Genomic DNA, 118,535 nt, shown 5'->3' with positions numbered 1-118,535 from the left:
CCACTGGTTTCACTTCCTGTTGTCTGCTTTCACTGGAAACAAACGCATATTTCTTCACATGTATGTATTATGTTTTATCATCTTTTATCTGCATAAAAAACACAGTGTCGTTTCGTTTCCTGTAGAAAGGTGACGGATTGAAATAGGTGAGGTCGCGCAGGCGCACAGGCTCCCTGAATTGACAGGAGGGATGCTGAGCTGCATTCCCATCATTCTGTGAGGAGAGGAGGATCCCCCTGCGCACCCACAACCGTAGGAGACGCAGAGCGACAAGAACATATAAAAATAATCCAAGTTGCGCTCTCGATCTGCCACCATGTCCGCTGGAGGAGATTTGGGGAACCCCCTGAGGAAATTTAAACTCGTATTTTTGGGCGAGCAGAGCGGTGAGTCAAATCTTGGGGAGGTTCGATCTTATCCTCCCCTTATGCTAAACATGCGTATAGTAGGCCATGTATGTAATCCTTGTTGTTTTCAAAGTGTTTTTGCTGAATCTCGAAGATGTGGCCGACTGGCTTTGGGTAATATGACGCCCATGCACTTTTTTGGCACAATCTGTGACTGTAGACGATCTTATTAACCGAAGAAGAAGAAAAAAATACCCCGCATGCATATTAATCTCACTCTTGGATTAAATATAGCCTTCATGATCACTTCAAAACAACTGCTAATTGTGCTGAATATCCTCGAGGATTGTCGAGTTGTCGCAAATGGCCACAATTCGCATCGGAGCAGGCGATTTGAATTCGGATGTTTTGATGCTGCAGTGACCGACAAATATGCTCAGCCTGTTTTCAGATAACCGCTTTATTATTTCTACAACATGAACAATCCGTATTCCATTACATGACACTTGTGTCATATATTCCTACACCTCTCCTGTTTTTTATTTATCTATTTAGAGAAGATAATAAACAGTCCCCCATGTGTCAGTTCGGGACACACCCTAGGCTGGCGATATCTGTAGCATCCGTAAACCTCGCAGTCTCAGGTTCGGTGCCGCAAATAACACAATTATAACGGGCTTGACAGCGCCACAACATTATACTATTTGTTCAATAAGCCATCTATTCAGGGTGGGAATTATTGTGTGTATGTGTGTGTGATTTGATGTGATGGCACAGATTTGGGAGGTGCTGATCGATAATGGTTTAGCGCTGTGAAGCTGCCTGAATACGTGTTCAGACATCCAGAGTGGCAGCAGAGCAGCACCTATCCCATAAAATACAGCAGCAGGATGCACATTATTAGACCTGATATGACAACAGCTTGACTGCTGTTTGTGTCTTACATTGTGGTGCCCCAGTGTGTGTGCGTGTGTGTGTGTGTGTGTGTGTGTGTGTGTGTGTGTGTGTGTGTGTGTGTGTGTGTGTGTGTGTGTGTGTGTGAGAGTGCTGCTTGCGAGGAGGCTGTGTGTCGACTACAAGCCTCCTTGTGTGTTTGTGTGGCCTGCACTGCAATGTTACTGTCCATGGTGCTGAATCGAGGCCTGGTGTGGCCACTGCCCATCGCTGGCTTCAAAACTACTGCTGTTTGCAGAGAGAGACTCTGCGTTAGAGCCCGGGGGCCTGCTGGAAAAGTCCAGTCCTCACTTCTGTATAGATGTGACGCAAAATTATGTTAGAGACGCTGTTGGGTGGGATGTAAATAATAATCCAGCTCACAAGGCTCACCTTGATCCTCTTGGGAAGTCCCCACCCAGCTTTTGCATGCGACTAAGTATGTTTTGGATCTGTCTGCTTCAAGAGGACTCGTTCATTTTTCGTGATCAGTGATCACTTTTTTCCCTTTTTGTTCTTTACTGGCATTCTCCCCTCACCACAATAAACGAAAGAATAGAGAATAAAAGCGAATAGAACTGAAACAATGACTTAATCTATCGATCAGTTGGTCAACAGTAAATAAATCTACCACTATTTACATATATATATATATATATATATGTTTACATCTATAGGAACAAGTACATATATAGCGTAGATGAATGCCACAGCATTCATAGCCTTATCAGGTTTGCAGTGCCCCTCTGTAGACGTGCTTTAATACAAATACACAAAACTCAACAAGAAAATACATACAAAACACAAACAATCATACGATAATAATGCCAATAAAAGTAATTTGGTAGCGACGAATCGTTCAAATCATGAAATTGAGGAAAACTGTTAAATATCCTGAGGGTGCAGCTTCTGCAATGTGAGACTTTTCTGCTTTTCTCGGTTTCGTGTCAGTATAAACAAGAAATTTTGACCACTTTTGACCGACATTTTCCACGATTTCTTGACACATCGTCGATCAAATCAGTTAATTTCCCATTATTGACGTTTCTTTCACATTGGTTTGATAGTGAGTAACATCTACACAGTTCCAGCAATGTGAAAAAATGAGGTTGTTTTTGAAAACTATTCACGCTTTCACCAAATCCATATCAAATACTGATGTTAATCTATTTCTATGTCTTTAAAATCATATTTTACATGTCTGATCTGTCCCCTTAGAACAGAAAATGTACAATGTATTTTCTTGCCGCGGAAGAGAAAAGAATTGTATTTTGAAGTTTTTTTGAGTTCCTTTTCTTTCTTGGACAATGTTGTCGTGTGAGGACAGTTGCACTGAATGATCAGGCAGATTCTAAGGTAAATGAGATGACTTATGGTTTTTGTTTCAATGTAATGCTTTCTCCTCTTTTATAGTTTGATAGTGATGCTTACAGTGGCTGTGGTTGAATGTTATATGCATTCATTTTGCCACACCGAGGAACACAACGGACATCCATTTTCATATAATAATATTGAAATATTATTTACGATGCTTTATGATATGAACTAACACCGATTCTAAAAACCAACCTCTGTTCTCTCTTCTAGTGGGGAAAACATCTCTCATCACTAGATTCATGTATGACAGTTTCGACAATACGTATCAGGTGAGACTCGATCCGGATCCAGAACCAAAAACATCAGAAAACATACACTTACATAGAATAATTGAACACTGACTGGCTATGGTCAATAGCTGTACTGAATAAGTCATGGTGGGGCAGTTCTCCTTGTATAAACTAAATTTATTAACAATGTTTTCACGAATCGTCCACTGATGTTAGATTTGAATAAATGGAATAATGGGGCTAATCACAGTGTGGGTTATTACAATGTAATAAGCCTTCTATGGTACGGCAGACTTCCAACTGATTAATGTTACAACAATGTTTGTTTTTGGCCAGAAATGCCAGCTTGATTTACAAATGACAAACCAGGGTCTAGATAAAACAAGTTAATTAAGAATGTTATCAATGCATTTATCAAAAGGAAACGTTAGTATTGGCAATATTACAGAGAATACAGATTATTATGTCCCTTGCCTTTCTTAGAAGTTAGATACATAACAAGTGTGAATGATTGAGCCCTGAGGGCAATACAAATGAAATTCGTTTTTCAGTCTGATTCAATTTCCGTGCTTATTGGCCGTTTTTTCTTTTTTTTAAACTTAACAGCTTTTTGTGTTTTCCTTCATTGAATTAAACAACGGTCAATCTGCGAGGAACAACAGACGGAGCAGAGGACATTTAGCTTTTAAAGTCTGCGTAATACTGATTGTTCTCCCCCCTCCTTTTGTTCTTTCTCCGCTGCAGGCTACCATTGGAATAGACTTCCTATCGAAGACAATGTACCTGGAAGACCGAACAGTAGGAAGCCTTGATTGTCATTTAAAGTTCACATGTAGTTCCTCGTGTAAAGATGAATGTATTTATTTGTACTTGGTCTTGTTTTAGCCAGTCAACATCCAAAGTATCCCACCCTTTTGAATGTGTACTTACGAGGCCTTACATCTGTATAGTCTGTGTGATGGTTCATGTTAAAGCAGCTGCTGAAAGGTGTGTGTGTGTGTGTGTTTGTGTGTGTGTTTGTGTGTGTAAATGCAGGTAAGGCTGCAGCTATGGGATACTGCTGGACAGGAGCGCTTCAGGAGTCTCATCCCCAGCTACATTCGAGACTCTACAGTAGCTGTGGTCGTCTATGACATTACAAGTGAGAGAGTGCTAATTTACCCGTGAGCATGTATGGATTGTATGTTTTCACCTGTAAAAAGTAAAGAAGCTCTATTTGTACATGCGACTTTAACACAGCTGACACAAACAAACAATGAGATTTAATATAAGAGTCTGGGCTCCACAGATGTCAACTCATTCCAGCAGACCTGCAAATGGATCGATGATGTCAGGACAGAGAGAGGAAGTGATGTCATCATCATGCTAGTCGGCAACAAAACAGATCTGGAAGAGAAGAGGTGAGCTACAGTGTTGTTCAAAGCAATAAATAAACGATCCGTCGACGTCGTGATTCTGAGCCTGGCCTGATTTTCCTGCAGGCAAATCATGATTGAGGAAGGAGAGCAGAGAGCCAAAGAGCTGAACGTCATGTTCATCGAGACCAGTGCCAAGACAGGCTGCAATGTCAAACAGGTGATCCCTGCAGCGTCACCACATTTCACAGCATGTTGGGCGTCGGTTGCTCCCAGCTTTTCTGCCATTCCTGTGTGTTGGTGATCGAGTCACCAACGTGAATACTTAAAACATTCGAAGTGGAAATATGTGGGAAAATTAGTAACAAGGGGGGTGGATAGTGTGCACATCCATGTTCAACCCTCCTACCCTTGATATCCTCTTTTGCATGCTCTACCCCAATTTTTCATTTTTTTTTTAAAATAAATCTTTTCTGATCCCTAACTCTCCCTCCTCTCCTTTCATCTCCACCCTCCTCCTTTTTCTCTCCTCCTAGCTGTTTCGCCGTGTTGCAGCAGCCTTACCTGGAATGGAGAGCTTGGACGATGCAAATCCTGAAGGCAGTATCCTTTACAGCCACTGTGACTCGCTGTGCCGTGAGCCACACAGCCAAGAAATAGACATCTTATTTTTAATCTCTTAGTGGTTGTTGGCTCTAGTACAAAGAGGCCGCCCGGCCCACTGTCTACTGAGGCATCAGCTATTCAACCTTTTTTTGCTTCGTAGAGAGGAAATGCACAGAGCCAGGAAGGTATTGTGTGGAAGCACAGTATAGCACCACATAGTGGGACGTCTGGGAAGTGACATACACCGAGGATGTGTGGTGGAGGATGGATGACTGATTGAAAAGAGAAATACTTATCAATATACGTGAATTAGTTCAGAGAAATATATGAAATTGAACTTCAACATTCTATTACTCGACCTGTTTTATAATTAAGGCATTTGACTTTAGATTTCATTTGAAAATTACAGTGTAACTATTTAGCACATATCAATAAAATACTTTCTGGGTACTTACACCAGACAAATATATACTAGGAAAGAGGTTAGGGAACATTGTGTTTGAGAGGTACCGGAAGTAAATTGCACTGTAAAGTCAGTATTTTTATTATATACTGAGTATCTGTTTCATAGTTACGGGTTAAGTAATATTATTAACCCGTAACAAGACTGCTCATGGGGCAACATAGATTCATTGCGAAAAATACAGTACAGTTCTCTTATAATTACTATTGTGAGCCTTTTGTTCTTTTTTTTCGTTATTGGGAACAAAAGGCTAAGCTGTGGCCACAAAATAGTTGTGTGTATGATTTTAATATGATGATTAAATACTGCAATAACATACAATGTAACATTTTTATTTTTACTGAGGAAAAGTGCCCAGCAAGTATTTCATTGATGACCTGCATGTCCAAGCTATTTACACTGTAACTAGTCATTTTAATTTACAGTATTACCCATTTAACCGTGACATGTCAGTTTATAATATTTGACTTTTTCTCCTCAACCACCGGACTCTTTCTTAACTGGACAATTCCCAGTGATCGACATCAAGCTGGACAAACCAGTAGAGCCCACTGTGCCCGAGGCAGGGTGCTCATGTTAATGCAGAGCTGAAATCGGACAGCTCCCTTCACACCATAGGCTTGTTGTGTTGCTTACTACTGGCTAGCTTCCAGTTGACTTCTCCAATTGGATATAGGATGCGGGCCTTGTATCTGATTGGACAAATCAAATGTTACCTTTCATTCTTGTTCAGTTGTAAAATATTGTATACTTTGTCAATATGTAAGTGACTGGAGGAGAAAAGGGGGGGAAAAAACAACCAAATGTTGAAATGAAAACGAGCAAAAAAACAGTTTTGGAAGAATGAAAAAGGAGAAAAGCGGGACAACCAACGGAATTCTTTTCGCTGTTATGTTTTGTATTTTTTATATATAAAAAGGGAAAGCACCAAAAACGATGCCTAAACATAGAAGGAAGAAATAGTGGGGGGGGGGGGGGGGGGGGTCGGCCATTTTTGTAGATGGCCGAACACGTTTGAATGTCTGCAGCACGCATGCACGTTGATCTGATCTTTGACCTTTGGCCTGCCCGTCAGGGTCTCCGCACTCTGGAAGGAGGTTGACGATCTTAGATTGTTTTATAGCATCTCTCTATAGCATCTCATGACAAAATGTATCTCAGTTGATATTCCCACAAGAGTCAACTTTCAGTAGGTTCACCTAACAGTAGCTGTGAAAATGTGGCACTCTATCTCTCTATGGGTTTAACTTTTTTTTAGAACAAACTGTACTGTGGTTGAAAAAAGAAGAAGTAATAAAACACAACTTACTATCACAACTCCCGCTCCCTCCAACCACCCTTCTCCCTTTCCCTGTTTCCCTCAGACCCTCTCTCCTTCCCAGTCTCTCCTTCCCTCCATCCCGGTAATACACATATAACCATCCACTGTAATGCACTGCACTGTATATAATAATGTAATATGTATGTTGTGAACGTCCCTCTGTAGAAGTGGTCCTTGTTCACTAGTATGAATAATGTAATAATGTTAAATGATTAATAAATTACAGATTAAAGGGCTTCACTCTCCTAAACATCAACACTTACATGTTAGCAAAATGGTCTAATCTGTTCAATCTTTTCTCCCGGTTTTACTTCCAAACATGTTACTTCTTACATCCCTGTAGCATTAACAATCAACAAAGACAAATAGAGAAGGCCAGCTGCTTTTATGTCTTCAACCACATCACCAGTCACATTTTTTTAAGTCCTTGTCAGAAAATGTATTGGCTCATATTGTTGGAAAATGTTAAACACGTAATTCCATAAGGTGTATGTTTTTAACCATCTTCAAACCTCATTTAAAAAACTTTGAGTTGACCGAATAATACACAACAAGAGGCAGGACGCTGTGATATGTGTACACTGGCGTTTAGCATCAGCACTACCTATGTGTATCCATCCATCCACTATCTTTAAACGCTGATCCTGTTCAGGCTCGCGTTGGGGCTCGAGCCTCCAGCTGACATTGGGCGAAGGCAGGCTTCACCGTGAACAGGTCACCAGACTATCGCAGGGCTGGCAGATAGAGACAGACAACCATTCACGCTCACGTCACACCTATACTGGCAATGTATAATCCAGCTATGTGTGTGCTGGGTTTTATTTCTATTTAGTTTGTATTCGTCTTTTTTAGAGTGTACTTTTAGAGTGTACAAGTAACCATATAATCAATCCGTCAATCAGTTCATTGTTTACAGTGTTCATTTTCTCATGCCTATTGCACAGCGATAATTATCGCACTGATCCTGAGTTCCCCGCGGTGAGACAGTGTCTGAAAACCTGATAGTCAAGGGGAAGTAGTGGTGGAAAGAACCTTTTAAGAAGGAAACTGTCACTGTGACGTTTTCAGGTCGTTTACACTCGGCCCTCCTCGTGCAAGAGGACAGGTATTTCCCTAGATGGACAGCCCGTCATTCGATCCCCCTGAGGATCATCAGGCGGACAGAGACAGTTAGTGCTGTTAGTGGACACATGAACTCCACAGAGACAAGAGGTCGAGGGCGGCTTTGGTTGGATTTCCCTCAAGGGTGAGACCTTCAATGTGGAGTTTCTGAAAACTTTAGCCGGTCAAAATGAGTGGCATCAGTGTACATATACAGTGTACAGTATAGTGATATATATGTACATATCAAAAACAGAATCACTGGATTACATATATAAAAGAACATGACATATAGTTTCAAATACAAATGATTCAATATCAGCATTAAAAACAGGATGTGCTTCTCTGAGAAGGACACACCTCTTCCCTCTAGAGTACCTCTTGTATGATCTCGGGTCCTGTGAGGTCTGGATCACTTTGGATCTCATTTACACTCAAAGCGGATCATGTCCAGAACGGGACCTTTTCGGGACACAAACCATCGCTCTCTGCTGAGGGAGCTGCGGACCGATATCGCCATGGCTGTAGATGACCCTTTCCCTCTCGTTTACGGTTTGGTGGACAAAAACATCATCACCGACCAACTATTGAAGGTAAGAACAAAATATGGAAATCTGAATTCAGAGTTTATTTTCTTCAGACCTTTTTTCATTTCATAATCCTCCTGTTGGCCACAAAGCAATTCAGATCACAATCCTGGAACGCCTACATAGATTATGACATGTATTTGCAGGAATATATATGGTTTTATTCAAAGTTCAGAGGTCACGTACCTTTTGTTGTTTTCATAGGACACCCTGGAGAAGGAAGGCAAAGAAGGGATCCACAAGGCCATGTACTCCCTCCTGTCCTGGGTCCTGGCGCAGAGCAGATCCACCATCCAGGCTTTCTGGAGCAATTTGTCCAAAGACTACAACCTGGACAGCTACCCCAAGCTGCAGACGCTGCTCACTAAGCTGCACTCGAGTGTGTATTCTAAGTTTCACCGAAACATTTGTCAAATGTATATAGTGTGTCTGTTTAATCATTTCAACTTGATTACAATGTATTTTCTGGGTCCAGATGAGGAGGGTACTGTCCATTTTCCTTATACGTCTCTATGTAATCCCTCATTTAATTGATTTTTCAGCCACGTTTATCATTAATAAATATGCTACTAAAGTGAAATAAAACCCATATTGATACATGGTATAGAAATCTACACGTTTAAATTTGTTTCTGTAAGCTCAAGAAAAGACAAATAATGAATTTCATAATACAATTTCTGTTATTTTACATTTTTGGAACAGTTAAGAGTTTGTAAATCTGTAGAAAGTAATTTTCTTCCATTTCCCATCCCAGTTGTTACCTATTCTCCCTGTACTTTCAGAACAAATCTAAATCTACAATTATGAGATTAAGAACAATTTCATAGCGTTAAGTCTTTATTATTCTGTCATTTGTTGACATTTTGTTGACAGGACTGGACGCTGCAGGTTCCAGAGCAGAGAAGAGATCCTCTGGAGGCCATAAAACTCCTCACATCAAGAAGAGGAGCCACGGGGAGAGAGAGACAAACTCACACAATCTGCCTCCACAGTATCACGCCAAGACAAGTGACGGACCAGGTTATTTCCCATAATACATCTCTTCTGACTGTGTCGTCTACCAAAAAACCTTAAAAGACGAAACTAAATAAACTTCTGATGATATATATTTTCCCCAGGGGGTAAAGTGAGGCTGTACAGAGTGAAGAATGAAGCTGCAGCCCCACAGCTAACATCTGGAAACAGTAATTACAAATTATATTCCAACATATATACAGACAATGATGTATTGTTGTAAAACCTTCAAACCTTGTTCTGCCACAGGTGTTCAGGCGGTGTCGTCTTCAGTCCAGAGACCAGTCGTGCTGTCTTCCTCCTTAACTGAGCCGCCAGTCAACCAGGAATCCACAGAGAAGATCCACAGCAAACAGATGTTGGGCTCAGATGGTAGGCCACTGCTTTTTTTAATGGTTTTAACGGATATCAATACAACTGCCCAGCATCAATAGGACATCAAATGTGAATATTTGAATCAAGAACTCATTTAGAGAAATTAATATAAGGTTACTTCTGTGGAAAATATTTGAAGTCTTTGTTATTCAATAGGAAGTGCCAGAAAAGTTGATGGGGAGTTTTTATCCTGTGGTCAGACGGAGGAGATAAATGGACCATCCGAGTCCAAAGCTGTTCATAACGTGTTTCACCACAAGGGGGAGACAACCACGGGCATGGTAGAGGATCCACTCAGCGTCCACTCTTTCACACTCTGTCACTCAGTCTTTCCTTTCGAAGGTGTGTACATTTACGTGAGTATGTTCTGTATTTCTGAGAGTGTAGGTTCAATATAATGATGATGAGTGTGCAGTGTGTAAGGACGGAGGGGAGCTGATTTGTTGCGATGGCTGTCCTCGAGCTTTTCATCTGACCTGCCTGGACCCTCCACTCACATCCATACCAAGGTGAAAAATAACAGATTTGAACCACAGCCCTATCTGTGTGTAGTTACTTTTATATATTAGCTCGTTTATGTGTTCAGGGAGGCCGTGTTTTTTCAACTCTTGCTCTGAAAAGAAGGTTTTAACGTCACATATTGTTTATCTGCAGTGGCACTTGGCGATGTGAATGGTGCTTTGGAAACAGAGTGAAAAGAGAGAATGCCAAAATACCTTTACAGGTAAGTATCTGATGTTTACATAGACTGTACATTTTATGTTAAATTTTCCTGTGAAAAGAATGGTTAATGATGTATTACTTACTGAGGAACAAAGGCGTCTTCCTGTATCAAACCTCACATTTCCAGTAATTTCAATGTTTTTATCGTTGGATGTTGCTCCCCTTGCTCCTCTCTAAGTCTCCATGATCGGACGATACAATTTAAACAGTCATGTCTGAGAATCAGGTTGTAGTTTGCAGGGTTTTTGCCCTGAATTTTCTGGTATTGCTCATGGTCATAATGTTTTATGTCACAGCCACTCAATGCCCAGCAAACAAGCGCGAGCTCAAGCAACTCCATCGTAGACCTCGCCTTCTTCTGCCCGCTCTCATCCTCCTCGCCTCTCACTAGTGCCACAGCTTCTATCAATGAGCTCAGAAACCAGGTAAAGACTTGTTGTTCTGTTTGGTGCAGTCTTCATACTTTGTCGCATATTTTAATTTTGTGTTGCTGTATACTTGCAAATACAGTCCTGTTTGCTAAAATGTATAAATTGTGTATCCAGTGCTCCGGCGGAGAGCTGCTCAGTGTGACGGAGGTGTGTGGTGTTTGCCACATAGAAGGAGACCTGACTCACTGCCTCCAGTGTTTCCAGCCCTTCCACATTCACTGCCACTTCCCCAAGTAAGACATCCACTCCTCACTTCCTCTATCGCTGTACTATGACGTCATCAGAAGACGACGTGTATACTTCCCACAAGCTTGACCAATTCTAATCTCAGCCTCGGTGGAATCATGCATGCATTAGTTTGAACATGGCAAAGACCTTTCTCTGGATTCCTGTTTGTGTTACTATTGATCATCGATGTGCATTAAGGGTGTGATTATTGCCTAGCTAATGGTGACTAATGGGTTGTGAAGAGTGCAGCAGGGTTTGCGGCATAATATTGTCAATGAAAATCAATGATTCTTTGAAATGCTAGCAGAGATACGGATGACATATGAAACCTGTGTAAATGCAGGCGATGATCTTATGCTATCACCACTTATTGACTGCAATTCTCAGTGTTTCTCTGTGACACATTGATGAGATTAAGACTTCCTTTAGCATGTTTAGTAGAACATCAAACCTTCCTCTGTAATCCTCCTGAGTGTTGGAAGTCACATATTGATTTGATAGTAACATTATACACCACAGACAACAGCCTGACTCACTCACGGTGCGCTTGCGTTCGTTAGAGGGAGATCCATCTGCTCGTCCTGCTCCCGGCCCTGGGGAGGCTCCGATGAGACGGAGGCTGAATCATCCAGATGCTTACAGGTGTGTCTGCAGATGAGATATACATCTTCATTGCCTGAATATGATGGAGCGTAATCTATGTAATCTCTTGTGTGTGTGTGTGTGTGCGTGTGTCTGCAGCTCGTTCATGATCAGTACTCCTCCGTCCCTGAGCCCGTCCTCCATAAAGAGGAACTGGACTCCCTCCTGGGAGACGTGAGTGAGGCTCAGTTACGTGTCGATAACACAGATGTAGACATCATGTGAAAATAACATGTCAGACAAAAGGAGGCTGCAGTTTTTTTATCACACAGACAGGGAATGAGTTGTCATGGTAAAATGAGGATTCATCAATTAGTGATGTGTCGTGGTCGTGTTTGAGCTGTAGTCTCGGTTGGATTTCCACAAAGGAGTGCCTCTGTATCTAAATGAAAATGTTACCACATTATAAAGAATATGAATGACAAATAGGAAAGAAATCAGGAAACGTCTTAGGTACCACAGTGTTTTAAATAAACATTTACGTCTGTTGTTTGTAGAAGCTAAAGACAGTTAAAAGCGGTGTCACTGACATCATACCGTACACTTGCGCCGAATGATGTCACCAGGTTTCGCTCTTTTGCTCAACAATTGATCCGGCTGTGTTTGTTTCTCAGCAGGGCTCCATTGACGGCATCTTGCAGTGGGCTTTCCACAACATCTCTCGGCCTCTTCCAGACTCTCAAGGATGCTACAAGTGACAGACAGACGATCTGCACTCAAGTATGATCTCTCACAGTTTGAACTCATGCTGTATCAAGTATAAATGATGACGTGAACATAGCTAATTAAAAGGAGATTACTGGACATAGTAAATATTATTTTCTTGTTTCCTGCCGTTTATTTGAGCTACAACATGATTTTATTTGTTTTAATATTGTAACATTTCTTTATATTTAAAGTGAAAACTTTGCACATTTTCAAACTGCGGATTTGAAAATGTGCTGAGATGAATGTGAGTTCATGTGATAACAAAAACGATAACGGACTAAAATACACAATTGTGGCACATAAAGCTGTAGTTGGATTGGTTTGAATTGAAATCTGTGGATTTTTTAAAAAGAATATCCAAATTCATCCACAGATGAGTAAAATGTTTCGACCACGGCCAGTGTCATTGCTGATTTTCTAGCAGCAACACACGAGGTACATCTTTTCAATTAAAAAAACTATTTTTTTTTATGACATAAACCAAGGGACGTCTAACCGTAACGACCAAACGAACCCGTTACAGGTCCTACAAGACATTACTGCATATATTAATATTGATTGTGCACAACCTCCGTTTCTAAAAAGTGAAGCCAATGCAGAAGTGTCTTAAACTTGCGTTCTCTCTACTGGCCATCATGGAACAACTCATCTGGTTGCGAAAATAACTCTATGAGAAAATGTGTCTACTTCTCACTTGATTTATTATCTCACCAAATATTATGACCATCAGTTTATGATCTGAATCGCTGGTTTCAAGTCTTTTTCAACACAGCATGATGCTTATTTAGTAAATTGTGATTGACAGGCCAGTACCATGGAGTTGTGCGGTCTTGGAGCTGTGTTTTCGTCTACAACTTTAACCCTTTCAAAGTGTGTTTTCAGTTCATGAAAGTTCATTTTTGGTCGGCTAAAAATGTCTTATTCAGCGTTCGGTTGTACTTAGCTGCACCCTCTTACATCTGGTTGCAGAAAAACAAGATGGTGACAGCCAAAATGCAGAACTCTAGGCTTTAAAACGGCAGTCCACAAGCCAACGTGTGACGTCGCGGTCACTACGTCCACTTCTTATAGTCTATGACAATGCAGGGCATGCTTTAGTTGATGGGGTGGCCTGCGTTACCAGTGTTGCTGCAATGCTTGTACCAAAGGACATTGTGAATGTGTAGCAACTTTAGGTATTTTTCCCCCATCCTTGTCTCCCCATCCTATTTTAAAAGGTGTCTAAATGTCCTACCGCTTTGTGAAGCATCACAGCATGACTAATTGTGTAGGAGATGGGGTCAGCACTGATGTCTACAGTGGACCTGGGACATCTCTTTTTAACTTTTACTCACTTGACCAAACAAACATGCATTTCATATGCCTTAGTTGTTGTTGTGCGAGTGAATGTGTTTGTATCTCGTAGAAGGCAGTGTTGGAGGAGATGGTATACTCACTGGTTAACAGTTTGAGATCAGGACCCAGGCTGTAACACCCTGTCAGAGAACACCAGTGTCTCATCATAAAAGAGACAATGCAAACTTCCACATGTGCACAAAGACAAATGAAGGGTCCCTCTGACTGCGTGGATCTGTAGAAGAATTTGCATTCACACGTTACACCAGATGGTTTCAATTTGATGAGGTACGCATGCTGAGAAATGCCTCTGTTTAACAGGAATTCCTTGAAGACTATCACTTAGATGTGGAATGTTGTTTTTGTCATGGGATTCAAGAGTTTTTGCATGACTGCCAGAGGGATGGAGCTCGGCCAGGCAGATTTTTCTCCCCTCGGTATTTGGTTGCCATGGCTCTCAGCTCCTGCAGGCCCAAAAGAGAGGATGAGAAACATGTTCCAGTGTGTGTGTGTGTGTGTGTGTGTGTGTGTGTTTCTGTGCAAGTGTGTTTCTGTTTGTTTATGAATCCACTTTCTAAATGGTTCATGAAACATCCTGCATACTTGAGGGCTCTGTGTCCTCGCAGGGAAGGCAACAGCACTCACAGAGAGACTCTTCTTTGTCTATTTGCAAAGACACGAGGGAGATGCAATGAGAAAAATAAAGCCGACATAAGTTGGTGTCAAAGTGTGCGTAATTATCAGGAAGTTGGCACTACACACAGATTTGTGTCCAAATTGCAGTCATAATGTTTTTTGTCATTCTGGCTGAGGGGTTATATATTTTGCATGAACATCTGATTTCCTTTACTGTGAAGGTTTTAATCATGACTCCTGCTTCACTATCACACAGCTTTCTTGTTCTAGTTGCATACCACGTGAGAGAACACATGGAAAACCTTCTCTATTCAGAAGGAAAAAGAGGCAAACATCTTCTCACCGCTAGGTGGCATCCATCTGTGATGGATGTAGTGAAACACGCATCCATCACTGCACTGTATTTCACTCAACTCCAGCAACCGTCACAATGTGATAAGAGAAAGTATTTCCTCTTGCAAAACAAGGGGCGTGTTTGTAGAGAAGTAGGAGTTACCCATATTTTACCAGAACACAAATAATTTGATACAACTATTTCCAAAATAAATAAACATGTTTTAATGAAGGTTATCTTATAGAGCAGTCCTGGGAAGTAATAACGTTTACTCAATTACTTCACTCAATTTAGAAATGCTCGTCCTCTACTGTACTCGATCATTGTAGCTACTTTTTGATTCTACGTTGTTACATCCCAGTGGGAAATACTGTATTTTAAGACTTAAAATGCTGCAAACACATCGATGTATCAGCAATACCAATGAAGTAACACTCTGAAATGGGCCATTCTGCTGTCTCAGCAGAATAACTTTTACTTTTAAATGATCATGAATGCAGGACTTTTATTTGCAGTTCAATATTTCTCCATTCTTGTATTACCAATGTAAGTCAAAGATCTTCACACCGACTATAAATGCCACATGACTCCTTTTCTGTGAACTGCTGCTTTCCGTCGATCTTTTGAAATATGATGAAAAAATAAATTTGAGTCTGAGTGCAAACAATGTTGTGTGTAATCACAAAGACATTTGGTATAACTATAAAGTTTGCTTTAGGCCTGATTCTTGCTCATCATCTCCGTTGCAACATATCTTCTAATCTGAAATGTCTCATTTTCCGCCGCACTGCATTCCTATATGATGTCTAATGAGGCAGACACGTCACAGAGTTTATCAAGAGTATTAGTAATGTCTTGTGTAAGGCCTCAGCGATCTTGTGCACCCTCTCGCCTGTGGCTCTTTTAAAGAAATAGGTTGACATTTTGAGAAATGACGGCTTCTCGCTTTCTTTCCAAGAGTTAGATGAACACAGCTGTTAGTTAGCAGTTAGCTGTCAGCGGTTAGCTTATCTTAGCATAAAGAGTGGAAATGGGGAAACAGCAACAGTGAGCCTGGCTCTGTCCAATGGTAACAAAACCCGCCTAGAAACTGGTCCAAGAAGCCCCCCCCCCCCGCCCCCGCCCCCGCTGTAAATATTGTGAATCGTTATTCGTATGGAAATGAAATACTCTTCACATGACAACCTAGTTTGTTTCCCGTAACGTGTATGTTTCTCAATGTTTCATCAGACTAATGAATACCTTTTACATTTATTTTGGGAGACTGAGTGTTCCTCAGATGACAGTTAAATGTTTGGAAAGTGACAAAGCGAGAGTTAGAATAACATTAGTGAGACGCATATGAACACTCCGTTTTGTCAGTGTGAAGGTTACATTCCTCGAACACACACCCACACACATCCTGTTACGACTCTGTTGGTCACAGGCCTGGAAGTCTTTGGAAAACTATGATAGGTGAAATTCCCACGCTTTGGGCATCCTCTCCTCACATTCTTTGGCATTCTATAAGTGCGGGCGGCTGTCCAGCTTGTGTTCCTGCTGGGCCACCGATGGGCTCAGGCTTTTTAGTGAGGTGAAGCCTGCACCACTTCCAGTCAAGGCCCTCAGCTCTTTATTCTTATCATTGTTGTGGGCAGGAAACTGCGCGAGGCCCTCCATTGCCAAGCACAAGTTTCACAGCAGAATGTGTAACGTCTCTGAGTAATAAGAGCACATGGTACTAAAACAAACTGGAAGTTTTATTTGCATTTATTCACGAGTTGATGCTCTTTTTGAATATTCAAAGTTTGATTACAATAAAATTCTTGCACTCTTTTCGATTACTTTTACATAATATGTTCAAAATTTGTGAAATATGTTCATCACTGAAATGCAGCCTGCATAAAAACCTCAGATGAGGTCATTCAAGGGTCGTTTTTCTTGTCACTTTATACAGAATACAGGACTTGTATTGCTCTCAAAAGATCACTTTCCCATCCAACCCACTTCTATTGCTGGTTTAGTTGCTTTATTGAATGGTGATAATAATACGTAGAGCTATCTTTTGTACAGGGTTTTGAGTTATTGTGTTGTTTTGTCTTAATAAATAATATTTGATTTAATATATGCAGTAGTTCAACCCAACACCTGCATTTATTTAACAGCTTTAGTTGCTTGTTACTTGGCAGGTAAGTTCATCAAATAATATTGCAGATTATCAAATTCACAAAATATGACACATTGTTTTAGGTGAAAATACCCAACAGTATATAAAGCAGTCGAACAAATGCTATATAAGATACAACGCTGTTTACACATTATTTCATGAACAATAACAATCCAGTTACATAGATCACTCTGAGGCGGTTTGATCTGGTGAGATGGTCCAGGTCCAACATTCCCGTGTTACCTAAGAGTGGTCTGTTGAGTTCTTATTTGTGTTTCTGATCTCACTGAAGTAGATCACAACATACTGTTTGCTGGGGGTGAACCCACTGCCAACACACACACACACACACACACACACACACACACACACACACACACACACACACACACACACACACACACACCACCAACACAGCTGTGTCACATGGTTTTCCCATTCTGCCAAGAAACATTTACCCTCTTCTCTCTCCCGACATGAAGTTTCCACTTTTAGTCAAATTCAAGGGTCAGTTGTTCTTTCCTAATGTGAATGATGCTCAATCTGTAACCCGACATGAGGTATGAGTCAAAATCATCACTTTGCTTGGCTTTACAATGAAATAATGCCTTTTATTTTGCACCGCGCAGCCAAGAACTAAGACACTGAGTAACTGCAATGCAGCAAGATTAATCTGGCATGACAGCGGCTACCCAGCATCTGTTTATTTGTCTAGACATCACTAATTTGATGTGATTTACCGCAATTCATTAAAGCTCATGACGTCACTGTCTGTGGTCTTCTCTTGTCTCTGTCTTTCCCCTGCTGTTTAGAGCAACACGGTCCGCTCTGAAGACAAACATCCAAAGCTTTGCTTAGGGAGAAGAAAACTCCTCGAACTCTCTCTGTGTCCCGTGAGGAGGCCAGATAATGATACGCTGGCAGGCTAGATTGCAGGGTTGCCATTGGGCTGGGACTGTAAACACAGCGGAGGAACCTCGTTAGGACATTCCAGAAATGTCCTCAACTGGGAATTCTTGGAAGCACTTTTCTGTGTTTGCATTCTTCCTTTGGGACAGCAGCGCTAACATCGTCTCCTGTGATCCATGCCCTGTGATCAGTACAGCAGATGTTTGTCCTTCTTTTTCATGCATTTTACATCATTTACAGAAGATTGAGCCAGGAAAGCTTCCTCAAACAAAGCATTTTACGAAACAGCAGCTAAACCACTGTGTAGCATTATGCTAACATGCTAAACCATTGCAACAGTAGCACAAGTGGAGTCATAAAGTCAGCAAAGTGTTCCAGTAATGTGTGTTATGCAATATATAAAATTAGGATGTAATAAGGAAATATTGTTGGTCAAATAATGCCAAATCAGCGAGAGAGATGCAATGATATTATATCTGTCTGCTATCCAAGAATATTATCTATACAGTGCAGACAGCTGATCAACTGACAGCTTCATCTATCTGGTTCAATGCACAATGTGACTGTTCATTAACTTTAAAGCGAGTCAAATGTTTTTTCTTTTTCCATTTGGTATTAGTGGCTCCTTGAATTAGTCTCAGAATAGATACCACCCCCCCCCCCTCCCAGAGCCTTAAAAATAGACAGTCTGTGCAAAATAAGACAATGCCCTTCTTTTAGTCGACACAATAGTCTCTCTATGTGTCAACAGACACATGCAGTCCTTCAGTTGAAGCCATTAACATATCTCACAGCTGAATCATCATCAGTTACTGGCAGTTACACCGAAGCTGGAAGATAATGGACAGAAACGACTCCCCTCGAGATACGTAACAGACACCTACAATATTAGGCTCCATTGTTTATTTAATTAAAGACATAACAACAAAATGTTTAGTTTAAGAGACGCAAATAAAAATAAGAAAACATTGAAGTTAGGTTTCATAGAAAATACAAAATAATGAAGGAAAAACTTAATCAAAATTTAAAAAGTTGTCTAAAATTGATGTAAGAAAAAACAAGTAAGAGGTAGAAAGGAATGGAGAGAGAATGCTTTGACGTGTCTAAATGTGTAAATCATGTATGTTAGGAGGTATGAAAGAAGAGTAAGGATCAAAAACTATTTTGATATTTGCGAGACAAATAGAATCTGACAATAACACAGAAGCCGAAAAGGCGTTTTTGAAATAAACTTCCTTGAGTTAGGATCCCTCCCACTCAAGCCAACATGAATCAATAGTATCGGCCATGCCAATGTATTGTTTGGGCTCTAGTATTGAACGGAAGTAATTAATAAGATAGAGTAAATACACAAATAACACATCCAAGTCCCGTTATTCAAAAGTATTGTTCAGTCACTTGGCTTGATATTTGGTCAAGTATGCAGAGTGGATGCAGTGACTGTTCATAGCTTGATGGATTGGTGTGTAACATTGCACAATGTAACCATGGAGTATTGCACAACATCAGAATGAATGAATGAATTTTATTTATATAGCGCTTTTCACAGACAGTACTATCACAAAGTGCTTAACAGAGCAGACATTTAAAAGCATAAAAAACACAATGTGACTCAAGGGTCAATAAATTATCTACACAGAGTGAATAAGAAATGTTAAAGAATAAAATAAAAATTAAATTAAATAAAAATAAAATAAAAATGTAAAACATATTTTAAGAGCAGGTCTAGGACATGGGTTTACTTTTAAACAAACGCCAGCCTAAACAGGTGGGTTTTTAGCTGGCTTTTAAAAGTATCCACAGTATCTGCGAGGCGTAGAGTTGCAGGCAGAGCATTCCAGAGCCTCGGGGCCACTGCCTGAATGACAGAATGACTGAATGACAGTTGTAGGAGTGCACAGTCTGGTATGTATTATAGATGTGTTGCCAACAGCAGGGCATGTTCTCAATGTACGACATGTCAGAAGTGTAACTATCTTATAATGACATACATTTAAGGTGAAACATTGACCTGTCCTATATTACGTCTTTTAACATTTAGTCACTGGTCAGCTATAAACTGTAACATCGTAATCACATTTCATGCTTATCGTAGCGATGAGGGCTCAAATCAACCTCCGATCACATCCCGACCCCCTACCACACTGCTGCCACACTGCTGACCCCTCCACTCACCCTTGACTATACACTCGCCCCCCCCCCCCCCCACCACTCTCCATCCCAGTCCACACTCACTGTTTCTGGGCCATGGAAAGCCCCCGGTACATTTTCAGAGCTGCTGAGCCCGTATACAGACACAGCTTCTCTCTCCCTCGCTCTCTTTCCACGGTGCCGCTGGCCAAAGCCAGCCATCAGATCACATGCTATGTGCAGCCTCAGCAGCAAAGGAGCACAGCTATTTGCTGGGGGCACACATGCTGGGGCCCGAATGAATGACTGGCATTCTGGTGACCTCCCAGGACGGCAGCCGACCGCTGGAATGGAACTAAGGGCTGTTTTAGGACGGGGGGTCGCGGCTTGTTGCTGTGTCATTTGTCTGCAGTAGGCATGTTGTCTCTGGGGCCGATGGCTGCAAAATGTTTTCACACCTCCAAAGGCCAGCTTGGGACTGGTATTGATAAGGGGCCTAAGAGCTATGCCTCAGAGTAACGGTGCACCGTTTGGTGCAGTTTTGCCCAAAGTGATCGGGATGACTTAAGTAGATCTAGAGAACTAAAATGCTAGTCACTCTACAAAATGAACAAGCTTCTGGCTGCTAGTTTTGTGGCTGCTAGCTTTTGTTGTACAACTCAATGACACCTTTTCCACCTGTCAAGATTCCTGACACATACCAGAAATACAGTTAACTTGGGCAACGCTACGCTGTGTTAACTCAAAGAAAACGGACAGAAATGAGGCAGGAGAAATAAGGGGATGGGAAGAAAATGGATAAGGGATCATCATTACAGTGACACTCAGCTATTTGCCCTGAGCGCTGTATGAGTAATATGTCTGAGAGCAGAGGCCAAAGTGTTTTGAGACTAAATAGAAACAGTTAAATTGCCATGCCGATGTCAACATGTAAATCTCGCGGTGTTAAAGGTGCAACATGTAAGCGTTTTATTACCCATGAGCACAGAATTCCCATAAGGTCTACAGTATGTTGAACAGGGTTGTCGATGAAACAAGGTCGGGAAGACAAAAGTCACAATTACAACCGCCCAACAGTAGATGTAAGGAGTGGACAGCCAGTGTCACAAGGCATTTCTTACGTTTGAAAAAGCAGAACATAAATAGTATTTTATTGTGTAGCATCTGACATTTCTCTTGAATATCTGCTCTAACTAGCTTGCTAGCTATCTCTGTTGTACAGGTGTCTTGTACTATTACAGTGTGTTGTGTAGGTTCAGTCAGTTGGATCTTATTTGAGTCATCCATTATTTTTTAGATGCCGGTAACACTGACTTCCACGCAGCAAAGCACAATACACAAGAAGACTTCTCAGATCTCATGACTGAGGAGAAAAATGTGGATTTTCCGGTTCTGCAGACAGGCAGGGTTGGGTGCATGTGGTCTCTGTGTAAATATCCAAACCCTGTCTTCTAAAAAATGACGTTCCTGCCCATCTAAACTGGATTCCTAATTACGCTTCAAGGGAATCATATTTTCTGCAGGATTACGGTTGCAGAACACGTAGTTAACATTGTAAATTAAAAACAAAAACCCAACAGAATTACTTGGTTATGTTTAGGCCGTAAAGCTATGTGGTCTTGGTTTTGTAAAAACACAATTGTTTGCCTTGCGCTAAGTATGTTTGTTATGTTATGTAAGTTACAGACGTAATTTAAAACAAGCCAACGTTGGCTTTTGGTTTCACTCGAGACACGAGCAGCGGTCTCCTGTGTGAAAGTCCTGTGTATGTTCGACCCCCTGACTCCACCTCGACCTTCTCTCTATCAGTGATCCTGCAGGTTACCATTAGAAATGTATTTGTGATGTGTAACAAAAACAGTAAACCCGGGAGAAAATATCTTTCCCTCAAAATGTTGTTGATGACGCAATTTTGTTTGTATCGGGAACGTTATTTTGGCCTAGCTTAGCATAAACACTGGAAACAAGGGCGAGACTGCTAACATGGCTCAGTCCAAACGTAACAAAATCTGTCTACGTACGAGCCCTTTTAAATTTCACGAATTAACACTTTATTTCTTGTTTGACTAATGCCGCACCACACATCTGTGTTGTCGTCTTTGCACACTCGGACGGATTCATCTCTTGTGACTCACGTCTGAAGTCTGTTTGTTATGAACGTCTGGAAATTCCCTCTCAATGCAACTCGACTTGCTGCAACACGCGGAGATTCTTTTTGACTCCTTACTTTAAACAAACACGTAACCAATGGAAGATTTATTTTTCTTCACAGGTGTCCCAACAGAGGAATTAGGTCAAATCATGCTCTCCCTGCGTTCCTCTGCATCATTTCATCTGGAAATCAACCCCCAGCATCTCGATCCAAGCTGTTGCGAAACAACGAAGACATGGGAAGCTCGTCGTCAGTGGTTTCCTGAGAACAGGATGCCACTTGAGTGCAGCGCACCTCTTGTCTATTGTGTACTGCGTGAATGAGGAAGCCATCCGTGGATGTGAGAGCCAAGGAGAGGAATCCATCCCACTCCTTCCAACACTATCAGTTACATTCCTCCCCAATCCTGCAGTATCAGATGACCTTGTCTGCTATTCCGTGTCATTCTTTCCCACACGGTCCGACACTGTAACATGCATCCAGTCCCTTTAACTCTTGTCTGAAGCCAGATACGGTCACCGCACTGTCAGATAATCCCCGAGTCCAAAGTCATTTAGACGTTAAGATGCACGAAGGAACAAAAAGACATCGAGACAGAAAGAGAGACAGGGAAGTCACACATCTTGTTCTTTCGTCCTCAGTTTAATGAACAACACGACAAAGCTTTCTTTACATGACCACGTATCTAAACTATGACAAGTGAAACAGCCTTCAGCCCACATAATGTGTCCTGTAATCCATAATGACTCCAGCTCATTTTAAACCATCCCAGAGTACAATACATGAAATAGATCCTAATTACTATGTGCTTTGTAATTTATCACATTTATCACAAGCCCATTGAGTAGTCATATCAACTGTTTGGGAGATGGACTGTTTTCAATGTCTTGATGTGGTTAAACAGCTAAATCAAGTAAAAGCTCTCTTCTTCGTGTGCTATTCAAATCTATACATGAGGACTGGCGCAAACAATCTTTGGTGAGAAGGAAAACTTCATTTAGATGTAAGGATTGGTTCGTGCAGATGAAAGTATGATTCTTATTTTATACGTACTATATGTGTCAAGTGAAGGGAGAGTGTTTGAATTGATATTATTCAAAGAGGCTACGTTCCACAATAATGATGAGTACATGGAAAATGACAGCTTCAAGTTGAGCTCTTTCATTTTCTCATTCACTCGGGGAAGTCTAAGACGGTGGTTCCCCACCTTTCTTTCGGCTTGTGGCATCGTAAAACATAGCAATGTCTACATGTGACCTCCCGTTACCAGTTGTAGTTATACGTCAATGAACCAGATCAACCATACAATTCATAAATGAAGCCATTTTAACAATATGTGAAGAAAGACAGTTTGTGTATGAAGACAGGATGTGCTCATGCCCGTTTGGTCGCCCTGAAAGATGTACGTTGAAAGTGAGGAAGTAGACAATCCAGTTCATGCAAGTCCAAACATGAGTAATGAATTCATTATGTACAACACAGATGCACCTGGGAGCCTCAGGAAAACTGTCAATTGGTTTTTAACAGTTTAATATTAAACTGCATGAAAGTGGAACTTTCTTAAAATCCCCGGGATAACAGCAAATCCATTTTATACAATGTGTAAACAAACTAAAACTGCAGTAGACATACGGTACTATGTGTGTGTGTGTAATGTGATTATATCATTATTATTCATTTAAACTTAGTACTGGAGGCACATTGATGAATTATAAAATCAATAACGTTGAGTGAAGTTATTCACAATAACAGAAACAGTAGTTTGTACCTTTAAGGGCTCCCACTCCATAAACACACACACACACACACACACACGCACACACACACGCACACACACACGCACACACAGACACATCTTGTCTTCCTGCCTCCCTCCCTTTGACAAAGACATTTTTATTCTGAGTTTAGCACAGGGCTCAGATGAGTAAATTTAGAGTCAGACTGTTTCCAATTGAGTAACTGGTACTTAGACTACTCTCACTGTTGCCTCATTTGTGCTCATGTTTCCACCAAAACCTCAAGAGCAATATGTATGACAGTGTCGGACCGTGTGGGAAACTGTATGATTTTACTGTGTAAAGCAACAACACAATTATGTTTTATTTTCCACAAAGCCACTGTTCTTTGCACAACCACGGAATAACTCATGAAATGTAACTTTTCTCTGTTTTGGGGTCGTCTACAGACTGTCACTGAGGAATTGCTTTGGCCATTTTAGATTTTCATCTCCTGTAATGACTTTTTGAAAGCGTCCTTAATTTCTAGAGAACCAGCCTTGCATTCCTTTGGAAGTTCACAGGAAGTGTGGCACAATGGAGGACAAAACGGCCAGAGGCGTTGTCCACCAGCAGAGAGACACACACACACACACACACACACACACACACACACACACACGCACACAGGAGTAGAGGAAGTAGTGAGGTGGTGTTAAATGACACGACCAGACTTTTAAAAAGGTGGAGACTGTGCTTCTCCACACAGTGTGGATCTGATGGGGAAATGCAAACATGTTCCACTTTGCTGACCAGTCGCCTCCATGTGAGCGCCGCCCACAGAGACACAGTGTCTGCATGTTTTTTTAAATTTTTTTAAACAGCCCATTTTAGTATGCAGCATCTGAAACATGACGGGAATGTGTGTGTGTGTGTGTGTGTGTGTGTGTGTGTGTGTGTGTGTTTAATCAAGGAGGAAAGGGCCAGAGAGATGATGTGGACACGCACCATCGTCAGTTCAACACCAACTCAATGTGTCTATAGATTTTTAGGTTTAATGAGATAATCAGCCTGAGGCCAGTGGCCACATACTGTACAGTAATCAATGACTAGTGCTTTGATTCCTCCGATTTGTGTTTTGTCTTTGTGTTTTGTCTTTGTGGGAAGTTTTAATCGTCAAGAAAACAAAAATGGATGTTCCCCATGTTGGAGAAGATACAGAAAGAAATTGAACGACTAATTAAAAGACTTAGTATGTGAATGGAAGAGGGGTTAACTATCCTCCTGACTGTCCAGCCGTCCATACGTGTTGTGACTTTGTGTGTGACCCGGTCTCAGCAGGAGGACAACCTCTCCGTGCCTGTTTGAGATCTGTGCCCATCTGTAACATTCCCCAGGCTCTGCTCCGCACCGCGTAGTGTGATGTTGGGTACAAAGAGCCACTGTGTGTGGTAATGGGGCACACGCAGACCTCAGATTCCAGTGGACAGCTGCCACACACCACACAGGGACACACACACACACACACACACACAACCAAGGCATGCACAACGTCAACATACTTTCACAGACAAGAGGAGCTTCACTCATCCAGTGTCCTGCAGTGAATGCAAGGAGCTTGAAATCCTCTCAGACAACACAATTACAAGCAACCTAATTCTAGAAGTGCAAAGGTCAGAGCTCTCCCTTCCTCGATGTCACATGTAAGAGACAAACGGTACATTAGCAAGACAATAGAGAGACACTCAATTAAGTATTTACTCAAGTACGTTCCTTGAGTATATGTCAATTGTATGCACTACTAGGACTCATACTTCTGAGAGAGAAATATTGTGTGTTTTACAGCTCTTTACATGCAAAATAAAACATTATATATTTACAGTTTTCATAAAATACTAAATTAGCTCCAGCCATTAGGTTATACATCAAACTAAAGGTCCAAGGTAAAAATATATTTGACCTAATTCTACTTTTAGGTCAACAGTTCCATTTTATGTTTCTTTATTATACCTAAAGACAAATGATTGTGGATATTCTTTTTTTCTTTCTTTTTTACTTCACTGCGATGATTCAATAGTTACAGTTACTTTGTATTTTAAGGGATTCAACAATATCATCATATAGCTTTGACAGGGACATTTTGCACATTTCCTTTAAAGTGACAGTTCATCCCAAAATCATAAATACGTTGGATTATTTTAAGTAACGTATCTTGAGTAACTGGGTCATGGATTCTTGGACAAGAGACATCGCTTTTGAATTTTTGCAAATGTATTTTGGGGGGATTTGAGCACCACAAGCCAAGTGCCATATAGTCTTATTATAAGGGAGAGAAGGAAGACATCTATGTGTACGATATCTCCAAAATTGGGCAACTCACCCCAAAACCATAAAAATGTATGAAAACATGTATTTCTGATTTGGGGGCTGAAGGACATGTTTTTACTGATACTTGTGTCCAGTAAAGTCACATATTTAATGCAGAGCTTTTATCTTTCCTCTTTTTTTTTTTTACACTTTTGCAATTAGGCTGAATACTTCTCCTATCACTGAATGAGTCCATCAGATAAACAAAAGCAGTGCAAGCACCACTGACAACTGTGAAGCCTCGCGGGAAGGAGCTATTGCGCACAGAATAAAATACAAATATCTCTTTCCCTTTCGCGGAGCATAAATGCATTCATTCTCAAAGCTCATAATGCCTCATCATACACTTTAACTCCTCATTGGGGAATGCTCACGCGCTCCCCCCTCCCCTCCACCTCCCGTGTGGTTTTACGCTTTTGATCCCAGAGGGACCTCGCGTTTTACATTCCTGGCATTCCGACCTCAGTCCCTCCTCGGTTACTTATTATCGCCGCCTGCTCTCTCCACATTCATTTCACAGCGAGAGAGGAGCGCGCCAGCCCCGTTCAGGAGGAGGAACATAAGACACGTTCGACTCGAGAGAAGAAGAAAAGAAACTCATGGAAACAGAGGGATTCCTCTGACTCTTTGTTTTGTTACGTCGAGATCGAGAACAACGTTTCGTTACGATGAGCGCGTGAGCTGGTAAGAAGAGCTTCTCTTTTTCTCCCTTCGCCACAGCAGGAAAAAAAACGAGCACAAACACGGAGAAAGTAGCTCCAGCGTAACTTCTGTTCCAAACGTTTGAGATTGTAGTGTGTTGTGAGGGAATCAAACGCTGTGTACGGTGTTTGTTTTTTACGACCATTGTGCTATAAGACCAGAGATGAAGTTATTTTACAATGCGCTTTGGTGCGCTTTTGCTCCCCCGTGAGATTGGAATTCTTAGCGCATGCATTTTCTTTTTTTTGCCTGCTGTGGATAAATGTCTCCACATCTCTGTGTTGTCGCTGTTGGCGAATTTGACTCAAAGCTACACTGTTTTCACATTATGGAGCTAAAACGTGAATCAGGAAGCTTTTATTTTTGTAATATAAATCACGATATGTCTTTATTATGTTTAAGTCAGTGTAGCAAGTGTTGTTGTTATTGCCACGGCCTACATGCCTCAAACACGGCCTTTCATCTGGTGTGGGACTTTGTCAATATTCAGTTGTCTCCTGTTGTATATGTTTGACTGATTGTACTTTATTCCCTCATTCTGCTCTGTTCCAGGTTCGCAGACGACTTATTTAAATACTTTCAAAATAAGAAAGACTTCGACTGGTCTGTGGAGAAGATAACAACGTGCACAAAGCATTATGTCGTCCACCGAAGAGCCGTCTGGCACGGTCCTGCACCGGCTCATCCAGGAGCAGCTACGCTATGGAAACCCCACAGACACCCGCACCTTATTAGCCATCCAGCAGCAGGCCCTGCGTGGAGGCAGTGGAAGTGGACCCAGCAGTGGAGGCGACATGGGCAGGAGCCCACGGTCCTCTTTGGAGAGCCTCACCCAGGAGGACCCGCCGTTCCCTCAGCTCTCTGCGAGGCAGGAGCCACAGGGCCAGGAGCACCAGGGCGACTACCACCACTCAGAAAGCGGCTACCAGCTCTACCAGCTTCACGGGGAGGAGCTGCCGACTTATGAGCAGGCCAAGGTGCACTCTCAGTATCTGGCCTCTCACTGGGCCCCTACGGGCTCCGCCAGTCAGCTCCACGATGGGCTCCTGCATGAGGGGGCCTTCCACGAAGAGGCAGATCTGATGGAGCTGAAATGCGGCCACGTGCGCTCACTCAGTGAGCATTGCATGCAGATATCTCTGGACAGGAATGATATAGCTGCTAAAGCAGAGGCCATCAAGAGCACCTCTCACAGCTACCCAGAGCTCGCTTACTACATGCCACACGGCCTCCAGAGCACAAGGCAGAGCCTGGACAAGCGCACCCCGCCTCCAGAGTACTCGGCCCCCATCCAGGGCCACGGATTTATCCCTCACCAGGTCCAGGAGCCGGTGCAGACCCAGCAGCACAGGTACAAAAACAACTTCAGAGGGCATAAACATGTGTGTGATTGCCTGTTTGTTTGTTTTTCAACCACTTTAACATGACATCATATTCTGTGGTGTAGTTTTTGTACTTGAACCAGACTGGCATTCACCTTCCAGGACTCATTGTGTTTCACATGCGTAAACACATACTTATCAATGTGAGTCACACTGTGGACTGCGTACCGATTTGCTTCTTGGAATACTTAGAACAAGTTCAGCCCTGCAGGTGTTTGTAACGCCTGGCGTAGTGGAACAGGATAGTTTCACACGCTTGTGTTGCTTTGGATGCCTTTACAAAAAGTATGTTCCTCATATAGGCTTTCACATTCTTTACAGCCTCTGGAGTCAGCTTGTCTGCTCCTTGATAGCTGGGAATAGAGCGATATTTCAGATGCCTTGCTCTAAAATAGCTGAAGCGGGCCGCCCTAAATGTTTTGAGTCCGCCTTTTAATTAGGATGCACAGTTAAGATACGAGTTTGTTTTCACTCAGCAATGGTATGGTCTCTTAGGTATGTCCAGTCGGGTCAGCCAGCTGAAGTCCCCTGCTACGGCACATTCGCCGGCCTGCCACCTGCTGGCTTGGAGGAGCCCAACCAGGTGGAGCTGCTGCTGATGGAGAATGAGAGGCTGAGGCAGGAGCTGGAAGCACACAGGGAAAAGACTGGCCGTATTCAGAAGGTAAGGAGAGGATATCCATGAGAGAAAGTCTTTTATCGGCACAAAACTCCAGCTGGCTTTTCATTCAGGGGAGTTTCATGTTACCCATTAAGCCCAATTTAAAAAAGAGGGGTTGCCACAACATCCGCGACTCAATTTCAGAGGGAAACACTCCAAAGTTATTTAGCTGCTGATCAGCCAGACATCCTCCAAACCCCACACCTGTCTATGAAACCCAACCCCGGTCAACAGTTGTCTCCGCGAACGTCCAACTCCAGGCACACTCCCTCATCTGGACGGGACAGATGAGATCAGCAGCTGCTACCTTCCATACCACAGAGGCACAAACCGAGGTCACAGCCTGCTACTGTGTTTACACACTCCTTTCATGGTGGAGCTGACCTTGTGGAGGCCAGGGTGTGCGTGTGTGTGTTTTAGTTCCAGGGAGGCCATATATTTTCAGCCTAATCTAGGGCTTGTCGGACAGCGGTTGATCGGGCTGTGACCCGCACACACAGCTGATGGGGGTTGGGGGTCTGTGGCAGGTGGTGGGCTGCTGTGTAAAAAGTGAAAGGTCTCTTTTGTTTTTTTTCCCCACCAAACGGCACCTTTTCCGCCTTCTCTCTTCCTGTTTCCTGCCATTTTCTTTGTGGACTCTCCAGCTAAACAGGCCTTAGATAAGCATCTTTTCTTGATCAACGTGGTGGAACAACAGCTTTGGAGACATTGGACACCTCAGCCAATCTTTCCAAAAATCCACTCCGCTCTCTGCTGGAGTTATGTCACATGGCCGTTGCCTTGTCTCAGCCTTAAAGAATTATAATTGCCGGGGTTGGAAAGTTTTTCCCCGTCAGGCCGCAGCCCTGAGTAAACATGCCTGTGTGACTGCTATAATGGTGGGTTTCTCTTTGCCGTTTCCACAACCCAGGCACAGGCATGCACACCTTCCCTCTGCTGGCAGCCTTCCCAGACCTCTGCGTGTGTGTGTGCGTGTGTGTGTGAGAGTTGTTGTGTACATGTTAACTTGTTCTTTGTGGTGTGTTGTGTACGTGCATGCTCCTGTGCACTCATACACCTGGAACGAGAGCCATCAGCCCTCAGGAATGTAGATATCAATCAGTCTCACAGGGAGTGGTGCAGGCTTGAATTCCTTCTCAGTATTATACCGCACACACACACACACACACACACACACACACACTGGGTGTACTGTATACCGACAGTCACATATGTACCCTGTCGTACATACCTGTAATTTATCTACGCACTGTAACAACATGAATCAACATTCCAGCTCCTCCCTGGCATGTGAAGTAGGTTAACCGAAAATTCCTCTTCTCAAGCTTCTCCTTTTCTGTGCTCCTCTCCCTCCCCTCCCCCCCCATCCCCTCTTCTTTTCTTCCCTCTTTCAGTTGGAGCAGGAGATCCAGCGTATTTCAGAGGCTTATGAGACACTGATGCAGGGCAGCTGTAAGAGGGAAAACCTGGAGCAGACACTGAGGAGGAGGCTCGTGGCTGAGATGAGGAGGCTGCAGGACTTCAACAGAGACCTTAGAGGTATGACCTCCTGCCACACAGACGCACACACAACACCACGTTGAAGTATCCTACCGCAATACCAGATCCAGACCTACTTCACAGGGAAGTCTAATTCTAAAACTTTGCTGCGTTACAGAAAACTTGGAAAATGCCAGAACGCACGTCGCAAAAGAAGTAGAAGCAGCCGACCATAACCAGCACATGATGGCGAAACTCCTTGAACAAAGTGAGTGTGCCGTTCGGTTTGGCTCTCCTCTCCGCGGCTCTCTGTGGCGTCCTCCTTTGTCATCAACATGCTTGATTGGATCGGATCGTAGCATAGCACGGGGCCCTTTTCGTAGCTTCGTAGGAATTTCTCTTGCATAACCTCCGCTTATTTGGTGAGGAGGCTTAATAATAGGGAATTCAATCCACTCGCATCTTTGCAAAGGGAAACGAGCAGGCTGTAAATCACAGAGCAGCGGTGGAAGTGACAGAAATGAGGTTCGCCCACCTGTTGTTAGTGTGATTTATGCTGTCTGTTTAAGGAACTGGACTCAAGCAGAGTGGCGGTGTTTGTATGGCCTTGGTGAGGAATGGCCTGTGCTATGTGGGTCAAAGGGATAGGGTGACTTTCTCCCCCCCTTCCTCCTCCTCCTCCTCCTCCTCCTCCTCCTCCTCCTCCTCCTCCTCCTCCTCCTCCTCCTTCTTCCTCTCAGCATTCCAGGAGTGCTTTGCTAAATGAAGAACACTGGCCACCATGGAGCAACTCTGGTGCTTATTACTGTGGTTGGACTCGAGGGAGAAATTATGGCTTGAAGCTCATACGTATTTGAGAAAAGAACCTCAGGCAGATTTGGAGCCCAAACTACTATTAAGATCATAACCACATTCATCAACCATGCGATTAACCTGCCAACTTTTGCTCTTCTTTTTTTTTTTTGCTTCAGACGAGGAGCAGAACTCTGAGCGGGAGCGCGTAGAGCGGGAGCTGGAGCGATTCCGATCCACAGCGGAGGAGCAGAGCCTGCGGGCGAAGCGGCTCGAGGAGGCCCTGGACGCTGCTCGCGGACGAGGTCGCCAGCTCGAGGAGGAGCTGAGGAGGAAGAGGGCTTATGTGGAGAAGGTGGAGCGACTTCAGAGTGCGCTGGCCCAGCTACAGTCCACCTGTGAGAAGAGGGAGACCCTGGAGATGAAGCTGAGGACACGACTAGAGCAGGAGCTCAGGAGCATGAGGGCGCAACAGGTGCATTTTCTGTCCTAGGAAACAATCAAAAAGCCTAATTTCTGTACTGTATCCTTTTAGTAGCGTTAGTGTCCCTTGCCACCTGATTGAAATCCTCTCTCCCTCCACCTATAGAGGCAGTCCCAGCCACCAGGAGTGACCATGGGCTCCCTCCAAGAGCGTCTGCATGAGCGCGAGGAGAGAATCCTGGCCCTTGAGGCCGACATGGTGCGCTGGGAGCAGAAGTACCTGGAAGAGAGCACCATGAGGCAGTTTGCGATGGAGGTGGCTGCCACGGCCGCTGCCCAGAGGTAAAGATCGTAGACTTTTTTTGCTTTACACTTGCCGGGACATCCTACGTACGCGTGTTTGTTTTTTTGAGTCAAGCCCAGGACATTATCTTTTTCCTTTGCAGAGACACCACCATCATTAACCACTCGCCTTGCCACTCCTCTAACAACAGCTTCAACGAGGACCTGCCAGTCGCCGACTACAGGAATCAGGAGATGGAGAACAGGATCCGCGCTCTTTACGCTCAGATCCTGGAAAAGGACGCCGTGATCAAGATCCTCAACCAGCGGCTGCATCAGGACCAAGGGAGGAAGGACGAGCGAAGTCCCCGCACAAACCTCCTGAATATAGCCGAGGCCCCTCTCCGACCAGCCTCTTCCAACTCCTCCATCAGCACCGCCAAGAGCAACGCAAGGAGTAGCGGTGAGCATCAGAGTCTTGCCTTTCTGTAAATAACTAACTTTAGAAGCAGCCTACTGTACTTCTTGCATTACCCGCTCAAACACTCACACATGGAATATTCCAGTCAAATACTCTTCTGTTCCAGTCCTTAACAAAGTAAAAAATGTTATCTCCGTTATCGTTAAGAGTTGATAGCACTGCTGACAGATACGGTTGTCTTTTAGGTAAGAGTCTTTCAGACGATCAGACTTCGGCCTGTCAGTTCTCCACTCGGTGTGAACCTGGAACGCTAGGACGGCGGGTGGAGGGACCGAAAGCCAAGGACGCCGCCAGCACAACTAAGCTCAACAGCGGTGAGTGATCTATCGAATAGTCTGTTTGTTTACGAGGGCCAAAAATCCATCCAAGAATGCTCTCAGTATCAATCTTGAATGACAAATGATTCTCATGAATAAACAAGCCTTCACAGGCTCAGACTCCACCACACAAAACACACACATACTGCATTTAAGTGCTCTCTTTATAAAAGGAGTTTGGGCCCTCGGCTTCATGGATGCTCAGATTGATTAACCAAAGCCGCCTCTGAACCAGCCAATGAGATAGCAGCCGTCCAGGTCATGGTTCATAATGCGGGCTTTGAGGAATGTGCATGGTTAGGAAATACTGTGGATCTGTTGACTGAGCATATTTACCAGAGTGTGGTAAATCTCTGTGAACCTTTAGTCATTGATAGCTGAGCTCTATTTAGGATATTCTTCCACTGTTTTAGCCACAGAGCGTTTATATATTTATTAATTATCTTCTTTCTTTTCCCTCCCCCTTAGACAAAGCAGCACCCAATAAGTTGCTCTCAAACCCCTTCAGAGGCCTGGATGAGCTGGAGTCGGAGGCAGTGGAAATCTTCATTTAAAGAACCTGAGGGGGCAAAAACAAAACAATTGTGAGAATCTGTGAAGAGTGCAAGTCTTTGAATAGAGAGTGGATTAAATATTGGATGCAAGAATGTCGTGGAAAGAGGCCAACGCACGAAAAGAAAATGGACTGTTTTCACATTTTTAGAGAGAGAGCTGTGCTCCGACTCACTCCCTCTAACTGAGCTGGACAGCTGCAGGCGGTCTGCCCGGCTGAAGAGACAAGACAAGTCCTCTGAGGTACTTGGACAGTGTTGTGGATTGTCGTTGGGCAACCAAGAGTGTATGCCAAAATATTTATATAAATATATATATGTGTGTGTGTATATGTATATATATATACATATGTAATTGCTGCTCCCCCCTTTATTTCCCCCTTCATCTCCTCTCCCAACCCAGTGAATTACAAAGCTACATATTTATCTTACCTGGTTTCCACATTCCCCAAATATTAACTTCAGCGTCCTGCTCTTCTACATAAATATTCAAGAAAAAAAAAAAGGTTGTCCATGTGACCGTCATTCCCCTCCGCTCCCAAAAATAAACAGTCAATCTGAGTAACCTCATTCCCATCACATGGATCTTATCTGTTTGGAAGACTTCCCTTTGTTCAATCATTGAAGCTTATAACACATGAAACACTGCTGATTTGAATGCTCTCACTGTCCCAAGTCTCCTAACTCTGAGCAGCTGGCTCTGCAAAGACTCAGAGGTGTGTGAACGGTGAGCTGCATAATATATATTATAAAAAAACAAAAAAAACCCGATACAGACGCGGTGTTGTTTGTCACTTTTGGAAGGGTGTTGCGTCATGGTGTTGATTTCATCATCGTGTTTCTCTGATGACTTTTTCCTTCTGTAAGTATGTTTGCATGTGTGGTTACAGTGTGTGAGTGTGTTTCCTGATGTGGTGGTTCTGCTGGTCCGGTCACCATTGTAAGGATACAAGTTGAAAACCACACCGTGTTGTTGTTGTTTTTTTGTGTACTGTGAGCTTTGAACTAACAAACAGGTTAATTATTATTATTATCATTATATTTTATACAGATGTTTGTATTGTTGTTTTATGTATGATAGTGCTTTGAGCCTGCTGCCAAAGAGTTTTATGTATGTTTGTTGTAAGTTATGTGCCGACAATCACGGTCATGTCAAGCTGTACACAACCAACCAAGTGTTGACTTAAAACAGACATTTCTGTGAACTTCAAACAATATGAAGGCTTTTTCAGTTGAATTCATGCAACATTTCATAAAGCAATAAAATATTCTAACATACATTAACTCGTTGACTTGAGAGTTGTTTCATTTGCAAACATTGTTTTGTAATTGTTAAAAAAAAAGTCTATTCCGGTAAATGTTGTCTTCCTGTTTCCTCTCACATTGTCACCTTACCTCCTCATTCCTGTGCTCTTGTTCCACCACAGAGAAGAGGGCTCTTCATCAATGAATACCAGCGCTGCATTCTTTTGGGTTCAACTTTCTCGGGTGGCCTGCTCTCTTGTTCTCTTCTTGCCATGGAGAGCGTGCTTGACATAGATCGCATTCTCATAGGGACACGTAACCCTACAAGTGACAAAGACAGGTTTCTCCCAGATTAGCCTCTAATGCCTTTTGAAATTCCCGTGAGCCTCCATCAACCTTTGCTGACATGCGCCGCGCTCCGAAACCCTTTTAATCGCCTCCGATTGAGCTCGCACCCAGAGGTGTTTCAGGATGTGAAGATGAGAGAATGGAGAGCTCTGTTATGTGGTGTCTGTCTCAGGATGGATCACTCACTCACTCACTCACTCACACACACAGAGCCACAGATGTCAACTTGTACCAGTTTGGGGCGGTTGTGTAGCGCTGACAATGAGACTTCACAATGACAATGAACGCTTTAGTATCATCAGAGGTCCACTGAAAGGTTTTCGCAGTTGTCGTTCTGAGTGCAACGTGTGTGAAATCTGAAATATGGCTGTGGTAGAGAAGATTTCACACATTTTAATTCATAAACGTGGAGCGATGAGTAGTGTGACTTCTTGGTTCCGTATTTGGTTTGGTTTGTTACGATGAAAAGACGTCACACGACTGTATTTGCTTGCTTTATTCCCCAAATGTTTTCAGCCATCTTGATTGTTTTGGTTTAATACCTTTACAAAATGCAACAGTATCACTTTCTTAAACAGGCTCCCTTAATAAAGGGGTTATCAAGTTGTAACTAATGTCTTTAGGTTAAACAAATTACCAATTGATCAGTTATAAGCCAATAATAACAACTAGAAAGAGGCTGCGGATCATCTGCACCAACATGCTATAACTCTCACGTCAGCACACTTGATATTAAATCCCTTTATTTAAAACTTAACATTTGAGACTTGATGACTTAAAATGAGAAACCCATGAGCATTGATACATTTATTATGAGTAGATTATTACCACATAGAAAGGATAAACCCCTAGACAATTGGATTGTTTTTTACAATGTTCAACCACATTGCTTTTACTAGTGCTTACAACTGATCAGCTGATGAATCATTGATAAGTGATCAGCCCTCATCCTACCAGCTGGGGTCCCTGGGATGCTTGTTCTCATATCTCACAGGTGCTCAATCAGTTTGTTCCCAATGACTTCCCGTCAATATTTTCTGTTTTAACGAGTGCTTTTAAAAAATGTACCAATGTATTGAGGTTCTGGGGAAACCCAGTCAACAGCAGCAATAGATACAATCGAATAGATGGATAAAATGGTTGCCATGGGTCCTATTTTTAAGTATCACACACTATCAGCCATTTTGAAAGAGACAGACACACATTTCCTCATGTGCTCTGTCGACAAATTAAGTGTAGTTTTCCGAAAATAATGTTTATCCGTTTATATTTTCTTCAGATAACATTCACTACACAACTATTCCTGTTTTGAGAAGAAATGAGATGAAATTGGCTGTGATGTTTCTTACATTACTGTATTCCTCTTGGGCAGGAGTCCTTGTATGTTGAATGTGTGCGTAGGATGTGTTTTCACAATCCACTAACCTTGCCAAGCACTGAATGTCTCTGTTACTACATCACAATAGTGTTACACCGGTTGAGACACAAGTTAAACGAGGGCATAAAGTAGTGTGCACATCCCAGCTTAGCGGGAATCGAAGGCGAGTATCAAAACATCACAGGAATACAAGAGAAAAGTATCCGCACGCTGCAATTTGAACTTGTTGGTGATGTTGTTTCGACCCAACACAACTCAACAACCTGCGTTGGGTTGAACTGTTGCCAGTGAGGGAGCTTTCAGTCCAGTGTGATGGTGCTTTTATCTTCACATACTAAAACATGACAGGTATTTTCAAAGAAGGAAAACAGTGCGGGTGCTTCTGACAGAGGAGCTTGTGTGTGAAAACACAGATCAGGACCTGGTGGTATGCCATCGATCTTATTTACGAACTCAGAGCTCTTATCTGGCGTAATGACTGACAACATTGTGACGACTCGCCAACATTCCTCCGTGAATGTGAATGGCAGCTAACGTGTTTCGACTGCAGCTCTCTAACGTTCCCAGAATTCATAGGGTGAAGGAGGATAGAACGTAAATGGGAGTCAGGGGTCAAAATTCCTGTTGCGCTCAATCAACCAGGAATATTTAATTCTCTACACTTTTTTCGGAACGGTATTCCCCTCCTTCCTCGGGCTCCGTCACATGGGAGCTTCATATTGACAGTGATCACCGTGAAAGGAGCGGGTTTGTTGCTGTGTAAACCGTGGAAATGATCTCCTCACACTGGCTGTTTGTGTGCACTGACGGGTTTATTGCTCCCTCCTGATGTTTACAGTTTAACAGCACATTCCTACCGAGCATCAGCCTTTGAAGTTTCAACACACTCGGCAAATATGCTGTCGGTGAATGATGATATCAAAGTAGCGGTAAGTAAAGTAAGTAAAGTAAGTAAAGTAAGGCACAGTAAGGCAACTGGAACGCAGACTGTCCTCGACTCACATTGGTAATTCAGTATGTCAATCCACAAAAGCCCAATCATTTCGCTCTCTTGTCAGAAGGCCCTTTATGTTTTTGGATGTTAGTTGTGTGTCTTGCCCAGAGGGGCACAGGAGAGTAACTTGTCACCACCTGCTACACACAAGCCTGCAGTTTTGAGCGGCATTCCTGTTTGTTATTAAGGGGCCTTGTGTTTGAAGCCACAGACATGACCCTGAGCACATGTTTCAGCCGCAGTGAAAAGTTAGTGCTGTAAGATGTGATGCCAGGCCGTCGACTGATTTTCAGAAGAAAGATTCCAAAAAACAAGAGTTTAAAATATGGCCATGTGATTGCTCATACGTGCAGACGAATTATACATTCTTAACAAGTTGTTCATCTGTTGAAAATGCATGGAACATTTAAGAAACTTGTCTTGCTAGACATGTACATGATGCACAATGTGTCAATAACTGGACTATGTTTTGACCTCCTGACAAATGCCCCGAGAGACATTAAATAGTTATAAGAATTCAATGACTCTTAGTGGATTATTCACACTTACAGATCCTCTGAGACACGAAACATGAGGTAAGCACCGAACGCTGCACCTCCTGAAAAACATGTGTTCTTCATTCTTTGTCTTGGGGGGGGGGGGGGGGGGTCACACACACGCACACACACACACACAGACACGCACACACACATATTCTAATATATATTATTTTTCTTCAGTATCTTCATTTCATAGGTAGTAAGGTCTCTCTTGCCAATGAAATCTTGATCTTATTGGGACGGCCCTGATTAAATAAAGGTTACAGTGGGAAAGTCTTTAATATACATATATATGCATTCCAAATTCCATTGTCTGGAAAATAAGGTAATATAAAGGGTATTATCAACAAAAGTACACAGAAAAAGAAATCCTACCAGTTACCCATTTGAAAATTCAGAAGTGATGTAAAATATCGCAAGAGTCAGAAACTGGCAACCCTTTTGAAGTAGAACAGCACCACCTACTGGAGCATCCCAGGCCTGCAGGACGCGTCTGCACTTTGAAACTTTCATGGGACTAAATTCAGTTTTTCCCTCATCTTGTCTCTTCATTAACTGCTGCAGAACTGTTGAACGTCGAACCACAATTTAGGGGAAAATAAAACAAAATCTACGACATGTGCTGATCCAAAAACACCACCATATCTGAATCCACCTCCAAAAACACTGCAGGGTGTCATACTGCTTAATAATGACTATCACTCGGGTCTTTTTTCTTTAATAAGCATCTCGACTCTCATAGTAGATTAAAGCTACACTAACCGGTGTACGCCTGACAACAAACCGCGCGTACCTCTCCATAACACCCCGCCCACCCAGTCGCCATCACTACCGTCGCAACAACGGCTAGCTAATGTAGCTTAGCGCTGTCGTTTGGGGTCGGAAGTGAAGTCTGTCCGTCTCTTTATGAACATTTAAAACGCGGACCGGACCGCACCACGTTAAGAGCTGCAGGGACAGCGCGTGTCTCCAGGATGTGCTCCGTCGTCGGATGTGACTCGGGGCGTCGCGGCGCGCAGCGGTTCAAGTTACCGGAGGACCCGGAGAGGCGGCTGGAGTGGGTTCAGTTTCTCGCCACAGTCAACACGCAGCGATTTAAAGAATCGTCCTGGACAGACATCACGATTTGTAGCGAACACTTTGAAGATGGCTGTTTTGACAGCCGCACACGGAACCATCCGGATGTGACCGGTAAGGTCCAGCTGACGTTGAGACACGGTGCTGTCCCATCACTGTGTCTCCGGTCAGAGGAGACAACATGTGTGGTGAGTCTACCGTGAAAACATTGTCTCTATCTCACTTAAACATCTATATATATATATATATATATATATATATATAAATAATAATAATAATAATGAATAATTAATAATAATAATTGTTCTATTGTCCCACAGATAGACAAGTAGGTGTTTACTTGTTTATCAAATAAAGTTAAGACACACTAAAAAAGCAGAATTACAATTGTATTGTCAAGAAACATCATTTTTTTCTGTCTTTATTTTAAAAAATGCAAATAAGAGAGATGCACAGGTTAGGCATTTTCATTTGTTGCTTCATGTGTTTATTGCATGTCTGACTTGTTCCCTCACGGGCTCACATTTGAGACTCAATATAAGAGTCACAAGAGGCAACACAGTTAAAACCTGTTGCACTCTAAATATGAAAGAGGTGCAGATCCACATTTTTTTTTTTTTTTTTCAAAAGCAAACTGACTGTTAGTGCTGATTCACGTCTTGTGTTCTTGCGTGTTATTGATGTTAGCTACCACACAGCAGTGCTATGCAAGGCTCAATAATAAGGCCAGCCCGTTAAGTGCCAAAGTTAAGTGCCATGCCGGGCTGGTAAATCTAGCAACTCACACGCCTGATCGGGCAAAAAAAGAATCAAACACATTGTTTTGTTTTTTCCAAAGCTGGGAACGGAAGTGAAGTAAATCAAAACACATGGTACTTTGACATGGACCACACGTATTTTTTAATGTACTTGTTTGTTGCTTTTTGGTTACAACTACAAGCTTTTACTTTTGTTACTCTGTGTAGGAGCCTGAGGAAACCACAGAAGTTGCTTGTCTGCGTGATCAACTTAAAACATGTGATGGCCCTACTGCCTTTTCTGAAGAGTCAATGGGTAAAAGTGTTTGATTCTAAAAAAAAAACGTGTTATTGAAAATGAAGCGCATGCACTGAAGGATTTTTCTCACACTTTAAACTTAATTTGCAGCCGTCCAAGGAAGCCCGACCGAGGTCGTCTCGTGTTCAACTGACACTTCGAACGCCTTTGTATCTGGCCAGATTCAACCAAAACATATGGATTTTGATTTGATCGGACAAAAGTACGTTTTCTTAACTTTCTGCTGGCTTTGTTGTTGTTGTCGTTGAGGTTTTAATATTTTCCATCTGCATTGATTTTTCAGAGCTGCACTCCTGCAGATGAAAGGGAAGTACGTTGTGAATGAAAAGCGTCTCCTCCAGTTGTTCAGCCTCAAATGCCCGTCCTGTGGCTCTAAGGTGCAGATGGAGAAGGTCACCTGTGGGTTGCTCATCGTCTTGAACCAGCAGTGTCTTCAGTGTGACTACAGAAACCAGTGGAAAAGCCAAGTCCATGCCGGCGTCCCAACAGATGAGGATCAACACCTGACACAAGTAGAAGAAGTGACTCCAGAGAGCCAACAGGTAGGACTCCAATAGCCAGACGTGCTACAATGTATTTAGAAAGTATCTATAAGAAAACCACACACACAACAGTATTCAGTATTGTCTAAGTCTTATGCTGAGGGTTTTATAAACTGTTTGGTTAGAATCATAATACATTCTCTGCTTACACTTGTTTCAGTTGTAAGACTCAAGACAGTCTACTCGTATAGGCGTACGTTTCTACTCATCCCCTCCTTGTCATTGTGTCACAGGCTGTGCCAACTGGGCCCACGGGGGTCCATGAGATTGTTGCAGTTATTGATGAGCAGAGCGAGCCAATCGATGAATCGAGTGATCAGGGGGACTTGGATTCAGACGATGATTGGAAGCAAGCGAACGGCTCTTCTCATGCTGGAGTGCTGATGAAGAAAATTGAGGAGGAAACCGAAGAGGAAGAGGATGAAGAAGAAGAAGAAGAAGAAGAAGATGGTGATTATCCACCACTTCCTGTCAAACACAGTCGGCTCTGCACAGAGTGCGGGGTGCTTTACAATAAACAGAGGCCTCACACATGCGAGCACAAGATTAAACCTTTTTCTTGCAACATTTGCGGTAAGAGATGCGTCAGCAAGAAAGCCCTGATTACTCACAGCAGAATCCACGACGAGAACTACGAGTACCAGTGCAAATACTGTCACGCTACGTTCAAAACAAAGGTGGACAAGATCACCCACGAGCACATCCACGTGATTCAAGGAAAACCCTATAAATGTCCCGACTGTCCAGAGACTTTCGCCACATATAAGGAGCGCAGAATCCACCTGGAGGATCACAGAGGCCCCCAACAGCTAAAATGTCACATCTGCGGGATTGACTTCCTCTGGCCACTTTCTCTCCAGAGACACTTGGCCGTGCACACGGGAGACAGGCCGTTCAAGTGTTCAGAGTGCCAACGCGGCTTCAAGCAGGCGGGCCACCTGAAATCCCACATGCGCCTGCACACGGGGGAGAGACCGTATAAGTGTCCGCAGTGTGACAAATGCTTCAATCACAACGTGAGCCTGAAGAGTCACGTCCAGCGCTACCACTCGCTGGGCTCTAGATGTGAGCGGATGAAAGAGAAGAGGAGCAAAAGGGCAAGTGACACTAGTGATGCTCAGGATAATGGGAACAAAAGAGGTGCAGATTCAGGGCTGGACAATGTGGAGGACGAGCAGGACACAGAGGAGGAGGAGGAGGAGGAGGAGGAGGAGGTGCAGAGGGAGATGATACATAGACCTAAAAAGAAAAGCACAGGTCGGCCCATCGGAAGGCCTAAGCGTCATGAACCAGGCTACTCGGAGGAAGGCCAGTCTTCAAACGCCAAGTCTGGAAAACCGAAAGTGCGGAAGTCAAAGAGAACACAATGCAGAGATGAAGAAAGCGAGGCCGAGCCAAGCGACAGCGGCACGTGTGATTCGGCGGAAGAGGAAGAGGAGAGCAGCAAGGAGGCGATCGGGAACACAGCGAGATCAAGGGGAAGACCAAACCATTCTGATAGTGACTGTGATTTTGACCCGGAAGAAAGAAAGAAAAAGAGGTACAGCAGCGGTAAAAGCTCGGGGAAGCGCCGAGGAAGACCACGGAGAAAATCTTAAAGGCGACTCTTAGAATGAACTGAGCTGAAGGAACGCATTTGGTTTTAACGACTGAAAAGAAAGGAGCCACATGAAGAGGATATTAGACTGATTTCATGAGACAGGCAAAGCACTTACAGGCCAGAGTGTAGGTGACATTTCATCGCCTTCTGGAGGCAGATATAAACAACTGAAACTGCTCCCATGTGGCAAGCGTGTAGTAGAACTACGGTGGCAGACACACCAAAAAAAAGTGAAACCGCTAATGGCGCTTTCTAAAGCCAGAGTGTCTGGTTTGTCCATCTGGGCCACCGTAGAAGCATGGCGGCCGGATCCCAGAAGAGGACACGCTCTGTATGTAGATACAAACAGATTATTGTAAGATAAAACACCATTCTTATTTTCACGTGATTTTGCACTTAAGAAAACATACTTATTAATATTGTATTCTATTCATGAACATAGATGCCCCTAAATTCGACACACTGCACCTTTGAGAAGCTCTCGCTTTGATTTGAAAATACTATTGAACCCTGTTACCTGATCAAATGGTCAAAGTGGATAAAAGTACATTAAACAGGGCTGATGTTAAGTGCCTGCATTCTTTTCTGTCGTAAGTTTCTAATACTTAAAATACTGCCATATGTAATGATGATTGATCTTTGAACTGCTGTCAGCCTCACGTGCTGCTGAGAAGAGTTCGATCTAGTTCAGTGTACATCTAACCGGTAGATGTATGTGTGTGAAACCATTGACCCTCAGAAGGGTTGGGTGTCGATTTTAACATGATTGAATGAGGTTCTTCAAAAGAACCTTGTCTATGACATTCTCACTTCAGTGCAGTGAATAATGTGTTTGATATGTCTATCATAACCTCATATATATATTATATTTATTTTGACAGATGATCCATGTGTTGCTTTGCGATAAGTCGTTGGTAAAACATTAATAAACAATACATGAAACAATCCACATGTTGTTATTTTACATTTATTCAGGTCAAATCGGGGCGTAGTAATGTGGGCGCACGTTCTACTGAACGCATGCGTGCTCTCGCGACCATGGGGAACACTTCCTGTGTCAGAGCTGCCTCAGCACGACGGGCCGGGATACGCCTGATCCCAAACCACGCGAACCCTGCCATCAAACCCCGCCCGCCAACAGATGGCTAGCTGTGAGCTCCTGGCCGTTTGGCACGTTGAGACGGGAGTCCACACCGAGCTCTGTCTTCCAGTCCCCGCAAACATGAAGCCGGCCGGCCACGTTTAAAGCTGGAGGACAGAACAGGATGTGCTCCGTGCTCGGATGTGACTCGGAGCGCCACGGTGCGCAACGATTCAAGTTACCGGAAGACCCGGAGAGGAGACTCGAGTGGGTTCAGTTCCTTCTTGAAGTCAACGGGCAACGACTCAAAGAATCGTCCTGGACTGATATCACCGTTTGCAGACACCATTTCAAAGTTGATAGTTTTATAAGCCGCACTGGCGCTGGCACGGTGCAGCTGAAGTCCAGCGCAGTCCCGTCACTGTGCGTCAAGTCAGAGCCAGACCAACCTGAGCCGTGCCAGGTGAGGCGCCTAGAATATCTGATGATTCTGCTTCGACAGCATACATTAGTACACAGAAATACACAAGTTACACCTTACTTACACAGCACATCAATCAAAAGCCACTGACTGATGTTGACACCATTATATTCTCTGGTTTGTTTTGATAAACACATCTGGCTGAGAGGGCGGAGTCAACTCTCACTGTAGCGCACTGTTTTTATTCACAAAGTGGTTTTAATTGCTTATTCAATTAATACATGATTAAAATGAACCATTAGAAAGTAGGCCAGAGCCACAGAACACATAGTACAAAATATCAAACGCAGTTGGTAAATGTTGTTACTACAACAACACACAGACAGTCTTTGCTACAACTACAAGCGTTTACCTCTGTTACCTTGTGTAGGAGCCTGAAGAAACCACAGAGGTTTCTTCTCAGTACGATGAAGTGAAGAGATGTGATAATCCATCCTCCTGTTGTGATGAATCAGGGCCGCCTTCAACAAGTGAGGAACTTGACATGTTTATGTGTTAATAAAAATAGAGCGAGTGTTCATTCCAATGTCGTGTTTTCATGTGAATAATAAATGTTAAATTGAATTTGCAGCTGCCAAAGAAAGCCCAGCGCCAAGTGATGCTCCAGACACTTTCATGTCTGAGTATGGTCAGATGCTACAAAACATCGTGAACCTCGATATGATCAGGGAAAAGTAAGCACATCTTTAACGATTGTACCACACCAGGTTCAGCTTTTCAAAAGCTGCATCTCACTATTTTAACGAAACTCGTGTTTCAGAGCTGCACTCCTGCGGATGAAAGGGAAGTACGTCGTGAATGAAAAGCGTCTCCTCCAGTTGTTCAGCCTCAAGTGCCCGTCCTGTGGCTCTAAGGTGAAGATGGAGAAGGTCACCTTTGGGTTGCTCATGATCCTGAGCCAGCAGTGTCTTCAGTGTGACTATAGAAACCAGTGGAAAAGCCAAGTACATGCCAGCGTCCCAACAGCTGAAGATCAACACCTGACACAAGTAGAAGAAGTGACTCCAGAGAGCCAACAGGTAGGACTCCAATAGCCAGACGTGCTACAATCCAAACACACTGTGTCTGTTTGTGCATCCAAGGAAGGTTTTACACTAAAAACATTCACAATATACACTGACCAATATGTCACAATTTCATGATGATATATTCTGAATATGTTGGATTTATAAACATTATTGTAATTTTGTGGAGTGTTTGTGGTGGCCCTTCAGGTGGAGCTGAAGCGATCAGTCGATGAATCAATTATTGTATTGACCAAAAAAATAAATATATTTTGATAATCTGACAGTATAACTTTAAAAGTCATTTAACGAGCAGTGAAAACATGCAGCTGTTTCTCAGTTTCCTGCTTCTCAAATGGGAGGTTTTGCTGCTTCTCCTTGTCAAATGTCATTGCAAACTGATTATCTTTGGGTTTTGGACAAAACAAGACATTTTAATACATCACTGTGGACTCTGGGCAGTGATGCTTGGCATTTTACACTAATTGGACCAAATTAATTGATGAGTCACCCCTGCATTTGTTTGGCAGTATTAATCATCGTGTACGGACTTTGAAAACAATCCCATTTGTGTCATTAAATCTTCCACAGATGTTGTCAACAGACGACAACTGCGGCGGTATCACCGCCATGTCTGAGATGGACGAAACGGAGGAATCAGCTGACGAGGATTGGCATCCAGAGGAGGAGCTCGCACTCGTGAGCGAGATTCGTGATGAATGTGAGGAGGAAACTGAAAATGAAGAGGAAGAAGTTGATGATGATCCTCTACTTCCTGTCAAACGCAGCCAGCTCTGCACAGAGTGCGGGGTGCTGTTCAACAAACAGAGGCCTCACACATGCGAGCACAAGATTAAACCCTACTCTTGCAACAATTGCGGGAAGAGATGCGTCAGCGAGAGAGCCCTTAGAGCTCACAGCAGAATCCACGACGAGAACTACAAGTACCAGTGCAAATACTGTCACGCTACGTTAAAAACAAAGGTGGACAAGATCACCCACGAGCACATCCACGTGATTCAAGGAAAACCCTATAAATGTCCCGACTGTCCAGAGACTTTCGCCACATATAAGGAGCGCAGAATCCACCTGGAGGATCACAGAGGCCCCCAACAGCTAAAATGTCCCATCTGCGGGATTGACTTTCCTCAACGAGGTTATCTCCAGAGGCACTTGTCCGTGCACACGGGAGAGAAGCTGTTCAAGTGTTCAGAGTGCCAACGCGGCTTCAAGCAGGCCGGCCACCTGAAATCCCACATGCGCCTGCACACGGGGGAGAGACCGTATAAGTGTCCGCAGTGTGACAAAAGCTTCAATCACAACGTGAGCCTGAAGAATCACGTCCAGAGTCACCCGTCGGGCTCTGGAGGAGAGCGGAAGAAGGGTAGAAGAAACAAAACTGCGAGTGACGCGCAGGAGAACAACAGCGGCACAGACGGTGGGCTTGGCGTTAAAGAAGAGAGAAAAGCTCTGCCAAAACGTAAGAGGAGGAGCACAGGTAGACCCATAGGAAGGCCGAAGAGAAGTTCAGAAGGCGGCTTGGGGGGAAAGCGAGGCCGGCGTTCAAAGAGTAAGACTGCCGGAGCTCGAGAGCACAAGTCAAAGAGAACACGCCGCAGCGACGGAGCAACGGAGGGCGAGCCGACCCGACCCAAAGGGGCGTGTCCTCTGACCCGACAGAGCAGGAAGAGGAGAATAGTGAGGAAGTCGCATCCAGCGCAAGCAGATCAAGAAGAAAGGGAAAAACATTCTGATGGTGCACCCGCAGTTTGACCCAGAAAAAAGAAAGAGAGAGAGCAGCCAGAACCGTGGTAACAGCTCAGGGACGACCAGGAAAGAATCAAGTAGAAGACACTGAACATTAAAAAAGTAGATAAATGCCATTTATAGTGTCCTGCAGAAGTGGTATGTTTTCTATGATATATTTTAACAATTTAAGTATTATGAGGAACTAAACATGACATCTTAGGATCAGTTCTTTTCAGACTTTGTTGCTTTTCACTTTTTTAAGAGGTAGTGCCACTTTGATTTCAAGATACTTCTGAGTCCTGTTCAAAATGTGTGAATAGATTAAAGTGGGACAATGTTTCATATGTTTAATATGTTTCTATTCCTTGCACTGTTGATTGTTGTTGATTGTCTAATGTTGTGCACCACCTCCCATGACAAATTCCTTGTATGTTACATACATTGTCAATAAACGGTTCTGATTCTGATTCATAATAATGTTATGTACTGAATACGAAGCCAATGTGAAGAAAATCATCTGCATGGTTAAATACCACGAGGGTGAAATGTGGAAACGTGTTTGTAATTGGTGTGAACTGACCCTTTAATTGAACTTGTGGCGATCATTGTTCTGAGTTCAACAGCGCCATCTGCTGGTGTGGTCCCGGTTCTGCATATCAGTCGCTCACGCTGGAGAGGACGCTACGGAAATGGCGGACACAGCGCAGAAAAAGACGCAGATATCGCGCAAAGCGAAAGACCAAGCGCTATATCAAAGCTCGTTCCAAAACCAGAGTGACGCGCACTGAGGATGAAGATGAGGATGAGGAGCGACGAGGAGTTGTCCTGTCCTCTGATGGACAGATGTGTGATAATTAGTTTAAGATAAACATGGAAGGAGGGGCCGACTTTGAATGTTGTGTTTACAAGTTGCTCACATGGGGGTGAACTTCCGATACATTGTGAAAGTTGAGGAAAAGTTAGTTTTTTAAGTTTACATTGCTGAACGACCGATTATCTGTTTTGCACCGATTTGATGTGAAAACGTGTAAAACACTTTAGGTAATGCTGTCCTAAACCAACCTGCAAATATATGATACTTTACTCTCTTTATGAAAGTGCAAAAATAGAAATGGACCACATTGGACCAGGGCCAGATTAAAACTAACATTATTTTATCCCACAGAGACTAAAGACACATCTCACAGACGGAGCGGTGTTTTAAAGAATCTGGTTTATTTGGGATTATCTTGTCCAGTGTTGCACAGTTTTAAGTATGGTGTCTTTTGAAAGAGCCAATGTGGTCTAATGTGGTAAAAGCAGTGAAATCTCCTCCTCCATTTTTACAAATCAAATAAAGGTTTCACAGATTTGAAAGCGTCACGGCTTCCCCTAAAATGTGTAACACGGGGTCTCCCAGCGATCTAAATAAAGTTCCTCTTAACTTTCCCCTGACTACAGCTGTCTGATCCCATAAAACCGGGATACGCCGTGTATCAAACCACGCCACCCCGGCCGCCTAGCCCCGCCCATTCCATTACCGCCACAGCCCCTCGCTAAATGGCTAGCCGTTAGCTGTCACTGTTGTTGACGTCGACTCAGAACCTTCCAGTTCTCTTGCAGTAAACAAAGCAGTCCGCACCACGTTGCGAGCTGCAGGGACAGCACGTGTCTGCAGGATGTGCTCCGTCCTCGGATGCGAGTCGGGGCGTCGCGGCGCGCAGCGCTTCAAGTTACCGCAGGACCCGGAGAGGCGGCTGGAGTGGGTTCAGTTCATTTTCGAAGTCAACGGACAACGACTTAAAGAATCGTCCTGGACCGACATCACCGTTTGCAATGAGCACTTTACTGATGACTGTTTTGAACACGTGACCTCGGGGACTGGCGTGCTGGGGGTCCAGCTGAAGCCCGACGCTGTCCCGTCAGTGTGTGTCAAGTCAGAGCCCGGCGAACATCTGGAGAGCCCGCATTACGTGGTGAGTCTGCGTGGACAGATGTGTGGCATCTGTTACTTGTCCCCGTCCATGTCCACCAAATCCAGCTGACTGGTTTATTCTCCCTTTGACCCAACAGCACCATGTTTTCATTTACAAAAGCTGCTTTAGTGGCTCTAAATCTGAGTCAATAAGTGTATAATAAGGGATCAATCATAGTGCGAGAGCCACTATTACATGTACACAAACATTACTTTTTTTAGTTGATAAAGTGTTTCTTAATTAAAGGAATGACACTCTAATGCAGGGGTCTCAAACTCATTTTCACTCCGGGCCACATCAGCATCACGGTCGCCCTCAAAGGGCCGGTTGTAAATGTAAGACTGTGTAAATGTAACTACTCCGAACATATTGGTAAATAACTGGCTCTGCATTTGATTATTGTTTATTCAAGTGTAAAAATATTGTACATGCAGTTATATAAATGTAAAAATATATTTAAGCACATTTCTGTTATTATAACTTAAATCCTTTTAATTTAGGGTTAAGAAACCCACATGACTCTATCAAAGATCAAACTATTACAGAAAATATCAAAGACAAATATCAAACAAGTTATTACAATAACTTTGTTCAATGCTTAAAACCCTTTCAAGGGTGCGTTTGCACAATCCGACATGAAGTATTTCATGTGTTTTAAAGTCACGTTTGAAGTAGTCTTCAATGCACTCACAATACATTTCCATGTCAAGTGCACAGTGACCAGCCAAAGAGCTGCTTCTGTGTTTAAGTATCTCATCTTTATGACTTTCTATCTGAGAATTATGACTTTCTATCATAGTTATGACTTTCTATCTCATAACTTCGACTTTCTTTCTCATAATTTCGACTATGGGGATATTTTTATTATCAAGTCGAACTTTAAAAAAACAAATAAACAAAATTTTTACTTCTTTTTTTAAATTTTTTTTTTTTGCTGCCGGATTCGCGGGCCACATAAAATGACGTGGCGGGCCGGGAGTTTGAGACCCCTGCTCTAATGTAACATGTCAATCTAATCAGCCTGTACAAAGGAGTTTGCTTTGCTTCTCAGTATAATAATGAAGATAAACATGTTTGCACTCCAGGTGATTTTATACTTCTTTATTCCATATAATTAACAGAATTTTGTCTGAGGCTCATTAGGAGTTATAACTATAGTAACTTTGCCCTTTGTTCATTCACATATCTATTAACCTGTAAACTGTCCTTCATTAAATACATATTTACTGTCCACCTTCTGTCACACAACATGTAGGCTATATTAACTAAATCACAGCCATATATTTAAATATTCACAAGTGTTACTCCACGTCTTGTGTGTATTGTGCAGCTTGATTTAAATGCTGCTTGTTTGAGCTTAAAGGAATTCTTAACTTCACCCCCAAAATAACAGTCTGTATATCAATCACTCACCCTTACTTTGAATCTGTGAAGAACACTTTTGAAGAAAACTGCGCTACTCGTCAGAGCGAGACCAGACAAGGAGGGCGCCTGTTTGTTCAGACGTGTTTTAAATAGTGACGTTGCGTTTGAGTGAGAGTGCCAAATGCTTGGCGAGTGGTTCTGCTGCTTCCTCAGCGATTTACCTGCCATGACATAAGATGTGTAACATACCCAAGTATAGCAGCTCCTTGCGGTCAGTCACACGGTCGAAATGCATTCTGGTTCACGGGAAAAACCGCCAGTGGCAGACTTAACAGTTAGGCAAGGTAGTTGGAGAAAGGGGGACAGGTCAAGCTAGTCGGTGATTGCATGGGGCATTGAACCACTAAAGGTGTGGCTGCTCACATTTAGTAACACCGGTGACATCATCCAGCTGCAAATGTGAACAGCAGTCAAAACGGCTCGCTGCAGACGCCGCGCTCGACTCAGTCTGCAGAGCCCCGAAGCCCCGCCGCTGCTCGCTTGTTTCTTCGAAGTTTCTTCATATATTTGTGCCCAAATTGTACCAAATTCGACACGGCATGTCCTTGGGTTCCCAGCAATACACCTATCAAGAGTGAGGTAGATCGGCTGAACGATTCCCGAGATATGTGAAGGACACACAGACAGACAGAGATTCCTTGTTTTATAGCTTTTGTTGAACTACGAGCTTCTACTTTTGTGGTGTGTGTAGGAGCCTGTGGAAACCACAGAAGCTGCTTGTCAGTGTGATGACCTCAACAGTCCAACTTCCTCTGAAAATTCAAGACATACTTTAAGAGGTAAGAACCTCAACATATTGCGTATATACTGTATATGTATTTAAATCTGAAGAGGGTGAACGTTCTTTATATTTACATTTATAGGTTTACATGCTTCAGATGCCGTCATGTTTGGATCTGACCAGGTGCAACAAAAATCCATGCATATTGATTTGAACAAGGAGAAGTGAGTTACACTTTTACAGTTATGCTTATTATTCTGGACAGTTGACATTAGGTTGGCTTTTGAAATCTTAATTTTAACTGATTTTCCAGAGCTGCACTTCTACAGATCAAAGGAAAGCACGTTGTGAATGAAAGCTGCCTCTTCCAGTTGTTCCGCCGCACGTGCCCGTCCTGTGGGTGTAAACTGCAGATGGAGAAGGTCACCTGTGGGGTGCTCATCGTCTTGAACCAGCAGTGTCTTCAGTGTGACTACAGAAACCAGTGGAAAAGCCAAGTCGATGCCGGCGTCCCAACAGATGAGGATCAGCACCTGACAGAAGTAGAAGAAGTGACTCCAGAGAGCCAACAGGTAGGACTCCAATAGCCAGACGTGCTACAACGTATTCAGACATTCTGACTGTAGTATCATCAGAACCGTCTCATCCTCAAAGGACAAGGACACTGTTGCATTATGTGTGCTGTGTAGACTTCTAAAAGCTTCACCCAAGCTGTTTTATTATTATTGTTCACAGGAAGTGTCGACAGGTGACAACGCCAGCAGCTCGGCGTTCTCCCAGATTGTTACTTTCAGCGATGAAGAAAGCGATCCGTCGGATGAAGGAGAGGAAGGCGATGACGGCGCGGTGAGCTCGGATGGGGAATGGAATCCAACGGAGGATTTCTTGCTGGCCGAAGAGCTCACGAAGGAGTCTGACGAGAAAACGGAAGGCGAAGAGGAGGACGATATTGACTCCCCGGGCGGCCTCAAAATTAACGAGCTGTGCGCCGAGTGCGGAAGCTTTTTCACCATCCTGAAGCGGCACACGTGCGAGCACAAAGTAAAGCCCTTCTCCTGCAACATATGCGGCAAAAGATGCGTCACGGAGACATCTCTGAAAAATCACAGCAGGATCCACGACGAAACCTACGACCACCCTTGTAAGTACTGTTATGTCACCTTCAAAACCAGGGTGGACAAACTCAAACATGAGCAGACCCATCAGGATAACAGATATCCGTATAAATGTCCCGACTGTCCGGAGACGTTCACCACCAGTACGAAACGCAGGATCCACCTGGCAAATCACAGAACCCCGAAGGAGTACAAATGCGGGGTTTGTGGGATTGAATTTAAAGACGTGCATCATCTTCGGAGGCACTCTGTCGTGCACACGGGTTTGAAACCGTACCAGTGTTCAGTGTGCCAACGCGGCTTCAACCAGACCAGCCACCTGAAATCCCACATGCGCCTGCACACGGGGGAGAGACCTTATAAGTGTCCGCATTGTGACAAAAGCTACAATCACAACGTGAGCCTGAAGAGTCACGTCCAGCGTTGCCACTCGTCGGGCTCCGGACGTAAGCGGAGGAAGGCTGAGATAGATGAAAGGGCGAGCGGCGCTGAGGACAGCGGGAATAAGAAAGGCACAGGCTGCGAGCGTGACTGTGCAGGAGAAGGTCGAGACGCGGAAGAGGAGGCGCAGAAGGAGCGAACAGATGTGCGGAATAGTAGAAAGAGGAACACGGGTAGGCCGAGAGGAAGGCCGAAGAGAAGCGCAGCAGGCAGCTTGGCTCCGGCTGGGCCCAGAAAAGGCAAGCGTTCAAACGCTGAGACTGCAAAATCAAAGGCGCGGAAAACGGGATCCAGCGATGAGGAAAGTGAGGACGAGCAATCGGAGAGCGACGCGTCCTTTGAATCAGCAGAAGAAGAAGAAGAAGAGGAGAAGGAGACGGTGAGGAAGAGCACAGCGAGATCAAGAGGAAGACCAATAGATGACAGTGACACTGACTTTGACCCGGAAGAAGAAGAAGCAAAGAAAAAGAGGTCCAGCAGCGCTAAGAGCTCAGTGAAACGTAGGGGAAGGCCAGCGAAGACTCGAGTGGTCTGAGCAACTCATTTGGTGTGAAAAGAAAAAACTGGATTGATATTGATCTTGAGTGTGTGTGTGTGTATGTATATATATATATATATATATATATATATATATATATATATATATATATATATATATATATATATATATATATATATATATATATATATATATATATATATATATATATATATATATATATTAAAACAATTTGGAATATGAGAAACAAAACATCCACACGGGCAAGCGTCTTTCTGAATGAAATTATCTTTTACTGCGCAGTAACGGAGGCTCATGAGTCATTCATTGTTGAGTATTGGGTGCGTTGTCAGGAAGTGAGTAAGAATAATGGGAGTGTTGAGCTATGAAAGGCATGTTTATGCTGAAGTCAGGGCACTGTGGCACAGCCGGTTTCTATCTCTTTTTATTCACTGTACAGCAGAATAATTATGTAACGTCAGAGAATTGTCAGTCTGGAGGGAAATATTCAGATGCAATGGATGGATTTTCTTCTCATAGACTCATTCAATGATCATGTTATTTTTACACAAAGCCTTCATGTACATATAGAAACGTATAACACTTTGGATTGTAAGTTATAGAATGTTGAAATGTTGATTCTCCTCCTAAGTTTCAATAATTATCAGTTTGACCTCAGAATTGTTAAAGAACAATTACCATACAAATGGATTTTGTATTGTTCATCCCAATAGCTACAAATTGATATTGATATATAAAAAACGCTACGAAGATCAGCTTGCTGAGGCTTGAAGCTATTTGAGATACAGTAGCTTATCCTCTCCCTCTCTGTGGTGAGCCAGTGCTTAAGATAGCTTCAAGGCCCATCAGGCTTTCTGGAGTGTTGGTGAAACTCATTCAGCCGTGCTCTCAAGGCGGCATCATGGATTAGACCTGCCGACGGTTTGCACGTCCAAATGACGACTGATGTTTGGAGAACTGAAATGAAAGGGATGTCGAGTTTTAATGAGCCACACACCTTGGTACTTTTAGGTTGTACTGATACATTTCAGAGGGGAAAAAAATGAGGATTTGAGCACAAGAGGTAACTTTTTAAAAGCCTCTAAGAAGTTGTGTGAATCAGATACTTGATGTACTTTATTGAAAGCTCAGTGTGAATACACAACAAGCCCTTAATGGCAAAAATACCGTTCAGCTTGTCAAAAGACTAAATACAAAGCGAACCCCCCTGTTTGGTCTTGTCACTTTGTCATGTATTGGGAAATTTAAGACTAATTTCATCTTGTAAAATTATTTTATCTGATCACACATTTTTCCATCTCAGAGGTTTAAAACACAGATTGCTTGTAACTGATAAAAGCAGTAATTGGTTCAGTGTGCATAGTTTTATTTCGATTTTTTATTTATTTAAATGTTTCGGGTTATTTTTCCATTTTCTTTTCAGCACAGTTTAATAAAAGAAAGACGCCATCAGGCCTCTGACATCATCACATATACAAACATGGCTTATCCAGGTGGTTACATACATTTTTAGATTCATACGGTATTCAGGAATCTTTATTAATGACATTCAATCAAAGGTCCTTTGTGACAGCATCATTGATACCGATACATATAAACAGACAAACCACTAGATGTCCTGCTTGTGCCGCTTGTGCCTCATTCTGCAAAACAATCAGTGAGACCACGGCCATCTCTCCAACATGTGATTTCTGCTGCAGTGTCTGAACCGGCCTGTTGAACAAGTCAGGCATGTGCTTTCTCTCTAGTCTCCCTTTTTTCACATCTCTCTCTCTCTCTCTCTCTCTCTCTCTCTCTCTCTCTCTCTTGCCTGGGGACCAGTGTATTCTCCCGGGAGATAAGCAGGTTTTTAGTGCAGCATCTCTCCCTCTCCATTTATACTCCGTGGGTATCCTAAAGCAACCCACAAAGAGTACCTGTTAAATAAGAGCTAAGGCGTCAGAGCCAGCTGCTGAGGCTTGCAAAATCCACGTTGTTCACTAACGTCACAAAGGCAGCTATTTCTTCTACTTCTTTCTATTTGTTTTTTATTAGGTCATGGCTGTATACAGATTGTTTCCCTCCTCTTTCCACTGGCATAACTCTCCCTCTGTGCCTCTGATGATTTCAAGCTGGTCTTTTCGAGATGTCAGTTAGATAATCTGAGCTGCTCGCTGTTGACAGAAGATTAGATTGATGCTTTTAAGAAGACTTGAGTTGTTAAGAGTGCATCGTGGAGGAAAATAACTGTTGTGGCGCCATCAGTGTGAGGATAATATTCATTTGGCACCATAATATCACCCCGTGTTCATTTCTCCCACAGTGTGAGTCAGAGAGACGGGAACGTCAGTGGAAAGAAGAACGGTAAAATAACATGAGAGAGTAAGGAGTATATCCACAAGCAGCTAGAGCCACTCTAACTTATTTTGTGGTGTCTGTATTTTCTTAAGAAATCACATTTAGAAAATAGGTTTCCCACACGGGAGCTCAAATGCCCGCCGAATGTCAGAAGCCCAACAGATAGGAATCCACCGGGGCGAAAATGACATTTTCTCACAGCACTGCTTGGCTGTTTGTTGAAATTCACTCGGCCTTTGTACTGTTGCCCTTTTCTGTCTTCTGCTCTCTGTATTTTAATATCCACGATTCGTTTTCAGGAGTCTCTGTGTTTGGTTTGGTCATACACTTTTTGACTCCTTCAAAACTGATCTACAATAAAGTGGAATATTGTCTTCATTCCTTTTGGGCTTTTTCTGAAGTGACACCCTTCTCAAAGATTAATATCTGTACATTAAATATGAAAGTACAGCCAGCAGCAGGTTAGCTTAGCTTATCATCTTGAAACAGGGTGAAACAGCAAGCTGTCCAAAGGTGACAAAATCCTCCCAACCAGCACCTCTGAAGGTGCTGGTTGGGAGGATTATAGTTATATGTTTATGTTATATGTTTAATATCTTTGCAAAAACCTGTATAGAAAAACAACAGCACATTATTTTTCCTACCATGGAATTCTTAAACAGTTCAGGTGGATAACCCTCGCATTAAAGGAATCGTTTGATAAAACAGAGGTGCTCTGTGGGCATACTGTATTTTGGACGGAGCCATGCTTGCTGTTTCCCCCTGTTTCCAGTCTTCATGCTAAGCTAAGCTAACCAGCTGTTGCTTCATATTTCACGTACATGAGAGCGGTGTATCTCTCGGCAAGAATGCAAATAAATACATTTCAGAAGATGATCCACCTGCCACTGTAAAAAGTGTTTGCAAAGCTGTTCCTCTGTAAACCATCTCCCTCTGCAAAGTGTCACTGCTGTAGTTAATGTCATCCATTGATTTAGAATGGCATCTTTTCCCACCGCAAGACGGAATGCTGTCATAGAGCATTTATCAATCACGCAGCATTTGTATTCTGTTATTTATCCTAAACCACCTCATCTTGCAACCCCTATCTGTGCAGAATTACCTCTGTCAACTGTGCAATCTCTTGTCTCCTGCTATCCAGCCTGGTTGAATGGCAAGTATTAGTTTGCTCTCTCTCTCTCTGTCACAGTGCGGCATCGTCAATCCACAACAGCAGGGACTGAGTAGTGTGTCAAGGATGTCTGCGAGTTTCCTCCCTGAGTTGGGAGATGTGTTAGATCTTAGTCAGAGCCGAGCGTATATTTGATGGGAGAGAGGCTGAGAAATCCATACTGTTGTCAGTTCTGAATATAAATCCACATGTGAAAGCGAGAGCGTCTGATCTTCAACCTTATCGCTAACAGCAGAGATGCATATCTGTAAATGTTTATTCAGCTCCCCCGCCATTCAATGAAGTTCCACTTAGAGCACCCTGAATAAACACGAGCTGTGTAGCAAGAGGAATTGACAGCCTTGCAACAGTCAGCTCTTGTTGTTTCGTGCTAATTTCATGGGCTATCTAATCCATTCACTTCACAGGAATTTTAAGATTTGTAACTGTAATTGGGAGATTTCATCAGACAAAGTGCCGTTTTAACTTTTAAGCTGCATCTTTTAAAGTTCATACGGACGGCTGAGCAGTGGATTTTTTCTCAGTCGACCATAGTTTCCGGTGTAAAAGGAATTATACCTGACAGATAATATCAACATACAGGATCTCCAGCATATTGCAATCATTCGGCATTCTGTTGCTGTCCTCAGCAGGGATACAACCCTCAGACACTAGCCGATAAAGAAATCCAGCAATGGAAATATTCATAATATAAAAACTCTGAGTTTGCACTCGGTGGCTCGCATACTAATGCGCTCTGACTACAAGTGAAGCAGAAGCAAGTCATTTCAGTTATAACTCATGTATAATGATGGCCAAACTGATGAGATATCTGTCATGTAAACCACATTTTCCTTGTCATATTAATATTATTAAGTGTGTCAGATTGTTAAAAGATTTGCTGTTACTTGCTCATGTTGCCCCCCCCCCCAACACACCTTTTTTGTTTGCACAGTTTGGAGAGCTACAAAATGTGACAAGTTGGGAGCTAAACACTGTATTCCCACCGGAGGGAGACTTGCCTCGATGGGAAGACAGACATGAAGAGAGAGAGAGAGTTGTTGATATTTGCAAGGCCTGACATCTGCTTCCTGTTCCCCTCCCATTCCTGAGCCATTTGGATCAAAAAATGGAATCAACCCCTTAAATGTTAATCGCTACTCACAAGTACACGCGTGCAGAAAGGCAGTCTGAGGAAAATCAGAGGTGACAGAAACCCCCAAGTGGCTGTGACACTGCCGGCCTGAGACAGAGACAGTTATCTCTACAAGGCTACTGTGTTCCTCCAAATCTACACACAGGCGTGTTACATTTCCACACAACCGCCTCGCAGCAGATTAATACGTCCCTCCAGGACCAATTTACATCACAGACACACTGTCAGTCCTCTATGTGCAATTGTGGTTGAAACTGCGTACTGTCACTTGCTCATTTGTGTGTTTCAGCCATGGAAGCGACATGACTCGAGGATGGTAAGTGTCTCGGTCCGCCACTTTGGTCCAGGCTGAAATATCAGCTATTGAATGGATCGCCGTTAAATTAGTTTCAGACACTCACGTTCCCTGGAGGATGAGTGTGACAGACTGCCACAATTATCAGGTCGAAATTATCTTATATTTCAGTTTATGAATAAAAACCTTATGACATCCCATCAGCCTCAGCTGGACTTTGTGTTTAGTGCTAATTAGCAAATGTTAACATGCTATCATGCTAAATTAATAAGGTGAACATTGTAAACATCATACCTGCCATCGGCATGTTATCGAGTGCTCAATGCTGCAGGGACGGCATTATTCTGTCGGCCAACCCCGAAGGTCAGCACCGCACTGCTTTCCCTTTGGTTATGATACGTGCAGGTTTTGTTCAGCAAGATAATCTTTACAATTGAACACCAATTTTATGATTTTTACATCATAGTGAAAAATGCTAACTAATTTCCTGTTTTTTTATTTAGAATTTATTCCTGCAGCACTCCACTGTCAGTAAGCGCATGTTAGCATGCTGACATCAGCATGTAGGTTAAGGCATCACTTTGTCTTATTACAGCCTCACAGAGCTGGTAATATGGTTTTATTTCTCTCGGGGAGGCGGAGTGATTTTATTTGATTTTGTGATTTTACTTATTTTTTTTACCCCCACCTCAGTAATAATTACAGCCACAATAACCTACTGTTTATCTGCAAACTTGCTGGTCCTTGCTGGTCCATTTAAATCCCATCCTTGACAGTCAAAAGTTGTTGTTTTTTCCGATTGATGGAAACGTTTTTCTATGTTGGTTGAAATGCTGTTCAGAGGAGCTCAACCTTGCCCTCCTAGTCAGCTACAGTTTCTTGGCACGCTGCACTGCACTACTGGGGCCACTGCATTCACTGGTTTCCATTGACCTCAAATGATCAAAACAGGCAGGCAACACAACAATCTGCTGGCCACAGAAGTGGTGTCATGTTTTTCTTTTGTAGCCTTGGCTATACTCTATATCTTTGTCAACCCCCTTTGCCCTCTCTATCTTCCTGAATTCCCTTTTGCTGCCATGTATCTGTGCCACATTACAAAATTTCAATTTGAGTGGTGCTCTGATCAACTTTACAGCACTGAAACTGTACAGGCCGGTATTAGTCCTGAGACACTGTCTTTCTTTCTTTCCTTGTTCTTTGTATAATGGTCCGTATCCCCTTTGATCTACACATTTCCAGTTTTCCCTTTGCAACATATTCTGATCAATTATCTCTCTCTGGATATAATTATTTTATCCGTCCATCTCTGCTCACCGTCCTTCTCATGTGGTCAAAGCCACACAAGAAGTAATTGGATTTGACTGAAGAACGATACATTTGATGGCTCCAATGCTCTGGGCTGCACATGTTATTCAGATCAATGGCCCGTGTGTGTGTGTGTGTGTGTGTGAGACCATACCCGATGCAGATGTGTCAGTGATTGCAAGGTCATGAGAAGGATACACCATGGGAATCATGAATATGTATAAAATATCAATCGCTTTCAAAGAAGGGGTTGTCAGGCTAAATACCTCCACTGAGTACAGATAATAGTAGAACAGAATAAAAGAAAGTAGCGCCGTTATCTTTCCATCTCAATGGAGTCGAATGCATGTTGTGCATGCTAACTGCTAGTGCTGCTGCTACGGTTTCATTCTTATTCTCATAATACAGGTCCACAGTATTTGGATATGAGGGCATGTTACTGCTCCGAACTAATGCTCCCAATATTATGTAAGACTGAGGCTGCTCCTAGAAAATATCCCTGTGAGTAATATTATGGGAATTGCAGAACACTCATATGTATGGTAAAAATATTGTTGGCAATAATTGTTGCCAAAATTGCCCTTTTTCATGGCTTCCTAATGTCGCTTGCCGTGTCCTGAAGGTTTGTAGAAGTGATATGAAGGGCTGGAATATTATTTACTCTCAAACGACACCTTTTCCAGTCCCATGGGTCGTTTCCTCGCGATGAACCCTGCGGTGAAATCACGGTGATGGCCTTGCAGGCATGTATACGTGCTGCTGCTCGTCTGTGTGGAGAACAAGAGAGAGGAATGTGAGACAAGCAGGCACATTACGTTGTCTTTAGCAATGACTCGATCAGCTTCCAGAGCCATTCAACCAAGGACGAAGGGGACATCCTCCTCTGTGAAGTCCATTCACAGATCATATAAAATGATATATGGTGTGTGTATAATAATTTAAATAAAAATAATAAATAATTTAAAATGCTTATCAAATGTCCCAGCCTGACCTTGTCAGCATAACACTCGTTTCCAATGACTTGCACTCAGATGAACTTGTACTGTAGAGCTGCTTTAAGTGTAAGATTAAACTTCAAACGGTAATTTAAAGGGGACATGTCATGCTCATTTTAAGGTTCAAACTTGTATTTTGGATTTGTCCTAAAACATGTTTACATCACAGATTGCATATAAGAAAGGACGTAGCAATCGTGATGTCATCCCTCGGTTTGTGGACTGCCGCTTTAAAGCCTCGAGTTCGCCGTCACCATCTTGGATTACGACTTTTGACATGTTGGGGGTTTTTTTGCAACCGATAAACAAAAGTTACCATATTTGGATAGCTGAGGACTGACGGAGAGATGGTATCTCTACGTCAGTAGCATCTCTAGGCTCTGGTAGCAACAGCAACCTGCGATAAAGCATACTCTGCTTTATGGTCGATTTTAATTTACGAAATGAACATCATGCTGTATTGAAGAAGACTTAAAACTAGTGATTGAGACCATAAACTCTTGTTTACTGAGTCATTTTCCCAAAGACTTCTATACAATCTGACTTCTTTTTGCAACCGGAGGATTCGCCCCCTGCTGGTCAGTAGAGAGAATGCAGGTTTTAAGACACTTCTGCATTGGTTTCACTCAGCAAAATGGGAGGTTGCCGCCTGATTAACATGCTTCAATGCAAAAAACCTCCAAACAACAACATTATATTTCTCACACTGTCTGTCAGAATAAACATTCACCCTCTGTCTGAAACGCTCCATTTAGCGCCTGTCTCTTTAAGAGCCCCTTCTGAAAATGCCCTGTCTGCTCTGATTGGCTTGCCAGAAAATGATTGTGCACCTTTGCAAAGGTAATTCTCAAGCTGTGGGTGGAGATACTCCGATCAGAGGCAATATAGTCTAATGAATGATGCTTCACATGCTTTCTGATCTAGGCAGCCCACAAAAAACTGACTTGTCTTGTTTCACATGTTTGTGGGTTGATCGTCACTCCAGATACCTAATTAATCTGCACAAGCGTTGTCCCCTTATGATGCACCCAGGTGCAATAAGAGGTTATCTCTTATATCTTTTTCGACATAGACTGCATGGATTACACAACACACAAAAATCTCTGTTTCATCCTCCCAGTCTTCCGTCTCTTTTTCCCTTGCAGGCAATGTCTTGCTTGAGTGTGTTGCATAAACAGCACACAGCTCCCAGCGGCATCAAATGCACTTAAAACAGCATCTGTTCCACTGTAACAGAGCTAGTTAAGTCAAGATATAGACTGCAAATTCTTAGCCAAGATCCACTTTCTAGTTTTTGAGACCCAGAGATGCGGTTGAAAGACAAGAAGGTTAAGAATGAACTTTCAGACAAAATAAAAACTTTTTTTTTACACTATAGACATTAAAGTTAAACTAGAAAATTCCTAAATCAATTTTGACAGTGTGGCTTTTACTGCCCGCAATATATACACACCAATGTTACCGGTAGTGTCATTCAGGTTCAATTGAGATAGCACTTCTCTTTTTTCTGCATTTTAGATTAATATATTCTTGGATTGAATCTTGTATTTGTGGGGCTTTTATTTTGAAAGGGTGGGACTGGGTGGGTGAGAGAGGGTTAGGGTTAGGAGACAGATGAATGACTGTAAGATAGAGAGAGACACAGAGAGGAGAGAGAGACAGAGTGAGTGTGTGAGACAGGCAGACAGACAGTTAGATGGACTGAGTGAGTGGGAGAGAGAGACAGGCAGAGATGAGTCCAATGAGGGTGGTGTCATCCGCGAACTTCAGGAGCTTGACGGACTGGTGACTGGAGGTGCAGCTGTTGGTGTACAGGGAGAAGAGCAGAGGGGAAAGAACGCAGCCTTGGGGGGAGCCGGTGCTGATGGTCCGAGAGGCTGAGATGTGCTTTCCCAGCTTCACGCGCTGCTTCCTGTCAGACAGGAAGTCTGTGATCCACTTGCAGGTGGAGTCGGGCACGTGCAGCTGGGAGAGCTTGTCGTGCAGCAAAGACGGGATGATGGTGTTGAAGGCAGAGCTGAAGTCCACAAACAGGATCCTGTACCACCCATCACACTGTGATGGGTGGTACAGAGGCATGGGCCCCTGCTGGGCTGGGGGAGGGGGACCTGGTGGTCTGGGGCTGGATGATGGAGCTGTGGGGGATGGAGTCAGGACTGTCCCATTGTCTGTCAAAGTGACAGACAATAGAGTGGTCTCGTGTGACGTCACAGTTTTAGCTGTCGGCCATGTTGGAGTACACACAAAGCTACTGGCATGCACGGCTGAGTCGCATAACCTATCGATCATGGTGAACTTTTGTGCTGTCTTTGGTTGTGGCAGCAGAGCTGATAGACAAGAAATCATTCTTTCGTTTGCCAGCGGTCATTACACATCAAGGAAATGACACGAAGGAGCTATCCAAGCGACGTCGCGAGAAATGGCTGTCACGCATCTCTCGAGATATAAAGGAATGGAATTTGGCGTACACTAGAGTATGTGCGGATCACTTTATAAGTGGTCAGTGATTTTATTTACTAATTCGTTTGTGAACAGTATTTAATAAAGGAAATATAAATTAATCCGGTAAGACTACTTCGGTAAACTTGTATTTCAATGTTTATTACAAACTGTTTCAGGTAAACCCTCTACTCTCCAAGATGCCGATAATCCAGACTGGTCTCCGTCTCTAAAACTTGGACATGAGAAGGTTACCGAAGCTTCATCGGCCCGTGACAGCAGTCGGTACCAGAGACGTGTCGAGCGTGTACAACAGGCGGAACACAGAGATGCAGCCTCAGCATTGCTTGATATGAGTTTAACGTCAGATCATGCATATGACAGCCCACCAGCAGCAGAGGATGAGGACGAGGATAAGAATAACCAAGCCAACCAGACAGACCTCGGTGGGGCCACGATTGCAGCAATGCAAGCTGAGATGCAGCGCCGACTCTCGGAAAATCTGAATTTGAAAAAGGAACTTTCCGATGAACGATCCATGTTTGATTCAGAATTTTTCGAAAATAATGATGAAAAAGTGAGATATTATACTGGACTGCCGGACTTCTCAACCCTGCAAATTCTATACCATTTTATAGAACCACACATCCCATATTCTACTTGTGTAAGGACTGGGGGTGTTCACGAGATACGTGTAGATGTTGGCGTAGTTTACCGATGGAAGATAAGTAGGATCGGCACTGAAACGATCTGCACTCATCGTATAGGGATCCAAATTACCAATAACCTTCAATTTGGCCAGGTAGCGAACCTTTGATGCACTATCCAATGATTCAAAGTATGGTATTTTCGCCGTACTTCCTTGTTTACTCGCCGCCATGTAGGATCTGTATGTACTCCAACATGGCGGACAGACCTCGTAACTAAGGAGATCGTGACGTCGGCGAGACCACTCCATAGGACAGTGATTGAATGTCTAATACATTGATTCGAGGGATGTAACACATTGCACAATACTTTTTCAAATACACTTACATATTCAATCACTCACACTGAGAGCGGTTTGTTATGCGGTTTGTTATGTGCGGAACTCACATGTACAGCACTTTAAGCTTTAAGAGAAAATGTATTATTTTCACTTTTCGTTGGAAACAAACTTAAAAAAGGCACAATGCCAGCACAACACATGAACAGTTACAACCCTGCCTGAAGTAATTGACTGTCCCATTTGGCGCATGAGGGTTCAACTCAACTCAGCCTCAGATCTCATTCTTGCAACACGGAAGTATGAATTCCACTTCAGGCTGGAGAGGTGAGAATAGAGGAGGGGAGGGGTGATGCTTGAGAATAACCGTGAGAGAGGGAGGAGGGAGGAGGGGGGTGGGGGTGGAAGCAATGTTTGAAATTATAATTTAGTTCTCCCCACACATCGCTTCCTCTCGCCTGGAGCTCAGTGCTGCTCACAGTTTAATATTTGTTACTCTCTGTCTCTGTCCTGAAGGTAAATCCCTGTCTATTAACCCAGCCGCTAAAGCTCTCCGAAACCCTGCGTGTACATTGCATTTATGGATTCACGTTTAAGATACATCTGTGTGTGTGTTTCTGTGAACTGTATATTATCTGAGCCTGTCTGCATGGTTTATTTTCTCCTCGCTATCACTAGAGGGTATTTTTCTTTTTTTCCCCAAGTATTTTAACAATGCAAGAGAGCATACAGAACACAGTACATTAAACATTACAAACAACTACATAACAAGTTAAGAGAAAAAAAAACTAAACACAAATAAATGAAATAAAATTAAGTAAATAAAGTAAATAAAGAATTCCCCCCACCCAAACAAAAAAAAGAAAAGAGGTTGGTGCATAAAGTGACGCAGCACAAAGGAGAATGCAATGACAGTGTATGTTGTAAATCGGAGCTCTAAATAATTACAGTCCTATGGTACTGTTCGTGTTATACCCATGTACTCCAAATAAGGCTGCCAGATTTTCAAAAATAAATTATATCTTTTTTCTTGAGGGTATTTTTGATAAGAGGCATGTTTTTCATATTTTGGATTATGCATGTCGTTGAGGGCGGAGTGAATGATATCTGACAAGTTCAAAACTACCGGTGGGGTTTTTTAACTGACAAAAAATAAATCCGCTAAGTGGATTAAGAGCTTGCTATCGTCACGGAAGAGAGAGCAGACGGGCAAAATGAATACATTTTTTTAATTCTGCTTGGTTTCAGTTTTTCCCCCCATGAAGTCAGGTTGGAAAATAAAGTGTATTCTTACTAAAGCCGGCCTTCGGCTGCGGCACATCCTGCAGGAATATTTAAGATTTCCGTTGAGCTGCTGCCCAGGGTGCAGTATGAACTGTGAAGCATGTCGTCTGTCAGTCAGAGAGTGAAACGATACAAGCTGTAGGAGAGACTGTGAAGAAAGTGTAAGAGAGGAAGGATGAAGGACGGATGAAGATAGAGAAATAGAAAGACAGGAAAACATCCCATTAGCTCCCCTCTGGCAGAAGGTCCCATCAGGACACACTTACACCCAAAAATACAGATATCCGTACTGTAGTGTCATTGCTGCTGGACAGGCAGCTGGACATTTAGACTGATGGGCTCCTCTCTGTATTCAGAAGAGGTGCCAGGGCCATTTAGGGCATGCTCTCTGTGCCTGTCACATGCACCCTCGAGACTCTGCTCCATTACCTTAATGGTGAAACAGCTCTGAGGAGAGAAGACAATAGGGTGAAGAGCGAGACAAAGAGAAGTCGTTTTTTGTTTTTTTTTGCACAGCAAACAGAAGAGGTTCTTATCTTCATGATCACTTGGGTTCTTTCAGAGAGTGTAATGGAGCTCATCAACACTTCAGGACATCTATCTAAGTGCCTGACAAGTTGTTCTTGAAGCTAATGTGACACTCAAAGGGGGGGGGGGTCATCCTCATAGTCAGGGTAGGTGAGTACTTAGAGTATAACTGCTTTCCGTGAGTCTAATAATTTGACCCTCTGGCAGGTAGCCATATTTATGAGCTGTGAACAATTCAAACCAGTTTGATTTTTGCCTTTTTAGATGGTTTCATTTGTATAAATACTGCAAAAACAATTAAAAAACAAAGCAGAAAATTCGTTTTTTCTTGTTTTCTGTCCTAATCACAATTATCATCTCGCCACCCGTTACATAACAGTTTATTTGTGATGGCTAAAAGTGAAGCAATGTGTTCTTGACCCATCATCTTTGTTTTTCATGTTTCTAGCAGGGCAACCATAGTGGGATTTTCCTCTGGTTTATTTGAATACTATTTAGAGGCATTTCTTTAAATTCTGTAAATCTATAAACATATTTTTATTGGCAGAAATGTTCATGTCTTTTCAGCTCTAAAATTCAATTAAAACATAAAGTACTTCATATACATACATGTGTAGATGGTTGAATGCTAAAATACCTTTCAAAGTGAATCCCCTGGGGTCTAGCCTTGCCACCCATGCTTTTATTTGTTTGCAACGCCTAGTTTCCTGAAGCCACTGATCAGGGGTGCGTTCAGCCCCAATAAAACCTTGCAAAACGTTTATTTTAATGAACGGTGGTGCATTGAACACCCTGTCGTGTGCACACTGCCCTTTTAATAATCCGGGTTGATATATACGTCACTGCTGATTCTGCCACGGCTCTGAAACAGCCACCAAACAAGAGAAAACGTCCCTCAAAGAGTTGCACACCGTTTTGAGGAAACATGTCGTTCAATTTGAAAACCATGCAAAATGTTTTCTTGTTGAACGTGCCTCATGTCACCTGTTGCTCCAGCATCACAGGTGCAAGAGGGTGTGGCCTGAAGAAAAAAAGGAAAGGTAATTGTTTGGTGTGGGGGAAAAGGAAAAATGCTTTTGGAGGGAGACATAGGAGTAATCCTAAAAGATCAGTGGAGACCGGCCATTTCTTTATGGTGGCATCTCATTCTGGGAGATGTGAGGACCATAACAAGTGATTAGAGGACTAGGATCAACTGTGTGGGCTGGACTACCTTTTCCCTCTTCTACTTCTGGTGAGTTTGAGTCTTTCATCTGTTTTTGCAATGCATTGCTGTTCCTGCTGTTCCTGCGTTATGTTTTCATTTTGGAGGATCAAAATTCCATTTCTCTCTTTTCTCATCATCTCTTGTTTTAGTTGTAGACTGTGCCCTCTAAGGAGGATTGTTTTGAGTGTGCGACAAACCTTGTGGACATTCATGTGAGCATTACTACTATTTCCTTAGTTGTTGGTGAGTTGTTTTCACATAAGTTGTCTTGAACATGCATTTAACTTTCCATTAAGTATGTTACTTTGTTGTTGTCAGGAGGGCTTTAAGGCACCCAAATTCTTTGGCCCAATCCCAGTGTCTCCCCTGAAGCCTCAAACCCTGAACCCTCAAGGACTTACTGACTTTACCTGATAAGTGGTGAGAGACTGTGAGGGCTTGAAATGGTGTAAATAGGAATGGGACAGCACTTTGCTGCAACATATCATGTTATGACAACGACAAAAAATAAGATGTATAATTGTAGGTATTTATTTTATATTTTGCACTCCCTGATTTGAACGTCTTCAGGCTCTTTCGTCACAAGATGAGAGATCATTTTATATAATCTATTTACTAGTTTTTGTCCAAACAGCTTAAATGACGAAATAAAATATTTTATGAATGAATAGATAAATATTCTCTGATTTCATGTTTATTTTTTGTTCCATCTTTAATCCTTAATGTTTCTGTGTACATTTTATAAGACAGGCTGAACACACGTGTGCCGTCCTCTTTGTTTAACTTTTTTTTACTGCTCCATGCCTCCACTGGTTACCCCAGGGGTCTCAAACTCCCGGCCCGCGGGCCAAATCCGGCCCGCTACGTCATTTTATGTGGCCCGCGAATCCGCCAGCAAAAAGTAAAAAAAAAAAAAACTTTTTTTTTCTTTTTTTTTTTAATTAGACTAATAAATTAGACTAATAATAAATAAAATTATGAGATTGAAAGTAAAAATTATGAGATTGAAAGTAAAAATTATGAGATTGAAAATCAAAATTATGAGATTGACAATCAAAATTATGAGATTGAAAGTCAAAAAGATGAGATACTTAAACAGTTAGAAGCAGCTCTTTGACTGGTTACTGTACATTTGACATGTTTTGTGAGTACATTGAAGACTACTTTAAACTGTGAATGCAGAGAGTTATTTAACAATATGTTTCGAGTAGTTACATTTACAACCGGCCCTTTGTGGGCGACCATGATGCTGATGTGGCCCGGAGTGAAAATGAGTTTGAGACCCCTGGGTTACCCCGTGTTTAACGTCACATTGCAATGATTTCTGGGTAATTGCCTTAGGCAAAGTCTGCATCTAATGCTGACTTACGGAAGTGGGGCAGAACTAAACCCTCACGGACTTTGCGGGAGCGCGCCGCAAAGTCCGTGAGTCAGTAAGGCTGGAGATTGGGATTGGGCATTTGAATGTCCAACATCTTTTTCACAGCTATATTTCTCAGTTTGATTGTTCAGGTTTAATTCATGCAATTACCACTTGACAGAAACTTGTCATTTTAAGTCTTTATCTATTGCAGCTTTGTATTTTAATTTCTCTGTCGCCTGCTAACTAGATTTTACTCTCAGTTGCAGCACATAGCGTTCACTGGATGTTACAACCAAAAGTGAGGATCTTTAATCACATCAAGAAGAAATGAATCATGCAGGACACATTGCGGATTCTTAATAACGGCAGATTTATTTCAACATGCATGCTGCTGTTCAGACACAATATGGACAAAGAGTACACCCTGAGTCTGCACAGAGAGAATGCAGACCCAACTCTATAAAGGATGTATCTTACTGAAAATACACACCATGAGTCTGGAATGTCTTTGTGAAAAACATGTTGCCAGTAATATGGTTTGCTGTCTGGTTTTCTTTCAATATCTTGCTTCTAGTTAACAAAGAGAGCCTTTGAGTCCTTTCATGTACGTAGAAGAGAAATGCAGATATGGTATCTAAAGTTACTAAACCTTTTAACTATTTAAGTTTCTATGGAGTTATTGTAAAAATATAAAATAATTAATTATATGATGTTGTCATACAAAATCAACAGCTGACTCAGGTTGGTGTGAAAAACATCTCCCTCGTTTGTAATCCTACTTGTGTGTGGGGTTTTTTTTCTGTTCTTCCCAAACACAAATATGTGGATATACCTTTTATGTTTCATAAAAAAAACCCACATAATTTCTATATTTCAAATCAGCGGAGTTAATTCACAATCCTTCCACATACGCCCTGCTACCTGCAGACCTCGGGGTGCTCATACCTCTAATTTAGAATCGCTGATATAGAGCATAGAGCAGCTCATTATCACTTATAGTTCATGCTATGGTGCTTAACAAGCGAACCATCGTTTAGGGGAAGCTGAGGTAAGAAAAGTGCATCGACTGTTTAAACATTTCTACCATCTGTTGTGTCCTTGTTGAGGAGAATCACGGCTAAAATGGATGACGACGTTAAAACGGTTTGACGTTGTGTGCTGCAAAAAGACTCGCTCTGAAAAATTTAAGTCACTTCAGACTATTAAAAAAACAAAAAAACATCAGTCAGACAATGTTGATGTGCTCGGGACATTTAGAGCAGATCTGCTGTCTTGTTCTACAGGAAGTTCATTATCAACTGTCCCATCAACTGCATAACGGATCAATAGCTGTCTGGAGTCACTTTCTCGCATGTGTGCCTGATGGAGTGTGTATGTTTTGTGTGTGTGAGAATGAGAGCGGTATCGGAAGAGAGGATATCACTTTGTCAACTGTCGCACCACTCTGCGCTGCCCTCGTGGCTCAGGTCACCGTGCATGTGCTCGGGGTGGGTGGGGAAAAAGGCACGGATGCAAGGCGAGATGGACGGATGAATGACGGGAGAGAAGAGGGCGGTTTGCTTTTGTGATCAGAGCTTTGACATCTGTAAATTTAGTTAAAGCTGTGTGTGTGTGTGTGTGTGTGTGTGTGTGGGACAGAGTGTGTGTATCTTTGTGTCAGTGTGTCCCCTTTCTGGCCGCCTGCAGGCACAAACGTTGCATCTGTCGATGGTTTGGCCTTCATCAGATGGCCCAAGGTTGACTAATTACGAGTCTGGCACATTTCCTCTTTTATGCTCTACCGCTTTTCTGCCCTTTATTTTTTAGACTTTTTTTACACTCTGATGTTCAATTATTTCACGATATACTAATGAGAGCACTCCCACTCGATTACAGCTTGTCATGATCCCTACTGGACCATTAGGAGGCACTCTGAATATCTATGAGAATAGTTTGCTGGCCAGACCTGTTATCCAGAATCTGGCACTATAAGAGTACATTTTCAGTTTGAGTTGACAGATATTATGCCAGTGAACACTCACATTTTCCCAAATATCACACACATTTTCAATTTTTCTTCAATGCAAAAAAAAGGTCCCATCATGGTTTAAGTGACCTTTATCAGTCTTTTTACAGCCGTTCTGGTACAAGTAAGCATACATTTATAGCATCCTCTCCCGAAGAACTTCAATGTTGGACAATTCTGCAAAACACTGAATAACATCCAAATAAAATGTTTTTAAATTCCTGCTTTAGGCAATACCAGCACTTGTGTGGGTAAAGTTGGCGAAAGATCACGGTTATGGGAAAAAACCTAAGGGTATAGGTTTTGAAAGAAGTGGGTGTGCCATTGCAATGGGATCTAATAAAAGATGCTATCGAATTGCATTATGGGAAATGCACGATTTGGTGTTTTAAGATGCTTGAACCTACTGGGGGATAAAAGTCTCGTCCTCTGCTGCTTCTGTTTTTTTTTTAATTTTTCCCTTGTGAGTGCCCCAACTTTGAGGAAGTGCAATACTAAATAGCTGTGCTACAAAAACTTTGGATTGGAAGCTAAAATTCTACAGTAGCTGCAGGAACAGAATGTTTCGACACTGGACTTCGTTGTAGTTCATAAGCGATTCATAGAATTTTGTTCAAGGGAGCAGAGCTTAGACATTTCACTCTGGACTCTGACAGCAGTGTGTTGAAATCATCAATGGCAGTTGTGTCACCCTCATTCAACATCATCATGACTTTTGTGGCAGTACTCCCCATGTGGGGGGCAGGGGGCCTGCTCTTTTATGGTCTGCATGGAAGTAACTTCGGATTCCAAGTAACTGAGTGCACAAGTGTGGAATTGTTATTTGCAGTTGCAGAGTTGGTGGAGAGAGTCACCCACCTGCTGACACGTCCATCTCAGCCACCAACAGTAGAAACATGTCACCGGAAAGAGGCGAGTGTACTCGGTAGAGTCCCTCTGAGGAAATGGATTTGCATTTGCTTCCTGCAAAGCTAAAATCACTGTATGAAAGAGTCTTTCTTCAGCTCAACTTTCATGTTTATCAGCTAAGCTATTCATACTCAGCTAAGCATTAGAGAAACATTTGAACTCAAAGTACTGGGTTTATGTGACAGCCTGCTATATTTTAATGTCATCTTAAGTGCTGAGCTGCTGTTGGCTTACACTGCACTTGGCTGCACTTATTGCCTTATCATATGGCATATATATACATGTACGGATGGTCATCAACACGACATGACGTTTCATGAGAGATCGTCTGCGCCACTCCATCAATCCATGCAGAAGCTAAACCTGCACTAATGATTATTTTACATGGATTTTACATGGATCAAAAGACATCATGTTATATTAAAAGGGGTTCAGGCCTTTACACACCGGGGCATTTGTTTCGTGTGAATAATTTGCATGTCGATATTATTTTGAACCGTTTTTGTCATGAGTACTTTCACGCAGAACGGGAATATTACGTGGCAAAAACTCAATACAATAGCTCACAGTAACTTTCGTTTATACAACAGTTGACGTCAGACAGACGCCGTTCTGGGTCAATAGGATCCTAATTGATCCTCTGCCTGCGCAAATATGTTCAAACCTTTTATTGAAAAGTGTCGCACTTTTGCATCGCTGCTGCATGAATAGTTTCAATGCATTTTCGTGTTGTTTACTTGTTCGGCCCCCTGTCTGTTAAAGCCTTTACTCGTGGTGAATTATCACCCAGCTGTGATTCCTCTCCGCACTATAAAAGACTTCAGCTTATTGTTTTGGTTTTACAAGCTGCAGGTTTGCTGTTTTAGCAGCCATTTGGTGAGCATATAGTGCAGCCGGCTAATGACCTAAATGAGAGATTTCCCTCAGGGGTTGGTGACAACCAACGCGGAGCTAAAAGGAGTGGGAGTATTGAACTTACATCAGGGGTGTAAATATAAACAGTGCTGGCAGTCCGGTTGCACTGGGGCCCGAAGAGTGAGCTATTCTAAGTAACGCATATCGAGGGCCAAAGCACAAAACCTCCTATCTGCAGAATTTTCTGATTGCCGGATTTCATTTTGGATGATGAGAACAAGTTAGGCTGTTCATATTCAGTCTGTTTTAAAATGATCCCGCCCTTTATTGAAACTTAATTTAGAGCATCATGTTGTAGAACCTCTTCCAACTTGCACCAAATGATGGAAAGATTGCAAAGATCCTATCTGCAAAATGATCCAGGCATTTTTCAGATGGGAGGTTTTGCTCTTCGGCCATCGATGTGACTGTTTAATCTACACATTGGTTGTATTCATAGATATGCCTAGTAATGGTATGCGTGCTTCATAACGTGTAACTATAGCGTGCACGAGAGCCCGTCAGCGTGCACTTACTACCTCACGCTGCGGCCTTAAATCCATCCGGTATCCAGAAGCTAATGGCTGTGTAAATGTAAGCAACTGTTTGCGAACATGTTTGCCATGATGATAATTTATGGTGTAATATGTCATTGTTGTGTTTATGTGCTAAAAAAAAATCAATAAACTAATGAATAATGATTGTCTTCTGTATGACTGATAATGCAGCCTTTGCATATTAGGTGGATCTCTGGGTTTGGTTTTATCCTTCTCCATTAACTAGATAAGGTGTTCACACACCCTGACGGAGACGTTACTCTCGACATAATATTTGACCGAGCTCGTCTGAGATGTGCAGTATGGAAAACATAACGAGGAGGACCCAGTGATTGATGTCTTGTTTGCTCTGTTCGCCTCTATCTCTACAGACATGCAGGTCAGGGTAGCTGCCAATCAATCAATCAATCAATCAATCAATCACTCGCACTCATAATTGTTTATTTCTTTGATGGACCGGTGACGTATGTAGGATGTTTCTTAACTTTCTACTTACTGTCTCCGGGCGTATGCTGCAGGCCTACAGCCCTCCTATGGCCCTGAAAAGGAATTAATGTAGTTTTAATAGCTGTGTTTTTAAATTCAAACTGCAGATCTGCAGAGGTAGCAGATCAATGAATACTTTCACGAACACATTTCAGTGTCTTTGTGTCAGCGAGTTTATGTGCTCTGCTCTGACACTAATGCAAATAGCCACCTCAAGGGCAACATACAGTAGGAGGGCGGGGGGATGTCATCACTGATAAAAGGCCTGTGCGCACGCACGCACACACGCGCACACACCCACACACACATTATTGCTGATGCCACCCAGCAACCGAGTGTCCAAATTAATTACAGGCACCCCACGTGAGAACAGAGCGGCTGGCAGAGGCCTTGACTGCTGCTCCTCCACTCAACTCTTCTCTTTCCCTGCTGGCTGAACACTTCCTCTACAGACGAAGAGCGTTGAACACTCACTTTTAATCACTTCTTCTCTGCTCGTCTGAAAATGACACTGAAAGAGTTTGAATCCTCCATGTTTTAGCCTATGACCTTCCAGAAAGAGTGCAGACACGGACCTGTCGATGTTCCTAATGTTGATGTTTTGATTTTAATAAATCCATTCAAATCTTCTGCTTCTGTATCTCCATTTTGGTCCAATTTTGTCAGCTTCGTATCGCACATGCAAAAACACTCTGCAAAGAGGTGGTGTTTCTTAATTCCCATAATTTACTCGAGTCATTTTAAGAGCTGCATGTGTGGTTGTAGTATGTTGCCATGAGTGCAATCTGGCAAAGGTCTCTCTGATTTCTTGACTCTCCTCTTAATTGTTTTTTGTACCAAACAAACAAGATATAAGGTGTTAAGTTATTTACAGTTGCTGGCATGTGGCTTTTGTTACCTTTGAACAGAGGCTAACTGTTTCCCCCAGTGTCTAGTCTTTGTGCTAAGCTAACCAGCTGTTGGCTACATATTTACTGTAAAAAGGTATGTGTAATCATTGGCAAGAAAGCAAGAAGTATTTCCCAAAATGTGCAACTACAAATTGATGGTTCACTGTATATCTGGGATTTGTTCGGTTCATCACTAACTGCTAACAAATAAAATAACAGCTACATGAGCAGTGAGGCGAAGCTTTTACGTGTTCAAGTCCCTGTCTCAAATGGAGTTGCGATAATCCAGTTGAGCTTGTCCGGTCGAGAGTGTAAATTGTATCGCTTTGAGAAGGGTACACGAGGCCAAACAGAGCTCACATATCCACACGGTCAGCCACTGCTGAGTGGAAAATGCCTCTGGCGTTACTCGATGGCGGCAGAAATCCCTGCTGTTCACTTCAGCACTGAGAGGCAACACAACACTGCTGGAATCAGAGTAGCTCTTTAGATCTCCGATTCAGTTCAGGGCTCGCTGAGAAAAATGGCAGCAAAATTCTTTTTATTGCTGCGCCCCAGCATACAGTACTGTAGCCAGGTTGGGTGCTCATTTGCATATGCAGAGTTTTATGTTACCTCTCACTGTCCGTTACATTAAAGCCATCCTCACTTTGACTCCTGCTTGTTTATCTGATTTCGAAAAAGCAATAAAATCAGGTTTCCCGTCAAGGCTGTACGTCCTTGTGTGGATCTCCACCATCTACACATGCAGACAAATTACTGCATTCTCAGGAGATGATTCTTCAGTCAGCATTCCAGCAGAACTGAGTCAGCTTGACACAATTTGCATTTCTGCTGATGAGTTTTATGATTTTTCCATTATTTTCATACTGTGAAGTGAAGAGGGGATGTTTGACTTTGTGTCGAGTTCAAATTACAGTTTTTCTTTTCGCGTTGTTCAGAAATGATACCCCTCCAAAATATAGTTTTTTCCTTCATCAAAAGATTCATTGCTGATAATTGGACATGGTGATTCTGTGTCAGGCCTAAAAGAACTGTTTGACAAGATGCACTTTATTTGTGTTCCTGCCAAGAGTTAGATCAGAAGATCCGCACCACTTGGGTGTGGAGCTGGTGAGGCTGGAAACAGCCAGCTCGGGTCTGTCCAAAAGTAAAATGCATCGAACTATCACCGTCTCTGAGAAATAAAAACTACAATTGGTGCTTTGCATGAAGAGCCTACTTCTTGGAGACAGCAGCTGGGCGCGGTCTGGGTGGTGCGATGCACCAGCGTGCTGAAGATTTGTTCCAGCAACTATTGGCAAAAAGAAACTGGCAAAGATACCACCATGACCCCCGCAGCTTCAAAGGGGAGAGAGAGATGGAGACGAGGATACCAGAGAAAGCCGAATGGACAGCCACAGAGTGAGAGATGGAAGAATGCGATTCAAACAAACTACTGTCGTCCAACAAGACCCAAGATGTCCACAGAGGAACAGCCGCCACTCCAAACAGCTTCCAGATGTAAATGAGTTTCATGTTTCTTGGCCAAATAAGTTTAATAAGTCAGATATTGGAGTCATGTTTGATAGAAATATTCATAAAACAGATTAATAAGCATTAATTAAAATGAAATTACAACTAATATATAAATGCTTCTCAAACTCTCAACTGCTGAACGATGTTTTGAACTAAATTGAATGTATAAACGTCAAACTAATTTAATTGATAGACATTAATCATATGAGTCACTGATTCTACCTGTGCACATGCTTTCCTTTTCATTTTATTTTTGGTTCATTGTTTAACCAAATTTGATTGTTTATTCATTTATTTTCTGTTTAGTAGTTTACTTAGTCCAATAAATATTTAATTTATAATGAACATGATGATTTGATTAGTGTGTAAATAATATGTTCCTGTACGACATGAGAAGAACTCCGTAGCGACCCTGAGATTAAGATTTAATTGATGAATATAAGTTTTCCCTATTTTTCCAAAATTGGGTGGCGTCCATAATTTAATCTTTTATAAATTCTGTGACTTAAACTAATGGTGGTTTATGGCGTAAGCTGAGTACCACCGTTCTTTTATACAAATGTATGGGTTTATGAATCATTTAATTATTAATAATCATGTATTTTGGTATTCTTTATTAAATCTGCTACCAGCAATCACGCTACACTGTTTTGTGCAGCTAGTTTCTCCTTATTGAGTCTTTATGCTAAGCTTGCTTCATATTTACTGTACAAACATGAGTGATACCAGTCTTCTCATCTGACTCCTGGTGGGAAAAAAGCAAATGAGTATGTTCCCCTACACTAGTTCTTCCTAAAACATAATGCGGATCACATGAACACCATGGGAGCAGTGTTGGATTCTCCAAACTACAACGTAAATGTAAGCAAAGCCGCTCATGTGAAACTCCTGTCTGGGAAATAGATGAAAGAGTCTGTGCTTTTGCTGTCGGTTCTCTTATTAATTCGTAGGAGCTGGTCCAACCTCGGTGCTCCTGGATATCCGTCTGCTCAACCAACCATCATCGCAGATACGCATAATGGGCAGCTGGGATTTTGGAGATCACATTAGGTCCCCTGCGAGCCTCTGTGAGCTACAGTTACCCAAACACCTCTTCTCTCTGCTCATGACTCAACCACATCGGCCTGTTTCAGCCTGTAGACATCACTTGGTGCAATCAGCAAACTTCTTCTGTAACGGTTGCAGTCTTTCCTGCAATTTGTGAGCCGCCTAACCCCATTCAAGTGGTGAAACATAGGCAGACATTTTAATTACATAGACGGCTCCTAACAGACTGTTACATCAGGAGATGTCAATCCTCAAGTGCTCACAGAAATGTGTCTCCTCTTCTTCACTGTCTCCAGTTTATTCTGTGAAATTACATGCTAATCCTTTGGGAACTGAGGTGTGTGCCTCCACGCTGACACCACTAAATGCATGCCTGTCATTAGAGTGTGTGTGTACGGTAGTTGTGTGTGAGAGACCTCATCCGTGCTTTCGAAAAGGTGCTGTCAATACTAATTACAGATGAACGTCACATATCAAAATGTAGTATTGTATTCAAACAGAATACATTTTATAAAATTGACTCCTGAGACATGTCTCCTCATGAAATTGGAAAAACTAGCAAGAAGTATCAAATAATAAACCAATCAAATATTTTTTCAGCTGTTTAAACGGCATCCTTTTTTTATGCGTCAATGCTGATCATGTATTTTAGAAAGCTCAGAGAAAAAATTCTATAAACCTTTCTCACTTTCGACATTTTAAATCCAACATGAGTAATGTCTCATTTCATTCATGTGTGCCAGTAGTAGCGGGGTTCCGGTATTGTTCATGCTGGCTCACTGATATTGGCACACTGTAGATGGAAAAGAGCCATCTTAAATGCCATCAGTGGACACCTGTTTTTCCTTTGACAATTCAAACATCAGCTGTGAACGAGGTCTGCTTTCTCATCTGATCGTGTTGTCCCCTAATTGCTTCTCTGCCTCTTCCTTTTCATCCAGGCAGTCCAGGAGTCTCTCCTGTTTGCCCTCCAAAGCCTCTCTCTACAATATGAGCCATCTCTTTATCACTTTGCTGCTCGAAAAATAACTTCTTCACTATGATACAAAAATCCCGTTGATCCAATTTTTCGACAAAGCAGCACCGGTAATGGACTTATGACGATGCCTGCAGGTATCAGAGATATTAGATAGCTCTGTCTCAAATGCATAGAAGGAATTTCAAATTTCTATTGCCGTATTTCTATTGCCTTAGTCAACTAGATTCTTGCGATGTCATGAGATCATGCAAGATTCGGGGGATGATATAGCACAAGAAAATCCATCTTGTCAGGCTTCAAGTAATGCGCTTGTGAAAAAAGGCAGTCCTAGAAATAAGTTTTATCTGAGAGTTGAAAGACAAATCCTGATCAAAGGGAACTCCAAGATTCTTGACGGTGCTGCTGGATGCCAGCGCAATGCCATCTAGAGAAACTATATCATTCGATAACTGATTTCGGCGGTGTTCTGGGCCGAGTAGAATAACTTCAGTTTTGTCTGAGTTTAACATCAGGAAGGAGGTTTTTATGTCCTTAAGCAGCCTAGTCGGTATAGGGTCTAAGAGACAATAGTAAGCTTAGCTTAGCACAAACACTGGACACAGGGGCGACAGAATCCGCCTACATTAACGGCTACTGTCAAAAAACACCCAAACTGTCGCAGGTCGAGGTGCATTGTGGGTAATGTAGGCCAACGATAAAAATTCATGGAATAAAAACAACATTTTCTCTAGTTCTTCATCAATTGTGATCCTTTTTGAAACAGTTTTGCTGGTTACTTCTGAGAATTATAATTTGATGGCCAAAAATAGATGGACCTAAAGGTAATTTCAGCCATTTCAACAAACAGCCAATGCTTTAATTTAGAAAGTCTGCTTGATGTTTAACTGAACAACACATCCGCTGTTATATCCCACTGAGGTTTCCATCTTACAAAGCGATGTCAGTCTCCCTTTTAGATGTTGAAAAAAATCAAACATTGTATGAGGGGGTATGTTGAGTAAAATGTATTACCTTTCAAGATTGATGCTTTGGATATGAATGTTTCTTGATGCAGATGTTGTACTTGTCGTCATTACGGGCCTCATTATGTTGCGCCAGCTACTGCAGAAATCCTCTATGCATATTAATCTGCTACATGAGCACACAGCCTGCTCTCCAAGTAAACAGGTGCTGATGAGCAAATAACAGCTTATTGTGATGAATCAGAGACTCTGGATTCCACCATAAAGAAGTTGGTGTGGCAAGCTTTTCCTTCACTTTCACTCATTGTTGGTGGAATAACTTCAGCATTCATATAACCAGTGCCCATGTGTATGATCATCTACAGGAAAGAGTTTTCTGTTCCTCTGGTTGGGCTTTGTGTACCATATCATTTCCTCGAGGTACTTCTCTGCCTTAATGATACCTGTAGCAGGAGCTCCGAGGAGACAGCCTGCATCAGTTTTTAGGGATTTTTTTTTTTTTTTCTTCTGCGAGCCAAAATGAAATCCAATTATATTTTGTGAGCCCTCTCCTCTGGCGCATCACTTTAAGCTGTTCAGAAAGGCATTCATGTTGCTCCCAAGTCTTTTCCCCTCAAATATGTTTTCTGATATTCTCTCTTTCCCTCTGGCTCATGTTAAGGCCACAACTTCTGGACACAGGGAGAAATCGCCCCCCGCCCCCTTGCAGCCATGCTGTCTCAATCGCCTCCAAAACACAACAGCAGGTTAAAGTAAAAATCAAATGGATTTATTATCCAAGAAGCATAAAAACAGATACAAACAGTTACAAACCGAATCACACAATTATTAACAAAACAAACCTATATATATAAAATCAAATGTGAGATCCAATCCGAGCCACCCAGAAGGCTGGTCTGCCTCCTCGGTGGCCAGCAGAAGATCTGAAATTCCCCCGTGCTTCAAACCCTTTGTCCCCTCAAAGTTGCATTCCTCAGCTCATCGATCAGCTCACTGATTGGCTGAAGTCCAACAAGCCCCACCTGGGCCTATGCCCCATTGTCCTAAACTTCACACCTCTCCCTGCCACTTTCACACCACCCCCACTCCAGCACATTCCTCAAACCCCATCTCACAGACACTGAATGCATGAAATACAACTTAAAACCCTCACACTCATCTACAGCAACGATGACTTGATTTTCTTGCAATTGTGTTTGTGTGTTTTTATTTATTTATTATTTACTGCATCCACTAAACACTCTACTTTTCCTTTTCTTATTCCACTTCTTTGTCCTCTCTCATATTATTCCTCATTGTATTCTTTTCCTTTGAATTCTCATCTTATTTGTCTTATCTCTTTCCTTTATCAAACCTTTTCCATCTTCTCCTTTTGATTTCTCTGCTTTTCACTACCTTTTCACTATCTTCTCCTTGCTGCTTTTTTGTTATTCTCGTTCTCTCTCTTTGTTTTCTCTTCTTGTTTCTTCGTCTCCTCTCCTCTCTCTCCTTTGATTTAGTTACACTTTAACTTTTATTCTCATCCGCCAATATTGCATTCATCATTTTGCGCTTTAGTTGACTGAGCTCATATTTGCCATATGGACGGACAGGTTAAAATAATGTGAGAGGGATATTTTATAGCTGCGCTGGTGGTGAGTAAATCAAATAAAATGGCTACTTAAAATAATAAGATGATATGCATTACATTATAGATGGATAGATAGAGGATGTAGGCAAATATTTCTTTATATAAATCACCATTTTATCTCCTGACTAGTGTGTTATTAAGGTGCAGGGACTCTTGTCGTGCAGAATACGTGATAGATCTAATTTGTCTCTTGCGTTGTCTAGCTGCAGCAATCACCCGAGACAGCAGCCAGATAATCATCCAGAGATCTGGATAAAATGAAAAACACATTTAGAGACGATAACTTCCCTTTCATTAAAGAACTGAACTGAACTGAACTGAACGTGAACTGAACGTGTTTGGATAAGGTTTTCCTTCATTCACTGGTCCGCTGTTTAAAGAGAGTTGGTTTCACATTAAAGGAACCAACAGAACCAACCACTCTAAACAGGGCAGTTTACATAAAAAGTAATCTAACATAACTACGTTATAGATCTAATGCTGCGTTCACACCGGTCGCGTTGATTTTTTGACGCACTGCAAAAAAGCGTCCAACGCACTGCAAAAAAGCGTCCAACGCGCCGCCGGTCGTGTTCACACCGGTCGCCGCAAAATCTCGTAGCGCCGGAGAGGGGGCGTGGTTTATCGTCCTGGAAGCCTCGATCTGGCCGCCATTGTTTTCCGCCGTCAACCATGACAGGAATAAGGACAATTGCTGCTTTGTACGTGTTGTGGAAGTCCCTCAAACATCGGAATGCCAAACGCCGTCATGTCTGGTTCATAATATTGTTCAGAGGAGCTCCGTGGATTGTATCGAGCTGTATTCACTGTGTCTAGCAAGCCACCGGTCGCTGTTTACTACAGCTGTAGGAACACAAAATAAACTGATTTGGCTGTGATTCAACGGCAATTAACCGACAAAAAGGGACTCCGAAATAACTACGTAATGATGCCGATTTGTACTTGTCTTCTCCGACAAAAAGGGACTCCGAAATAACTACGTAATGATACCGATTTGTAGGTTACTGGTCTTCTCAATGGAGCTCTGATGGATCGGTGCTAGGCTATGCTAACATCGTAGCAGCTCCACCAGCACTCAATAACGTCACGTAGACGTAAATACGGCAGCGTCTATTTATTGTTTGTACCGTATGGTTTACACACACACATGCATACACATAGTTTGGTCCGGTCTCTGTTGATATGAGGTATCGTAGCGCTCTGGGTGAACACAGACGGCGACAGGATTTATTTCCTGATTCAACAACGGCAGGAAGCCAGTGATGACAGGGGGAGCAACTCAACGCTGATAGGCTATCGCGCCACAGCGTCACGCGATTATGTCGCTGAAGTTGAAAAATTTCAACTCGCGCGTTCGCGATTTTGCGGCGTCCAACGCGTCCACCGCACTGCAATAACGCGTCCAACGCGCCGCGGGATCGCAAAATCGAGGCGCGCCAGTCTCATCGCGTCTGTGCATAGACTTTGTATGTAATCTCGACGCGCGTCAAAAAATCAACGCGACCGGTGTGAACGCAGCATAACTCTATGGCTTTCCTTTCCTTTTTTCATAATGCACGAGCAATCATTTTGTCGGCAGAAGTGTTGAGATATTTCACATATTTATTATACTAATATGCACCAACAGGCGCATCTGAAATGCACATTTTCAACATTTCCTCCTCCTCTGCACATCAGCATGAGCCCACAGCCAACAGCTGAATGTCAGCAGGTTACAGACTTTCACACGTCACACCTGCGCTGCTTCTGAAATGTAAAGGCTGATATGGATCTGGAGAAACTGGGTATTCAATGTTTTTTGGTCTCATGACGATCTTCACTTTAGACTTCAGGCATCTGCCCTAAAGGCCCTGTATTCATTGTATATCAATTGTTTGTGGACTATTGATTTCATTGCACTTTTGGGAATATGTATCAGGAAAGCATAATATCAACTGAAATGATAATAGCCTAAAGGTAGAATCTATATTATTACCCATTACCTCGTGTCTTTGAAAGGAGCCCTGTGTCAAAATGTACATGATGCAACAGGGGCTAATTTTTGCCCTTGGGCCTGTGGTGTGTTCAAGGACCCAAATGCAGACTCGTTTTTTCCCAAAAAAATTTCCCCAGTTTTTTTCCCCAGTTCTACAACACTTGTTAAAGAGTTTTTTTGTGTGCGTGTTTTTGAGTGAGAGAAATAAATGTTTTGTAGAACAAGTTTTGTAGAACTGTTAAAAAAAAAAAAAAAAAAAAAACGAGTCTGCATTTGGGTCCTTGAACACACCACATCATGAAACGGGGCAAATCCGCCCTTGAGCTTGTGTTGTCCTCCTCATTGCGCTGTCCTCTTAATCTCATAGTATCCCAGCCTTTCAGAACCCGTTGATGAAGGTGGATTCTTTCACACTGTTCCGGGCTGTTAGGATCCACTGGCAGACTTGAGAAAAAGCTGATCTTCTCTGCTCATAGCTCTGAATAGCATTTACGGCTAACTGGCTTGGCCAGTTGCTGCTAGCACAACAGCTATTCAGAGCTTTGAGCAACAACAGTTATTGTCTCATTGTTTTTCATTTGGTAGCCTTGAGAGACCTTAGTCTGTAATGCAAGTATGTCTGCATGAAAAGATGTACAAAGATATATTATATATTCGCTAATGCTAATCGCGGTTTGCATTTCCCCATTGGCCGTAATGTTAAAATTAGCTTAGAAGCTAGCGACATGTTATGATGATCATAGAAGAAGACAACTTTAGTACTGTTGAAAGCATCTTGCTGTTCAACGGGGACACCTGCGGCTTATAGACCAGTGCGGCTTATCTATGTACACATTCTTTTTTCTTTTAAAAATCAGCTGGTGCGGCCTATATACCAGTGCGCTCTATAGTCCGGAAAGTACGGCACTTTGCATGGTTGTTCAGCGATCAGGCCCTCTCCTGAGAGTGTGTGACATCAAGCTGTGAAACTTTCTGCTGACTCCTGCAGCAGACCTCATGTTATTGGTGCTGTGATTTTCAACCTCGGGGTCAAAGTTCAATGATTTCATCTTCTCCCTCTGAGCGCGCATCTATTTGTATTTGCTGGAATAATTGCGGTATTGTATCTGCGGTTGCTTTTGCACACGTGTGGCTGTGCTGAGAAGTTGCCAACTCGACAAAAAGGAAAACTTCAAAAAGCGTCTTCCCAAAAAGTCAACAACTGTGAAAGTCGTTGTGTGAGAAGCTCTTCCTGGAAGCACTTTAATTGGACACACTCTGAGACTTTCAATTTGCATAGAAACCTGTGCAGGCAGGTACACACACACACACACACACACACACAATCTCACACACACACACACACACACACACACACACACACACACACACACACTATCACACATATGCAGTCAAGCAAACACCCCCCGACATACAGGCTGAATGCTGTCTCTTCAATGGAGCTGATTAATCCTCTTGTTTTCTGATTACAGCAGAGCTGCAGATCAAAACATTAAATTCAGCTCTGTTTCGGTGTTACAAAATGTTACAAAAGTTTCTTCTGTCTCAGATATGAAGTGGTGCGTTTTATTTTCCCTTGTCAGACATTGAGTGCACACAATAAATAACAAATGTATCATTCGTGAGCGAATGCAATCATTGTTCCAGTTGCATGAACTCAAAAGGCTGTCAGAAACATCTTTTCATTCAATGGTTCTCTCTGCAATGGTTCTCTCTGCAATTTAGAGCATTAATAATATGGCAGCAAGTCACTCTCCCTCTGTGTGTGTTGTTATCCGAACTTCTCCTTGCTTTGTTGCCATAGCCGGGCGGCCACGCATGCGAGTCCCAGTGTGTGTGCCCCAGTTGCGAGCTAATGGGCGCCACTCTTCACTGTGCTCAAATGGAGGGTGCTGTTGTTAGCACTGTTAGCTCGGTTAGCTGCGATCGGCTCCATGTTGAGAGCTGTGTAGAGGCAATAGATTTGCTCTGACAGTATCGTGTATAGTGCCAGAGATGCTCAGTGTAACAATTTGGACATTGAAGGAGCGTTTATTTATGTAGTATTTGTATAACTCTGGTTTTGTTGCAAAATTGATGGGTGCGGTGGTTTAGTTTGAGGGCAGAGAAAAGAGAGGGAACCAATATCTGAGCAAGAGGGGCGGGGGGGGGGGGGGATTTAATCTGCAGGTCACAAAAATAAATGACATGCCTCCGAGTATAACACACGCAGGCAGATAAAACATTCAGGAGTGGGCTGTGGGTGTGTGACAGTCGCTGCCAGCTCACAAGAGCTGAAAACTGGTGTACTGTCCTTCACTCAAAGTAAAGGCTGATTCAATTTCATTCCATCCGCTCCAAGACTTCTTCACTGTTCAGCATATTTGTCTTTTTTATTTAGCTAGCACTTTTCAAAGGACAGTTATAAAGTGCTTTACAAAGGAGGAAATGAATACCATAAATAACACTGGTAATAAAAGCAAAAAGCTCTGTAAGCATAGCAAAGAACGTCAAAAGAAAAGCACAGAAGAGACCAGGAAAATAAATAAAAGCTCATTACAAAGAGAGTTGGAAAAATATATTCAATCGGTGATGCTGGTTTAGCAGCATAGACAGTGACTTTGTATGTAATGTAACAGTGTTATACGGGTATGGGGGGTATGCTTTAATGTGTCATGTCACTTGCATCTCCATGGATATAAAGGGTGAAAACAAGTGCAGTGTTGCTTCTAATGTGATAAACTAGAAGTGAGTGTGTTTCTCAGTGTGTGTACTCGACTAGATATGAGAATAATGTCAAGGTCTCACACTTGGTTTGAGCAATGGAGGTGACAGAGATGATGATACGAGACAAAACATGAGTAATCTTCCATCCGCTAAATGTGGACCCTCTGTTGAAGATCTTTTGAGAATTACTTTTTAAAAATGACACTCATCATTACACAAGGTTGTGTATTGAACTGTCACTACTGATTCACATTTGAGCATAACTCAAGTGATATTAACTCACTGTTTATAGGCACGCAAGGTAGTCTTCATGTTGCTCTGTCTTTGTAATGATCATGTTAAGTTATTTTACATGTTTGTATTGTTATATCATGCTGCTATTTGTCCTCCCCGATATACAAGTGGCAGGGCTCTATCAGCCTAAACAGAGCAAACTAATTCACACAAGAGAAATGCATTGTAAACACATGTAAACACCCACACGCAGTTCATCTCCTAGAGGTGTTTCTCCTGAGCTTCTGATAGAGCTGGTAACTGTTTTTCCTGACGCACACACTTTTACATACACTTATGTGCTTGTGAGGACCCTCCCTCAATGATATTGCTGACACTGCTATTCTAGACCGTACAATGTGTAAACTCTGGCCAGAATTTCAGTTTTAAACATTCCAAAAAATGAACATTATCAACAGAATGCGATGAGGTTTCCGCGTTGACTCCGCGTCAAAGACGTGGATGTATTGTATTGCAGAGATATTTACTGAAAGAGCATGCTAACCAGCTAGCCCCGGCCCGTCCTGGTCTTGTAAAACCACTGGTACTTTGAGAGGCGATAGTGAGTCATTGCAGCAACCAGTCTGCCCTCAAGCCAACATGAGAGAAAGAGAAGTAGAGCTGCCCTGAGGGAGATTATATGGACCTGATAGTGGAGGGGAAATGCTGTCTCATATTTCTTTGTAGCATGTGGCCACATCTACATTGCACCTTTTAACTGTCATTAAAAAGCCTTATCTTGTAATAATCCTATAAAATGTCTTGGAAATGTATAACGTTGGTGACACCTCATCAAATCTCATGAGGTTGCGGTTACGACATGGGAAGTCGTGTACATGATATGCTTGGCGTTCAACGTCTAAGTTGAAAGAACACCCGTGCTCAGCAACATGGACGCTACTGTCAGTGTCTGGAAGACACCGAGGCTAACAATTTAGCAAGCTAGCGAGTGGACAACGCAATGCAGGAAATGCAAAGGCATAATGACAGTAAAGATGAGACCGTTGAGAATATCAACATTTTCCTCAGACATACGATGAAATTACAAAACTTTTATATAGAATTTCTTTAAGTTTTTGAAAATGCTTTCATAAAATGTCCACCTAGAAAGACACATCCCGAACAAATCTGACCAGGTGACACTGAGTTAATAATTACTGAAATAGTTTCCATGCAAATGAAACCCTGCATTAAGAATCATTTCCAAGATTGTACTAACTCAATTGGGCTATAAACGTTTCCTAAACCTGAGGATAACTCCCAATCCAAGACCCAACTCTTGACTGTCTCCTGTCAAATTCGGGATCCTGCAGTAAACCTAAGGAAAGGAGTGCACACTCAGCTGCTTTTGGCTGTACTAACAATTAATTCAAGGTTTTCTCAAATAGAAATGTATTCAATCAAACAGAAGTGAGTCCACCATGGAAAATACCTGAACCATATTGTCTTTGAAATATTTAAATTAAATATTTAAATATTTTATACTTTATATTTTAAATATTTATATTTTAATATTTTATCATTTTAATATTTAATTAAATATTTGTCATATTTTTTGTGTGAAAACAAAGTGGTGAAAGAGAGGGAAATGTGGAGGATTACAGTTATTGTAATGTGTTCCTCTCTGTTTGAACATGAACCCTCTGGCCTTTTCTCAGAAGTGAATTCAATTGACACATCGGAGTGAAAGCTGAAAAACAGCCCCCCTGTGAAGGCTTACACAATCTGAGCTTTGGTAGAGAAACAGAGCCCTGACAAAAAGCGTCATGCTGTTCAGTACAACGTCTCCACTTTGACCCAGATATCCCTCACCTGTCCACTACGGGTCCTCTGTGTGTTCCTCTGCCCTGCTGCTCTTCCCCTGGACTGCCAATTGTTTAAAATCTGAAAACATCACAAACCACAAGTAAGGTATACTGTTTTCAAGGACATATTTTGCATTGTGTAGTATTGTACATCAAGTTTTGACATGACTTTAAACAAGGTGTGGTTGTAGTAAATAATATATATTTTATAAATGGTAGTAAATGAAGCTGATTGCTTAGTTCCATCATTTATGCTGATAATGTCACAAGCCTAAACTGTTTGAAAGTTATTATACCCTACATTTCAGCTGCATGTTAGTATTGTTTTTTGGATATATTTTATGTTAGCATACTTCCCTAGAGAATACACGACTCAAACCCCTGCTGAGAGTACTTATTTTAACAACTGGGACACAGAATGTTTTAACATTCTGGTGGGAAACACAGCAGGTATTCTCAGGAAAATGCTGCTGAAAGAAATGCCTTTTCACATTTCTGGCAACAGCGGCAGCTATTAACCCTTTCAACACTTTGGCTTTTTTTTTTTGGTGGATTTTGACTCCTTTTCTTCACAGGTGATACTTCATTCTTCATCTTGCAAATAGAAATAATCTGAGCTAAAGGTTCACTCACAGACATCATGAATGGAGTTTTCTACCACCATCACTGCAAAGAGTGAGTTTGTGTGTTTGGAGTTTGACTGAATCATCACTCTGAGACACGGCGCTGTGAGTTTTCATGCAAATTAAATCAATATGGTTCAACAGGTATGTGGTAGTTAGTATATGTTGACAGAAAAAACGTAATATGATCCCAGATTATGTGCATTTATCATTTTAGTATCACACACAAATAGTATATCTCCACCAATAAACTAAAATCACAAGTACCACTTGCTGTCTTTCTGTTGCAGTGAACAGAACAGTGCAGTTCTTGGTTAAAAATAGATGTCGAGTTGCCACGAAGGCCACCACTTGAAGAACTGACGAGGAGGCTGTTTTGAGCCGAGGCTGTTTTGAGCCAAGACTATTTAACAGGCCTGCCAGCTCTCACTCATCACAGCGTTCATACTTTCATCGTCAATCCGATGGCTCTCATTCCTCTTCAATAAATGTGACTCCAAGGAACACAGATATATTTTTATTTCAGTTAAATATAATTGCTGTTGGCATCTTCAACCAAAAAAAGATCTTAATGGGACAAACAAGCAGTGATTCATTTTTTTTAATCTCTTTCCACTTTGTCTTCATCTATTTGTCTGTCTCTGTTACTTACTTTCAGCCTCCAAATTGGAACAATATATGTTTGAATATGACCAACAACAGGTTTGATTTCACTGATGCAGCAGTGCAGTGACACCAACAGAAGAATTACTTGTCAATTTAAATCTGCCTACAATAAATGCAGCTGAAGCAGGCCTTGTGTTTTCATTGGATTCATCTAACGCTATAAAAGCAAGCAAGAAGGTTATTTCTTGCTTGCAACATGAAGTACATTACTCCCACGCATCCGGGTGCAGCCTGCTGATTTCCTGTTTTGAATTGGTTATTATTGTTTATATTTATGGAATAATATGTATGATTGTAGATGTGTATGAGAGAGGAGAGAGAGAGAAACGGGATGTGTTTTTAATGTATTTGCATTAATGTTCCTGAGGTTGCATTCAATCTATTCATTTCCCATGCAAATGAGTTCCATCATCATGCCACTGTGGACTTTAAATAACATTCACATGATTAGTGTCGTTACATTTCATCTTAATCTCCCTGCCTAATCTGCCATATCAGTGTTAACTCATATTCTGGTCACACCTATAGTGCCTCCCTGATGTTTACAACATGTCCTTTGCCCCTCTGGGTAACAGCAGTATATGAACACTCCATGCATGTTAACAACACACTGTATAGTAGCTGTAAGAACATGGAAGGACATGTTATCAATGTATTCGTCAACAATTGTGAAAGATATAAAGGCTTCACGACACACTGTAAAGGTTTGTTTGTGTGTAATCACATAACAATAAATTTAATCGCCCCTTAATTGTTTGTGGTTTCATATGCTTATAGGTAGTTATCATTGACGACAAATGCATTAATAAACGCAAAATAAATCATTTACAACTGAATTATAATGTGCCTATATAAATGGTCAGCTTTTTCAATCGAGTAAAACTGGAAATAGGTGTCAATATTATAACTATATTCGATATCGCGCTTGATATCGTTATCTTTCCACACCTGCCCATCTGCTCTTCACTTTTTGTACCCTTCTGTGTTAGCTTTCTGGACTAAAAATATACAGCCGAACATCAAAGTGCCTCGGTTAAGTTACCCCCCCCCCCCCCTTTGTTTCATGTTGACAAATAGTCAGTGACAAACCCCTCTCCTGGTGTCGGTGTGGTGCTAAAGAGAAGTGAAATGAAGTGTGGAGACCCCTGAGATTACTTCAGTTGGCCAGCTCAGTGGATCTTTAATTAGAAGAAAGAACGTTTCCATGTTTAATTAAGTATAGAAATTAATGTAGCCTGTCATTTAGAAAAGGCAAGATAGTTTCCCTCGGCAATTAAAGTCCTGTGACAGATGTTCAAACACTGCTCCCATTTCTAAAAACTTCTTCTGAAAGCGCTATAATCCCCAGCACTCCCTTTTCCAAACATAAACCGATGCACACGCAGCTGTCGGTCCTGAAAATGAGTCTGTCCTGCTATTGGAAGAAAACTTTGTGATTTGTTCCTGAAAGATGGCTTCTCAACTTCAATCAAATCAGCATTTGTCATCATTGTTTGGTTAATTCTTTGCACTATTGTTTAGTTCATGTTCATTTTTATATTATTGTATTTCATATGATATATTGTGCATTTTTATATTTAATAATTTTTTACTCTGTTGTTTGTATTGCTTTATCTGTACCATAAATGCTGCTGTAGCAAAAAAAAGTCCCCTTGCGAGATCATCATCATTATCTTGCGAGATCTGTCTGTCTGTCTGTCTGTCTGTCTGTCTCCCCTCAGATGATACGTTATACAACATTGCTGATGGGGTTCAACATTGAGCAGCAATCCATGTGTATAAAGGCTTAGAGGGATCAGCACAAGAATAATCCATTTCAAGTAAAAGTCATGCATTCAAACTCTTAAGTAACACTACAAAAGTATTAGCAACGAAATGTGCTTGTACAAGCTGTTTAAGGTGGAGCTCAGTATGATTAGGCATGACTGAACATGTTAAAGACTAAACAAGCTGTTTTTAGAGGTCACTTTGAGCTAATTGATTATCGAAAAAGATGATTGGGAGGTTAATCGATACTGAAAATAATGGAGCCCCAGTCAGCTACATTGTAGCATCACCATGTAAGCATTGTCATTGTGAGCGTGTTAGCGTGCTGCTGTTAGCATTGAGCTCAAAGTATAGAGCCTCACAGTGCAGCTGGAATGGCTGTAGACTTTTATCTTTCTATCCTGTGGCATGCTTCAATTTTAGGCATAAAGCCTTGTTTTTGCATGTCCATCATCTCCTGTTTTCTTCTCTCTTTTTGTGTGAATATTTGGACATGTATAGGGTATATGGGTATATGCGTATAGGTGGCTTTATGGCTAAATAAAACCAAACCAAAAACATATTTGTATTTTACATTTAGCCGCCAAACTCTCTACAAGCTAGTTTGTTCACTGTTAGGATCTGTATAAACCAGTCATGTTTATTGGCACACTTGAGTGTTAAACAACGGAAAAACTTACTGAGAGTGTGGAAGGCTTCATGGCCAGTCAGCACATCTCATCTTCTCGAGGACAAACACATTCGCAGTAAGTTTTCTAAACTCGGAGGGAAAGTAATGAATGTCATTTCTTTTGAGATGCCCTTGTCTGTATTTTATGATAAACCAAGGTCTCCATTCAGTACAGGCTTACTGCTTTTGCTATGTTTCCTGAGAAGAATGACTCCTTGAATCCTTTTGTGGCTCTAAAATGGAATCAGCTTCCCAGACTATACTGTAGCGCTGCGTTATTATTATTCATTCACCATATAGGCTGCACACTGACTTTTTCACTCAACAGCCACTTTTCCACAGCAAAGCAAAACAAGGTTTACAGTGCTAAGGATAACCATGCTGTTGATAAAAAAAAAAAAGGATTAACAGCCTTATTTATTTCAGCATCACACCCAATCTCAAGTAAATACAGACATCTTTGCCTGGGGCTTTACTCTTGAAGATAATGCAGTGTCATAAATAAATAATAAGGCTTGTTTAGCCTTGTTTGACAAGAAGAATATTGGGAGCAGCCGAGGCCATGGCAGAAACAGGCTGCTGAGGTTATCTACATGTGATTGAAATCTTTTCTCACCATCAAATATTCATGAAAATTGCCCACTTTCTCAGGCCCATAAATGACGATGCAATGAATGTCAGTATGGGAAATGTTGTTGGCATCGCATTTATTCCTGCATGAATGTTTTTTTCTGCAAGAGGTAAATATATCGGAAACTGACTGGAGCCGCATCGAGTGCTGAGTTCTGCACGGAACAGCTTGTTTTATTGCGCTTTGCATGGGAATGGCTGTTTAAAATAATCAGCATTGCTGTTGCTGTTTAGAAATCATGACCGTTATTTGCAGCAGGGGAAAAAGCAACAGTGTATTACAATGGATGTCAATTTATTTTACAGTGCTACAGCGAGTCTTATCTGCTGATCACGTGTCTCAGATTGGGTGAATATATATTTTATGGGACATTTCTGAAGGCTCGCCACCTGTTTTTCACTGTTTCATCACATTACGAGGTGAATGTGAACACATAGAGTTATGTCGCTAAGCTCTTTTGTCTCTTATGTTCACGTGATATTCTGAAATATCTACCACAGTTCTGCTGACCACTTACAATGCAAACAAAGATTTCCTGCAGATCTGCAAGTTCCACATGTCTCTGATTAAATGAGACTGTGGTCTAACCGACGTATGTCTGAAATAGCCGAATAAATGAGCTAACTTCTGCGCGTGAATTGTATCCTCTGATGTTTGTCACAAACTGCTGTTGTGGCAGCTACATAACATACGTATATCTGAGCAACTCTGAACCCTAAATGTATGTGCATTGGGAAAAAATACAAGTCGCTTTGGAAAAAGGCAGAATTAATATAATTCGACTCCATAAAAACAAGTGTATATGCAGTAGATCTCAGTGTGAGTATCTGAGACAAGGAGAAAAGCACATAGCTAGGTATAGAGGTGTGATTTTGTAACTGTTTACCTTTTCCCAGGGTTTTCTTGCCGAATGTTTCCAATTAGCTCAACGTGATGATCCCTGTGAGCTGGCGAGTGATCTCTTCCGAAGTCTGTTCATCAGCTGTGACAGCCAGCATCATCTTCTCCTTCTATACCTGGCTAATGGCACCCTATGGATCTTTATCTAGGCCAGCGTCTTACCACTCTGCCCACATATTATTAATTCCCACTCAAACTCACAATTATTAACGATCCTGTTTGTTGGAAAGTCCAAGGTGTTTTTGGTTCCTCTCCCATGGTGTGAATACGCTTGGACTCCTGAGTTGTTTTGATGATTGTGAGCACACACGTTGAGGTGTGTGCATGCGTGTGACTTACTGAGAATAAAACATCCTCCTGGGTCTTGGTATTAACATGTTTTTCTTTCGCAGTCCAGCTGTTGATCAACAGTTGATGAGCTCCTGCTGGATTCACCTTCTACACTTTCATCGCTGTGCTCGTGAAGATACTCCCGGAGAACGAGACAACTCTGTGGTTTTCATCCGGTGCGACACATCAAAAACACTTCACACATGAGGAGATGCACTCCTCCTCTGTCGGGGTCGGCACAAAAGGCTTTATCATGGCAAGACAGGTGAGGAGAGGGTTAGTTAAGAAAAGGAAAACAAATGGTCACTGTTATTTTTCAGTTACAAACACAGCAATCTTGAAATTTCCTGTGCCACTGAAGACCTGTGGTATGGTAATTTAGTGTACGCATGTGTTTAAAAATACTCTGGCACCTGTGTTACATATAATAGCAACCTCTCCCTATCTCTCCTCATTTCCTGGCCCCCTTGATATTTCCAGCTTTCCCGGAAAGGTGAAATGCCAAAAATGCTGCCTTGGTTTCATGAAACATCTGGTCTGTGGCGTATATTTAAACACATGGATCCAAAAGACATGCCGTGCTAATACTGCTTGTATGGCTATTATCAGGGACTGGTGTTTGTGTCTATACATGAACAGGAAAATAGTACGAGTAATACAAATCAGAACGCTAACAGTAAACAAACAAGTAAATCAAAAGTAAGTTAGGGCATAATTAATCTTCACTTAATTTAATCAATGCAAACACTTGGCTGCTTAGTAAACATAGGATCTGATATTAAATGGAATACTATACGAATAATTGAACACAATCTAATCAATGACATATCAATGAAATAGAATAGGATTATATGAGTGTAAAGTCTTATTACCACTTTTTTTGTTTACCACTGAAAAGGGTGACACATACTGTAGTAGGGTGACCCCTCCACCTGATCCAGCACCAAGACTATAATGTTACATCCATGTTGTTGCAATACCGCTTCCAGCCACCGGCGGCAGCATTGAGGGCCTTAATGCTGAGCACCACTCCAGACAACATCTGTCACCTTGGATGTTATGTGATGATTGATCGCACATTATTTGAATGAGCTGTGTTCTTTTCTCTGGAAAGTTTGCTGAGATGTCTTCTTTGTCTCTGGTGAGTTCCCTTAAAATGTTTCCGTTAAGTATTAACGTTAATTATGGTTATCACTGATGGTATGAAGTGGGGAAGTAGCGTTAGCGTAAATGCTGCGCTTTTAGAGGGCTAATGTTACTTCCATATATTAACTTTAGCTAATGTTATATCTTGACAACAACTTGTATGTTGCTAATTTCATCGTGGGATCCTATTTTTCCGAATTTAATTGTTGTTGAGCCGATAAGTTAGCGTTCCAAACTCTGCCCATTAAAGAAAACAAACAAGCCCTTCTAACTCAACGTTAGCTAGCTAATGCTAATATAGCCTACAGCCACGTGTCAACAGAGAGGCTCACTTGTTCTGGAGCATCTTTGTTAACATTAACAACGTTAGCAAAGTAGCTAATAGTTAGCAGTCAGTGACCAATGATTGACACATTATCAGTAATGTTGGTTAACTGTTAAATGGCCATTGGACACATTTAACAGTCTATAAAGTTTAAGAGTTAACATTAAATCACAATCAGTATTGATTTATATGATTTGTTTTGTGTATATAATAATTCTGCTTGAAATTTTAGGTTTCCTCATAAGTTTTAGTGTAAACCTGTCATGTAAATAAACTGCTGTATTATTAACATTACTGTTAGGGCTGAACTGAGAAAGAAAAATCTGAAAAAAGCCACAATTGTCCATCACAAAGTTATTGAAATATGTCTCTAATGTGGCTCACAAGTAAAAACACAAGGGACACATGATTAGTATTTCCCATGTTCAATAGCACCCGGACAATTACAGTCAAATGGTTTTTGTAACTGAATACATCATGTCCAGTTGTATCACTTATAGGGCTTTAGATTATGTTCTCCAATAATTGATTAATTGCTTTTTTGAAAACTGCCAGCTGTAATTTGACACCTTACAATTATATGTTTTGTCATCAGTCCAAAACCTAAAGTTATTCAGATTACTATCGAATACCACAAAGAAAAGCATCAAATCCTCACATTTGAGACACTGGAACCAGCAAATATTAGCTTGAATAACATTTTCTGTTGATTGGTTGATTTATCAATTAGTCAATCATTGCAGCTCTATCTGATCAGGCAAAAGGGCACACATTTGGTGGTTCAAGCTCCTGCAATGTGATCATTTCTGGCTTTATCCCCGTTGTATATCATTGCACATTGAAAATCTTTCGTTTTTTAACTGTTTTCCAAACAAAAACAAGCTATTTTTAGACGTCACTTTGAGCGAATTGATTATGGAAATGATGATTGGGAGGTTAATCGATACTGAAACTAATGGAGCCCCAGTCAGCTGTATCCATGTCAATGATTAATCTCTTTATGATTTTCATTTTAGCTGACGGTGCCAACTCAAATCCTGGAGAAAGATTTGCATCACAGCTTCATTTTCAGTACGAGTAAAATTTGATTCAGACTCAATAGGCAGCATGGAGAGAAAGCAGCCACTAGAGGCTGCACTAGCAAAGACACAGATACATAGATCAATAGAGGGAGAGGGAGAGAGAGATAGGCGGAGAGAATCAATGGAGAAACAGCAAAAAAGAGATGCATGCAGTTCTGTACGGCAAGACAGAGTGGCAGAGTGAAGAGATGGAAAAGGAGAGTGAGCAACGCACCAGCTGACAACCTGAGAGAGAGAGACAGAGAGAGAGCGAGCGAGTGGAGCAGCAGCGCTTAACCACGTTGCCCGTCCTCATACATCCCTCTGCAGCTGTGTGAGGCAGAGTGAGCGGAGGAGAGGCGGGAGCACATCTGAGTCCCGTGGAAACAGCAGGACCACGTATACCACTTGGCCGAGAGATCCATGCACTTACGCCAAGCCACACAGGGAGGGTGAGTAGCCCGTAGGACGTCCGCGTACTGCCACAGAGAGAGAAAGCGAGGAGCCAGAGGGACAGCGAGAGGGAAGAAGACGATTACCCAAGGCCAATTTGAAAGCTTTCATCTGGTCACTCGGAGCAGGTGAGTTAACTTGTGCCTTTGTGGAACGCTGGCGGATGTTCGGCAGGTGCCTTCTGCTTGTACACAGAAGTGTGCATGCGTGTCCCGATTCCTCACTCATGCACAGTTGTAGATTTATTTGCCTTTGCGTTAGAGCTCTGTGTCTCCTGTTTTTTTTTCTCTTTTTTTTAGTTTGTGCATCACTTTCCAGACGGCGTGCATTTATAGTCATAGCCAGGTGATTAACTGAACCTCGGTATCAATCAACCCGTTATCACGCTGAGCAGAGAGGAACACAACAATAGCTGCTTAACGACCCCCTCTTGCTGGTTTGTGTGTTTATGCGTGTGTGTGTGTGTTGGTGCCTTTTGTGGGTAAAGTGCATATGTGTGTTATAGACAGATGTTCTGTTGTAACAGGTGAAATGTGTCTGAATTGCAGCCACATGGGCGATTTTATGGAGTCATTAAAAACAAGCTTGCTTTGAGGAAATGAATTGGGAGTAGTTGATGCCATGGCAATTTGTCACAACTGTCATGGGACGGATGTTTGTCTCCCGATTCTTGCGTATTCGTAAGATAGACAACTTATTGCTGTCCGGTGTCATTTTGTACACTTGAATGACACTGTGCTACTTTAAAACATGGTCAGATCAGCTGTAATAGTTGTCAAAGTTGTCCCAGTCTATTGGATCAACCTATGCATGAAAAATTGTAAATTTTACCAAACAGAACTGTACTTTTCTTTTTTTGCAGTTGAACAGTTATTAGGAAGCTTGTGGACTATTGCTCTTCAGGTCCCATTAACTGTCCCACACAGATTATTTAATGCGCTTCAGCTGTAGTGACTTGTTATTATTATCTATGGTGACATTTAGAAAGTCCGCCTATATTTCTCCATCTATCCTCATGTTGTACCCGGTTTGGAAATACCATGCCGTGCTCGATGTAGCCCATCATCCATCTGTGTGTGTGTGTCCGTCTCTCTTTCAGTCTCTGTTCCCCTCCCTTTCCCATAACAACCCCCCCATCCGCGGTTCCCCCTTTTTCCTCCATGTTATCCAGTGAAGGTTATTTCCATATGTCGAGTTGGTTTCATTTGTCAAAGTCAGCCAGACATATTGTTCATGGCCACAGCAGGGGGAACAGGTTTGGGGGGGGGGGGGGGGGGGGGTCTGTGGTGATTATATCCTGAGAGGACAGAGAATGACAGAATGACAGAAAAAGGCAGAAGTAGTGAATCGCTAGCAGAGAGAAAACCACCAGTTCAGTTTCCTTGTAAACAGAGAAGCTGAGCAGTTCATTTCAGAGTTTTTTCACGACGTGTGTGTGTGTGTGTGTGTGTGTGTGTGTGGGGAGGCTTGAGGTTATCGTTCTTTTGGATTCATCATATCTCGCACAGAGCCTGGCTTTCCCTCTCTCCCATGTGGATCCTGTGTCATTAAGCTGAGACACCGAATCTGAGAGATCACTTTCTCTCTGTGACTCTTTCTCTTCCCGGATACATCAGACTCTCTCTGTCTCTGTCTTTACCTCTCGCCAGCTTTTTATCTGTTCATTACTCATTTTTTTGTCACAGACACACACACACACATATATTCCAGAAGCATACACATACATACTGCATTTGTGGAAACTGCAGCTCATAAAACATGCATCCCTCATTGAATGTAGAATGAATGTGTTCAGAACTCATGTGATTGAAATTAAAATGAAACACAGACGGCTATGCTGTGGCTCTTATATTATATATTAACCATTATGGTGAAGACAGAGATCCTCTCCTTCTTTATGGATTCATGGAAATGTGATAGTGTTGACATTTTACTGAGTAGAACCAAAATGTTTACTCATTATTTGTAGTTTCCTGTTTGTTGAGTCAGTCTGTGTTTAGTGGTTAAACTGCAAATGTTTTCTATAAATTGCTTTAAGGAGCAGGTGGTATTTGTTGAATTCACCCCCCCCCCCCATCCCCACCATGTCAGGATTATCTCCACTATTTTCCTTCCTCTGTTTCCAAATCATTCACATTTATTTCGGTGCCAATGGGCAGCCGAACAAGATTGCAATCATCTACGATGTGGTAATTAATAATTTACATAATACCTCATTTTGGGGGAATTTTATTTTTCCCTGAGCCGCCAGTGTTAATTGTGTTAGCTAAGCTACCTTCATTACTTATCGTTAGGGCGACAGCTAAATGTGGACACATCCAGCTCATTAGCGACGGCATCATCCCTCAGATACTGCACAGATTTAAAGCACAGTAGCAGATAAGAAACTGCAGTAAAAGGAGTGAAATCTTCATCTGTTTGTTCTTCTTTCAGTTGCTATTCAAACACTCTCTCCATCGCACAAGCGCAGCTTCTTTCCTTGTTTGCGGATTCGATTTATGGTTTTATGGTTGCGATAGCACGCAGGACTTGTGCGGATTTATTAACGCGGAAACAAATCTCGCAATTGTTCCATGTCTACATTTTTCACTTCTAGTTAATACATTACAGATGCTTAGTTCAGCATTTAAAAGCTTCAGACAGGTCAGTAAACAGAGCATCTCCCTGTCCTTGCACCCATGGCACATCTTCATGAAGCAAGTCAGTGGCCTCGTCTGCTATCGTTTCAGTCTGTGTGATAAATCCTGAGTAGACTCTCTCGCTTTATTTTTTCGAGGTAGAGGAGCCAGACGTGGGCATTTTCTCTGAAGTAATGTGTGAACTGTTACCTTCCTTTGCTGCTTTACATTATGCTGTGTCCTCCCCTTTTGTGTTTCTGCCGTCCTCTCTCCTTGCGGTCTCTTTCGATAAATGATACACAAATGTTCAGGCATATAGCCATAGGGATGTGTGGATGTCTACCAAGTTTTCTTGCCAAAGTTATTGCGGCCAAATATTTCATGGCAGCATCAGCGCAAAAAAAAAAAACGATACTCTGGTAGAGCTTGCAAAAGTATTCGACAGAATATACAGAATTATACAAAAACACACAAATGATCTGAACACGTCATGGCCACGGTTTCTACATCTAGTCAGACAAGGAGCCTGGTTCGCCTGCCCTGCTGTAGTTTTGCCAACTAATGTGCTATTGTGGACGCCTGAAAAACGAGGTTAGTTACCATCATATTGGTGATAGAAACTTTTGGTGCTCGGATGTCCCGTTATTTTGCCCTGATCTGAGTCCATTCAACATTGGGTGTCTGCCACTGCCGATTTTATAGAGTTCAATCTGAAACTTATAATTACTGAAATTCATTTCCTTCTAAAATTGACTCATCTGTCTTATTTTTCACGAGCTGCTTGATCCAAATATTGAAGGATCTGATGCAAAACTAAGCTAATACATGAAATGGAAGATGAAAGTTTAAGTGGGAGAAAGCCACTCCTGAAACTGACGTCACGTAATCAGCTAGAGAGGGATTTGTGGGAAACAAGTGTTTCTGTCGTCCCACTGTGTTTGGACGAGTGGAATGCCAAATGCGGTGGTCTTATTGGGCAAGTGAAAAATACATTTTATTTTGGATCAGTCGGGATTCAGTAAAAATATGTAGATGGCTATTAATGCTTTCTAGTCGCTGATTTCAGATAATACGATATTGTGTTTAAAATCGACATTAGGAGAGATAGTTAACATTAGGTGTTAGCGGCACAGCCCTGCTTTGCTCACTACCGGAGCTAACAGCTGATGTTAATGGAGATTTATTGCGTTACATTGTTATGCGTTCAGTCTCTATCCAGTAAAAATGAGTATTGGATGCATAGACTGAATATAAGAAGTGGACGTAGTCATCGTGACATCACCTATTGGTTTGTAGACTGCCGTTATTAAGCCGTCGCCATGTTGTTGTTTTTTTAGCAACCAATGAACAGAAGTGACCATATTTGGAATGCGGCGGAGCGACGTAGAGACGCCTTTTACGGCTCTGGTAGCGGCAGCGACCTGTCAATCACAGTAAGCGCCCTTAAACCATACTCTGCTTTATGGTCTGTTTGACTCTATTGGACCATAATTTACGAAATAAACATCATGCTGCATTGAAGAATACTTTAAACTAGCGATTAAGACCATAAACTCATGTTTACAATGTTTACTGAGGGAATAAATCAAGTGAGAAGTAGTCATTTTCTCATAGACTTCTACACAATCTGACTTCTTTTTGCAACCGGAGGAGTCGCCCCCTGCTGATCAGCAGAGAGAATGCACGTTTTAAGACACTTCCACATTGGCTTCACTCGGCAGAACCGGAGGTTGCCGCCTGATTGGGTGTCAGTAAATAATGTCATCATGATGTGTTCATGTGAACGTAATCTTGTAAAATGTAGTTTTTCGAGAGAAACTTGAGTAAATGTCGGTTGTTTGAAGGAGTTGTTTTCACAGCAATATGAAACCGATACTAGAGGGAATGATGAGCCGTTTAACTTGCAAACACCAGCTCATGCCAAACTTCTAGTCTCATGCCAAACTTCTGTAGAAGGCAACCAGAGTTGGTGATAGTTGTGGAAAGGCAATGTAAAGCGTAACCAAGACAGTTTTGATGAAGATTCTTTTACCTTTTGGTTAGCGATGAAAATTAGTCAATGGAGTCTCATGGCTTTGAGGAGAGCATCTTAATTGTTTGTTTTATTTGATGATAAATTATGATAATTGTCAGAATCCCGTTAATATTATCAATTCTTTTAATAGCCTTACATTTTCCATTGTGAAAGTGTAAGGCTATTAGGTAAGTAAAACATCTGTGCTACTTGCCCGAAGGTTGAACAAGTTTAATGTCGAGCCTTGGCCCGGATTGGCCCTGATGCCGACATTCAGGAGCAGTTTGAGACGTCCCCGGTTGTTATCATCATCATCATGTTTTTCGACCACGGTATAAAAAGTGATTACATTTTGAGATTCAACAGATTTGCTTTAGGCTGCTGAAGCCTATTTGGGTTTACTCTCCTGTTAAAAGGTGTTTGCACTCATTAAGCTGAGGCTCTTTTAGTTCCCCAACGTTGGAGACAATTCCAACAGTGAACATCACAGCTCTTCACTGTTGATCTCTCAACCACAAAGTATCGTATGAACAGAAGACTGATCCATGTGCCAATTATGCCGATTTTTTTTTCAAGACACTTGTCTGTCTGACAGCCTTGGGTCTCACACAGCGCAGTGTGTGTGTGTGTGTGTGTGTGTGTGTGTGTGTGTGTGAGCGTCTCTCTCCACTCTAACAAGTAATAGATGGAGAAAAGCATTTTGCACTGCGACATGAGGGCTGATGTAACCAGCAAGTTGCAGTATTTGCTGTTTGGGATTAATGCCTGATCCAGCAAGATGTTGTAACGTTCATACACATCACAGTGCTGAGAGAAGGGAAAGCAGGAAGTGATGGCGAGATGTCCAAGACAGCAGGCATCTCCTACATTCTGGACCATTGACGGAGGACGTGTGTGTGTAAACTGTTTTGATGCTATCTGATTTAACTACTAAATTGATCATGTTGCAAAAGTGGCCGGAAGTGCTAAAAAAAACAAGATGTGTACTGTACATCACAAATGATTTATCGAAGCAGGACAGCAGCTTGGATTGGTTTTTAAGCCTCTTGGGAGCTTTGTTTTACAGCGAGCGCAGAGAGGGAAAATGATGAAGCTCCTCGGGTCGTAAAATGTGGGGGATATGTGAGCTGCCCACTGGAAATAATGGAGGAAACGCGTCTGAGATAGGAGAGCTTTTCACTCATTTTCTTCCCCTTTCCATCCCGCACCTGGAAGGCAAATTTCCCAAATGGGACGACATAGTTGAACTGATCTAAGCCTCTGATATATATCCCATCATAGAGCACTGCAGAGACACATTCACCTTCCTCTTTAGTTCAGTCCATGAAATCACAGACATCTAAATCAGTTATTTTTTTGCCACTGTGCCTGAAACGCAATCCAAAGAGTTCACAGCTCAAGCGAGTGTTCTTGTTTGCTAAGTATTCCCGTTTCCCAGGATCCTCGGCGTGTGGCGTTGCATTAAGAATTACCTCCGTCAGCCAGCATGTGCTGCGTCTTATTTTACAAGCGACCGCCTTATGAATCTTGCGGGGACATGCTTGAGAGGTTTTATTTTTATCCCCCCATCTCCCATTCCTCCCCAGTGTTTAGAGAAGCTGGGCAGGCCATGTTAATGATCCTCATTAGCTAAGGAGCTTGAATCCAAACTGGAATTCTTCCACTTCAACTTCTACTTTAACATTTTGTGTTTTTCTTCCCGTCTGTCTCTTTTGCTCTCTCTCTCTCTCTCTCTCTCTCTCTCTCTCTCTCTCTCTCTCTCTCTCTCTCTCTCTCTCTCTCTCTCTCTCTCTCTCTCTCTCTCTAAATACGGTACTCTGTAAAGGTCTCCCATCCTTTTCAACCTCTTTTTTTCAGATGATATTTTTTTTTTCCCAAGGTATTTACTGCACAGTTCAAGTCCCTGGGTACCTGTGAGTTTGAATTGCTGCGTGTATTTCCGTCGAGAAAAGGAAGCGTTCCAGGTGACCTCTGATACTAGTTGTTGTTTTTTTGTTTTTTTTACCCCTGCTGTGAAGTGCAAAGCTTACTGTAAAGTCCAGGCATGGGGCCCCTCCAGGCAGCCCGTGAAGGATGTTCAGATATGCAAGCATGTCAGCTCAAGAGACACCTTTAGGTGAAATGTAAATATGCTCTGGCTCTGTTTATACAACAACTATGCAGCAGGTAGAGGCAGCCATTGTTTGATACCTGCCTCACTGGGGGCTTTGTGAAGCGGCACAGTCCGGGCTGCTGCGCTGCCTCTTTCGATACTTATCTAAATGTTCTCTTCATGTAACCTTTATTTAGGAAGGGAAGTCACACTGCGCACCGAGGCCGGAAAAAATATACCCCCCAAAATATGGCCTCAATACATGAATTATCCGGAAGTACAGGGTCGCTGTGTTCTGTTAAATTGTGTCCAATTTGCATTTTCTGAGAGGTTTCTATTTGCAAAGTGTCATTGATGGCGGAAAAGGTTAAAGCATTCTAATCCTGTAGAAGGTGTAGGAAGGGATGTTGTCTGGCTTGTGTAGCTTGTGAAGCTCTTTAAAGTTGACATTTGGGCTTTTTTTGGAACAAATGTAGTTTGAACTTTTACTGGAGATACTCAACTGATTACATATCGTATCGGCAATAAAAAGGATATTACGAAGAAGATAAATCCCTGCCATCTCACTTCCTCCTCTCTCCCTCTACTCATCTTTCCTCTCATACAAGGACAAATGGCAGACAAGAGTAAGATAATAATATCAATATAATGATCTGATTGGACCATTCATCAGTATAGGAGCTCTGTTATTAACATGAAATACATATTTAGTTTTAATTGAGAGGTTTCAAATTGCACGGTGGCTGCTCTTCTGATTACCAGATTATCAGACTGGCAGCCTAAAAACAGACTAAGTGTACGAATACGCTGTCAACGCTGTCATTTTCATTTCCAGTGTGTTCGGAGGCGATCTCTGGAGTTGAGCAAAGACATCTGGTTTATGTTTCAGGTACGTCATCCACGTCTGATGCGGAGAAAGAAGACAAGATCACTGTTGTGAGGAAAGCCTTGTGGCCAAAACAGTTTTTTTCACATCTTTTTGGGGCAAGTTTAACTCGAGCTTCAAAGTAATTTGAGAAACGTCCATGCCCCAAGTCCTGTCAAGCAAAGTCAAGTCTTCATTAACGTACTGCAAATCAACTGCAAGACTGTTGGCTCTCTGAATGCTCATCATTAAACTACGCGAGTTACACACAATGAATATTTTCCGCTCAAAGCTGTTTGAAAAAACCTCAAATGTCATTCGTGAACTTGGAAAAAAGAAGTTTGACTGCAAAATTCTCTTACAAGCCCTTGAAAAAAAGCCAGTAAGTGGCCCTTGGGTCAACAGCTTTCTGTCAAACTTTTTACATCGTTGCAACAGCTGTCCTTTCAATGCGTCTGCCTAAAAAAAAATCTAATATTCAAGGTGTTTGGCAATGGAAGGCCTTCCTGTTGCTGTGTTATTTATTTTCTAAAATCTTACCAGAGAGACTTCGGTTGAGGCCTGAATATCTTTGCTCTAAAGTCTGAAACACACAGTCGCTGTTGTTGTGGCTGAGCTTGATGCCCCGGGTAAATACTCTAACATTAGCTTCAGTTCCATCACTGCGCAGTGTGTTTGCTCCAGCAGCTCGTTGCGATGGAGGTTGATGCCGTCTACCGATTATGACAACCCAGAATGAAGTCAAAACTTTTTTCCTTATCCGAACGATTACATCTGTGCATTTGGCTGAGTGAGATATGGCTTGAGGAAATTGGAAAGCGTACTATATTACACTTAAATGATTTATTGTGCCTTTTCCTGGCAGAAACGCTCCCGCAGGGGAGTGCTCCATTCCAGCGTCTTATCGGCATCGCCCCTTTCCTTTTTTATTATTTATTTGGGCTACTGTTTTATTTGTTTGATACTGTTTTACTCTGACAGCCGTACCGGCAGAGAACGGAAGCCGATCCGTCTGACGCAACGTATGCGGCACAAAAAGGCGGAACGCTCAGAAAAGTAAACGATGCTTTCTCACCAAGTGGCCGCATGCAGCCGCATACGCTCTCTCCTGTTTGGGAACAATCGGAAAAAAAACGCCGGTGCTCAGAAAAAGACCCTATATATGGACCCCAGGCGCCAATAGTTGAGTTTTTGACAGCTTTCAGCCGACACGACTCTGATGAATGGTATGCGGATGCTGACAGATTGTGCAGACAGTGTTGCAGGTTCTCTGTTCCCGCTCTGGGCCTTGTGTCATGCACATCATACAATGAATATTCAAAAAACAGGCAGCTTTATCCAATAAATCCATTTTGTATATTTTCATCATCTCAGCTGGTATGCCGTCCTTTTCCAACTTTCACTCCCGTGAGCATCGCAGTGCACGTCAGCACATGTGACCCCCTGCTGTCAACGGTTTCCATTTTGGTGATAAAAGAGGGCTCCTCTCTGTACCTCTCCCTCCCTCTCCAGGATACCCACTAATTTGACGAAAAAAATAAAACAAGGCTACAACAAACCAATCAAACCAGCACCTTTGTATACCAGGTAATTGCACATGTGATGAAGAACTAAGGAAGCGTTTTGCCTCCCTGAACTTTCCATCTGTCTGCCATTTACCAGAATGGCGTCATTAACTTAATTTGTCCTTAGCTCATACGAAAAACCATCCTCATTCGTAGCACACACTGAGCAATTATAGCTGCTCCAGTCGGCTCATTTGCATAGTTCCATAAAATATGCGTTCTGATAGATTAGATTTTCCACTTAATATGCAAAACTGAGCTGTTTATGGTTTGGTTTGGGCAAGATATACCGAATAATAAATCGCTCGACTGAGCAACACTTATTTTCGGCATGGAAACCAATATATTTCAATCAATACTTCTGTGTTACAATTACACAATCTGTACTCCGCGCATCCAAATTTCACCTTGTCAAAACTAGCAATGTCCTCTGGTCACATGTCCACCTCTTTCATCAGGTTACGTCATGTAAGTTACAGATATGATGGAGGATGCCTGTAACGTGCAAGTAGCAATTACTGTCACACGGTTACTCGCTCAAATATTTACTCAATTTGTTCAAATTTGAATTTATTTTCTCGTATATTTGCTTTGCTGGTAATTGAGCTCTACAGCTACTCTACTGTATTTTTAGATCGGATGATTTCACATCCTGCAACGTGAAATCTACAATGCCATGCCAGTAATCAATGCAGTGCACCCAAACTTTGTCAGTGTTTTGTTTGTTGTTCTGTTGCAGCCCAAAACCTAGATGATATTACACATACTCTGCAAACTTTTCATTGATCTCCCCCAATCAATATCCATCCCTTTGGAGAGTGATGAGACATTTTCCAACCTACTTTCGTAGGACAGAGCTACCATCTGAAATCCAATAAGGTGCCCTGGGGCCGATAGAACCGTTACAGCTTCGCATGCGGTATTGTTTGCTTTCTACACTGTTGAGCCATGTTTTGTCATCTGATCTGTTGTATTTTTCTTCTCCGTATTCATATAAAATAAACTACAATGTGGTGATTCGAGAGCTTTACAGATGCTGGTTGCTGGATGTTTGAACCCTGGAGAGAGTTGGACGAGCCGTTATCCCGCCTCCAGGCTTTATGCTGAGCTGAGATCGACTCCTAGCGATGGCTGCATACTTAATGCACATGTTGTATTTCCCAAAATGTAGAAGTTTTCCTTCAGGGGCAGGATGTAAGATGGAGTGATGGAAAGCAAGGCTTGAAGGAGGGTATAGGTCTTAGGCTCTCAGCTTGAAGCAGGTTTTCTGTAAATTGATGCGTCTCTTCTGGTTGGCCTGAAAGCTTATTTTTTTCTTTCTGTTCAAAGAATTGAAATCATTGGACTCCAACTACAGAATCATTTGATGTATTACACCGCTACTCACTCCATGCGTAGCCTACAAGCATATTCTTTTGCATGTACAGAACCCGCTAAGTAGCACATCTGGACATACAGGTTTTAAACCTTTGTAAGCAGTTTGTCGTCTAATCTGTAAAATAGTCCATAGATTATATTAATCGATACAAATATGTCATTCATAGTTATCCGAAATGTATTTCAGCCACATATGTCTGCATGTAGCTTACATTAATGAGGACGTTAGAGGTAAATGCAGTTACACTGTCGACAGATTTGCTTAAAATTCGACCCATTTTCACACAAGAATACAGGGGCATCTGATAACATTTGTCGGGTTTCACAACAAACGTTTTTAATATACGATAAGAAACTACTGTTCACCATAAGCTGCACGACCTTTACAATTATGCACAAACAACATTTTCCGTTGTTGAGTCCACAGACTCATTGGTACACATATTGTAAAAGAGAAGGTAAACAAATTCAAAAGTGCAAAAAAGAAAAAGCACCTAAGGAAGGATAAAATGATTCAACGAAGCAAGAGCTGACCGATAATCTCAACAGTTCATCTCGATAACAATACACTATAGACATATTAGACCACAGTTCGGCAGGCTAGACACGTTAATTAACTTTTTGAGACACTAATCCAGACATTATGTATCATTAATCAGTACACCGCTGTCGAGGTCACAGGGATTTGTAGCACAAAAACAATTAACAGCAGCTGTCCAATACCTAGTAGGTGAATAAGTGAGCGTAGCGCCACCACGATGCAGAGCCAGTGTTTGTGTTACCGCTACACCTCTGGAACAATTAAATGGTTGTACTGTTGCTTATTATGGTAGCGTTCAAACACCAATAGTTTGAACCTGAAATGACTTCGTGACACCTACTGGGTCACAAGGCAGTAAGTACTGCTGTGCCACTGATTAAATTCACCCAATAATTAAGCAGACATCATTGATTCCCTAATGAGAAATGGAGAAATAGAGCGAGCGTGTGTGCGAGAGACTCCCCGTCTGTTCCTGTGCTTCCTGTAGCCCCCGCAGCGGTGGGCCAGTCAGATATGCGTAATTTGGGAAATGAGCAGAATTCAATTCCACTTAAACAGACAGTGGTGGTTGGACACATCGATGTTCCATGCATTGTTGACTCCCCTCATTTTCCCCCTCCCTGACTTCCTCTGTGTAATTGACAGAGCGATCGAAGGGAATGAGAATGTGTCCTAGATTATGGTCGCGTGTGCGAGTGTAATGTGGTGTGTAAGAGTTTTAAAACTAAACAATCCGTTCACTGCTCTCCGACGAGTTAGGACGGGCACATGACACGTGTGCATGTGTGCATACATGTAGTGATGAAATGATGCTAGAAAGAGCAGGAAATAGTTTTACTTTTGATGCCAGTCCATGCATTGTAGGAACTGTAGCTACCACATCTGGCTGCCAGAGCTGCCACTGCTAGCATCTGCGTCTCCACAGTCGGTTCCTGTGCTTTTGTGTTTTCTTTTGTTCTGACCGATTGCCAGCTCAAACGAGTGTTAACCGCGAACCGCCAAGATTAGTGCCATGCATGCAGGGGTGTGTTGGTTGAGCTACCCCCCCCCCCCCCCCCCCCCTATTGGCTTCTTCTTTATAGCAGTGGTAGATGAGGCTTATGGTAGTATTTACACATGTCCACCACCCAACAGGAGCTCTGTTGCCGATGTATCAGTTAAGAGGGTTTTTTCATTCAGATCGTTGTATTTACCCACATTACCCTGAAGTACTCTCTCAGCCCCTGTGAACGCTAATTGTAGGTGAAATGTCCCATCAGGCTGCCGTAGCACAATGTCCCTGCGGAGAACCACGATCTAAACTTGAGCGGTTTAACAGCAGTGTTTCTACGCACCCACCTCTAGGAGATGCTTTGTTCGACAGATGTGTGTTTCAGGTGAAATGATTCAATTTGATTTCAATAGGATCAGCTGAAGTGTGTGTGATTCTCCCCATGCGCTTCCTTCATTGTAAAGGCCAGTCATTGGTTGGACGGCTGTTAGGGGAACTCTTTTGTGTGAGCATGATGAATTTATTTTTTTCTTTCTCCAAAACTAGACCAAAAGATTCTGGCAATGGTAATGTTTCTCATTACACACGATTGTCCACGCAGAGAGAGAGCGCACACAATGAACTAACAATGAACTTCTTCTTCTTCTCTGTCCGTCTGTCCGTCCCTCACTTCTCCTCTCATTTTCCCCGTTTCTCCTTCTTTGTCTCACTGTACACTCAGTTTTCAAGGCTTTTTCTCCCTTTGAGACCGTTCAAACCAGGTATCCAATATGAATGCAGAAATGACCCCACAGACCAACAACTCCTCCAACCTTTAAAGGGACCCCGTGGAGAACAACCTCATGTTTATCTTCTCCGTCACTCACCAAAGCGCATACAAGGGTCCGTGTGTCTCCTGGAGGTCTAAGAAACGCGTTGGGTGTACTTCCTTCCTCATAACACATTTGCAAATCTGATTCTTGTTGTTATATCATGTTTTAAATATTTAAAATCCAGCATGGGTAACATCTTTACTAGTAAGCAGTCTTTTCTTGAGCATGAGAGTCCATTTTATTTTTTGTTTTGTTTTTCATTTAGATATTGTCCTTCATTTTCATGTCGGTGGCATTAATGGGTCTCAAATGGACAATTATATTGTTTATTTCAACATATATCACATTTAAAATCTTAAAATGGCATTTTTCTCCTGCAAAGCTTCACTCTTGGTACTGTTACAGTCATTTCTCACACCAGTCTCCGATTGTGTCAAAGCCTTTTAGAGCTTGAAAGTATCCTCGGGCTTAAAACTAGACAGTGATTCAAAGCTGATCTTTCACAACTTAAATCTCGAGACATTCCTCAAACTATCCTTATTATCACTGCAGGCTTTATCTCCAACTCTAAATTCAGCCAGAGATACTGTGCTCATTTCCTTCCACCAGATACAACTTGTATTCCCCCTATTGCTTTGGTCTTTCAGTAAAAAAAACATTTGGCCTTGATCTCCTGGAGGTGAAATAAAAAGTATGTAAGTATATAAAACTGAATACCAAAAAACATTTTACCAGTTGATGTTAGAAGATAGCCATCATGGTTTATAAAGGAGATCACTCTTCTCTTCTCTTTGCCCTTTGAACCAACAGGTAATTCAGGCTTCTGCTTCTGACACTTTGCTCGTGTTAAGGTAATATTATGCAATCATGTGATGCGAGCTGGTAAACCTCTGCTGTAGTACCTCTGTGCTACACAGCGTAGTCTTTTAAAGGGTATTGAAATGGTCTGTATTGATGCACGTCAACTGACATTTGTTTAAATATGCGTCAAATCAAACCTTGAGATCAAATCAAATATTTGTCGAATTTTAAAAAAATGATAAAACACACAAAAGAAGACAAAATGATTGCGTTATTAACACGAAATTGAACCTGCTGCCTCTTTAAACCGTTTGTGAGGCAATTGGCTGTAGGGGGCGTGACTAAATAATTGCCTGTGTCCCACAACTGCCAAACACACTTAATAATGGAGAACACTAGATGTGTCTTGCCTGCACAACAATACACCGACTTCCTGGTTGTTTTCTCGCTTTAAGGGAAAATGCTGCAGGAACCGGAGATAAGTTGTCGTGTCAAAAGAGAGAGAGAGAGAGAGAGCTGCGTTTTGCGATAAGACGGAGAACCATCACAGACGACAAGCTTTGCCGCACCCCCCCCCCCCCCCCCCCTTTCTGCCTCATCTCCATCCATCCCAAGTTTGAGACGGGTTTGAATGGAGACTCTTTTGAGTTGTTGGTAATTCAAATTGCAGTGAGGGATCCACACACACACACACACACACACACACACACACACACACACAGACAGATGCTGTCATTGTCAGTTGAGAACAAAAGCATTGCATGGTTGGAGACAGAAATATTCCATCTCGAACAATGAGACAAGGTGGTTAATTACCCGGTTCATCTCTAATTAGCGACATGAGCGGTGCAGGGGACAGAGCGGAATAGGGAGCGTTGCCGTTGTTAGCTGGATGGATTCCGTCTTTTTGCCGCGTGTTGCCGCTAAGATAGGCCCCGTGCCTGGAAACGGTGGCGGTTGTGCATCCAGCAGCACCATCCGTAGTCACTCGGAAGGGATGCGATGCCAGAAAAAAAGAAATGCTGAATAAATAGGTGTTTGGCGCGGGTGCTGTTCTTCGGGAGGGATGAAGAGCAGGCCGAAGGGGGCTGAAAATGGTAATTACCTGCTCGCTGAAGGTCTCACCGCTGCTTTCACTCACACGGGCGTGGGATATACACAACATACTAGGGGTGGGGGAAAATCGATACAGCATAGTATCGCGATATTTTGCGTGCCGATATTATATCGATACACGGACGCCAAATATCAAATCTTTTATTATATAAAAGAAAAAAATCAAATCAATTGCTTTTTCAGTCCACTAGATGGTGCTGAGTTGTTTTCTGGTGAGGTCAGCAGAGGTGCCGGGTCTGCGTGCGTGATTGGTAGGAAGTTGGTCGAAACAAAGATGGAGACATCAGAGAAAGAACTCAGATAAAACATGTTGTTGACACAGTTTTCCTTTGGGGACATAATTTGAAGTTGAAAAAAGTAATAAATCACAATATGTGTTATCACAATACTCAGAATATCGCAGTATCGTGAAAGTACTGTGATAATATCGCAGTATCGTGATAATATCGAAGTATCGCGATAATATCGTATTGCGAGATCTCTGGCGATTCCCACCCCTACAACATACCACTGAGTATTACATGTTGATAGTAAGACCATTTAATTCCAAGTCTATACATTCCACAAATATCACTATTTCCTACATAATCCAGCCGCGTCAGGTCGGATTACCCCACAACTTTGTTCCCCAAAAGTGGACCAAATATTCCCTTTCTCCAGAGCTGGGCTGTCAATCCAGACGACTCCAGTTGGCTGCCGCGGGCATGTGTGAGACGAGAGCATGGAAGCGGGAAGCCATGAAACAAATTGGATAAATGTTATTTCTGGAGGAACGTTTAAATGGGATGCAGGAATCTTATTGGGGCAGCCATGCTTGAAATTGGGTGAGATGGCACATTAACGGAACATGGGAGATTTAGCATTCACCTTTTTGTTAACGCTGGCGTTCCTGCCATTGTCTCCCATGCAGCTCTTTGCATATACAGTAAAGCCTGTTTGAGTGCACTGGGATTATGCATAGTACTCACAGGTTGTTTACACATGCGCACAAATGTAATCTGGCAGTACAAGTGTACACGGGCATTTTTCAGCTTTCCCCCCCCTTCATATTGAGCCTTCCACTTTAGTTCACTCCAAACTAATTCAAAGGTCACTGACTCTCCCCAAACTGGCCGTCATTTGCAATATCACCACACAAAGGTGCAATCGGGGAGTAGTGAAACCCGCTGGGGTGTCGAGGTCGTGGCTGTATGGAGACAATGTCCAGTGTCGTAGACAACAGTTCGACGTTACTTTCACATCTAAATACGAGGTTAAGCTAGGAGGCGTCGGTACTGGATGGGAAGTTGTTGACTAAAAAATGGAATTTAAATGACGAATTGATTAATTCACGAACTAGTATCATGCATTTCTATTTGCATAATACTTCGGCAATCAAAAGTGTTGGTGCAAATGTTTTCACAGTTTGTTTTTGATGCCGTCTCCTTGTGTGGAGATGGGCTTTTCTTATTTTTCTCCACTTCCTGTAAGGTTATCTTGAGTTACAGTAATACAGCCCTGGGTAAAAAACTGAATTTTTTTAACTTGGATGTTCCTTCATTCTCTCTGTTCAGGAAAAGGATTCACACACTTTATTCTGATATGTTTCACTCCTCACTCTCCCAGATCCCTGTACATCCACCCTCTCCCCCTGGGGATCCCCTTTCAAATCTCCCACGGTTATGTGACACATGAAGGGAAAATGTCTGAAGATATTTCAAAAATTCCAACATCAAAAATAAACTAATTTTTTATGGAAACAAATTTCTGGAATGTAAATGTATGCTCCGTCGTAAGGCTGTTTTTAATTCTGAATTCCTGAACTGCAGCTTTTAGGGGTGGCTGTAAAATCCTGTAAGCATTGACATTCTCATCTTCTAAGATTCAGAATCGATTTACAACTTTCAAAAATTTATTTTCAAAACTTCGTTCCTGCAAAATACAGTAGATATTATTCTTAAAGTCACTACAAATTGAGAAATACTAAAACCCTTTTAGTAAAAAGTGTTTATTTATGCAGGTTAAGCATGGATACACGTTTGCTTTTGTGTGTTGATTTGACTTTTACAAATATAGAAACTCTAATCTTAAACACACTTAACTCTGCTTTCACGGCATTATTTGCTTTTATTGCGCACAGCGGGCTGAAGCAGGTCGTGCATTAAGCTCCTGTTTGTACTGAATCAAGAAGTGAATTTGAATCGGGAATCGATTTTGAATAAATAATGTATTTGAATCGAATTCAGACCCCAAGAATTGAAATCGAGTAATGTTGTAAAATACTGAAAGTCACAGAAGGACTCACCATACACTCTGTACTGTTCCACCCATAGTATGCATGTTTAGGAGGAAAATAAACATTTGTTGAGGAGTTATCGGTGTTAGGTATTGTCTCAATGCTGTGATAGGACGACTGCACAGGACACACCTAAACACCACATGCTGTGATTCAGTGTGTGAACGCCAGCAAGCAGGCAGACCATGAAATCCAAATACTTGGCTCAAAGTTGTGGGTAATTGGTTTGCATGTCCAGCTTCTGCCTCCCTAAGTGTTCCTGTAATGGTACATTTACAACCTTCGTACACTGGATAGTGTTAAACTACATCCAGTTTAAAACATTCAGAAGAGCACATGATGGCTGTTTACCTCGCACTCATGTGACAGAGCTGTGGGGCACATCAGAGGGTAAGTGTTGCGATGGCTTCATGTCCATTGATTGGGCAGAACTGGGTCGCATTTGATTTAGATTGTATTGATTGTGTAACCTTCAGTGCACTAGAAAATAGCAATTGTCGTATCAATGCTGATACTAGTGAGTCCAAAAATGTAATTGAGAATAAACCACCCTATCTCTCAAGGAATAATAAAACATGATAACAGTAAACAGCAAAAGCAACGAACTGATAAGAAAGCGCTCCCAGAGACAAAATGAAGGTACAGCCAAATTTTCTTTTTTTTTGCAGCTCAGTCTTGTTGGACCAATTTAGATAATTGCTTCATGTGTTTTTGTAATCGCACTCACTGCTCATGCACATAACTGACACAACGTGTTAATACTGGTGACTGTGGACACTAATACCCGTGTTCCTACCGGCGTTAGTCACAGCGACAGCATGTGTCCTCTTTCTTCATTGAGTCTTTAACTCCTTGCCTCCTTGTCTCTCTCTCTCTCTCTCTCTCTCTCTCTCTCTCTCTCTCTCTCTCTCTCTCTCTCTCTCTCTCTCTCTCTCTCTCTCTCTCCACTTCTCTGGCGCCTTCTTTTACACCGAGTGTCACAGTTAGTTCTTTGCGCAGGCGGGCGGGCTCATCCAAAAACTGGAGATGCCTCGTCCAGACAACTGAAGCTGTTTGGTTCCGCCTTGGCCGACACCAATCGCCTCATTCAATGCTTGTGTGTTCATATTTCATGCCTTTGTCCGACCAATGTGGCTCTTGCGCGGCACAATGGAGACCTGGGGCGGGCGTTGTAAAGGTTCACGCGGTTCGCTCCTCTCCGTCTGAATGTTTTCTAGTTGCCATGCTTGATTCCCTCTTTCCCTTGTTCTCTGTCTTTCTGTCTCTCGGACACCCACGCTGTCGTTTCTGTCGGAGACGCATCCAGAATTGTCCGGTGCCAGACATAATTTTAAAAAAGGGACAAAAACGCCTTGTTCACTGTTCCATATCAGTCAATTACTGTCTAGATTGGTGTGTGTGTGTGTGTGTGTGTGTGAGAGAGAGTGATTGGGGGTATTGGCGATTCTCTCCGAATGTGTGTAAGTGTGCCAAAATGAGGGACCGTGTGGTGAATGTGTGTGTGGGGGGTGTGTGTCAGCCCTGACTGTGTTAACGAACAAATCATCAGTGTCCTAATTTTTGTGTTGCTTAGAGGCTTGTTTCCAGTCTATAGACAGACCTGACAGTGATCAATAAGCTGCTGTCTCTGTGCGTCTGTCTGCGTGTGTCTCGCTGTGTGTGCGTGTGTGTGTGTGTGTGGATCATTACGCTCCTCTGGGGATGGCACTGCTCTGCTTTCATTTGGCAGACATCAGGCAGCGGGGCAGCGATGTCATTGAAACAACTGTGTCTTCTCACTGCTAGATAATCAAAATGTACTGCGGAGCCCGGACAGACAGCGTGACGCTACATGGCAGCCGTCTGAAGTGAGTTGACGGGTTTCTGAGCTGTTACCGGGGAGAGAGGCTTCAACAAGGCGCGATGCATCATTAATTAGCGCAGCTCTATTATTAAGAGCTTTATTCAGGCCTCCTCCCGTCTGCTCTGATCTTCACTTTTTCATTTGAATGTTTTTTTAGTCATGTTTGATATTTCACATCCTGTCTGATTTCTCTAAATATTTCAGGGCTGCAGCTATTGTAACCATCATTTTTGTTTGTGATTAATCTGCTGATTATTTTCCTGATTATTTCATTTGATTGCACTAATACTGCACTTTTTTTTGACCATTGCATCTGTTTGACGGATGCCGTTATAGTTCCTTTTCAGGTTCAGATATCAAAAGCTTTGAAAATACAAGCTGTGTTTAATCACACACCCTTGTGTCTAATTGGGGCCCCTTGTCATGTTTCACATTTCAGTGGTTGTAATAACTGATGTTCCCTCCAAACCTTTCCAATGCTTTCATTTGGATGAATATTTAAAGACAAAGGCTAGTGAGAAGCTGCAAGAAAGGAATACAATTTTTATTTTTTTCCATTTCATTATTCAAGATCCTTTGGGGGGGACTTGACCCTGAGGTTGGAACCTACTGGGCTATCTAGTTTGTAATATTTTGCTGAGTAAATTACTTTAGCACTAAACATGAATTTGGTCTAAATGTATTCTACATCAGGTCACAAACACACAAACACATCTGAATGGAGGCAGACGTCCCTGTTTCCTTTATTAGAATAAATGAGATTATTCTACACTACTACGTTTGTAATTATTCAGCAACCAGATATGGACCTTTTTTAAATAATTTTTTCTCTGCCATGAAATAATATTCAATTAAAAACAAAGCCTTACACTGGGGGTTATTTACAGAGGGTTATTTATTATTATTATTTACAGAAAGCACATTTGTTAATTAATTTCTACGAGTGACATTTCCGCTGCGTGACTGTGTGATGCATGTTGTCTGTGCACCCGGGAATAGATGCTGGGAATGCAGACCTCTTTTCAGAGCGACATTTTCAGCCGGCCTAGTGTTTCCCAAAGTTGTTTTTGGGACCAACATTTGACAAATGAAATCACAATAGGCCTGATCTATAAATCGTCACAATTAACGTGTGCAAATTGAACGTTCCTGACCATTTTGAATGCTATTTCCCCATACATGATCTTGAATAGGTAAACCAGCCAGTAATACTTTATCAATGAGACCAACTGCATCTGAGTGGAGTTAACAAGATATCTTAATCTTTTCCGTTCCTCTCATCAACATACATTTGGATGGAGTTAATATCAGGCTCTCGTTTCCCGCTCTCATCAGTAAAGCAAACGGAATGTACACGAGCCCTTCATGTTGGATTCAGGTTTATAAGTCGGCTACACTTATTACAACAATATGAACATGCAGGCTCCCTCATGTGGCCCAAAGGTGTACTGCAGACGTTAAATAGACTATGGAGGAAATCATTTATTAAGTTATTTGACGACTCTAATGAAATCTGCTGCGACCCACCTGTGGGTCCTGATGGACCTAGTTTATGTGAAGGAACACATTTAATCAGGAAAAGAGGAGTGATTGAACGTTTTACTCCTTTGCTACCCCCTTGAAAAATCAACTCCTTCCTCTTCGTGTTCCTTTTTTAAAAAAGCAAAAGAGCGTCGAAGTGGAGAGAGAATCTGGTTCAGGACTAACTTAATCAGTGGGTTTTGGCCCGGCACCTGTTCCCCAGGCAGAGGGGCTCGTGGGCAGGTGGCTGACAGCCTTTGGCATTCTCGCCAACAAAGTCCGCGGCTGAGATCAGCCCTCCAGTCCACCGCTGGGACTGGGATTAGACCGGGTTAGCTGAGGCCAGAAGTCCAGTCCTTTTGTTGGGGACAAAAGTGACACTGTCACTGACACATCGCTAACCTTTGTCCAGATTTATAGCACACACTTTGCATATCGCATGAGATGGAGAGCTGGCTCTGCTCCTCCTGATCGGCATTGGTGGATGGGGATTTATTTACTCTGCAGTTGTTACAAACTGCTCCCTAACGACAGTTTCATCCATGTGCATTTTTCCATGAAATTAAAGTCCATTGAATCCTTTCCTCCGAATACGGAAACAGTTGTGACTCCTCATCACTTTTTTTTAGCAGCAATTTAGAGAAGCGAATCTGCTCAAAAATTAATCAAAATATTAATTGAAAAATTTCAATGGCAAAGTAACAACACAATGATACAGAAAAAGGGAGCAGTGCATTCAAGTATTGTCTCGTACTTTCTTTTTTAATTAAAGCACTGTAGTCGAGGAGCCACGTATTGTCCAAAATGCCAACGCCCATTATGCGGCTGCATTCATTTCATAATTATGCCCATCTCCACTAATCCACTAAGTTGAGCTCCAGCTCAATACGTCCCTGAATGTTTCTCTTAATTCATTACTCACGCCTTCGTTGACGTGTACTGAATTCATGCTGTACGAGTATAGATTAATGCTATTATTAAATTGCTGCTTTTAATTTATGGTGATTGCGGAGATAAATATGAGGATAATGATTATTTTTGATTTCCATTTGTTTTTTTAAATGAAATTTTTTTTTTTCTCGACTTAATTTGTAGTTTGGTAAACCCCTTAACTTCCACGGAGAGCTGAGGGGTTAAAAGGATGTCTAGTTTGATAAGTACATACGCTCATGTACATATGTACATCTACGTGTGTGTGTGTGTGTGCGTGTGTGTTATTACATGCTTGAGACAGGCCTCATCGGACGAGGAAGAGAAATCAATAGAACGAGGAAGAGAAATCAACAGAACGAGGAATTATAAAACCAGGACAAATTGTTCAGGGATGAACGGGTACGCCGAGAAAAGAGCTCCAAATGTCAGGACCTGTGCAAAGAGGAGGGGGGGGGGGACTCGCTGACCCTGGTTGGTCCCTTATTGATAGTGTTGCCATGGGAACAGATGTTGGAGCCTAGAAGGGGCGTTGGAGAGAGAGCGAGAAGGAGGCAAGGAGTTAAAGACTCAATGAGGAGTTTGACATTGCCAATCTGCCATTGTGCCCTTCAGCAAGACATTACTGCAAAGGTTAAGGTGAGATCCCATGACGTGTGTGAAATCATTTTTTTGTTGGGGGGGGGGGGCTTATTTGTGCATATTTGACCAGTGGACTGTTTGTGTAGTTTGTGTTTATTCACAGCAAACAGTCAATGTGCAATGTGACTGTGTAAGCTAGCTAGCATTGTACACAAAGTGTGTGTGTGTGTGTGTGTGAGGGTTAAAAAAAACTAGATTGGGATACAACAAAAAAAGAAGCATTTTAGTTACAAAACAAGGAGAGAAAGTGTCGCGCGCGTGTGCAGCCTTTTGCCTTTTCCACACTCGTGACTGTCTGACAATGTAGATTCACTAAACTTTCGCTCAAGCGTCTTCAACTTGTGCGAATGCGTCTCTGGTCTGGGTCTATTTACCCCCCCCCGTGTCTTTCTATTGCCCCCAGCTGTTTGCCTCTTCTGTCTGAACACACTGATGTCCTGGCAGCTGTTGCACAGCGAGAAGAAGAGGTAAGAAGGATCCGGTCCACAGTGTTCATTATTGTAGCAAAATCAGGGGATGGTATAGAGAGCAGTCTGGTCCGTGTCTCCTGTTTGTGGCGTATGTGCGTAATGGAAAGCACAACCAACAGAGATCATCTGCCGAACAACGTTGTGTTCAGCAGCTTGTCAAAGAGCAAATCATTTTGTTCCCTGGAAAGTACAGTGTGAATTGCTTTAACAGCTTCTTCCATTATAAAGTCAGCTGTTGAGCAAATGAGTCACATGTCAGAGCTTCCTGCTAATGAATAGAATAGTAATGAGCAAACTTTTCACAGCCAATCTGTGAACGAGGTTTAATACGCGAAACACAGTTGCACCATATTTACCTCTGAGCATGTTGAATATAAGTATGAATTTCTTCACCAACATGTGTCTGAAGTAACCGACACCGCTTGCATTGAGAAAAGGACTTGTCTGCTCATCCGTCGAAGCATCCATGAAACTGACTAACTGACGCTCTCTGAAATCGACTCCAGTCGGGGAACAGGATTTAAAAGAGAAGAAAAAAAACCGCATGAATTCAAATCAGGCTCTGTTGCAGCCACGGAGGCCAAATCATGTAACAAATCAGACACTGCCAAGTCATCTCCACAAGTCCAACTGGCCCTTTACTAAAGCTCAGCTCGGTGACACCAACAGTGTTCCCAGATCTCTCTCTCTCTGTCTCCCTATCTCTCTCTATTTCTCTCTCTCTCTCTGTCTCCCTATCTCTCTCTATTTTTCTCTCTCTCTCTCTGTCTCCCTATCTCTCTCTATTTCTCTCTCTCTCTCTCTCTCTCTCTGTCTCCCTATCTCTCTCTCTGTCTCCCTATCTCTCTCTATTTCTCTCTCTCTCTCTCTGTGTCTCTGAGAGACTATTTTGGTGGCCCTGTGGTGAAAAAACCAGAGCATGAGAGGAGGGTTAAGTGGAGAGGCTGAAGCCCAGTGAGAGACAGGAGAGTTGAATACAGTTCCGGGGCCAAGACTGCAGTTAGGAATCAGCCATGATGCCGATGCACAAAGTCAAGTGAACTGCACCATTACCAGCATTTGTAAATTAGCGTCTGTGTTCGTGCTGAGTTGACTTCAAAAACAGTGTATCGCTGTAGATACTCATCTACATAGTTGCAAAGAACACAGGATTTAAGGTTAATATACTCCAAGTGCTTGAGTAAGTGTTCTATAATTACTTCTTCTGGGTTTGTAATTTAATTGGAGCGTGACTCATTGCCTTTTGTTGTCTTTGAGATTAAATATTAACCATAAGTAAATGTTTGAATGCCTTAATGTGT

General features: G+C 42.3%; 6 protein-coding genes across 8 annotated transcripts; all 6 read left to right on the top strand.

Moving 5' to 3' along the window:
• Nucleotides 1–225: 225 nt before the first annotated feature.
• Nucleotides 226–6,797, top strand: rab6bb (RAB6B, member RAS oncogene family b). Its single transcript, XM_079285141.1, has 8 exons — nt 226–386; nt 2,868–2,926; nt 3,632–3,685; nt 3,923–4,028; nt 4,176–4,287; nt 4,369–4,462; nt 4,779–4,845; nt 5,827–6,797. The coding sequence occupies exons 1-8, from the start codon at nt 317–319 to the stop codon at nt 5,889–5,891; spliced, it is 627 nt and encodes a 208-aa protein (XP_079141267.1). The 5' UTR covers nt 226–316; the 3' UTR covers nt 5,892–6,797.
• Nucleotides 6,798–8,152: 1,355 nt separating this feature from the next.
• On the top strand, nt 8,153–12,431 carry aire (autoimmune regulator; the record flags this gene model as incomplete). Its single annotated transcript, XM_079285914.1, has 13 exons — nt 8,153–8,326; nt 8,525–8,699; nt 9,194–9,340; nt 9,439–9,504; nt 9,584–9,706; nt 9,866–9,990; nt 10,097–10,218; nt 10,364–10,433; nt 10,729–10,857; nt 10,978–11,096; nt 11,652–11,733; nt 11,833–11,907; nt 12,348–12,431. Exons 1-13 carry the CDS (start codon nt 8,180–8,182, stop codon nt 12,429–12,431), a joined length of 1,464 nt encoding a protein of 487 aa, XP_079142040.1. The 5' UTR covers nt 8,153–8,179.
• Nucleotides 12,432–26,690: 14,259 nt separating this feature from the next.
• On the top strand, nt 26,691–34,515 carry LOC306789265 (angiomotin-like 2a). 3 transcript variants are annotated; one of them, XM_079285126.1, is made up of 10 exons: nt 26,691–26,849; nt 27,420–28,218; nt 28,745–28,913; nt 30,305–30,449; nt 30,568–30,657; nt 31,361–31,656; nt 31,771–31,946; nt 32,051–32,349; nt 32,553–32,681; nt 33,153–34,515. In XM_079285126.1, the coding sequence occupies exons 2-10, from the start codon at nt 27,506–27,508 to the stop codon at nt 33,236–33,238; spliced, it is 2,103 nt and encodes a 700-aa protein (XP_079141252.1). In that variant the 5' UTR covers nt 26,691–26,849; nt 27,420–27,505; the 3' UTR covers nt 33,239–34,515. The 3 variants fall into 3 exon arrangements, with proteins under 3 accessions (XP_079141252.1, XP_079141251.1, XP_079141250.1); XM_079285125.1 differs by having other exon boundaries at nt 30,236–30,449; nt 32,099–32,349; XM_079285124.1 differs by having other exon boundaries at nt 30,236–30,449.
• Nucleotides 34,516–38,692: 4,177 nt separating this feature from the next.
• LOC306788977 (uncharacterized protein) lies at nt 38,693–42,892 on the top strand. The gene is made up of 5 exons (XM_079284721.1): nt 38,693–39,004; nt 39,782–39,869; nt 39,963–40,074; nt 40,156–40,414; nt 40,648–42,892. The coding sequence occupies exons 1-5, from the start codon at nt 38,714–38,716 to the stop codon at nt 42,010–42,012; spliced, it is 2,115 nt and encodes a 704-aa protein (XP_079140847.1). The 5' UTR covers nt 38,693–38,713; the 3' UTR covers nt 42,013–42,892.
• Nucleotides 42,893–43,235: 343 nt separating this feature from the next.
• On the top strand, nt 43,236–46,777 carry LOC306788703 (uncharacterized protein). Its single transcript, XM_079284307.1, has 5 exons — nt 43,236–43,558; nt 43,947–44,046; nt 44,148–44,250; nt 44,337–44,595; nt 45,172–46,777. Exons 1-5 carry the CDS (start codon nt 43,280–43,282, stop codon nt 46,351–46,353), a joined length of 1,923 nt encoding a protein of 640 aa, XP_079140433.1. The 5' UTR covers nt 43,236–43,279; the 3' UTR covers nt 46,354–46,777.
• Nucleotides 46,778–47,987: 1,210 nt separating this feature from the next.
• Nucleotides 47,988–52,537, top strand: LOC306789846 (uncharacterized protein; the record flags this gene model as incomplete). The annotated part of the gene is made up of 5 exons (XM_079285913.1): nt 47,988–48,284; nt 50,401–50,488; nt 50,573–50,654; nt 50,744–51,002; nt 51,166–52,537. 5 exons carry the CDS (start codon nt 47,988–47,990, stop codon nt 52,519–52,521), a joined length of 2,082 nt encoding a protein of 693 aa, XP_079142039.1. The 3' UTR covers nt 52,522–52,537.
• Nucleotides 52,538–118,535: the final 65,998 nt, after the last annotated feature.

Source organism: Melanostigma gelatinosum (assembly GCF_949748355.1).
Source record: "Melanostigma gelatinosum genome assembly, chromosome: 15".
Lineage (NCBI taxonomy): Eukaryota > Metazoa > Chordata > Actinopteri > Perciformes > Zoarcidae > Melanostigma > Melanostigma gelatinosum.
Note: the sequence above shows the minus strand (reverse complement) of the source record. Positions and strands in the feature narration are given on the sequence as shown.

Coding starts and splice junctions, on each gene's coding strand:
- LOC306789265 (XM_079285124.1), top strand. CDS start 27,506: ATGTCGTCCACCGAAGAGCCGTCTGGCACGGTCCTGCACCGGCTCATC. Junction 32,350..32,552: donor GAGCAACGCAAGGAGTAGCG/GTGAGCATCAGA, acceptor GTTGTCTTTTAG/GTAAGAGTCTTTCAGACGAT. Junction 32,682..33,152: donor CACAACTAAGCTCAACAGCG/GTGAGTGATCTA, acceptor CCTCCCCCTTAG/ACAAAGCAGCACCCAATAAG.
- LOC306788703 (XM_079284307.1), top strand. CDS start 43,280: ATGTGCTCCGTGCTCGGATGTGACTCGGAGCGCCACGGTGCGCAACGA. Junction 43,559..43,946: donor ACCAACCTGAGCCGTGCCAG/GTGAGGCGCCTA, acceptor TACCTTGTGTAG/GAGCCTGAAGAAACCACAGA. Junction 44,047..44,147: donor ATCAGGGCCGCCTTCAACAA/GTGAGGAACTTG, acceptor TTGAATTTGCAG/CTGCCAAAGAAAGCCCAGCG.
- LOC306788977 (XM_079284721.1), top strand. CDS start 38,714: ATGTGCTCCGTCGTCGGATGTGACTCGGGGCGTCGCGGCGCGCAGCGG. Junction 40,075..40,155: donor TTTGATTTGATCGGACAAAA/GTACGTTTTCTT, acceptor TTGATTTTTCAG/AGCTGCACTCCTGCAGATGA. Junction 40,415..40,647: donor TGACTCCAGAGAGCCAACAG/GTAGGACTCCAA, acceptor ATTGTGTCACAG/GCTGTGCCAACTGGGCCCAC.
- rab6bb (XM_079285141.1), top strand. CDS start 317: ATGTCCGCTGGAGGAGATTTGGGGAACCCCCTGAGGAAATTTAAACTC. Junction 4,288..4,368: donor ACAGATCTGGAAGAGAAGAG/GTGAGCTACAGT, acceptor ATTTTCCTGCAG/GCAAATCATGATTGAGGAAG. Junction 4,463..4,778: donor CAGGCTGCAATGTCAAACAG/GTGATCCCTGCA, acceptor CTCTCCTCCTAG/CTGTTTCGCCGTGTTGCAGC.